At 34.7% G+C, this 121,838-nt stretch overlaps 6 protein-coding genes and 1 long non-coding RNA gene across 10 annotated transcripts in view; 3 read left to right on the top strand and 4 right to left on the bottom strand.

The window, feature by feature from the left end:
- Nucleotides 1–6,704: 6,704 nt before the first annotated feature.
- On the bottom strand, nt 6,705–13,982 carry LOC125650640 (uncharacterized). The gene is made up of 3 exons (XM_048879096.1): nt 13,854–13,982; nt 9,336–9,485; nt 6,705–6,926 (listed from the first exon to the last, which is right to left on the bottom strand). Exons 1-3 carry the CDS (start codon nt 13,857–13,859, stop codon nt 6,786–6,788), a joined length of 297 nt encoding a protein of 98 aa, XP_048735053.1. The 5' UTR covers nt 13,860–13,982; the 3' UTR covers nt 6,705–6,785.
- Nucleotides 13,979–21,568, top strand: LOC125650639 (coiled-coil domain-containing protein 170-like). The gene is made up of 12 exons (XM_048879095.2): nt 13,979–14,295; nt 15,366–15,436; nt 15,537–15,588; nt 15,936–16,031; nt 16,944–17,200; nt 17,314–17,461; nt 17,722–17,907; nt 18,031–18,348; nt 18,513–18,713; nt 19,048–19,464; nt 19,888–20,124; nt 20,366–21,568. The coding sequence occupies exons 1-12, from the start codon at nt 14,077–14,079 to the stop codon at nt 20,687–20,689; spliced, it is 2,526 nt and encodes an 841-aa protein (XP_048735052.1). The 5' UTR covers nt 13,979–14,076; the 3' UTR covers nt 20,690–21,568.
- Nucleotides 21,569–42,198: 20,630 nt separating this feature from the next.
- Nucleotides 42,199–42,528, bottom strand: LOC130054531 (uncharacterized). The gene has a single exon (XM_056164503.1). It carries the CDS (start codon nt 42,526–42,528, stop codon nt 42,199–42,201), a length of 330 nt encoding a protein of 109 aa, XP_056020478.1.
- Nucleotides 42,529–43,066: 538 nt separating this feature from the next.
- LOC125650157 (uncharacterized) lies at nt 43,067–96,438 on the bottom strand. Of its 2 annotated transcripts, XR_007360905.2 has the most exons (7): nt 96,356–96,438; nt 90,201–90,294; nt 89,811–90,053; nt 86,830–86,986; nt 68,889–69,011; nt 68,551–68,591; nt 43,067–43,757 (listed from the first exon to the last, which is right to left on the bottom strand). It is a non-coding gene; the product is annotated as an uncharacterized LOC125650157 (long non-coding RNA). The 2 variants fall into 2 exon arrangements; XR_007360906.2 differs by lacking the exons at nt 43,067–43,757; nt 96,356–96,438 and adding an exon at nt 65,867–65,990 and having other exon boundaries at nt 90,201–90,301.
- LOC125650155 (protein trachealess-like) lies at nt 43,589–94,009 on the top strand. 3 transcript variants are annotated; one of them, XM_048878179.2, is made up of 12 exons: nt 43,589–43,716; nt 75,669–75,907; nt 79,321–79,397; nt 82,656–82,745; nt 83,778–83,868; nt 86,875–86,973; nt 87,654–87,763; nt 89,842–90,035; nt 90,219–90,325; nt 90,493–90,640; nt 91,823–91,929; nt 92,078–94,009. In XM_048878179.2, the coding sequence occupies exons 1-12, from the start codon at nt 43,622–43,624 to the stop codon at nt 93,451–93,453; spliced, it is 2,733 nt and encodes a 910-aa protein (XP_048734136.2). In that variant the 5' UTR covers nt 43,589–43,621; the 3' UTR covers nt 93,454–94,009. The 3 variants fall into 3 exon arrangements, with proteins under 3 accessions (XP_048734136.2, XP_048734137.2, XP_048734135.2); XM_048878180.2 differs by lacking the exon at nt 43,589–43,716 and adding an exon at nt 56,748–57,628; XM_048878178.2 differs by lacking the exon at nt 43,589–43,716 and adding an exon at nt 65,218–65,400.
- Nucleotides 96,439–96,459: 21 nt separating the features above from the next.
- On the top strand, nt 96,460–111,666 carry LOC125650156 (uncharacterized). The gene is made up of 10 exons (XM_048878181.2): nt 96,460–96,750; nt 103,259–103,342; nt 104,712–104,869; nt 106,035–106,083; nt 106,174–106,276; nt 106,592–106,706; nt 106,827–106,950; nt 109,000–109,112; nt 109,220–109,371; nt 110,629–111,666. The coding sequence occupies exons 1-10, from the start codon at nt 96,618–96,620 to the stop codon at nt 110,738–110,740; spliced, it is 1,143 nt and encodes a 380-aa protein (XP_048734138.2). The 5' UTR covers nt 96,460–96,617; the 3' UTR covers nt 110,741–111,666.
- A 2,361-nt stretch (nt 111,667–114,027) lies between these two features.
- Nucleotides 114,028–121,838, bottom strand: part of LOC125652751 (G patch domain-containing protein 2-like) — a 21,045-nt gene continuing 13,234 nt past the window's right edge. Inside the window, exons 4-7 of the mRNA XM_048882139.2 lie at nt 119,404–119,609; nt 117,654–117,698; nt 117,333–117,483; nt 114,028–116,477 (exon numbers count right to left, since the gene is read on the bottom strand). Coding sequence (XP_048738096.2) covers nt 116,278–116,477; nt 117,333–117,483; nt 117,654–117,698; nt 119,404–119,609 — 602 coding nt within the window. The 3' untranslated portion in view covers nt 114,028–116,277. The remainder of the gene's footprint in view (nt 116,478–117,332; nt 117,484–117,653; nt 117,699–119,403; nt 119,610–121,838) is intronic.

Genomic DNA, 121,838 nt, shown 5'->3' with positions numbered 1-121,838 from the left:
AGAGGGGTCGGACGGTTACTCGGTTCAGGTTCCTGTGGGGGTGGGGCTGTCAGGGGGCGGACGGTTACTCGGTTCAGGTTCCTGTGGGGGTGGGGCTGTCAGGGGGCGGACGGTTACTCGGTTCAGGTTCCTGTGGGGGTGGGGCTGTCAGGGGGCGGACGGTTACTCGGTTCAGGTTCCTGTGGGGGTGGGGCTGTCAGGGGGTGAATGATTACTCGGTTCAGGTTCCTGTGGGGGCGATGGTTACTCGGTTCAGGTTCCTGTGGGGGTGGGGCTGTCAGGGGGTGAATGATTACTCGGTTCAGGTTCCTGTGGGGGTGGAGCTGTCAATCCTGTTTGGAATTTACGTAATTTCGAAATCCATGATTCTATCAACATTTGCAACTTTGTTCAACCCAGCTGCATGGAAATGAATAAAGAAATCCGTCTTTTATGTTGCATCCTGCGATGAATTTGATTTTGAAGTGTTGGTTGTGGATTTAGGATAAACTCGCGAATTTGACGGCTTTGGATTTTTTTCCAACTAGAATTTTTGTATCGCCATGTGACCATGGTGTGACATCTGCAGTTAACTGCATTGTTATTTATCACGAATTAGCAGAATTTATTTCATGGCTATGGGTATTTATTAATGGGTCGTTGTACAACACAGGTGAATGAGAAGTGTAATTACTGTATGATACGGGACTTTTGGCCAGGGGGTCTAACAGTGACCCTGCCAAAATTTACCGGACAGGCGAAATAAAATAACTTTTAAACCAATTGCACTATTATTACAACCCCTGCAAATAGATTGTAGTTAGACCTTCCTAACAATGCAAATGCCCACCCCCCCCCCCCCCCCCCCGCGCGATTTTTAGCATCTCATGCCACATTGAAATTCATTCTAACTTACCATTCTCCATTACATGGCTGATTAGAATCTGTGTGACCCCAACTAGGTGTAGATAATCTTGACAGAGGGCCAACTTACTTAGAAAATGACAGTGGTTCACATTTGTGTGCGAAGTGCAGAGGTAAAATTTATCTACAAACTCTACTCCAATCAGGGGGGATCCAGGAATTGAGGTTAGGGGGGGGGGGGGGGGGCGCAACTTTATTAGGCAGGGGGTCTGGGGCCGCCTTGAGACCCCCCCCCCCCCCCCCCCCCCCAGTGGGTCCAGGGCGAAGCCCCCGGAAGCTCCTGGATTTTACAGATTTCATAGGGCTTGAAATATGTCTCCTATACATGTCAATTTTACTATTTTCTGTCATTTTTGATAGAGGGAATCAATAAAATGATGAAAATGTTATGGGTTTTTAGAAAAAATGTAAGTTCTCCCAATAAAAGTAATTCAGTAAATCAAAAGATTTTGTCATTTATTGCTCTGAGAGTGAACGAAATGATTGCTTCTTTTATCGTTTACATTTATCTTAACAAGAGACCACGATTTACCTTAAATTTGAAAATTTTAAAGGGGGGGGGGGCTGCGTCCCCTTTAAATCCGCCTCTGCCAATAGGATTTTGTTTGAGGGGGGGGGGGGGGTTAATTCATTTTATGATTAAACCCTTAAATATACCCTGATCCGACACTTTACACAATCTTTCGATAGATCTGATCATATACAATACATATGCTAGTAGAGCGTGTGACAAATATCGTGAATCCTTAGTTTTTTACATAGCGCAATATACATAGATATATATAGTATAGATACACAGACACTCAACGTTTTAAATATATATGATAACAAAAATTGTCTTCCTGTAAACATAATATTAAAACAAATGTCTTCCTGTACACATAGTATTCATGAATATTGTGTTTACACGAAGACAATTGTTTTATTATATATATTCAAAACGTCGAGTGCCTGCGCATAATAGATAGTTTAAGAAATGCTAAACAGTTTACCACAACAGTAATTTACCAGGATGAACCCTGGGTGCCTCAGGATTAAAACCTACATATACTATCATCGACAGTTAGAACTCCCCGTCCAGATAACTGTCACGGACATACATTATCAGGCTGGGTAATTAATGACCAAAGGATGATGCTGACGACAGAAAAAATCTAACACTGTTGTGAGGTCACTTTGCAGGTAGAGGGTTACAAAACTTTGACTTGGGGGTCAAGGGTTTTCGTCAGATGCTGTGACAAAAAGTTGATGTGGACACATTTAATATTCACTTTTGTAAAATTTTTAGTTTTCAACATACAGCTTTCATATATGGAGCGCCAAATTAACATAAACTCAAATAATTGAAGATATTTTTTAATGATTTGAAGATGTCATTAATTCATTTGATGCGGGTGCAAATAATTAATATCTTTAATTCTGAATTATTGCGCGCACTAATTGAATTGATGATAGCACTAATCATTCTGCTGAATTGATGAGCGCTACAATTGAATTGTTGCTCTCTTCAAATGAATTGATGATATCAATAATTGAATTGATGCGCGCTACAATTCAATTAATAGAGCATTAATTCAATTAATGCTCGCATCATGCAATTCAAATAATGATCGCAATAATTGAAATCATTGCTCTCTTCAATTGAGTTGTAGCGCGCATCAGTTCAATTAATGCGTGCATTTATTGAATCATTGCTCTTCAATTGAATTAATGATATCATTAATTCAATTGATGCTCGCAATAATTATTTTAGAGAGAACTATATATCTTCAATTCAACATATTCACAACTGAATTAATGATCTCTTTAATTGAATTGTTGCTCTCTTTAAAAGAATTGATGCGCGCATTAATTCCTAATACAAAAGCATTGTAAATAATTAAAGATATCTTCAACTGAATTAAAGATATCATCAAATCATTTATACCGAGCTCCAAATTTAATGCTAGCAATAATTCCTCCACATTGATGTGCGCATGAATTGGATTGACGAGAGCAATAATTGAATATGATGCGCACATCAAATCAATCATTGCTCTCACCAAATGAATTAATGAGCGCATGAAATCAATTATCGCTCCCATCAAATGAATGAGCGCATGAAATCAAGTATTGCTCTCATCAAATCAAGTAATGTACGCATCAAATCAATTATTGCCCCCATTAATTCAATTGGTGAGAGCAATAATTGATTTGATGCACACATTATTTCAATTGGTGAGAGCAATAATTAATTTAATGCGCGCATCAATTCAATCCTTGCGCGCAATAATTGAAATGATGATATCTTCAAATGAATAAAGATATCTTAAATTATTTGAGTGAGATGATAATTTGGCGCTCCATATTCATACACTACAGAAGAACCCAACTCCCCGTCGAGGCCTCATCTACGTTTACCTGACCGCTGTAAGCAAACGAACTCTGGCGCAAGTTTGCTGAAGGGTGGCTGTTCATAAAAAAAAACACCACCTCTACATGGATTATGGGTGTATGACTAATTTATCATTTTCACTGAGACTGGGTATCTTGGGACATTTTCAATAAATAGTGATCATATCTAATAAAAAGGTAGTTGATCTTTAAAGAAAGACACTTACATTTATTTTTTTTTGGCCAGGACGTTAATAATAATAAAGAGGCCCACAGGTATTACTACTTCCATGGGCTATGAAATCTAGAAAGAAAAAAAATCCTGTTCTAAATATCTAAGCTAAATTCTAATGTTCAGCAACAGTATAAAACAAGATGTGTTCTTTTAACTTCACTGCCCTCAAAAGTGAATACACTGATGAAAGGCTTTAAATAATAGGTGTATTAGCATTGAAATATCAAAAGATATGTTGTGAAATTCACCATTTTTTGTACATCCTTTTCTGCTATTCCTAAGTATGCATTTAGATTTTACAGTATCAGCAAACTTACACATAAATACTATATACTAAGTTTGGCCCCACCCTGGGGTCAAAACCCTTACTCTGGGGAAAATCAAATTTACAATTTTGGTAAAAGACTACCTGCTCTATCCATTTAGTTTCAATTTAGTATCAAAAGCACTAAAGAAAGTTATTTAAGTGTTTTTCACATAAACACTATATAACAAGTTAGGCCCTGCCCTGGGGGTCATAACCCCTACCCCGGGGATCATGAAATTTACAATTTTGGTAGAGTCTTTCCTGCTCTACATTACTAGGCATTTAGTTTTCTTACTTGTGTGTGGTTCTTGAGAAGATTTTTGAAAACTTGTCATTTTTGGGCAGTTTTTGCCCAGCCCCTAAGGCCCCAGGGGTGCAGAAATCCTGAGATTTACAATTTATGTTCCCCTTGTTCCAAAGATGTTTCACACCAAATTTGAAAAGAATTGGAATGATAGTTATCAAGAACTTAAAAATGTCTATTGTTCACACATTTAATAACTGACCATTTTGGCCCCACCCTGATACCAAAACCCCTACCCCTGGAATAATCAAATTTACAATTTTGGTAAAGGACTACCTCTTCTTTCTAAATATCTATTTGCTTTCAATTTAGTATAATAGCATTAAAGAAGATGTAAATTAAGTGTTTTACATATAAACACTACATGTATATAACAAGATTTGCCCCGCCCTGGGGTCAGAACCCCTACCCCGGGGATCATGAAATTTACAATTTTGGTAGAGGCCTTCCTGCTCTACATCACTATGCATTTAGTTTTTCTTACATGTGTGTGGTTCTTGAAAAGATTTTTGAAAGTTGGTCAATTTTGGGCAGTTTTTGCCCCACCCCTAGGGCCTCAGGAGTCCTGAAATTTACATTTATGTCCCCCTTGTCCCATGATGCTTCATACCAAATTTGAAAAGAATTGGACTGGTAGTTATTAAGAAGTTAAAAATGTTCAATTGTTAACGCACGACAGACACGACCAATTGCAATAGGTCGCCGAGTTTACTCAGGTGACCTAATGAAATTTATATAGCGCCTTATATAAAACAAATTACACTAGGGCGCTTTACACTTTACCTTCCCACCGAGTTTTATACTTGCATTTGAACATGGAAATGCATATTTGGGAAAAGAATATAATCACTCCTCTCCGTCATATACAAACATTAATAGATTCTGTGATGTTAGCATTTGTACATGTAATACCACAGGCACCTGAAGTGTGGATAGCTTGTATAGATCTTATGTACATACACCCCCCCCCCCCCCCCCCCCTTCTAGAAATAAATAATTTTATACAGAACCGATCACCCTCATAAGTCATTCTGAATAATTAGTTTCCACTTTCTGTAAGCTTTTGAGATGACCACTTGTGAGATACTAATGTATGCAGATAGTCATATTAGTATCTCACAAGAGGTCATCTCTGAAGCTTACAGAAGGTTGAAACTGACTATTCAGAATGACTTATGAGGGTGATCAGTGGGGAAATAACATATTTTGGACAAATTATTGGTTCTGTATAAAAATAATTTCTTTCTAAAAGGGGGGGGGGGTATGTACACAAGATCTGTACAAACTATCCACACTTCAGGTACCTGTGGTAATACATGCATAACATGGACTGTGGATATCTCGGTGATTAGAGCACCTGACAAGTAATTCAGAAACCTCAGGCATTGATTCCCGGTCCATACATGAATTTTCTCCTTTGCTATATCTGCACAATTGGTGCTGTTGACAACCCTGGACTTAGGTGAAAATCCTGCCTGTGGCAAAAGAATCTGGGTTGTGTGTCTTCGAGGGCGAAGACAATTAAAGTAGGGAGGAAAATGTAGTAGTTAGGGCTATATGGATCGTGGATATCGGTTTGGGTAGCTTAGTGGTTAGAACACCTGATTAGTAATGCAGGAGTCCCGATTTCGATTTCTGGTCCAGCAGTAACTTTTCTCCTTTCTCATACTACACATATATTGATGTTCTCCACAGGGCTGTTTCAGTTTTGTACTTAAAATTAGAAAGATGAGTAGTGTACAGAGCATATACTTATTTTATATTTTAAACTTTGACACAATCAAAGCTGTTGCACTATTTGGTATAATCATGATTTAGCACTTTTTCTATGCATGAGAATGGACAGAGAATTTCATATTTTAGAGCCAGCAATCTTGCTTCAGTACAAAGCCACTAAAATTTGAATCCCGCGAAAATAAGTACTCATACAATATTAGATTCGCTCGCATATTCCCCACATGAGCGGATCAAAATATCTAATTTAATTTGTAAGTTTTCAATGTCAGACACAAAAAAATCCGGACATCATGAAAAATTTTTTTCGACCCATTTATCTATTCTCTGAAATTCTAACACACCCACAGTAATTTGCTTGTTGCTATTTGGGAATCTACCTGCTCCAAGTACATCCCCAAAATTTAGTTCCGATGCAATATCTGAAGAATGATCGAGATTACAATATTGGCAATATGCACCAATAACAGTTCATCCATGCAAGCTGGGTCAAATTAAAAATGTAGTGATCCTTAATTCACATGTGAATGGGTATGGATTCTAAACACAAAGATCTGAGAAACATTGGACATAAAAAGGTATACAACTTGTAGTTCCATCTTTCATGCAAACCTGGTCCAAGTAGAGAGAGCATATACATATATACACACACAAGTGAATATACTCAGAAAGTTAGAACTCAACCCCAAATTTTATGAACACTGCTACAACCCTCTCCATGTGAACATTCAAACACCTGGTGCTATTTAATGAATACTTTTTTTTAGTGATGCATGTATTTTTTTTTTAACTGAATCATTTGGTTTTTGACTGCTCTTTTAATTACTTAAAAAAAACCAGCCACCAAATAGAGGTCTTCAAGGTTTATTGTTTTAAACATTACAATAGATGTATCATATGATTCAAACAGTTCTTCGTAACAGTCCTATCTAAGATTTTTGGGCATTTGGTAGATACAGTGCCCTTTCAATTGTGTAGTACACAAAGTAAGCCATGGAAAAAGCTGTGACAAAGATGGTGTACGGTTTACCAAAAGGAGTTCTGTTATGGGTGAATTCAGTTGCTGGTTTCTGAAAAATTAAAGAGGGATTGAAAATAAAACAGGCACTTTAAATGATGCCAACAACACATGTATGTTAATGCATAATGTCCCTTGTAAAAGGTTTGTATACTTAAGTTTAAACTGTCATTTATCATACATCAGCACAGTGCAAGCAGTTCTGGATACATTGTTAGTTAAGAAGAATCCTTCTTCTTAGTAAAATCTCTGTAATTTTAGTATTCTATCAATGTATAAGTCACAGAGGAATGTATAATATTAGTAATTTATGAATGTATGAGTTATAAAGGAATCAATTTATCAATGTAAGAGTAATAGAGAAATCTATATTTTTAGTAATTCATCAATATTATGAGTTATAGAAGTATCTATATGTATATCATCAATGTAAGATTGATAGAGTTATCTTTCTTATCAGGGGGATATCTCTACCCAGAGTTGTTGTTCCTTGTTCTCGTGTATGTGAGGAACAAACAACTTGTGGGAGAATTTAAAACTGATACTGAATTTGATATTTTAGAACTTTATACAAGTTGTGCCTGGAATTTAAAGATGTGAATGAAACATGCTCCATTCCCCAAGGATCCAATCCATAAAGTGGTAAATCTGTCTCCCTACATCTTTTCATAAAAATTTATTTTTTTGTTTATTAATATTCTAATACCTATACTGAAAAGGCACAAATTCTGGAATCACCACTCTGAAATCTCAACTATCTTAATTTTATGCAGTAGAATTAGTTATCGTCAAAAATAAAATCCCAGATGTTTTTCAAATACATTTTGCAGGACACATGTCATGTTAAGTATATACACAAGTTCTGTACTCTGACACTTTTTTTTTTTTTAAGAAATCATTTTTATTTGACACTGTATGGATGAAAAAAGATTCCAATTCACCTTTAACATAAAATGTGGTGATGGTTACCCCCACCAAATTAATTTGATTTCAATTAATTTCAAAACTAATTATTATAGAAAATTATATCTTCATTTGACCCATAAGTTAAGAAGGTATGCTACACCAGAGAAATTTGATATGGATGAAAAGTGGAGGATATGTACAACAATATTTTGAAGTTGAAAATTTTCAAATCTACTTTATTTAGTCAAAAAATGCAGATTTAGTAGAGGGTAATCTGAAAGAAATTTAAAACCCAAAACTGAACAAAGTCCTTCCTTTCTTGATAATGAAGCTACATATGAAGTATGAAATCAATGGAGCCAAAAAATGTGGCTTGTAGTCATAGAGTGCCTACCAGCTTTTTCTAGGAAGACCCTGTAATGACATTGACCTTTGATCTCAAAATCAATAAGGTTCTTCCTCTTTTGATAACAAGCCTACCTGTGGAGTATCATTAAACAAGCAAAGACTGTGGCCTGTAGACAGGTAGATTGTCTACAACTTCAGTGATACACACACACACTAATGTACAGATAATAATAATAATGATTGGTTTTATATAGCGCCTTTTCCAGCGTATGCTGCTCAAAGCACTTTACAATAATTAATGTACATTATTATCCTGGCAGACCTTATATCAATCTAGAACTTTCTCAGCCTCCTTGGAAGCATACAGTGCAAGCTCCATTAAAAGCGCTAGAGCACTAACATTCTAACAATATCTTTCACTGTCTATAGCCAGGTACCCCTTTTACACTTGGGTGGAGTGAGGAAATTCATGTGAAGTGCCTTTCCCAAGGACACAACGTCAGCCCTGCCTCGGCCAGGACTCGAACCCATGACCTTTCAGTCGAGAGTCTGACGGCCTCACCACTAGGTCACCGATGCCATATATGGATGTATTATGCATGCTAATTTCAAATTATCCTCGCCAGGTTGCAAAGTATTTGTATTCTTCATTAATGAGTAGACAGTCAATTATTTTCAAAAATTAAGAATGTAGATTATGTGTATATGTATCAACATCTACATACATATGGTTTTATACTTTCCCCATTATCTCATAAAACACACTGATGTACTGCAGGTATTTACTTACAACATGTATGTGTGTTTTCATGTTTGTTTTTCCTTTATTTCTTAACGCTGTGCTTCTTCTTTTTTTCTTCTTTATGTACTGCATTTAAGTTTTGTGTTTAAAGTGGCATATAGGCCCGATGGGCCGGGTGTTTGATTTATTTTTACACTGTCCGTTAACATAATGTTTGTGAATATACACATGTCACTATAAATAAATAAACTACTACTAATGTACATACACAAACAGTCCTGTTAGTTTGTCCTCTCTCACAATGAATTGCGAAAGGATAATAAAATTGGGTATATGAGGGCATAAAATATGTTTGTTACAATATATTTTGTAATAATATCATGTACTGTACATGCATCATATACTTATCAAATGTAGAAGAAGTCTCTCCCGAAACATGTTTATAATATAAACAAGAAGTCTTACCAAGTAGTATTTCATTCTTTTGACTACTAAGTTCTCGTAGCTGAATGGATTGCTTGGAGAACTTTTGGGAACCAGAAATCTGGGCTTCATGTCCTGGACATCCCTTCTGATGGCTGAGGTGGAGAAACCTCGAGATACAACACGTAGCCCCTAGAATACATATAACACTACTCTTAAAATCTACAAATACGCAAACTGGCAACAAAAAACTTACTTCCAAAGATTTCATGTAATTTCAAGCAAGGGACCCATGGGCCACATTGCTGACCCGAGACATCCTGAGTCTTTCTTATAAACTACACACTAAGCCAAGGTCCAACAAAAAATTGTAACATTGGACAGCTGTACACTAATAGTTGATAATTTTCACATTAGCATATTGGGTTTCACTTGGTCAAGAACTGATAAGGCCAAAAATAAAAATGGATATGTTTGATGTACTCCGACCGACCCATCAAATTTGCTCCTACCTGATCATTTTTTTCAGCAATTTAAAATTTCAAATTTTGGGGGGGGGGGGGGGGGTTCCCTTGAAAAATAGAAAATTCTCCTTATTTTAAAAGAAAATATAAAAAAAAATTCATGACACTTAAAAAAAAAACCTACCTACCTACCGACCCACCTTGAAAAATGTGGGTCGGAGTACATCAAACAAAAGTATTTTTAATAATGGCCTAAGTGATAATTATCAAAAGTTTCTCTGTTTTAAGTGAATTTCACACATTTAATTCGACATAAAGATTGAAATCCGACTTGGACTAATCTGACTTGTAGGTTGGCATTCACAAGTCTGTAGGGCCTGCATTCTCATTATATTTCTCCTTAAGGTTAATGGACATGGACATGATTTTAGATCGATTAAAATTAACAGGGTTTTTTTTTTTTGGCTTTAGAAATAAAGATCTTTTATAAATAAGTGGATTAAAACTATTTTTACACAGGATGCATTTTGTATCTACATAAAACCCAGCTCACTAAATTATGTTTGTATTAAAGCAATATATGATGGAAAAAAATCAGAGTGTAGTATTTGCGCCAAAATGAATATTTTGTGCAAAATGACATCCAGGAGTCTGACTAGTTTGGAGGGGGTAGAGTATGAAGTTGGGCAGCAGTATCCTATACAGACAGGACACCACTGGTTTACACACAGGGTACTTTGACGGCTCAACGGTATATTGATGAAGTCATACAGACACACGTGGTTCCTAATTCAACATCCTTTAACAGTATTCTAACATGACTATGCCAGACCACATACTACTCATCGAACATGTGATGTTTTGCAAAAACACAATATCCAGGTTATTCCTTGGCCATTCAAATTATCAGGTTTGAACCCTATTGAATATGCATGGGACGATCTGGATAAGCACATCTGCCAAAGACAACTGCAACTTCAGACTTCGCAACAACTAGTCCATGCTCTGCAGTTAGAGTGAAACAACATCCCCAGACAGTAGAGACTTAATTTCATCCATGGGAAGATGTCAGACAGTCATTGGTACTTGACGATGGTGAAGACTTATAGTGCAGAATGCCCATTAGGGGCCCTGCTACACTAGGTTTGTTGCAGCGAGGCGACGATGGTGGTCAACCTTCGGATCCCCTGGGAATGGGGACGGGTCTCCTTGAAGATTCGGGGATGATTGGGTCCTCCAGAAGGTGGTGGATGGGTCCATTTCCTCTTCCTCGAGTCGATCGCCCACGGATCCCCACAGTATAGTTGGAGGAAGCCATTGGTACTAGTAGGGGGTACTTACTACTATATATTGAACTTGGGTGACCTTGAATTGTTAATGACTGTAATTATCATTAGTGGTTGTAAAACTTTGATTATCAAACCAATGTTTACATAATTTTTATGGCATCAATATGTATCAAAATGAATATGAAATTGTATTATGTGGTTCTTTTTCCCCCAGCATATAATTATATGTTCTACTTATCAATCTTATGATGCTGCTTGCCTTATCTGCTGTTGCATATCTGTTTGGAAATTTTTTAACGCTCTTATTTTTAGTTGTCGTTTCTCCATTTTCAATATTGTATTTCAGCTTTACGCAAGTCTGATTTAGTTTTCCTTGTGGAGTTTGCATATTTAATACCAAAACCTTTTTGGGTCCTGTTTTACGTTTTTTGCTATTTCCTTTTTCATTTTCAGTTTTCCACTTTGCTCGCTTATGGGAATTGTGCTCCACCTTGTATTCAATATGGCAATATCACCAATTTTAGATTTGTCCAGTCTTACATTTTTCATAGTTCGTCATTATCCGTGTATACCATGCATCAATTCAACATCTGAATCATGTCATTTTCTCCTATGCACCATGTAATATTCTTAGTACCCTGCCTAAATTGCAGTATCGTTGACTGCCCTATTTCAGTGACTGACCAGAATCGGTGACCTTTTGTTTACGTGTGTGCGTTGTCGTTTCCATGTGGAGATTGCATCATCAATTTCACTGTAGTGTTTGCAAACATAGTATGTCTTCAATTTCTCCCCGAAAATAAACTACTAGAGGGAGAGTACGCAAAAAATCAACACGAGCACCCTAAAAATAAGCCCATTTACTCATTACTTTTTCAAGCAAACCTTCAAATTAATATAAAGTTTACCAAAAGTCTAAAATTCTACACTATGCTATCGAAAATCGAATCGAAAAGGTACTGTATTGTTTCACCCCTAATTTTGTTATTAACCTATTTATTACAACATGAGCCCATTCCTTGGTAGTTAAAACTTACATAATTATCATATATATATAATTTTGTTTAATTGCACAATGTTAAGTTATGTAACAGGTTTCAATCCTTTTTCTCTAATATTTTTGACATGCTGATTTATACCGAGCGAAGCTCGGACGGGCCAAAGGCCCGTCCGCGAAGCAAGGCTCTAAAGGTAACACGTATGTAAAAGAAAAAAGTCAAAATCAGCAAAAGAAAAAGAGATAATCTCCATATACGTTCACTGAAATTTTCGTGATCCATATGGGCGCCGCCATTTATTTTTTCATTACCTGTTTCAACAGTTATTCGTGTTTTATTTTGAATGCCAATAATAAAAGACTCTAACGTGCAATTCGTAATTTAAACACTCAGTTTGTTCAAAGTGAATAGTAAAATTATCATTGTAACAGGTTTTAGCAAATAAATACATATAAAACCGTAATACGACTAAATAGATGAACGAGTTCATGGGTTTCTTTGAATAAGAATATACGATAAAATTACGGTTACTTTTTTACCATTTTGAATTTATTGGTTAATTTTGTTTAGTTTCAACGGCCTTTTTCATTCCATACTGAATGTATTATTGGTGTTTATAATTGTTTGCTTGGAAAAAGAAAAAAGTCGAGGCTAAATGTGACGTCACAATGCACAGCTTACGTCGCCTTGCGTTTTATTTCCCGCGTTCGATGAATAAGCGGATCATGTAAAACTGTAGTTAGAATAATCTAACTGTGTCTCGGGACAGGCCCTCACCACAGTTAGAATACCTCCCATATACCCGTAATGTAGTAGAAAATTGCGGAATCGCTCCAAAACGATTTTAAACTTATCAAAGAATAAACGCGTACATTTAAAGTTAAATTTATAAACAACTAACCTCATTGGTAATTTGTAAGTCCTTAACACTGTAAAAAATCGTATAATAATATTGTAAACTCAACACTTTGAAATGTCACTTTTCTCGATTCGAACTGACTGCCATTTTACCGGAAACTGCCATCGGAACACCCTGCTGCATGCTGTTTTCCAAAAACGAACGCTTACCTAATTTGCAAATAAGAACGGCCCAAGTGGGTCGTTAAGATAACTTTCCAAATGCATATGAGTGATGTGTTACATAATTTTACCGAAACATGCACTGTGTGCAATTTTCATTTTGCTACATTGCAGGTATATAGGACGCATTCTATCGTTAAATCGGGTCCGTAGGACATTATCATTTTAACGATAGAACATTCTATCTAGTAAAACTGTTGTCCCCATATAAACTCCTTTGATATTGAGATGTTACTGGGTGTTTAGCGCAAGGAAATTTCATTCAAAATATATATTTTTATATGAATCATAATCTACCGTACTTAACGGAATTATGATTACCGCTCGGGACACGGAGTTACGTACATGTATGCTTCGCTCGGTCCAACGGTCACACCGTATACATATTAAGCCTACCTAAAAATGAAATTATCTTATTACTTTCAGTTTCAAACAATGTATGTAAATGTAAACACGAGTAAACGTCACCATTTTGACCTTGTACTTTTCTGTACATCTCTTTTACAGATATTGATAGTCCATAAAACTTACTACAGATGAATGGGCGATTCTTTAAATATCATTTTCAAATGACCCCCCCCCCCCTTTCTAATCTTGAAATGAGAGCACGATCCCTGGACTGGACGCGTAAAACCCAATCCAATGGCAACCAACGGTATCTTAACATTCGAATTGTGCTTTCTAACCTTTTGGAGTTCACATAAATGCGTTGAAAAGCAAATTACCAACCTTCATTGTAGAAACAACTCCAATACCTCAAGGTTAGACGGAAGGGAACTCACTCTTTCAACTCTCGCAAAATCTCGCGCGAAAATCACGTAGCAAGTGCGCTTCCTGTGCCTGTGTTGTGACTTGTTTTCATGTTGCTATGCAGGGCTAATGGGAACGGAAAATATATGACAACACCGCTGCAATAAGAGGAAAAGAAATTATTGTGTAGTTCAACCAAAAAATGGCAAGTTATATCAGGGAAGGGGACCGGCATGGTCTTCCATCGATACGGAAACATGGATTTTTAGATACACAGCCTTCTCCGAGAAGAATAACTACGATTGAAAATGACGTCCTACACAGAGTCAGATCAACATCACCGGGTGCCAGAATGTTTGCATCAGATTCCAGCCTACAACACCCCAGACCACCATCCCCAAACCGTAGGCAGGTGACAGAGGTGAGAGGTTTATGCTTGGGGCCTATGGTTGATCAATATATTACAGCATACATAAAATTTACATTAATTATTAGAACAAATTGTTGAGGAATCTTGAAGAAATATTGCCATACCCAGATCATACAGTTATGTCTCAGAAATAGTTAGCTTGTTGAATATATGACATATACAAAAATAACATTGTTTGGCACATTAGCAAATGCGGGAAAATATAAGTTTAATATATATATGTTAATTAGGAATGAATAGGGAGGGTATATACTTAACCATATCATATGATATGAAATGGTTTAGGGCAAATTATACTTATAAACTGTGAAATGGTTTATAAATTAGTATCATCTGCACCAACTATGGTTTAGTATATTAACTTCATTTCTTGAGAAATATTTTTTGAAAAATTAAAACATCTGATATGATTTATATCATATCAACATGAAAAGGTAAATTCAATCATGTGACACAGAGTAATACATTCTGAAAATCTGTATTGTAAAGTCAACCATGAATGATGTTGATGGTTTGTCATAACCGAAATTAAATTATATGTTGAAATGTTCACTATGAGACATGGTAGGGTCAATCAATCTATGTGATTGTATCTGATTATATTGGGCATTATGCATTCTTGAAATCGATAATATCTATATAGCATCTATTTCTTAGAGACAAATATATCTGAATACATGTATAACATTTAGTATTTGAGTGAAACTTTTGTTTTCTTTTCTAATGCAGCTTTGGGTAAAAATGAGTTTTGTTTCGGCTAATAAAAACTCCACAAAATCCTAATTTGTGAAAACCTGACACAGAGACTTGTCTGTATGTTAGCACGAACTGTAATAGCTAGATCACTTTGTGTATTGATTGAAGGCAAATATTTACAATGTGTATAATTTTCCCACGAGATCTGAGTGTTAAATGCACTGTTTCATTAATTATTTATAAATGAATATTGTATTGTTGATCGAGTGTCCAGAAATTTATACTTCACAAAATCATCTGAAATTTCTTTTATTTGTAGTTAATACTACAGTAATTTCTGATTACATGTAAATTATAATTTGCAGATGCACGACCAAATTAGGTCATTAAAAGAAGAAAATCAGAAGAAAGATTCCTTAATTCAACAATTGTCAAGGTAATGCTATACCATATATTTTCACATTAATTCTCTATGTCTAGTGCAGATAGATTAAATGTATGCATTATCTAACATGTGAATTTGATTATATTTTTAGCATGGATGCAATACCAAAAGTTCACATCAGATCATCAGCTGACACACTAAGAGTAAGCCTTGATTAAATAGTTGCACACTTTTACCAGTACATTAATTTAATTATGATATTGGTAACATGTGAACAGAATCATTCCTAATGATTCATGACTGGTGACTTAGAGCATTAGATGTTGACAGTGTTACAGGATATGATATTAATGATATATGAATACTTCAATGGTTGTATAGATTTAATGGTTAATGTATAGAATTGTAACAGCAAGATTCTTGAATGTTTAACAAATCTATTGTAGCATGCAACTATTATAATTCCTATCAATATAAGTTATATTTCCTTTCTCATGAAATAGATAGATGATTAGTGATGAAAACTCTGTCAATGACTTCACTTTTACAGCATGACACAATTTTTCTTGGAGACCGCCATGCAGTAGAAACCGCTAGAAGTGAATTAGCAGGCCTACAAGTAAAAAATGACAAGCTCACCATTCAGGTAAAATATGTTTTCTGACTTTCTACTTCATTTTTTAAAAAACAAATCCGAAAAGTTCAGAAGAGAGAGCTCTGTCCACACCCATTCCTTCGAACCTAGCTGTTTTCAATCATAATTAATATTCACACATGAGTTAAGGCAAAGTGTAAACATTTCTAGATACAAATAAGATGATTGAAATGCAGATCATCCATTAAAACTATATTAAAACATATTCGGAGCATGTTCATATAAGTATTGGTTGTATATGATATGCACTGAGTAGGTTTGACCTCGACTTCTCATTATGATGTTTTGTATTGTATACTACTGAGGGAGACACACAATATCAACAGAACAGCTTCAGTGCAAGGACATACACTAAACAAATTGAGAAAAGTATGAGAATAAGTAAAATTGTCCACACAATAACGATATTGCTTCACAAATGTCATCAGTTCATTGCATAAATAATTTGTATATCTGAAGCGCAATAGTTGACAAAATGCATAGACTGGTGCCAAGGTATGGATCAGACAAGGTCATATACAGGATTTTCGCAGCATCAATATTGATATATGTTTACCTTCTGAAAAAATCACCTAAACATTTAGATGGCATGCCCTTGCCCCAGCTTGCACTAGATCAATTAGTGTAAATTCGATATTCACTGTCCATGTGATGTCATCATATGGCGTGATGTAGTGCAGTCATTTGACATCTGTGCTAACCCAGTTTCATGTCTTTTAAAGAGTTAGTACTGTGAATTTGATTTGAAAATAACAATTATCAGTGCTGTACATGTTTTTAAATTCTCATTTGCAAAGAAAGGACTATATTTAACTGACCTTAAATTATATATCTTTGTGGAAGGAGTAAATGTGCATTTATATTTTGTGCTTACATTATGAATATGTTCCATGTTATTTACAGATACGAGAATTTGAAGCTCAGTTAGAATCAAAAGAAATTAAAATCAGAGAATTGAGATCATTGTATGAAACCAGCAAAGAAAATGAAATGAAGCTTACATCAATGTTAGAGTCTCACAGGCAGCAGATTTTGGAACTTGAGGGTAAAGCAGGCTCTTATGAGACCGCTGTTGGAAGGAGCGAGTTCACAGTGACTGAACTACAACGCCAAATCAGAGAGAGCAACGAAAAAAATCTAGAGCTGGAATCTAGAATTCGGTATGAGCAAGAGTTGTCTTTCTTCAAACAGAATTTTAGATATAAATACTTGTTATTTATTCTGAGTCATGTTCAATGTGCTAAATACATTTACTTGATGGATGACACTGTAGGAAACACCTGGAGGAGAGGGAGAGGATAGAGATGGGACTTCATACAATGGAGAAAAAGTACACAGAGGTCATCTCTCAGTTATCCAGCATCATCTCTGTGGATGACATGTCACATACTACATTCACTGTCGAAGAAATTGTCAGAAGGGTAAGTGTAAGAAAACAAATGTGAAGAGATTCTTAGCGACATTTCCTCACCAGTGTTCTTCCTAATCGCATAATTAAATAACGTATAAACCGGTTTTCTCTAATCCTTGTTTTTCTATACTGAGTTTGATGCCTATACACACGATTTAAATGCCACATTACTGAGAATTGTGATGATGTAAGGTGTCAGGGAATGATGGAGTTACTCCCCCTATCCACATAGACCTAATCTAAGATAAGATTTAACCTCTCATTTTGTAGATGACAGATCTAGTACAAGAAAATGCATTGTTGAAGGGTAAGATTGTGACATTGAATGAAACGCTAAACAGCACAGAGTTGGAAAGCAAAGCCAGCAGAGAAACCATCATGAGATTGGTGTCAGAGGTCGGCAAAGAGCAAAAGGTCGCCACAAGGTTCACATCGGAGGTTGACAATATCAGACTAGTAAGGATTTACGATGTTCTTATTTGATAGTGTGTTTGCTTTAGTTTAATAATATGCCTAAATTTTCATAAAACATCTATGAGAATAAGTGCTATATTGTTTTGTTTTCAATTCGAATGAAAGGAAAGAGATACAGCTCTGACAGAGAAGAGAAACATGGAACGGGAGATGGCTATGATGGCAGAGAGACTAGATGCCAATCAGAGAGCACTAGAAGCAGCTAGAGAAGAACTGAATCTGAAACATAGCAGACTCAGTACGCTGGATCGGGAATACCGCTGCAATGCTGAGGACATCAGGAAAGTTCAAACCGAGGCTCATCTCTTCAGAGAACAACTGGTCTCTGTTTTGTCTTCGGTTGATGAGAGATGCAACACGTCCAGTGACTTTATCTTGAACAGAATCAAGACTGTCCTCCAAGACAATAGAGATCTGGTCTTGGTAAGTTGACTTTAGATTAAGGTACTGGTAAAGCAAAGATATTTTTATCATAAAATTGCTCCATGAAATTTTAATAATTTTCCATTCCAATTTTACTTGAACCATAACTTTGTATGGAAATTGCAATGCATGTTCTTCAAAAGCAGTTTTTCAACATACTGTAGAAAGTGGGATCTCTGGAGGAGAGGATCAAGACTCTGACAGAACAGCTGGAAACTCAATATGAGTTACACAAGACAGCAGCTCACAGGGCTCGCAAAGCTGAGAGTGATCTCTTGAATTATGATGAACGACTACGCAGTGCTGAGGGAGAGTTGGCAGCGGGAGATGTGCTGAGGGACGAGTTTAAAACAGACAAAGAAAAGGTAAGAGTGGGAAGGTTTTCAGGGTCCTCATTTTGAACACTTCTTTCTTGAAATACAGTAAAACACAGATATAGCAAACCTCCAGGAGTAGCAAAAAATAGTTTGTTATAACCAAACTTTGTTATGTCCGATAAAATTTTCGTTATTTTCCTCTCATACAGGAATAAATATCACTTCACAATAAGTGTGAATTTGTTATAAGCATGTTTGTTAGAAGTGTGTTTTACTGTATCATGCTTTAGATCAGTATTTAACACTTTGAAAGACTCATCCATTCATTGAATGTTCTAATTAATTTCACACTGAGAATTTTATTTTTGCTATGCTGTTTTAGTATCTGAGAGCTTTACAAAGATTAGGAGAAAAAATGAAAATGGATCGCATCTCAATCGACCTTGGTCTGGACATGACCATTGATGCTCTGATTTCAAGAGCAGAACAGCTAGTCAAATTGGAACAAGACACCATAGTGGACAAATCTACTCACATCTACAACCTGCAGCGCAAGGTAAAATCCCTCAAAGAACAGCTGGAGAGCAAAGATCTTCATCTTGACCTTCTGAGGAAGAAGATGACCAATATGGAGGAGAAACTCCTTGGAAAAACAGAAATTCAGAAGGAGAGAGACACTGAAGTTTTCAGAATTAGGAAACTGGAAAAACTGATTGAGAAATTTAAGTTCCAGATCACAGACTTGAAGCATGAGAACACCAACCTCAAAGCCCAGCTCCTGGGGTCTAGTGAATTACAGGTAGAGTGCTTAACAGTATAGGTATTTTGTACTGTTTGCTGCCTCTGCAACAACATTGATGCAGGTGCTGGTAAATGATAAAATAGCAATGTTAAAATTTATACATGTGGTAAAACATCAACCAAGGCATTGAAAAATAATTCTACAAAAGAGGAAGTGCAAAAATTACCATAATCTGCTCACAGTGATAAGAAATTCAGTAATTACACTGTTGAATGTGTCCGCGTCTTAAATAGGTGAAAAAAAAGATGCTCTCCAAAACTCTCATCTCTTTCTTGAATATCTCAGAAATAGTAAATTTTCATATTTCAATACCCCCCCCCCCCACCCAGAAAACCCAACAACAATACAACTCCTAAATTCAATGTCTTTTTCATAGTTAATGTATTTTTTCATACTATATTTCGACAAATTTATTTATAGATGAGAACAATGGAACAGAGGAGAGAGATTGAGGAACTGGTGGCTCAGGTTGAGGAGCTGGAGGACTTAAGAAAGAAACAGTCTCACAAGATCAAACACCTGAAGGATGAAGTGGAAGTGTCCAGTCAACAGAACCAAGAGAAGAGGCTCGTGTCTGACAATGCTGTACAGGCACTATCCAGTGAACTCCGAACCAGCAAGAATGCCCTGAATGCAATACAGAACAGGGAGAAGCAGGTAACCGCCCGAGACACTTCTTCTGTTAAAATGATTTTTCAATGTTATTTTTACCTTTTGATCTAAAGAGGGGGGAGGGGGTGGTAAGTGTACTCTGGTTATCCCTGTTCATCACTCTTTTTGTTCGTCACAAATTTCTATGGCATATTTCTTCTCAGTTGTTCTTGAGTTTGAACTTGTCTTTGAAAATTTCATATTGCAAGCAGGGAGTTTCATGAAGGGATTTTTTATTCATTTGCAGCTTTTGGACTTCCGTAATGTAGTAGCTAGAATGCTGGGTCTCGACATCAACACACTTGCTATTCCTGATTATGAAATCATCTCCCGCCTTGAGAAGTTGATCCAGGCACACCACACTCATGCTTTTACCACCATGAGCATGGAGGAGGCCGTTGCAGACATGGAAGATGGATTTTTCAGTGGTCATGAGGACTACCATCGGACGATGGGAAACACGGAGGCATCTAACTTCCGCCGCTCTCGAGAGCGAGTAAAAAGGAAAGCAGCCCGTGCTCGAGCACGCTCACTCTCACCAACCCGCAAAGTTGATCCCAGGGTGTATTGATCATATTGATGCAAAGATTCCTCGTAATTATTGTAGTGAGATTCCCAGGTATAGCAATCCAGGTTTAATATTTGTCCCAGTTTGACGATTTTTTTTTGAAAAAGGAAAATGCATTTATAACTTAGAAATAGACCTTTAAGATATTGCAATTTGCAAAAAGTAACATTTTTTTTACGGAAATACCCTAGATTTAATTCTTTTATTCAGAACCTCTCTAACTACGCTATCAATATATTCAATCAAATTTCCTTAGATCAGTCTGAATTTCTTTCCATTAGGGTTTTTTGTAGTATCGTACATTTAAAATGAAATAATTTATGTGAAAGGCACAACATGCCGAAGTAATTTGTAATTATATACATGTTGTTTTGAGACTAGAATTTCTAGTGTCATTCTGAGGTTTTTCGTTGTACTGTTGAGTAGTGTCTATGAAGATAAATTATTACTCAAGATCTGGAAACTTTAAGACAAACACAATTCAAGTTTTATTGTTGATTTTTAAACTTCTTGTTATGCATCAGATTATTTCTGAACTATGGGAGCAGAGTTAAGAATTTTGAATATTTACTGATTTCGTGGACATGCTTGATGAAGAAATCAGTTATGAATGATGAAAGTGCCTGTGAAACATACACCATATTCACTCACAAAAAGCTTCTTCCTCTCCACGGGTACTAGTGTATGTGCTCGTGTAGCAGTAATTTGAATATCTCCATTAGTTCTGTCCACTTTGAATTAGTTGGGTATCATTATGATTGGTGGTTGATATGCTTTTTGTAGTTGCTGATTATGTGTCAATATTTCTGTACGTTCCTGACGAGGAATGTACATTTTAATATTTATATATATATATTTCTTAATAAAAGCAACTGCCAGTAATTCTTTGTATGTGTTTTGTTTGTTTGTTTGTTTTTTATTATTATTATTATTTTTAATTTTACATAAATACAATGTATTGATACATGTATAATGAAAGAAAGATAACCATATATTTTTGAGGAGTTCAGCTTATTTAGTAGAAAAACGTATGTATAAAAAAACAAAACAACAACAAACAAACAGCGAGAGCAATCACCATTCCTGCTATACCAATCAGGAACATAGGGACTGGCTGACTTTTTTGTATCTTTAGAGAGAAAGAATAAACGAAAATGGAAAAGAAGATAAGAATGTACATAAAATCGATCAAGTCCTCCACATTATTTACTCAGGTTTTCAGAGATTACTGGCTCAATGAAGAACGACCCGGTTTTCTTCAGCATTTATCACAATAATCTAAAACCCGCTAAAGGAACTTCATGGAAGGCTTCACAAAAGATTTAAATTCAATCAATTTAACTTTTAAAAGTATGGACCTGCGGTTGTGATATTGTAACCAATACATGTCAAAAATAATCCCTGGATATATTTGGAAAAATCTTTTAAAGAATGGAAAAATTGGTTTAGAGAATGGTTAACTTTTGTGAAACAATGTCTATTTCCAGATTTCATGTAATTTAAAATAAAAAAAATGTCGGAGTGTTTGTGTTACGGAGTATATAAACAATTAGTACTTATAACAATCAGCGAAGAAATTGTCCCCATAAAATCAACAACCTAAACATCAATTTTATTCTTAGTTAGTCATCATTTCAATTTTTTCTCTCTATATATTTCAGTGAAAAGTGCCTTTTTGAAGAAAAATTATTGCAGCGTTTATTGTAGTTCATTTTTATGAATATGATATCAAAATATATACAGAATTGTTTGTAGTTTCTTCACATGATTTCAAAATAATTTCATTTGTAAGTGTTGCGGTGAAATCACACCAAATGCAAAATTGAAATTTTACAGCACAGATTTGTTAAGAAATTATAGTATTTTGCAGATAAACATTTTGCCTTGATGATTTTATGAACTATTCTCAATGATCATGATATCACAATTTACTTATAGCATCATAAGAAAAGAAAATTTGAACAATTTTGCATAATGATTAACAAAACAAAAATCATGAAAATTGGTACTAAATTCACCTCACAATAAGTATATATAAAACTTGGTTTTTTTTCAATGAAATATATAGTGAAAAAATTAAATGATGACTCGCTCATGGCCAGGTACTGTATTAGTTGAAAAGCCACCGCTTTTTATTAAGAAATAAGTTCAATGAGACAGCATATTTAATGCTTCTGTTAAGTTATTCTCCCATCCGTACGTCCTCTACGATTACGCCCCCTCCCGTTTTCAATTTTAAAACACTTACCCCTCTGATAATTTGCATGTAACAATAACTAACATGAATATGAACATGGATATTAATAAACTGATACCACAAGTAACGCAGATTTCCTTCAAATTTAGAAGGAAAGAAAAAAAAGGTCGAGAAAAAAAAATGCTTGCATGAAAATAAGAATGTTTCCGTGTGTGGACAAGGTTGCTGTTTTGTGGCTGGTAAAAGAAGAACAGCTCTCGGTGTGTGGTAGTCGATCGATCAATACTGCATTAATAAAAACAATATTAATAATAACAGCTAAACAATGGAGGCAATGAACATGATCAATCGGACCCGTTTTAGACCCACAGTTCCTTTCTTTGCTTACAATATGAATTCATCATCATTTATTTACATATATTTTCTATTAATCTTTTTTTCAAAAAAAAAAAAAAAATCTTAGGAGAGACGTTCGTCATCCAAGGCTGACACAGATGAAGATTTATCACAAGAATTGGCCTTTATGAATATTTTGTATTATTTTTACAGGAACGAAATGTGTCAGGTTCAGAATTAAAAAAAATCAACCGATCTCTGCATCTTATTGGTACATCGAGGAACATTAATAAAATAGATACACACTTTGGTAAAAGTCGTCCGAAATCATACCTCCGAGAATTCAGGGGATGCCACTCTGTAACAGATATATATATATATATATATATATATATATATATATATATACGGTGGCTGGTTGAGGGCAGGTGAAAGATTTGTTTACAATTCGTTCCCTCGACATGAAATTCGTTCCAACGAAATGAAATTCGTTCCAACGAAATGAAATTCGTTCCAATGAAATAAAATAATCTCTTCCACCTGTCCTAAACCAGCCCCCGTACATATATCACATGTCTCAGCTATCAAAAAATGGGTTCTCCAGCAAGATATTATTATAGTATAGTAATTATCATCCATCTTTTGAAACCATTATGAGTTTGCTTGTTTCTTTAATATTCATTAGTAATTATTGCCGTTCTTAAAGTATGAGGAAATTTCGGTATTCATATCTTATTATACACTCTTGTATAAGAGAAGACTCGTGCGTTTTTGAAGCCTAACCTTCATTAAGAATGTTCGGAAATTTGATGTCTTGACACACATTTTTCCCAAAAGGGAACCACCAAGGTATTTCACAAAAAATATGAATAAAAATAACATCTTAATAAAACGTATAACAAAACAAAATGTTAACTTGGGATAAGATTTATTTTTAGGAATATTTTCATTTTCCACATCTTTTGTATGAGAAGAATGATCTTGGACTAAAATTTTCGAGTTGTTTCGCATTGTTTTCGTACGCAATATGTTATCACGTGACTTACTCTCAACTGATGAAGTTATGAGACTTAAGTATGGTGTTTCGATCAATCGCTCCTTCGCGTATAGGGCAAAGAAATTGTAAGAAGAGAGTTCCAATGCGAGTGCGTCGAAGCAAAGTTGTGAAGGCGAAGGAGCGACACTTATTACTGCTCCTTTTCCTTCAGAACATCGCACTCTCGCTCCTTCACCCTTGCACTCTCGCTCCTTAAATTTACCCTCGCACTCTCACTCCTTTGTCCTTGCACTCTGGCTCCTTTACCCTCGCTCCGTTGTTCTCGCACTCTAGCTTCTTTGCCCTCACACCCTAGCTTCTTTACCCTCGGTCCTTTACCCTCGCACTCTCACTCCTTTGTTCTCGCACTCTCGCTCCTTTGTCCTCACTCTCTCCTTATTTTGCCCTCGCACTCTCGCTCCTTTGTTCTCGCACTCCGCTTCTTTGTCCTCGCACTCTCGCTCCTTTGTTCTCGCACTCCGCTACTTTGTCCTCGCATCTTTACCCTCGCTACTTTGTCCTCGCACCTTTACCCTCGCTACTTTGTCCTCGCTCCTTTACCCTCGCTCCTTTGTTCTCGCACTCTCGCTCCTTTACCCTTGCACTCTCGCTCTTTTGTTCCCGCACTCTCGCTCCTTTGTCCTCGCACTCTCGCTCCTTTGCCCTCACTTCTTTACTATCGCTCCTTTACCCTTGCACTCTCGCTCCTTTCTTTTCTCGCTTCTTTGTCCTCGCACTCTCGCTCCTTTGCCCTCACTTCTTTACTATCGCTCCTTTACCCTTGCACTCTCGCTCTTTTGTTCCCGCACTCTCGCCCCTTTGTTCTCGCACTCTCGCTCCTTTGTCCTTGCACTCTCGCTCAATTGTTCGTTCGTTTCCTTGCGTGAGGATACTATCATTGAACAGTTTTGAAATTAACTACAAATTTATTTGCAGGAAGAACATGTTGTAAGTGAGTACATTTGCCATATGTATACATATGTATAACATGGTAATGCACTGATCCCGTGCATGTTGTGACGGATTCATTTTAATTTCAGCAGAAAAATAATGTAGCTGGAAATTGAGATTAGGAGATCTGTCTATGAAGACACTTAACGAGATATACTACATCGCCATAATGGCTGACTTCTTTTCAAAACATCAATGAAAATATAGGATATCAGCAACATCTGTCCATTCCTTCTAGATTTAATTGTCTCGCTGTGTATCTCCGACAGTGGGTTGGCGTGTCGACTGCTAAACTGTAAATCGAAGGTTCGAGTCTAGCAGTTAATTCCCCCCCCCCCCCCCCCCAAATTACTTTATACTAAAACTGCATGTCTTGACTAAATAAAGTAAATTTGAAAGTTTTCTGTTTCAAAACATTTTTGTACATATCCTCTACTTTTCGTTCACGTCAAATTTTTCTGGTGTAGTATTCCTCCTTAGTTATAGTAAAGAGGTCACGTATATATAAGGGCTATTCTAGTAAAAAAAAACAAAAAAACTTGTTCCTGGTTTTACTCAGGTGTACCAACAACTTCCGAATGCGAAATTTCAAAGGGGAAGGGACAAAACTGTGGAGGCGGAGGGGCTATAGCAGTTTCGCACACTCGCCTTCGCGTTATTGCTCCTCCGAACTGTCCATCCGTCGACATCGCAATTTCACTCGTCACTCGACCCTTCACCGTCTCAATTTTTTGCCCTACACTAAGGAGCGAGTGGCCTGACCAGAACACCATACGTTTTGACTTGACAAGCAACAATCCTATAGAAAAAGCCATAGGAAATCAAGTAGTAAGACTCCCATAAACAGGTGACCCATGGACCACACACATCATCATATGAGCAAATTTATTTCCCCATGGAATCTTTACACATCATCATAGCCCCGCCTTGGTCCCTAGGGATTTGAATAATTGCTGTACATTCATTTGACGCATTACGTCTTTGTGGTTCGTGAAAAGTAGATTTTAATAGAAATTTTCAAACTTTGAATGCTTGTATCGTGGGGGTTTGAACTTACACTACATGAGGATGTTTGTGTGTTCATTTGCCAAATTGTACTCTTGTGCTTCTATCCAAAGTATTTCTATGTAAAACTTCAGAACTCTTATTGAAATCCTCCTAGGTTCCTAGGATCATGGTTTGGAGGAACTTGAATCTACATTACATCTGGGTGCTTATATATCATTCTGACAAAATGAACTGGATTTTGTATCCTTGTGGTAATTAGAAAAGAAGCTTGCGTGTATATTGCTATGTAAAATCATAAAGTTTAAACCATCATTCTGGAATCATGGTTTAAACAAACCTGGATTTTCACGAGAGAAGGAAGCTTTGTAGCAACAACTAGTGATATGATAACCACTAATGATATACATGTATAACTAATACCCCTTTGTCTGAGCGAGCGTATCGGTAACTGTTGATGTATCTTTAATAGTTAGGATCAGCACCATTCCGTCCCTCAGGTGACAAAAATGAAGATGTATTTTCTCCTATATTAAATTGTACAGTTTTTCTGTAGTATAAGACATCACCATAAAGAATGTATACAATTGTATCTAGGTGATCGTTTGAGGTTATTTATCATGACCTATACAAGCACTGAGAAGGGAGTCTCAGTTTCATCACGTTAGATTTCATATGGTGTCTGTTAAATTGTTTGCTGCATAACAAAATATTTATAAGGTTGAAATGATTAATTAAAAAAAAAATGCATTGTATCCAGTAATATAACATTGATGAATATGAGAACATTTTATCTAAACTTCAATCACATTTCTTTTAAAGAAGTTGGAAACAGCAGTCGTCATTGATGTTCTCTTCGTAACCCTTGCCCTGAAAAGTTAGATAAGTCATAAATACCATAAGAACCCCTTCTCTGATGTGCCAGCTTTAGGTGTTTGAAACAGAATCATGAAGATGATACCCTTTTACACTTGCGTAAACATTAATACGATTGTCAAAGAATGGTGTAAGAGCATGAACATTTCGTTTCGATTTTTGCTTTTGGCAGGGCCGTAAATTAACCTTCAATTTGGAGGAGGCAGGAAATTAGGCGGGGGTCTGGGGGCCGCCCAGGCCCCCAGACGCTGAGCACATTTTGTGCACACTGAACACGTTTCGTGCAAAATCCTTGATTCTAGGGCCTTCTAAGATGTTACTTGACTAACTCATTCTAAAAGAAAGATTTGGAATGCTTTTTAAGGGAGGTATCATGTTCTTAGTTATTGGAAACAACATAAATTCTAATGAACTTTAAATTTTAATTTTTTTTGGCTCAAAAGTTGGAGGAGGCAGCTGCCTCCTCCGCCTCCATGTAATGTACGGCCCTGTTTTGGTCTATAATGTACTTCAAAGTAAAAGTGCACTGAATTTAAAACAAGTCAATATTGTGATGCTCAACATCTGCAGTCTTCTACAGCGTCATGGATACTGAAACTGTACCCAGGAATATCCTCCACCAAAATAACGTAAAGGCCAAATTATGTTATATATGAAAAACTATTTCCAGATGCAATGCGAGTTACAGTATTTTCTCGAAACACACTCATTTTTTTTTTTTTGCTGGTGTTTTAAGAATATTCGTTATTCTATGCAGCGCCGAGATCACTCTGTTTGGGAGTATAGGAATATTATGCAAATCTTTGGACCTGATATTTTTTCGCGAGAATTTATGTGTGTCGACACTGAGTATATCTGAGTGGGGTTTTTTAATGCAATACTTTTCAATATAGCATATAAGTGGTATCACATTTCATCACAGTTAGGGATTTTATTTCAAATAAAATGGCAAGAAATAGTGTAATAAATTATAGAAATATATTGTGTTTGATACATATGAAAATGAAAACGCCTGACGACGAAAAGGGGTGATGAAGCTCACAGCGGAATGCTTACTCCTCCTAGGTATCTGATCTCATCGCTGCCTTTTCCAGGGGATCGAGTTTGCCCTACTATCAATTCTATACTCATTATGGGATTTATGAGAACACATTTTCATCATTATTAGTTATTTGAGAAAAATTCTCTTTCACCAGGAATGAAAGCTTAATTGAACATTTCCCGTCTCGTTGCCTCTGTGTATTCTTGTAAGTTTTTTCTTCTTCACATTTTGGACTTCTTCTCAAGAATCTCTGGACTAGTTTCAACTAAACTTGCCACATAGCGTCCTTATGTAAAGGGGGTGGGATTCAAGTGACAGACCATGTTTCTTTTAAGGGGAGATTATTAGGAATTTAGGATATGGTGAAAATAAGATTTTAAAAGTGTTTTTTCTATACCAAGAACCACTAAAAAGTGCAATTTTGTTTCATAAAGAAGATTCAAGTTGTTCTCACTATGGATGTGATCCCCGGGACCAGTACATGGTCACAATTGTGGTTCTAAGTTTTACATAGTAAATAGGATACCAAATTCTAAAAATCTGCTTCCCAAGAAACACAATTGTACACTACGTCAAATTAATATGCAAACACTCTTATATATTGTAGATTATTCATTCCAGGGCCTCGGGCCGACGCCAAAGGAGGGATTTAAATATTGTCAAATTAATATGCAAGCATTTTCTTGTATATGTATATGTACTGTAAATCATGTTTGTTCACACCACGTCCGAAGCAGCGATCTTTATTGAGATTTAATGTCTCGCATGAAAACTTCCCACGGTGAGCGATGTGGCTCACGGACCTCTAGCTTAGCATATTAGCCAATTCTTACTATTCGTTAATTATCCCCTCTTTGAAGAAGACGTGCTAGTTTAATTAAGAAAAAGCAAATTCCCTTTAACCAAATATGTTTTGTGCCAAGTATGGCTGAAATTTTAACAACAGTATTAGAGGTGACGTCGAAAATGTGAAAAGTTTACAGATGACAGACCGGCGACGAAATTGTTAAATTAACTGGAAATGCGCACTTGGGATTTTAGTTTAGGTGAAGTAAAAAATATGGAATATTTTGTATGAAGGAATTCTTTAAAATATCATTTTTTAAGGCTATTTGTCTTGGCTATTGCGATTACGATTTCTACAAAAAGGAGGCGCGAGTCTTGGGGAACACTTAACATTCGGCCGATTTGTATCCAATTTATCTTAGTCATTCGAAATCCATTGCAGTTATATTGAAATACAGATCGATCAAAACAGTAAGATCACTTCTTAGAAACCACCAGAGGAATACTAATACGCTACAAAAAACACCACAAGAATACTAATATTATACAGGAAACCACCAGAGGAATACTAGTAGTAATCTACAGGAAACCACCAGAGGAATACTAGTAGTAATCTACAGGAAACCACCAGATGAATGCTAGTACTCTACAACAAAAAACCACCAGTAGAATACGGGTAATTTACAAGAAACCACCAGATGAATACTAGTATTCTAAACAGAATACCACCATACGAATACAAATATTATACAGGAAACCACCAGAGGAATACTAGTAGTATTCTACAGGAAACCACCAGAGGAATGCTAGTACTCTACCACAACAAAAAACCCACCATAGGAATACGGGTAATTTACAAGAAACCACCAGAGGAATACTCGTATTCTAAAAAAAAATACCACCATGAGAATACTAATATTATACAGGAAACCACTAGAGGAATACTAGTAGTATTCTACAGGAAACCACCATAGGAATGTTAGTACTCTACCACAACAAAATGAAACAACAAACACACACAAAAAACAACAACAAAACACACCGGAGGATTGAATATTGTTTTACGTTCCTCTTCAGAATATTTCCCTCATATGGAGACGTCACCATTGCCGACGAAGGGCTGCAAAATTTAGGCCTATGCTCAGCACTTATGGCCTTTGAACAGGAAGGGAGGGATCTTTATTGTGCCACACCTGCTGTGACACGGGACCTCGGTTTTTGTGGTCTCATCCGAAGAACCGCCCCATTAATCGCCTCTTACGACAAGCAAGGGGTACTGAGGACCTATTCTAACCCGGATCCCTGCAGGGGTCACCAGAGGAATACGGGTAATTTACAAGAAACTACCAGAGGAATACTAGTATTCTACAAAATAAAAAAAAAAAAAAGAAAAACCACCAGAAGAATACGGGTAATTTAAAAGAAATCACAAGAGGAATACTAATATTGTACAAGAAATCACCAGAGGATTTCTAGTTTTATACAGGACACAATAAGAGGAATACTAATGCTCTAGAGGAAACCACAAGAGGAATACTAGTATTTTACAGGAAACCAACAGAGAAATACTAATTCTCTACATGTAACCACCAGAGGAATACTAGTATTTTACAGGAAACTACCAAAGGAACATTAGCCTTCTACAGGAATCTACCAGTGGAATACTAATATTTTACAGAAAACCACCAGAGGAATACTAGTATTTTACAGGAAACTACCAAAGGAACATTAGCCTTCTACAGGAATCTACCAGAGGAATACTAATATTTTACAGGAAACCACCAGAGGAATACTAGTATTTTACAGGAAACTACCAAAGGAACATTAGCATTCTACAGGAAACTACTAGAGGAATACTAGTATTTTACAGGAAACTACCAGGAGAACATAAGTATTCTATAGGAAATCACCAGAGGAAAACTAATATTTTACAGGAAATCACTAGAGGAATACTAATATTTCACAGGAAACTACCAGAGGAATACTAGTATTCTAGAGGAAACAACCAGATGAATACCAGTATTTTATAGGAAACTACCAGTATCTTACAGGAAGACACAAAAGGAATACTAATATTTTACAGGAAACTACTAGAGGAATACTAGTATTCTACAGGAAACTACCAGAGGAATACTAGTATTCTACAGGAAACTACCAGAGGAATACTAATATTTTACAGGAAACTACAAGAGGAATACTAGTATCTTACAGGAAGACACAAGAGAAATACTAATATTTTACAGAAAACTACCTGAGGAATACTGGTATTTTAAAGGAAACTACCAGAGGAAAATTAGTACTCTACAAGAAACCGTCAGAGGAATACGAATACTCTACAGAAAACTACCAGAGAAATGCTAGTATTTTGCAGGAAACCACCAGAGAAATACTAGTATTCTACAAGAAACTACCATAACAACATTAGTATTTTAGAGGAACCTACCAGAGGAATACTAGTATTTTGCAGGAAACCACCAGAGAAATACTAGTATTCTACAAGAAACTACCATAACAACATTAGTATTCTAGAAGAAACTACCAGAGGAATACTAGTATTTTACAGGAAACTACCAGAGGAATACTAGTATCGTACAGGAAACTACCACTGGAATACTAGTATTTTACAGGAAACTACCAGAGGAATACTAGTATCTTACAGGAAGACACCAGAGGAATACTAATATTTTACAGGAAACTACCCGATGAACATTAGTATTCTACAGAAAATATCAGAGGAACATTAGTATTTGACAAGAAACCACCAGAGGAACATTAGTAGTCTACAGGAAACAACCAGAGGAATACTGGTATTTTACAGGAAACTATCAGAGGAAAATTAGTACTCTACAAGAAACCGCCAGAGGAATACGAATACTCTACAGAAAACTACCAGAGGAATGCTAGTATTTTACAGGAAGTCAACAAAGAAATACTAGTATTCTACAAGGAACTACCATAAGAACATTAGTATTCTAGAGGAAACTACCAGAGGAATACTAGTATTTTACAGGAAACTACCAGGGGAACACAAGTATTCTACAGGAAACTACCAGAGGAACATTAGTATTCTACAGAAAATCATCGGGGGAATACTAATATTTTACTGGAAACTACCAGAGGAATACTAGTATTCTAGAGGAAACTACCAGAGGAATACTAGTATTTTACAGGAAACTATCAGAGGAATACTAGTATCTTACAGGAAGACACAAGAGGAATACTAATATTTTACAGGAAACTACTAGAGGATTACCAGTATTCTAGAGGAAACTACCAGAGGAATACTAGTATTCTACAGGAAATTACCAGACGAATATTAGTATTTTACAGGAAACTACCAGAGGAATACTAGTATCTTACAGGAAGACACAAGAGGAATACTAATATTTTACAGGAAACTACCAGAGGAATACTCGTATTTTACAGGAAACTACCAGAGGAAAATTAGTACTCTACAAGAAACCACCAGAGGAACACGAATACTTTACAGAAAACTACCAGTGGAATATTAGTATTTTACAGAAAACCACCAGAGAAATACTAGTATTCTACAAGAAACTACCATAAGAACATTAGTATTCTAGAGGAAATTACCAGAGGAATACTAATATTTCACAGGAAACTACCACAGGAATACTAGTATTCTAGAGGAAACTACCAGAGGAATACTGGTATTTTACAGGAAACTACCAGAGGAATACTAGAATCTTACAGGAAGACACAGGAGGAATACTAATATTTTACAGGAAACTACAAGAGGAATACTCGTATTTTACAGGAAACTACCAGAGGAATACTGGTATTTTATAGGAAACTACCAGAGGAATGCTAGTACCGTACAGGAAGACACAAGAGGAATACTAATACAGGAAACTACTAGAGAAATACTAGTATTCTACAGGAAACTACCAGAGGAATGCTAGTATTTTACAGGAAACTACCAGAGGAATACTAGAATCTTACAGGAAGACACAGGAGGAATACTAATATTTTACAGGAAACTACAAGAGGAATACTCGTATTTTACAGGAAACTACCAGAGGAAAATTTGTACTCTACAAGAAACCGTCAGAGGAATACGAATACTCTACAGAAAACTACCAGAGGAATGCAAGTATTTTACAGGAAACCACCAGAGAAATATTAGTATTCTACAAGAAACTACCATAAGAACATTAGTTTTCTAGAGGAAACTACCAGAGGAATACTAGTATTTTACAGGAAACCACCAGAGAAATACTAGTATTCTACAAGAAACTACCATAAAAACATTAGTATCCTATAGGAAACTACCAGAGGAATACTGGTATTTTATATGACACTACCAGAGGAAAATGAGTACTCTACAAGAAACTGTCAGAGGAATACGAATACTCTACAGAAAACTACCAGAGGAATGCTAGTATTTTACAGGAATCCACCAGAGGAATACTAGTATTTTATAGGAAACTACCAGAGGAATATGAATACTCTACAGAAAACTACCAGAGGAATACTAGTATCTTACAGGAAGACACAAGAGGAATACTAATATTTTACATGAAACTACCAGAGGAATACTAGTATTCTACAGGAAACTACCAGAGGAATACTAGTATTTTATAGGAAACTACCAGAGGAATACTAGTATCTTACAGGAAGACACAAGAGGAATACTAATATTTTACATGAAACTACTAGAGGAATACTAGTATTCTACAGGAAACTACCAGAGGAATACTAGTATTTTACAAGAAACTACCAGGGGAACATAAGTATACTACAGAAAATCATCGGAGGAATACAAATACTTTACAGGAAACTACTAGAGGAATACCAGTATTCAACAGGAAACTACCAGAGGAATACTAGTATCTTACAGGAGGACACAAAAGGAATACTAATATTTTACAGGAAACTACCAGAGGAAAATTAGTACTCTACAAGAAACCGCCAGAGGAACACGAATACTCTACAGAAAACTACCAGAGGAATGCTAGTATTTTACAGGAAACCAACAGAGAAATACCAGTATTCTACAAGAAACTACCATAAAAACATTAGTATTCTACAGGAAACTACCAGAGGAATACTAGTATTTTCCAGGAAACTACCAGAGGAACATTAGTATTCAACAGGAAACTACCAGAAGAATACTAGTACTCTGCAGGAAACTACCAGAAGAATACTAGTACTCTACAGACGTCCTCCAGCAGAAGTCAACAGACGGTAATAGATGTGTCTCCGGTCAGAGAAGCCCCATAATGTATACATGTGTGTGACATGAAGTGAGGATGATACAGGTTTCTACGAAAATCACAGTACACAATATATACATAGTAGAAAGCTCCGTGAAGGTCTATTGACCAGAAATTGAACAGGAAACCTTTGGGTCGTAACGGTTACCGGAGTACCGCAGAACGAAAACTGAAATGGAGTTGCTGTATGCGGTCTTTTACACTCCTAGGATGTTGTTGATTAAAAGAGACAATTCTTGACATTTGAATATTGGAATCAGTGGTCTCATCCACCGTAGGAGTGAGTGTATTAGAACCCCATTTTTCAAGGTATTATCAACGATTTACTCATCTACAGAAGCAATTAACTGATTAACGAATACGTTGTCGTGAATAGTTCCGACAGACAGACATTGCACGACATCGTACCAATACTTAACTAATCGTTCCAACGATTTGCTGAATCGTTCTACCTATTTTTAAAATAATTTAGGAAAGTTCCTACAACAGGCTACAAAGTTTCGATCTTCATGTAATTTATGAATTCTGTACTTGCTACGACATATTATTCACGTGTATTGTTATATGCATGTTGAAATGCATTGGTTTTATATCCTCAAAATTGTATCTGTATGTCTACTCACCCTCTACTGTCTTATTTGTATATATTTGTAAATATTTTGTATTTATGACCGATGAGCTGTATAGTTTAGGGAAATAAAGAAATCGAATAAACGATTTTATAAATTGTTCAAATTATTTGATATATCGTACACACGATTAAATTACATCGTGTAAACTATTAACTGTAGCAAAAAATTATTAAATCGATATAACGATTTACTTAATCATTCTAACGATTTCTAGATTATTTCAACAAGTGAATCAATTTGTTTTACACTATTCAAAGCTATCGTATATCGGGATAGAAAATTTATTTGATCGTTAGAACGATTCAGTAAATCGGTACAACAGTTCGTGCAATTTGTGTATCATAAATCGTTCGAGCAATCTAATAAAATCCTTAAAGCTATTTATACTATTTAAAAAATTGTTTGAACGGGTTAGCGAACGATAGAACGAATTATCAAATCGTTTGTACAATTTCGTAAATCGTTATCAAATTATGTAAACGAAGTCTTGAATTGTTAGTACAGTTTAGTAACTCGTTAAAGCGAATCAGGAATATTATTTTGGGTTACAAACTTCAATCATTTTATTGCGTTTTTTGGAAGATTCCTGCAGACTATTCCTATTATAAAATTGGTAGAAAACGACGAATGAATTCCCCCCAGTACAACACCACATACATACCGGCAACATCAATGATCTCCCAGTAAGCGATGCTAGATGTATAAATCTGATCTATCTAACCTGTAATTGCACTCACAGTCAGATGTAAACCGTACAAACGCCGACCTACACTATTGTAAACTTGATCCTAATATCAGTACACTTTTCAAAATTTAGACGCCATGGATAATACATGTAGGATAATTTAGAAAATTTCAACACAAATAAAGCCACTGGACCGAATGATGCACCCAACACTGTTAAAACAAATATCAACGCAACTTACAAAACCTCTAAGTATTCATTTTATATATCGATATCTAATTTATAAAAAAAAAACACCTTAAAATATTAAGTAATCATGCCGTTAAGTAATCTGGGAGATGTATGGAAAGACACGTTTTCAAACGTCGTTACAACTTCATTTATGCCAATACTATATTTAAAATTCTACCACGGTTATTGCAAATATCAAAAGAATGCCGCGGTCATTATTCTACGATATACCTTCATACATATTAACTGATTCTGAGAAAAAGTTATACACATTTCGCTTGCACTTCGAGTTCTGCTAATGCAACAATAAAGTCGATGACTGATAATTCAATTTCATAATCATAAAAATCGATCACTATATGTTGTAAAACAAATTCATAAATGACTTATGAACATTTGTAATTCAGTATAAACCAATCGTCTGCATTCCGAGAGCGATACACATGTAAACATAGCGATGCACAGACAAGTTTTTTGTTTTTTTTAAGCATACATGTACTTGATTCTAACGATCCGGCGCACCGGGTTTAATCGGATGCGATACACTTGATTGTGAGCCGGAATTGCGCACGCATATCGCCGGGTACGCCGATTGAGACAGAAAATTTTGGTAGGCGAAGGCGGGTTCAAGCTGGCGTCCTTGGAGACAGTAGTATCGAGAGTTGCTTACAAAATGTTTTTAATTTTTACACATGTGAAATAAACATGATTTGTAAATATGTTGCTCATTTCTATGCCGAATAATGTTTATACAATAGGTCATTACAGTACTGTAGCCGGATCACTTGATTCTTAGCACGTCGCCGGGTACACCCGGCTTAGTTCGATTCGGCCGGATTTTATCAGAATCAAATATGCTATCTAACTTCAACTGTATTCAAAGCAATTGATATAATCCGTTATACTTGAAAAATCAAAAAGCTCACCTTTTTCGTCTAAAAAAAAGAAGATCGGCTGTATATTTCTGAGCCGTAGTAGAATAGAAATAAGGTTCTTCTCTTCATGTATGTTGCAGGATAACTAATTTCTGTAGAAACGAGGGGTTATTCATATCCGGTCTTTCCTATCCCCCTCGGGATAGCACAAAAATTACAGGATAACCTCATTGGTCTCGAAATGTTGTTTGAAATATATAAGCCTCGGCTTTTATATTTTAACACATTTCGAGACCAAGGAAGTTATCCTGCAACATACACGAAACGCGCTATCCACCAGTCCAATCCGAGCTTCGACTCCACGATTCCACTGTTTATCAACTACCACACTTTCATAAAGCTACTGACCAGAGAAAGGACGCTGGAGTTGTCGCCTTTGTAAGTAAGCGTTCGATAAAATGTGGCATAAACGGTTACTGCATAAATCAGAATAAAGTGGGAATAACAGGAAATTTATTTAACTAGTTTAATGGCTATTTATGCAACAGAAAACAATATGTCACAGTTATCATTAATGGATCACAATCGGGCTTGGTTAATGTAGAGCATGCGTATCACTGGGAAGTCTATTAGGACCATTACTCTTTCTCATCTATATAAATGACATTAAATGTGTAATGATATTGTTTGCAGATGGCACACCTTTTTCTGTTGTAGTTAAAAATACATTCAATTCATCAATATTACTCAATGACGATCTTGATAAATTAATGAATGGTCAAAAAATGGCTTGTAAAAAACGGAATGTCTGTCAATTAATCGTAAAATTAACAAGAGGTCTACAGGTCTTATCGATCACCTGAGTATGAATTAAAAGTATCACTAAGGCCTTGAAATCTAGAAAAAAAATTCCTCTTCTGCATATCTAAGCTAAATTCTGATATTCAGTTCTTAAACCCCGAAAGTGCTCATATTGATGAAAGACTGTACTAGATGTAACACTAACACGATATGACTAATCTGGACCTGTCCTGAGGTCAATACCTTGGAGTTGCGAAATTCACAATTTTGATGCATTCCTAAATATGCATTTAGTTTTTATACCGTATCAGCAAACTTAAAGAAGTCTCTCAGGCGCGTAGCTGCCTATACGCAAGTACGCAACTGCGTACGTGTCATTTGAGAGAGAGAGAGAGAGAGAGAGAGAGAGAGAGAGAGAGAGAGAGAGATTTGCCGTTAAAATATTTGTGCCTAAAAAATAACTGCATTATATTGTTTATGATTTGATCAACATCATTGTGTCCATTCAATCTTTAAAGTCCTTATAGAATTTCAAATCATTAACACCATGTCGAAATCTACGTCATATATGTACATGTAGTAGACGGATTATGATTTTCTTTGTAATCAGTAACATTATATACCGGTCGAAAACAACGAAAAAAACGAATGTAAAGTCAGTCCAAGTACATACGGTGAGTTGGCATAATAAAACAGTTTAGAAAATAATTTTGTGAATTCTTTTGGGTTTGGAAATTGACAAGAAAAAATTCAGGAGCTTCCGGTGGCTTCGCCCACTGGGGCCTCACGGCGGCCCCAGACCCCTTGCAATACTTCGCGTACACTTCATTTTCTTTCTGGCTACGCGCCTGATCACTATAATAATTTTGGTACCACTCTGGAACCAAAATCCTTACTCCTGGGATCCTGACATTTACAATTTTGGTAAAAGACTACCTACTCCTTCTCATTATCTATTAGTATCAATAGTATTTAAAGAAGATATTACTGAGATGTTTTACACATAAACACTATACATGTATATACCAAGTTTGGCCACGCCCTGGATTTGCTGGAGTCAAAGCCTCTACCCCTGGGATCATGAAACTTACAATTCTGGGAAAACCTTTCTGTTCTACATCACTATGCATTTAGTTTTTCTTACAGATGTGCAGTTGTAGAGAAGATTTATGAGAATTGGTCAATATTTGGTAGTTTTTGTCCCACCCCCAAGACTCCGTAGGTGTAGAAACCCAGAAATTTACAACTTTTGCATCCTTGTCCCATAGATGCTTCATATCAAAAAAATAAAAATGGAATGGTAGTTCAAGAAAATTTAAAAATGTTCATTAACACATTTAATCACTGACCATATTGACCCCACCCTGATACCAAAAGCCCTATCCCTGAGATCTCGGAATTTAAAATTTTGGTAAAGGACTAGCTGCTCATTTTAGCCGATTTTAAATACCCATTTAGCTTCAATTTAGAGTTGTTTTTAAATGTTTTACATATAAACATTATATATCATGTTTGGTCCTGCCCTGGAGTCAGAACCGCTACCTCGGGGATCATGAAATTAACCATTTTTATACAGGCCTTCCTGCTCTACATCGCTATGCAATTAGTTTTTCTTAGAGATGTGAGGTTGTAAAGATTTTTTGAAAATTGGTCAATGTTTGACAGTTTTTGCCACGCCCCTAAGGCCCCAGCTGTGCAGGAGTCCTGAAATTCACAATTTATGTTCCCCTTGTCCCACATATGCTTCATACTATTTGAAAAAGAATTGGACTGGTAGTTAATCACGAAGTTACAAATGTAGTTGTATAATTGTTAACGCACGACAGACGCTAACCAATTGCAATAGGTCACCGGAAGTTACTCGGGTGATCTAAAAACCTTTTCATCCCGATTTCATTTTCGCCGATATTCATCTAATATGTTGTACGGTGTGACCGTTGAGACGAGCGAAGCCCATTAACATCTTGCAACACGACTTTTATCCGCCTCTTCATTTAACGCGGGAAACATAACGCGCTTGGTGTAAACAGTTACAAATTGTGACGTCACATTAGCTGCAATGTTTTTTCTTCTTCTCTCAAACCAAGCAAAAACAAAAATTTTGAAGCTATGAGAAAGCTTGTCTGGAATTTAAAAACGTTTATGGTACTTTCTAAACAATCTAATTATTTTAATTACGGGTTCGTCAATGAAGTATACCGCAGTGACGGCGACAATTTTGCAGAAGCATTATGGGTAATACTCATCTTTTTTCAGCTGAAGAGCAAATCACGTGACTCATATGTGTAATCATTGGAGCGAGCTCGTCGCGTCGCTTCGCTCGCTATAAGAAGTCGAACCCCATAAACAGTTAGGTGCTATAACTGCAAGTGATTTATCATCGAATCTACATGTACTATCAAAAACTTATGATCACCAAAGTAAGATCTGAACACTAAAATTTACTTTGGATCTGAGCACCTTTATACAAAATGTCCATTTTTGTTTCATGACATCCGTATAATTAGAATACGCAGACATCATTTGGGACAATATGCCTGATTATTTATCTCATATCTTATTGAAGGCATTTAGTTAGAAGCAGCCAGAGCAGTTACGGGTGGTTCAAAGTCCCGAAATGCCTTCTTGTACAACGAAACTGGTGGGGAGTTTCTCTCTCTCCGTTGGGGATTCACCGTTTCTTCATTTTCATGAAATATACCATAAAAAGATCCTGGCATTCTTTTTCTATTTATTGTATTTCAATTTATCCTTCCCGATCCCCTCCTCCCAGTTCGACACGCCGTTGAAACAAGATACCATTGCGTATCCAGTGTAATTCATCTGTATCTAGCTTCAAAATCCAAGCAAGGTCCTTTTGTTGCTAGTAAGAAAGGTGTAGTTTTACATTCAAAGTCGAAATCTATGTTGTAGGAATATTTGTTTGGGGGGGGGGGGGGGGGGGGGGCTTTTTCGCGACAAATTTGAACGACGTAATGCGAATACAACTCCAGAGTTTGCACCCAAAATGGCTGAGTGGTTTGGCAAATACTTGACTTTCACATGTGGGTCCCTTTTTTTCGGAAATCCTGGATCCCCCACTGATTGTTTGAAAAACTTAATTGAATCTACACTATATATTAGGATGCTTGCGTATCAGTTCTAGCCTTCAGCAGAACTCTCCTATATTCATCTACTAGTAGTTGTCATACAATATTTTACACTCATCTAGCAAGTTCGAAAATTGCATGGCAAACAGATATATACAGATAATGAAGTAAAGCACATGTAATGATAATCTCGGCTGAGATTCGGCTCGGCTGGATATTTGGACTGACGCCTTCACCGAATCTCGGAGAAGTCCTTCATAATTCATGTCTTTAGCTTCGGTTGGTTCTACCAAGATGACATTGCCGCTCGCTTCAAATAAGTTATTTGACCGTTAAACCAATTCTGTTTCACTATTAATGATGCATTACTTACTGTCTAAGTATGTAAATTCCATAATAAAAATTATCACTAAATTTTCTGTTCAAATGATATCACGACTTCCATGGCGCAATATTTTATCTCCCGAAATTGAAGAGTTCCTATAGTCTGTTTTTTTTTAAATTTCAAATTAGCGAAAGTGAGACAATTTATTTCTTACATGTACTCTGTTGGGTTGGCTGTTTTAACTTCTATAGATTAGGAATACATGCGATTCAATCTGGTTCACAATTGCTTTTTTAAAAATCTTTGAAAGTGTACCCTTTTCCCCATAAAATAATCAAAATATTTTGTTTCCAAACGAACATGGTTAATGAATTTATAATGGCGATATATAATAGTCTATGCAACGTAAATTATTTGATACATTTCAGATGAAATTTTCAGTTCATTATTGACTAAAACTCTTGGACATCTGCGTTTGGCCTTATTTGTATAATGTATGCATTGCGCGCGCCTTCTTCACATGTGGTCGGAAGGAAACAATGGTGCCGGCAAGTTTTTACAGTTCATTGGAATAAGGACCTGTCAGACTGAATTCATTAAGCTTTCATCATGTATAAATACTAATGGGTAGTTATAGATATGCTCAGATCCAAGAATTGCTTGAAAAATAGCACGTGGTAATCAGGTATGCTAATAAGACAGTCACGTGGTCAGCACTCGGCTCTTTTCGGAAAGTTTGAAACAATTTCCAATTATATCTCTACAACCGTAGTTTTTGTATGTATATTTGATACAGTTTTTTGTTTCATTTTATTCATAGAATACCTTAGTGTTGATTTCTTTATTACAATCTAACATGTACCTTTGATGTATGCATATCTTGAGCAGTTTGCTATAATTAGCCATCTCCATTGTAGGGGTGGACTAGGCTACTTGACAGTCATACTCGGTATCTGTTTTATTGTGAGAGAAATCTCTTTTTTACAGAAATATCGTTTAGAGACGTGTCTGTTTGTCTCACAGAAATATCGTTTAGATAGATACCTCTATTTGATTTACAAGTATCTATTTTCATAAAACAGATGCCTTTTGTAAAGCTGGAAAGAGATAACTCATTAAAAAAAAAAGAAATAAAGTAAAATATTTCTTTTTGTAACATTGTATAATCATAATGCGTCTAACATGGGATTGCTGTATCTTTTTTCTATTGTACGCTTTCGTTTCGTTGCTCGTTTACTACCTTTTTACTCGGTGGTTTTGGGGTTCAACAGTGTCAATATTCTTAAGCACTAAGAAAACAACTATGTCACAAAATTAAAGCGCCCTTCCTCTTCAGCAAGAGTTTAGTTTGTTGGTTCGCACGTGCATTATTGGTTTTTTGAAATGAGCTCTACGAACAGCACAAGAGTCATGTTGGAGGTTCTAAATACAGCCATGTTGGAGGTTCTACATACAGCCATGTTGGAGGTCCTAAATACAGCCATGTTGGAGGTTCTAAATACAGCCATGTTGGAGGTTCTAAATACAGCCATGTTGGAGGTTCTACATACAGCCATGTTGGAGGTTCTAAATACAGCCATGTTGGAGGTTCTAAATACAGCCATGTTGGAGGTTCTACATACAGCCATGTTGGAGGTTCTACATACAGCCATGTTGGAGGTTCCAAATTCCTGTCTGAGATATTGTAAGAACGGCATGCAACAAATTCACTCTCGACGTCGTTCCATGTGTCAGTCATATCATGAACGCACCAAATTTTTGAAATTTGAAATAAATTTACAACATGTACAATATATTGGAAAAAGAAGCCCTTACAGGCACCAGTAGTAACGGTTTTAAAATCGCGATACATGTGTATTTAAAGTCTAAAAACTCAACTCAAATCGTAAATAATTTCAATATTTCTTCTGATGTGAATTTTCTATTAATTTAGAATTTTGTTTAAATCTTTAAATATAAGTTCGAATATTATATGTGTAAAAAAAAAATCATTTTAAATCTTAGAATACTTGTTTTGATGTTTGAGCTAAAGAATTAGAAATATTAAATTGGCATTGGATGTAATATCTTTAACCCTTAACCTTGAAAATCCACCAACGGAAATGCTATGTTTTACATCTTAAATAAAAGTATCAATTTACATGTAAAAGAAAATCGGAAATAGATTTATTGAAAACATGAAATCTAAAGACGCCAACCAAAGTCAGAGAGTTGAACTTCACGTGTTAATGGATGTAGCCATGCATCCGACTGCCGATGAACAGATAAGAAAATCAAAACTAATACTTACGATTTTTAACTAAAATTTTGACATTTGTTAGTAATTATAGAAAAACCTTGGAAATGTGTTTCTACATAGCACATCGATTACTTTAGCACAGATAAGTATTCAAATGTATGTGCAAATTCTTTGAGATTCGGCTAGTACAGATGAGTTAAAAGATGCACTCTTTTTCACAAGTCAGTGCGACTTTTCCTAATCAGTATCAACGAGAGAAGCATACACAAGTAAGCCAAATTAGGTTGACTCTTTTTCTTTAACCAGATCAATATGAGGGTAAAAGCAAAATAAAGAAAATGCCTTATTCAAGAAGCCGTGCGAATAAATTAGCGTCAATGGGGGGATGTTCTTCACTCTCTGCGCATGGGCGCACACCAATGTCTTCAACAAATTCAAGTTAGCTTTCTTAATATCATTAGTTCTTGTGATAAGCAGTAACGATTTCTCAAATGTACAGGAATTGGGCAAGACAATATGCCACTAACGACTGAATAAGCCGTGAAATTTGTCTTCCCTGGCCTTTTCCTGCTGTTTTAGTCAGTGTTGAAGTATGAACGATCAAGCGTTTTTCCCCCACTGGGATGTAATGCGCCAGCCGCTGCAACCATCTGCCTTCGGCATGGGAACTTCTCTGCTTGATTTCAGGTAAGTCTGATACCATCAATGGATCTTCAGATAAAAAGTATCTGAAAAAGCAAGGTCATCTATGATGATATTTTACCGATACCTTCCTAAATCAACTGACAAAAATTGCGTACACGGTAAGATGTGCATACTACATAAAACAAGCATTTGCATTGTAGGAATTATTTTAAAAATATATATATTAAAAAGCATTTAAGGTTTTCTCAAAGCGGATTATAGTCTCTTCAACATCAGCATTTTGAAGAAGAAAAATGTTTTTGAAAACGATATCAAATGAAATACTATTAACACTTTTATATTCTACGTAATCGTGCAACAAATAACATTAATTCATAAATACACAGATTCTTGAGCATCTTGAACATAAAACAATTGCTTTTTGAAAATGTGATTTGAGCAATCACGAGATGCAAATTCTATTATTATTTTTCCCCACTAGTTATGGTGCAACTCGTATTACCAAGGGTCATTAAATACGAACTAAAATAATGATTGAATGATCAGGAATTGATTTATACAAATAAAAGCATTTCGTCAGTGTCTGCCTATACCTGTCAGTGTCAAAGGATAAGTTCGTCATGTTATCAAATCATTGCTTCAGATATTTACAATATATAAAACTGTTTATATTCTAACAATATGGTGAGAAATACCATAAGGGAAACAGTTTTCTGATCGCAGTTTAAATGTTTTATTGATAAAGACACCAATAGATGGCGAGAAAATTGCTTCTCTTAGACAAACTAACAGTCGTTAAAGAAAAAATGAAAATAAAATTGAAATGGCCAAAAAAAAAGTATATCGTTAATTATAAAATCAAATGAAATTTGATAAATTTCATTGGTATACTAAAAATATGTTTATCGTGTATAAAATATTGTGCAAGGTAATGCTACTTAAAGTTGAGGAATCAGGTAATTTAAAAATAGGTTTATAGGGAAACTGTCAAATACAGATGTCTCATTATCTGTTTGCTGGGAATATTTAAATGTATAAATTCCGCCTACTTGTTACTTAAAACGATTCGATGTAAAAAAAGAATTAATTACATAGGGAATAAAATAATTCGTAAACAAGCCGCATGAAGCTTGCATTTGTGTAAGATAATTTCAGAAGGTGTACTGATTGCTCTTAAAATAGTTCAACCGCGAAGCCGGTGTCTGTTGTAAAAGACGAGTCTTGGAAAAATCTTAACAAATGGTTTTTTCTTTAAAAATGACGTATTGCATAATGGTGCACAAGTGAATGGATTTGTAGAACAGTGAAAAGTACGGAAAAGATCGAACATTATTGTAAATTGTATCATTTACATCAAACATTGATTGAAGATGTATTGATAACAAACGGAAATACATTTCTCTATTAGAGAGAATGAGTAGTGTCATCAAGGGCATACTGTCTGCACACATCAAACTTGGCACAATGCAGGTGATTTTCCTGGTACCTTTGCAAGACTCCAACTTAACAAGTTTATCTGACATTTAAACAAAGGAAATCCTGCAGACCCGAAGACCATTCTAAGGAGAAAAGGGCAAAACAACACCACCTTTGAACTAATTTTTTTTAAAATACAGAACATTTATAATCATTATTTCAACATAAAAAAGACGTTTATGCAATCGATTGCCCCATAAAACATGTTTTACTTACTATGACTAAATCTTGGGAGATTACAGATTAAATGTACTTTCGATTTTGTTCCATGTTTTTTTTTAAATTTAATTTGGTGTAAAAGAGGGTTTATTCAAGGAAAAGAAATATCAAGATCTGTATAATTTTCACAAAAACTTCAATATTTGAAGTATGCAGCATTACTTCTATCTCTTGATGTTTTTTGTATTCATACATAAATAATAAGAAAAATCCCTGAAGACAATTTCATCTGCGACTTAGCGAGATTGTCGGTTGCTGATGACAGGAAAATGACTACCTCCTGTGAGGTATATAGAATGCATAAGAAAGGTTCTGAAAAGTTGGGGCACAAATAGAAGGACATTTTATGCATCAATTAGTTGGAATTATGTAGATATGGATAATCTTTCGGCTATATTTTACTCCCAACAGAATAAATTGTTAGACTTGACTTGAAATACTATAGCCACTGTACATGTCTTTTTTTGGCTACAGCTTAAATTTCGCTCTATTCACTGCAGGAAAAAAAAATGAAATTCTAACTCTGGTGCATATCTCACACCCAGACCCATCCACCCACCTACACACACTCACGTGAATTCAAAACAGCATGAAAACGGATTTAGATAAGACACCGTGAAAATGAGTCGGGACGAATCGTTGTATTCAGTCTATACGCGTAGTAAGTACGAAAAGAGGGATATTTTAGCAGCAACTTTAGGCATTATACATTTCAAATTGTCCGAGTCTCGATATTCGTTGCGGAGCTGATTTATTTTAATGCTCTGTTTTATTCTCACATCACAGGCAGCAAAGAGAAACCCACGAAAGCCTGTGTCATTATGGACGTGGCGTGTAAAAGAAGTCAACCTTATCCTTGTTGGTCAGTTGCACATATCTCAGTGGGGCTGCACCAGTGCGACATGGCAAATTAAACAAAACGAATTGAACGGAGCGTCCTTTTGTTGATCATAGATTGATAATTTACTCATAAATTCAGTGGTATTAATATCATTTTTATTCTGAAAACGTAATCAGACATTCAGTTTGCGTGCAATCTGTGAGGGATGTTTATAAATTCATTGTATTTCTCTGAAAGTAACCAAATTTCATCATGTGTGGCATATAAATTATAACGAGATTTTTCATGTCGAAAGTTGCAGCTTTTGCAATAAATTTTACCAAAATGTTGAAAACATAACATGCACTACGAAAATTTATTTTACTTAAATATGATTAATTGTTATAAACAATATTCATATTAGGATATTACAAATGGAAAATATCATTCCTATATACTGCTACTTAAAAGCATGACAGAATCAAGACATTTATGAGTGCACAACAGCTACTAAACATCACAAAAAATCAGAAAAGTAACATTTAAGCAAAATATACTTAGCGTTTTCTTAATATGATGCATTATGCCAACTGTTTATATAAGAATGCAATGTAAACTTTTTCATATGAATTTACAATACGCAAAACTAGAAATGAAACATATTTAATACTTTTCTACCGTATTTTAAGGTATTCCATGTATAATGAAAGGATAATGAACAATTTTGAAGGATTTAGATCAACATAAATGTTTATTGTTAAATAATGATGAAAGTGAAGCAGATGAAATTCACATGACTGGTAAATGATTAGAAGCTGAACTTTTTGCACTTAAGACTTTTTGGAAGAGTTGTCTGCCCTTTGTTAAAATAAGACAAATCTAATTTACTAAAAATGTGTGTGGTCAATGATTAATTTTATTTCATATTTTCACTAAGAGAAAATGTTTGTAACTTTCTACCAAGATATTTGTATGAAAATATAATTTCTTTTTAAAATATGGTAATAAAACATGCTTTTCCCATATACTTCAATGTTAAATTCTAGGTGAAATAAATCAAGCAGTAAACAAAATTTTGAAAATTCCTATGGTGGATTATTTTTATTTGATGAACCCTTCAAAATGATACCATGATTACAAAAATTCCACCATCCATTTATTAGATATGAAATATGGTCATTATACATTGAATACCTTAAACATATTGAGTATTTAAACATTATTTTTATAAAATTTCAACTAAAACGTTGCTATAATCTGCTTGCTCTCTGTGTATACAAACTTTTCAGGATAAAACAATGTAAACTGTCATGCCTTAATTTTTTTTTTTAAAAGGGACACTTAAAATATTTGATAAACACTGAGAATTTAAAGTTAAAAAAGTTTAACGATCATTTATTTTACGACGATTAACAAACAGGTACTACAACATTAATGATTCGACATTTGCGTGAAGTGGTCATGGTTGTGGGAGAAAACCGGAATACCCGGATGAAACCCACGTGTCCGAGTGGACGACCACAATACCCTTCCTCAAATACAACCACTGCCGATCCTGAGGTATCGAACTCGGGTCGCAGCTGTGAGAAGCGAGTGCGTCAACCACTACTTATATCATACCAAGCTAGAGTATAAAGTATTATTCATTTTTAAATAAGATATCAAAATCAAAGCGAATGTGTATAAGATACCAAATCTACTGACCGTATAACTAGTGGGGCTGTATTTGATGAGCTGCAAATATTAGATCATGTGGTACGATTACCATTCGTGTTAAAACGAATCACCGTAAAGTCTGTAATTACTCAATAAAGGTCAATCAATGAGTGATAGTCAGTCAATGTGGCAATATAACTTCATGCATCTGTTCTGACATCTTCCCAAGTCCAAGGTTTGTGATCCACTATCACATGTCTCATATCATCATATTTCTTACATACCACCACATTTCTCATACACCACCCCATTTCTCACACCCCACCCCACCGCATTTCACAAACACACCACCACATTTCTGACACACCACATTCCTCACACACATTTTTGACACACCACCAAATTTCTCACATATAATAACATTTCTCGCGCACCACTACATTCCTGTGAGAGATGTGGTTGATTACACATGCTTTTGACTTGGGAAGATGCTGCTCTGACATTTCCGTATGCCTTAAGTTTACATTGTGACATTAGAAATGAAAGAGTTGTTTCTCGGTTACCTTTTCTAAACTGGGCAAATTTTGGTTGGTAAAATCTTACTTGACATTTCGATGCGGATAAACAAAATGCATAGATATTTTAAATATTACATAGGGAATGTCACATTTCATCGGCTTGTGCAAAAAAAAAAAAAAAAAAAAATCAAAAAAAAATCCTGTTTACAAAAAAAAAGAAGAAATTATTGTAAACGACGCCAAAATACTAGATTTACACGAAACATAAAATACTAATAAATTTCATATCGATACCAGTTCTTTTTACGTTCAGAAAGTTGTAAAAGAATACATTTACCGCAAATCGTTTTCATAGTACAACCAAGTATTCATATACTCGCAATTCATAACTTTGGTTAACAAATAACTGTGTTTTGTTAAAATCCAATACTAAACGATCGTAGTTTACAGGTTGATTATGTATGCTAATTGTACCTAACATTTGCATGTATACCATCATTGAGTGTTTCTTTCTATAATGTACTTCTAGCTGATTTGCTCATTTGAAACCATTCAAGAAGTTAAAAATGATCAAGATTATGATATATATAAACATGGAGCGAGTAGAGGTCGCTTAAGCCTTTGGTGTTGGTGACCCATAATGCATAATTAACACGTCAGGAACACGGATGTATAAAGTTAGGAACGTCAATCAATCTTATTTGGTCAACGGTTTCAGCCCCGACATGATAACAGTTTATTTCAAGAGACAATGATGCATACAAATTTGAAGCACAATGATGGCACTGTCACGTAGGGTGATACTGTGCGGAAACCGATTGCTGCCAGGTACGAAAAATATTTTATCTAGGAGACGTCAAATTAGTTTCTGGCGGTCACTACATACTTATCTGGCGGCCGCCACATAAAATTATCTGGCGACCGTCATATAAGGCGGCCGCCACATCCCCCAGATAATTATATGGCGACCGCCATACACTTTTAGGGCGGCCATCAGATAAAATATTTTTCTCACATGGCACCATCTGGCTTCCGTAGGTCTGCAGATATCGTAATCGAATTTCAAATCAGATTTTAAATGAATCACTCGTGATTAAGCTTGACTGATTATTTTCCCAATTTCAAAAGAATAGGTTCATTCTTTATTCACCGGGTCTAAATTATTATCGAGAAAATGTTTATACTTTTGCTATTTATTTCTAGTGAATTCAATAGAAAGCATTTAATTAAAACTGATTTATTCAGTAACTTTATAATGATAGCAGACGTCATGCAGAGCAGAAATACCCAGTGTGACACGAAAATAAAACTGCAATACCATAATACCGTATACGTACTTCCAAAACCCTGAAGTGGTACAAACCATGTAGATATGAACTGAAATACAGTTACTATAAGTGTATACACCAAATTCACCGGTTTCGTCGATAGTCAGAGAGATTCGGGCAAAACCAACCCAAAGGCAGTGGATATTCATATTTATATACAGGTAAACCTCACCTTAATATACATGTACATGCACAAACTTACCCTTATATACAGACATGTCTTTATATACATGTACAAAATTACCCTTATACACAGACATGCCTTTATATACATGTACAAAATTACCCTTATACACAGACATGCCTTTATATACATGTACAAAATTACCCTTATACACAGACATGCCTTTATATACATGTACAAAATTACCCTTATACACAGACATGCCTTTATATACATGTACAAAATTACCCTTATATACAGACATGCCTTTATATACATGTACAAAATTACCCTTATATACAGACATGCCTTTATATACATGTACAAAATTACCCTTATATACAGACATGTCTTTATATACATGTACAAAATTACCCTTATACACAGACATGCCTTTATATACATGTACAAAATTACCCTTATACACAGACATGCCTTTATATACATGTACAAAATTACCCTTATACACAGACATGCCTTTATATACATGTACAAAATTACCCTTATACACAGACATGCCTTTATATACATGTACAAAATTACCCTTATATACAGACATGCCTTTATATACATGTACAAAATTACCCTTATATACAGACATGCCTTTATATACATGTACAAAATTACCCTTATACACAGACATGCCTTTATATACATGCACAAAATTACCCTTATACACAGACATGCCTTTATATACATGTACAAAATTACCCTTATACACAGACATGCCTTTATATACATGTACAAAATTACCTTTATATACAGACACAGACTCCTCTGTAAACACATACTGACAAAACTTGACATAATTTAAAGGCACAGACTTTTATTTACAACACATGTATGGACTTATGTTTATATACTGAGTTTGAGGACAGAGATGACGAACAAGTCGACCTATACAACAAAGATCTAATCTGATGTATAAAAACTGGAGAAGATATTCGTAATCAACACAAACTTTTCTGGGTGCATCTGTGTTTAAACACACGCCAATTTTCATACATCTGTACCTGCATTTAGTACTACGTTTTATGCATGTTCTGTCTTTATTAGTTACAATGCCAAGTATTCTATCATTTTGTCAGATCTTAGACACTTAAATTGGATTGAAGAAGAAAAAAACAACTTACCGCCCAAAACCAACACCCACAAAAAACACAGACAACAAACTCTGATTAACCTCCAATTCTGAGACACAAGATACAGGCACATGGATGAAATACCACAACAGCCTATTAGTTTTATAAATGACTTCTGTGTAATGAAATCATTCGACTTCTCGGATAAATTTCCTATAGCACAGTCACAAAACTTCACATCCTCTGCAGATTCCATCATACTAATGCTTATTGTAGAAACTCCAAAATTTCACCGTGTCATCAAAAAGACAAAATGTGTATTGTTTTTAAAAGTCTAAGAAAGGTTGTGACATAACATGGAAACCATCGCTTAAAATATACCTCTGTTAGCTTCTGTGTCCTACTTTGGAAAAGGGGGGGGGGGTATATTGGTTTGCACCTGTCAGTTCAACACTTGGTCTACAGACCGACCATCAGCCTGATGGTCGGTCTGTAGACCAAGTGTTGAACTGCTTAACAAACATCAAACTTGGTATACTGGCAGCCCTTTAAGAGTAGACGACCCCTATTGATTCTCAAGTTATAAGTCAAACAACTCTGGACATAAAGAAAATATTGCCCGTTCAATAACATGAGAAGCCTTTGATAGACATCAAACGTGGTACACTGGTAATCCTGCGGAATAGGTGACTCCAATTGATTCTGAGGTCACAGAATTAAAGGTTAAGGTCATACTACTCCGGACATAAGAAAATATCGTTTATTCAATATTTTGAGAACCCTTTACTTGGTATACATGTAAACCCTAAAAAGTTGATAATCGTTAATGATTTTGAGATCATAAGGCACCTTTTTTATACACAAGAAAGTATTGTCCACTCAATATTTTGAGAACCGTTTGTTGGACATCGTTAATAAATAAAGGTCTAAGAATATCTCGAGTTCACTATTTTTCTGATATGATACATATTTCATCACGCACTTCATATTTTGGTTTCCAGCCATGTTATTATGACGCCTTTCGATTTTGATTGTCACACGTTCATAGGTCAAATGCCTCTGGATTTAAGGGGGAAATCCTACTCAGTATCGTTTTTAGAACAATGATCAAAAGCTTCAAACGAGTTGTTCTGATTGAAATTTATCAGTTGTCTGTCATCGTCGTCATCTTTGTTGTCATAAACTCCAGATCTCTTTGTCATAAAGCCATTGGATGCTTGTATCTAACTAGTGGGTGACCCTAATTTTCCCCTATCATTATATACTTTCTAAATTTGACCCATTTCCATATTGCCTCACAGAAGGGAGGGCAGATTTATAAAACATTTCTTGTTTATGTTATTGAATGATGGTTCGTCCGCTTTACGTGAGATTATTTACCGAAAAGGTAAACGACAGAAATGAAAGTAGAAATATAAAAATTAAATTTCGTTTAGCAAAGGTCACGTGTAACTCTTGGGTTAGGTATATTGGTTAAGGTTAGAGGTTTGGGTCAAGTATAGACGTTATAGTAGGTTTTTGACGATATTAACATCATCTGACCTTGACCCTCGTGTCTTCAGTAGAGGCAATGTAGACGATGACTCTACATATCATTAAAAATATCAACGGTTTTAACAATAAAAGGATTCATGCAAAGACTGTCGATATAGTTTTACTATCGACGACATCGACTCTATCCGACATTTTTAGAATAGAAGCAATGAACACAATAACCCTATATTGTTTACGATATCCAAAGACTGTCCATATCAGTACCAGTAAAAGCAATGTGTACAGTTTTGACTAGATATCCAAAGTCTGCCGATATCCGTAGAAGCAATGTATGAGATTTAGACTAGATGTCCTTTTCGACATCACAATAAAAAAGATGTATGTAAAGACTGTCGATATCGTTTTTGAGAGAGAAATGTACAAGTAGAGTGTTTTTAAGAACTTGTAGATATTATAGAGTAAGGCATTACACTACTTTTTGATCAATATTAAAGAATCTCCGATACAAAATATTCAAAGGAAAACTGTTACAAAAATATAATTCCTCTAAAAAAATAAATAAAATCAAAACCAAACAAACAATTCATCACAAGATATGAACTTAATTTCACTCATACGCAGATCTCGCTCGTTTCCTGTACAATATCCAAAGTACACACGTTCGTCAGAAGAGTGATTAAGTAATTATCAAAAGAAAATTTCCGCAAGTTAATGGTATGTCTATAAATCTTCGTATGAATTTGAAATTATTTCTTTCTCTTTTAATTTTTTTTACATCCCGGTTTAACAAGGATAACACGAATATTCCAGACAAAACTATATAGAATCCCTTCAAACTTTACTTATTATTAAAGAATTAAAACCTTTTAATTGAAAAAATACAAAAACCAAATTTATATTACAAGAACTATTTAAAAAATTACCGTGAAGTCATGAAAATAGAAAATAACCTTTCTGTGGTTATACAAAATTATCATATTGTTTCACACTTTAACGTTAATAATTTCGTAACACAAGTAAAAAAAAAAAAATAATGATAATAAAATAGAATGGATATTGTTTAAAATAAAAATCACTCAACAACTTTCAAAGATCGATTTTATAAATAAAAATATTGAATTGATTGAGAACTTTTTCGCTGTTTAATACATTGCGCAATACCTCACGTCATTTTGTGAATGATAAAATTCTGTTTATGGGGGCTGTCACCAAACGTGGCTACGGTGAACGAATTTGGGCCAAATATGAAGGTAGTCAGATCAATTAAAGTCTACGTGATTGATTCTTTCATTAGTATGATTATTTATGATAATATATAATTTACTCTCATCATTACATCGAATTAATGTCAAGTACTGTTAGGAGAACGTGATTTAAGGTAAGAAAACGGGTTTACTGTGAAAGTGTCCTATTCATTCACCAGGTCCCAGGTGATTAATTATTCTACTTCGTAAAATTCCATGTTTTGTTACAAATATAGACTTTTTGGGGGGATAAATTTCAATTCGGTGATAAATAGAGATAAAATGCAGATATACGCCTTGGTTTTGATGTTTTTGAAATAAATCATTTTCTCACAATTTTTGTTGTCATTCTAAATTTTAATCGCTAAATATATCATGATACTGGACAAATCAGAATCAAATACTTTGTGGTATTTTAGAAGTTTTTCTATCGCAATTTTATTATTTTAAATATTTTCGATTATTTTACAAAACATGATATGATGGGGGGGGGGGGGGGGGGGGGGGATTTCGACTTCGGCATTTGTTTACCCACGAATGTGTGTATATATATATATATATATATATATATATATATATATATATATATATAGGGAAGTCGTTGTGGCCGAGTGGACTTACACACTGGTTTGACAATCTTGCTAGGCGGTGGGTGCCGTACGTCGCTGGTTTGACCCCGGGCTGGGGCGAAAATTTTCAGTACCTAGTTGTGATTATTTAGTGCTTTATATATATATATATATATATATATATATATATACATACACACACACGCAGCAAACGTACCACACGATTACACTGTTATTAGATGTATGGTAAACTCTGATGGTACTAGTAATGTTCCTAACCAGTTCTGGGGGCTAGAAGTCAATTGAAAATACTTTTAAATGTCAACTTAAAGCAATAACTTTTACAGTTTGTCTGGTTGTTGCGGATGTCAGTCTCAACAAACGAAGTTCATCCGAGAGATGCACCTTGATTATGTGTTCCGTCCATTCCATTCATAATGGGCTAATTGGCTTCGTGTGTCAACATATACGACAAAGATCATAAGACCAGTTTAAATTGACAGTGTAAACAGGTTTATACGGACTTTGAAATGGGCCCCGTATTTCACTATCTGTTTTTCAAAAGCTTTTACATGAGAAAAAAAATCTTGCTGTGGCCTTCAACTCAACATTTAGATACATCGACGACGTTTTATTTGTTAACAATACTCACTTTCATCCATACATGTATGTCGATTCGATATACCCCAGTGAACTCGAAATAAAAGACACCCCAGAGTCGTCCATATCTGCTTCATATTTGGATATTTTATTAAACATATAGACGTTGACAGCAAACTAACAACTCAGCTTTATGACAAACGGAATGACTTCAACTTCTCCACTGTCAACTTCCCATATATGTGCAGCAATACTCCATTGTCACCTGTATATGGTGTTTATGTCTTTCAACTGATGCAATATGCGAAAGCATGTTCTGCATATGACAAAGTTTTAAATCGAGACAGGCTACTGACAAATAAGTTGATATAACAAGAGTTTCAACAGTCTCGTATGAAGTCGGCATTTCGCCAATTCTATGCCGTTATAATACAACCTGTCTTTAAGGCGAATGCTGTCTGACTTGTTTCATACCAATTGTTAGGCCGTTCTTGGTACACTGATTTTGACTGTGAAATACTCCATTAACCTGATCAAGATATAGGGCTAAAAGTTATTCTTATACTCTCTCCACTGCTCCATATATTGACCTATTCAATGACCGTCTTGTCATTTTGGGAATTTCTAGATAGGTTTGCTTAGGTACACCGAATTAGATCTTATCTCTCCCTGCTGTGGATGTATGTATATGTTCATTGAACTCCCCTGTACATTCGTGTGATACCAATGGGGAAAAAAACCCCAACATATTCTGCTTTATTTAATATCATTTCTCAGATCTTGCAGTTTATACGTAAAATGAACTGATTTGAGATATCTAAGTGAAAACTGGAATTAAGAGTAAGTCCAAATAGGAAAACTGAATTTGTGCCAACCAGATATATTTAAAAAAATATATTATTCACACCTACATTTCCCATGCTGTTTTCGTCTAACCGCTTATATATCATTTATTCGAATGGCAGATTTTGGGACTCCTATTGAAATCATTAATTTTCTGGACCAGATTACTGTAGAAACTGTACCTGCTTCTTTACCTCCGTATCATATACGTTTTATTCTATATTGCCTGTTTAAAACTATATAACAGTATATAGCTTCTTGTTTAAATGAATTTGCCTAAAGAAAATGATGACAAAATGGGCGAAATTAAAACGTGTGGACAAAATTACCCAGTGCATAGTTTGTTTTCTGTTATCGAAAAAATGTATTATTCAGTTTTGCAATGCTTGTTGAAATATAATAGTTCTGAGTGATACATGCGCCCATGCATGTGAAAGAACCAAAACGCTTCCCAAAATACACAATATATGACACGTAATAAATCATATAAGATTTTTATTCAATAAATACGAAAAATAAAAAATTCCGCTGAATTGGGATTTGCTACAAAACAATTGTATAAGGAAACGATAACAGCAATAACCTAAAATGTTGTGGTTTGTCGCATATATATCAAATTATCAAATATGCATTTGATCTTCCTGAATTAAAACCAAACGGGGGATTTTTATTTAAAGAAAAGAAAAAATTGAAACATCATAAATGCTTCCAAGAATTCAGCGAATATTTCAGCTTTAAATGCAAAAATAACAGCCACTGCTAGGGGTCAATATTGTTACTGTTGAAGATTTGTGAACTATACACGTGGTACGTCCTTATAACTCGGTGTCTGATAACATATCTATTATATCAGCTCCTCGCTGGTGTTTACGATTTTATAAAACATGAATCTGTCCAGCATTTCCTAATTCTATGACATCTCGGAGTGTCACGTACTGGTGTCACACTGTTGCTTGTTCAAAATGTTGATGAATGTATTATGGAAGTTTTATGACAATCAAAATTAGTTCATAAAATGATTCTTTGTTGATAGAATGAGTTATTAGGTACAATGTAGGGCTGATTTCTCACACTAATCTATGCGTAGTTCAAAGTTCAATATGTAGCCTCCAAAAAGTATTTCTATCTATCCAATTTCATGAAAACAAAAATATCTCAGACATCTCACAAGAAAGTTTGTAAAATGACAGATCAATGATATTTTGTTTACAAAACCCGACCAACTAAAGCAATACTATTCTTTAAAATTTGTTTTGAAGAATTTACTGTGAAAAGTATGCAGCAGTGTTACTTAATAATGTAGGAATATATATATAAACGAACAAAGTCCTTTTTCATTGATAAACAGAAAATTGTACTCGACCCCAAATCTACTCGGAATTTTTTTTTTTTTTTATCAAATACAGATTGATTTAAATCAAATCGAGATTTAATTAAAAAAAAATGTAAATACGTATTTGATACAAAAAATAGAGATATCTTTTTTTTTTTTTTAAAGCTTTGATTTCTAGAGGTAATTTCGATGGTGAAAGGTACATCTTTCAGAGTATTTGATGCAATTCAATACCCTCTGGTTGATTTTTTTACTCTCCATTATTCTGAACAGCGGATTTCCTACTGCAGTGATTATACAGGGGTTTTCTTTGTTATGTTAAACGAGTTGATTTGATAAGGACTGGTTATTTGTTAACTAGATATTCACCTGTATAACTTTGCTAAGGTGCAAATTCAGGTGTAAAGCTTCTATGGATAATTCTATTCGCATACGGATACTTTTTTCTCAGTACGCGACGTAGACCACATAGTGTGAATCCAGAGTTCTTATGTGAGGCCGATGTCTGACGATTTGGTCCACATAGACAACATGACCTAAATCAGAAGCTGATGCTTCGTTTTGCGGACAATAAGTGCTCGATATTTTCAGAATGTAAACAGTTATGAGGTAAGTTAAGGGCTACGTTACGCGGCAATCTCAAACCTTTATAATACTTTAAATTTCAATGCCACCTCGCGTCATTGGCTTTTTCCGGTTTGGTACTATTCAGTGCGTTTACGTCTGCTTGTGAATGTTCCTAATCATAAAACAACCAGTGCCGACCATTTCACAACAAGGTAAGCACAGCTGATTTGAAACAATACCTGATAGATAGTAAGAATCATTCGTTATTACTCAATACTCCGTCAATAGTAAAAAATATGGACAGATATAAAAGATGCAGCGAACAAGAAACCATACGACCACCGAAAGGTCATAGATATCACCATCTTCGTTATCAATTGAATGACGATACTATCTTTAACATGATGGAACTGACTGCTGTACAATGGACAGTACTCAATATTGCGGAATTAAAATCTTCGTGCGCCAAACTGTGCACATTTTCGATGCGTACGTGTCGTGGATTAGCACAGCGCCCCTATTGACTTGTATCGCACGGTACGTGTTTCGTTACACTTTTTCGGGGTAACTTGCACTGTTCATTGAATGTGGATCAATACTCCTAGCACTACCTTGGTTAGAGCCATCGATGAGCTATCTGATTGCACTATTGTCATAAGTGATGGCTGTGACTGTCTGATTATGGAGTACACGAAGTGTCAGCGAGGTTGCAAGGCTTAATAATATTAACCACTCCACATTTAAATGGATGTGCACATTTTTTTATTTCATTTTTCAAAACCAGTTTTATGAGGTGAAATATTGTTTACTAGTATTTGAATACATAGCAGACGAAAACGAACAACTCGAAGTAATGTCAAAATAAATTGTTTAAACAAACAGTAAAAGGTGATACTGTAAATTTTACATATAAAATTGTGTAGTCTGTGTCATATTTCATAAGATATATGATACATCCCTTTACGTCGCATACTTTGTCATTTGCACAGCTGCAGATGTACTTGAAATTGCCACTTTCATTGTGATAAATGGAGATTTCATTTTTCTTGAATTTACTGTTTTAAAGAGTAGTTTTTATCCAGTGTACAGCATGTAATGCCGTCAAGTTTCTCTAATAACAACGGAAGTCACTCTCAACGAAACGTGTAATTAAAATCTATTTTGACTAGAATTCAATAATAATAAAAAAAAAATCTGTCCAATGAACAAATTTCGAAAGGAAAATACGAAAACGTATAGAAAATATGGATTTTATATGACGCGGAGAAACATTGTCGTAGCAACGAAATGGAAACAGAACCAAAGATATTGTGACATAATTCCCAGGACATTATAATATTTAACGGAGGGATATAAAAAATTTTTGATAAAGTCAAATGAACCAATCAAATTGCGTTTTATAGTGAATTTATCTTACATGAGGGCATGGACCGCGACGCTTACACCAGCATAATCCGCTTCATGAAATGTATGCTGGCGTAAAGCGTCGCAGTTCATGCCCTCATGTATTTTCAAAAAATGATTTTTCTAAATATCTACATTTTACTTTCAAATCTATCCGAATTCCAAGTCGTTGAGATAGATAGATAGAGAGAGAGAGAGAGAGAGAGAGAGAGAGAGAGAGAGAGAGAGAGAGACATGGGGCAATTTCATTTTAAGACACTGAGAAATACGTACGGTATTAATTTCCTTATTGAGAACACAAAAATGATATTTAAACGCTGGGTTAATGACCACTAATGATAATTACAGTCATTAACAGTTCAAGGTCACCCAAGTTCAATATCTAGTGTGCCCCCCCCCCCCCCCCGCTTCAATGACTGCCTGACGTCTTCCCATGAGCGCATTCAAGTCTCTAAAAATTGTCTAGGGATTTTGTTCCACTCTAACTACAGATCTTGGGCCAGTTGTTGCAGAGTCTGATGCTGTAGTTGTCTTTGGTGGATGCGCCTATCCAGTTCATCCAATGCATGTTCGATAGAGTTTGGATGGCCAAGAAGGAACCTGGATATAGTGTCTTCGCAGAACATCACGTGTTAGACGAGCAATATGTGGTCTGGCGTTGTCATGTTGGAATAATGCTCCGAGATGTTGCATCATTGGAACCACGTGTGGCTGTAGACTTCATCAATATACCGTTGAGCCTTCAAAGTACCCTGTATGTGAACCGATGGTGTCCTGTATGTAAAGGTTAAACATGCATTGCTGACCACATTATAACACTACCCCTTCAAAGCGGTCAGTCTCCTGGATGCAGGTTTGCGCAAAGCATTGATTTGGCGTCTATACACTTTGAATTTAGAGGTTCTTCGCTGAACCAAACTGTCCGCCAGCGTTGCGGCGGCCATACTCTATGGGTCTGAGACCATTGAAGTCGGTTCCGGCGATATTGCGGAGTCAGAAAAATGCCACGAACAGGTCCTTGTGCTCTAATGCTAGCATACCTTAGTCGATTGCTAACAGTCTCATTTGATATTCTGCGAATCCCAGGGATGGCAAATACTTTAGGCCTAAGTGACGCTATTGTGAATCTTTGACGAAGATGACGCAATCGGATGAAGCGGCCCCTGTGTTGCTGACGTCACGCGTGGTTCTACACTCTGTATGACGATTATTTGTTGAACCATGCTGTTGATATCTGTTCTAAAGGCGAGATATGGTGATTTGTGCTTTGATATCTTTTGCAACTGCAAATTACGACCCACCTGCCTCCAGTCGTCCAGTACCGCGTTATTGTGTTGATCATCATGGCATTTCTCACGGTTACATTTACCGTAAGGAGGTAAACTATACCACAGAAGTTTGATATGGATGAAAAGTGAAGGATATGTATAGCAATATTTTTCAAATATAAATGCAGTTTTAGCAGAAAATAATCTGGAAAAAAACATTTAAAAACCATGACGGGACTCGAACACACGATCTATACTGATCAGCAATCGACACGCTAACCCAATGAGATATTAGGCGAAACAACCTAGAGAAATATTGCTGATATTTATATCTCCATGTTTTAAAAGTGACGAACGATGTAGCATACCTCCACTTTTGGGTGCCTGAATAACTTGCATCGATCGAGAGTTACAGAGACGGAGTTTAGGATTTGAGGAAAACATGTTTTTGTCCTCAAATTCTATAAAATATTTATCAACAAAAAACCCCCCAAAAAACAACCCACCCCCCAAACACCAACACCCCCCCAACAACAAAAACACACACACACACAAAAAAAAGGTACGAAAAAAATAATGTGAAAAGATTCAGCGAAAAATTACTACTATACGATTCTTTTCCCACTCTCATTGTGTGATTTCTGTACGACGAATGGTATTTATATCTTCGCATTTAAATATTGGAACAAAGGTTATGGTTTAATTGCATTAGTTAATCTTCTTCCCTAATTAGATTTCGATCAACTTGTTACAAAGATGCCTTGTTATATAGAAGAAGATTTTTTAATTGATAGACCCACAGACGCTCCTCATAACAATCTTATAAAGTAGGATCACCACCCCTAAACATTTTCACAACGGAAGTCTCACTTTAGAGTAAGAATACCCTCAAGGAAATTTCACTCTAGAGTACCCCCCCCTCTCAAGTTTTACTTTAGAGTAAGCCCCCCCCCCCCCCCCCCCCCCAGGAAGTCTTGCTCTAAAGTAAGGTATGCACGGTTGTCTCATTCTAGAAATAAGATTTCCCCCACGAATGTCTCGCTCTAGAGTAACCCCCCACCCCTCGGAAACCTCGCTCTAAAGTAAGGTATGCACGGTTGTCACTCTAGAAATAAGATTCCCCCACTGCAGCTCACTTTAAAAAATAAAGTCCCCCCCCCCCCCCACGTAAGTCTCACTTTAGAAATAAGATTTCTCCCCACGGATATCTCACTCTAGAAATAAGGTTCCCCCTACGGAAGTCACACTCTAGAAATAAGGTTCCCCCTAAGGAAGTCACACTCTAGAGTAAGGTTCCCCCCTACAGAAGTCACACTCTAGAGTAAGGTTCCCCCTACAGAAGTCACACTCTAGAGTAAGGTTCCCCCCTACAGATGTCACGCTCTCGAGTAAGGTTCCCCCTACAGAAGTCACGCTCTAGAGTAAGGTTCCCCCTACAGAAGTCACGCTCTAGAATAAGGTTCCCCCCTACAGAAGTCACACTCTAGAGTAAGGTTCCCCTACAGAAGTCTCACTCTAGAGTAAGGTTCCCCCTACAGAAGTCACGCTCTAGAGTAAGGTTCCCCCCTACAGAAGTCGCACTCTCGAGTAAGGTTCCCCCTACAAAAGTCGCGCTCTAGAGTCCGTATATTATGCCGTTATAAGTTACGTCATTTCATGATCCTCAATTTGACATTTGGAAAAATAAAATTTCGTACCCGCCCTAATTTTTTAATTGGCCTCGAAAACTGGCTCCAATGCAATTCATGAGAGAGAGAGAGAGAGAGAGAGAGAGAGAGAGAGAGAGAGATTGAAATTGCTCTCAGATGAAGTAATAGTAAACATGTTGAGCATTGTTGTCAATTGATGTGACATCTCTACGATTTTTGTAATTATTGCGTAACCACTCTCACAGAAACCGGATCCTGCACATTTTGAACATGCTTTTAATACCTATTTTGCGATCATTAAAAGTTGGCACTTCTATGTTTTACAGATATTATGTTTTATACTGACACCTTTTGAGGATGTATTTGCATGAAACTGGCCCAAGATAGACCTTTCTAAAAAAAAATCTGGTTAAAATTTTCGTATTTTACCCTGTTTTAGATAATTATGAAAAAAAGTTACAAGTTTAATCTCTTATTTTATTGGGATTTATTCAGTATTGACTGAATATGAATGTTAAATAAAAAGAATGTCTATCAATTTCATGAACGCATTTATCTGCATCTGACTACATCAAAGCTATTATTTCATTTAAGACAGTTCATTTGTCACGAATATTGTCAAAGATTATTAATAATTCAATCAAAAGGTTATCTTCTCTTAAATCTGTTACAAGTCGTCATATCATATCGTCTAATTATTTCTAAAAATGGTTTACATTTGATATAAGCAGTATAGAATTGATGTAATTATTCCCCTAACGGGTTTTGGAACATTTTGTTTTTACTTTGCTTCTTCTCATCATTATTCTCCGGAAGTATTCAAAAAATTCTCACTGGATGATTTTGAAATGACATGAACAAAAGTACCGAGTCATCTTTATGCGCGCGTGTATGTATGTGCTTTTTTTCCCCTTCAGTTAGCGTAAGCGCTTCATGAAAACTATGCCGTTGTGAAGTTTTGCAGTGCATACCTTCATGTATTTTCAAAAACGAAAGAACAAACCGCGGTATTGGCGGTACATGGCCGCTAAATTTACGAAATTTCCGTGATCTGTCATTTGATACAAAGTTAATCATATATATCATATATATATATTATATGCCCATTTACATCAGCTGTACGCAAGCCTTCCGATTTTCAGAACGGGGAATACAGTCTCTCTTGTTTGATAGTCTGGGATCCCTACTATTTCTGTCATTTTCCTCCCGAGGCCCATACAGTGTAACATCCCTACGGGTATCATATGGGTGCCAGTACGATGTACGTGTTGCGTGCAACATTCATTTAGCTTGTGATTACGATGCACTCCTGCGTGGCTGCAAGGTTAGTGTTGCACATCATAGAAGCATAGCATACATGTAAATATGTGATACTTTTTAAAGGTTATCGCACTTGATGGTTCCTACGGGTGTCTGAAGGTCCGGAAATATGGTTCACAAAGGTAGCTTACGATTAGAATGGGCGGATCCATAATTTTAATGTAAGGGTGTGTGGGAAAAATCCGAGAGGCAGGGAGTCTGGGGAAAGAATTCCCGTGTTTAACTGCATTTTAATAACAAATCTGGCGTAAAAATTAAGAGTATTTTTACAACAAATAAAGTATAAATTATCTAGTCACTGTATAATTTACTCGGACAAGTTCTGTTGAAACCTAAATCGGCATATATACGGTGATTGGAAATTTCGGTTTGAAGAAATAACATGTTTTTTGATTTAAAAAGCCACATTTTAATGAATTGATGCACATTAATTTTGTTCTTTATATATATATACATTGTTACTCATATACATGTACTCCATAAAATTGAATTAACTTGTACTCTGATAAAGAACACTTAATCGAATTAAACTTTAAAAATTCTAAGGGGGCGTGTGTCCCTATTCGCCATTGGTTCCGGGCCTGCTATGCTTCGCAACATTACCTGCTTGGGCTGCAAAACTGTTATAATCCAACTTTGGTAGCAATTGTTGGGCGAATAACGATGGAGACCTAAGGTATCGCCCAAAAGATTTGAAACGTGTAAGCTAGCGGAATAATATTTGGTATAACTTAGAGGTCTGACAACATCAGGTATCTATCTTTACTCTTTAACATTTCCACGTAGTTGGCGGTATATTCCCATTGGGACATAGAACAAGCATAAAAAATATTACGTATTTAACGTGCTCCATAAGATAGTTACAGAACCCGCGACATTTTCATAAAGACGATCTATAAGTTCCTTACTTCATGATATGCAAGAGTTCATAGTCAATACATATATTGATATATCTAAATTTGCAAACCATTGCAATAACTTGATTCTTTGCCTTTGAAAAATAGTTTCAAATCCACAGCCTGCAGCGATTTAAAGATGCGAGATTTTCATTCTTCCATTTGAAATGCAATATTTTCCCCTTGGAATTGGCCGATAGTTCCATTGTTATTTTCAATTACCATGTGCAAACTGTACTATATAGAAATTTATCAAGAACATTTGACAATTTGATGTTTAATCGGTGAATCGGAGGCATACAGTTTTTGGTCTGTCCGTATGTCTGTTTGTCCGCAAAAACTTAAACATTGTCCATATCATTTAGATGGATGGTGATAGGGCATTCATATTTGACATGTATATTCCTTGCGACAAGACCTTTCTTTGGTACCAAAATGTTGACCTCACGACCTTGACCTTGGAGTTGGTCATACGGGGTCGTCAGTGTTTCACAAACACATCTTGGTTGTGTCGTTTTTCTTTTGTGTTTTTTTTTTTTACGATATTGAGAAATAGTGTTACATAAACATGCCCATCTGAAAGAATTATTTATACATCCTCGAGAATCGTTATTCACACCTACAACATAACTCATCATGGTTCCAAAAAAAAAATTACTTCCGTAATTGTGTTGACGAGAGTTAAACTATAACAATAGTGGTTAATGAGAGTGGACTGATTTCTAAAACTAATTTTAACTACGTCATGCTTTCACTGGATTCTGAAAAACCAAAATAGATGATACATTATAATTATTACGTGTTCTAGCCGACAATGTACCATGCCCTCCCAATAAAATGCAGCCCATATGATTTCTGTTGTCACGGGACATTTGTGAAAATAAGATAACTAGCATTGATCTCTAGACATCGATCATTAAGTCCTTAGTACTTTCTAAAAATGCACCTGTGTTTATTAAAAATCAGTAAATCTATTCACCTGTAATTCTATTTTGGGGGGTTCAATTTCACTGAATTCTTAGGTGAACTCGATACCAACCAATCCAAACAACTTTGACAAATTGATGCTATTAATAACCCATATTTAAATATGCATAAAGTAAGCAAGGTGATCATGGGGAATGTTATAGTTGATTTACTTCTGACAGTCCAAAAAGGCAGCATGTTTTGGCTTCCTTCATGCTGGTGAGTGAAAGGGACCTGTTAACGATGGAGGGAGCGGTGATTTTCTCCAACTGTTTTCAGTATTCGGAGATGGATTACGAAGCCTTTGGGAGGTACAGTTTGCATTCAGCATGGAACAAGATCCATCTGTCATAAAATCTATATATCTATCATTTTATCTGGGGAGGTTTTACACAACAAATTATTTTGAAATAATTTTCATTCTTTAGCGTCGTTTTATCAGCATTTATCTGTAAAAGAAAATATTTGAAATACTTCAATTGCGCAATAATGAATGTGTTATTTATGCTTTCATCTGCCTTTTTTTATCGGTTCGAAGAAATGCATGAGGCAAATAAAATTTTGATATTCTGGTGTGTGTTGCAGACATAAACGGCAGAAATGAATTATCAAAATCCAATGCTGATATACGATAAACATTTTTTGAGGAAACTATTTATAAATCGATTCCGTACTTTAAAAAATGAAAATATTTTATCAAATTGTCTGCTCAAAGATTAAGAATGTGTTAGAAACAAATAAAATTAGAAAAAAAGGAATTTTAGTTCATTTTATTCATTGAACAATTATAAATACAAATATTCCGGGTTTTAAAAATACTTGTGGGTATTCTGGTTTACCAAATACATGCCTCTAGTTATCGGTACCCAGCTGTATGGCTTTGTGGTCTGTGTGTGGTTCACTTTATAAAAATATAAATGATACAAATATAACTGCTATATTAAACCCTCCAAAGAACAATATCATACTACAAGAGCTCAAATGATTTTTCTTTTGTCTTCTAAGTTCTGGACACTATATATATATATATATAAATGAATGGACATTGTTTTAAAAATGCCAAATCCTGAAAAGCGTGTCTACAATTGTGTCTCTACATTTCACTGGAATTGGAAATAATGTGAAAGTAGATATTTTCTTTATGAATTTTATAAAATGTATACTTTTTGTTTTTTTAATCAAAAGCATTTTTGATCATTTTAGGGCTGGGAATATATATAATAATTTTAATAGTAATGAAGAGACATTAAAAGCTCATACTTCTCAGAAAGTAATAATTTTTCATCCTAATCAAAATTTATTTTTCTTTATTCTTTTTCTTTTTTGTAAAGGGGATTTCTGTTTTGAAGTTATATTCAATGACCTAAATATATTTCAACAAGACACCAAATTTATAAACTTAAAAGAGATGGATTACATCCTGTAATATATATCACCAGCAGTACTTCCTATTTATAGAACAGACTTAATTTGTCTATCATTTGGCAGATATGTTTCAATAACAATTAAGAAATATAACATATTAATGAAGAGAATCCATGTATCTTATAAAGTTTTAATACAAGTGAAATTTCTAAAATTTTAAACAACATTTCGTTCATTCATTTTATCTTAGTATTGAAAAGGGCATTAGATTCCATATTCACATGTTCTTAAGCAGGAGTACATCTGGTATTTCCATATGCTAAATGTTCTGCACTTTTATTCCATAAATAAATTTCGTGAAAGTTGTTTACACAAAATACTTCAGGAAACTGTGAAAATTATTAATCAAATATTCCAAAGTTTAATGGTTTGAAGGAAGAGAACTTTCTATAAATAAAAGGTAGATCTGTAATAATCACTCTCCCCCCCCCCCCCCCCCCTTCCAATTTTGATTGGAATGACTTTTACATGATAACAAAACACATGTATTGTGAAATAGTATTTAGGTATCAAATCTATGCATTTTCTAATACATCTAGAATATCACAACCTCATTTATCAAACAATCTATAATTCAGAACAAGAGGCACAGTATATATCTTAAACTAATAATGATAATTATTCTAGTTATTTCACTTTTGTACATCGATCTTCCAAACATAAATCCTCTCTGAACAATTATCCCATACTAAATCTGCATATTCAAGTCCAAGACATATGAATGCATCATAAATTTTGACAACGGTTATCATGTTTATGAGTTGCTTGAAATGTTTGCATTAAATTTGTAACAAACGGTATGCAGTGGTTCACAGGTTTTCCCTTTAAATTGATAAACTGTGAAATTTCCACTTTGCATCTGATAGGAACTGAAAACTGAAATTAGTTGGTGACTAATTTTCACATTTACTGGGTCTTGTATAATAAAACTCCTATTTAGGAAGACAATATATTTTTCTTGAAAACCCTATATTGCCCAGGTTGAATTCCATAACCCATTAAATTGACCATTCAGCAATGCATTAAAGACCATTTTTTCATTTGAGTTGTTGTGCTATTTATATCAATGTGTGTAACAGTTAGCTAAACCAAGAAGCACCTTTTCTTTTAAAGGGGGGGGGGGGGGGGGGGGCATTTTCATGGATTTTGTGGGTTCCCCCTATTCCATGAAATATTAATTTTTATCAATAAACAATTTAAAATATGTTTCTGTGTATTGAAATTATATCCATGAAATTGTATTACATTGAAACTATAAATTAATCCATGAAAATTGACCCAAAGAAATGTCATTGACACCACACATAGTAGGTCATCTATTTGCACTTAATCTGATATGTTGTATCAATTGATGTATACCATTCGTATACAACAGTCTGAGAAATGAAAATGGTCAAAAGACAGAACCACACATATGTCAGTTTTAATTTTTTATAAGTGAAGCAAAGTGGTCTAAAGGTATCTTTTATTATTCATTAGGTAATCTTCAATCCAACCTAAACTATTGCCACTGAGAGTTACCATATCAGTGAATTATGTCAATCTCTGTTATAAAGTTTTTAATTGGGATTTTTAAAATCAATGTGTATCTATATTAGTTAGAAGGGAAAAAAATCCTTTTTTTTCTCTTTAAAAGCAGTAAACTACAAAATATGATAATTAAAACCATTACTAAAACAAGAGGCCAGTGGACCACATGATGTCAAAAATAAGAATTTCAAACATCCACCTTATTTTCAATATTTTTTAATTTTAGCGACCTCAACACTCGCTAATAATGCCAAAATTAAATCCTCGCCAAAGATTCTACTTATACAGTAATATAGCAAGATTACTGCTCAGACGTCATGTGAATACATCATTTTATTGTCTGCAAACAGAAGACTGCTTTTTGATATAATTCTTGATTTTGAAATGTGTCAAAATTGGAATTAACATGTACACCATTTCTGGCAGTATAATAACCGTGCTTGGGAGGGGGCACTGTGGGTGGTAACTAAACTTAATATATGTTTCTGGGTGCAATATGTACTCACGAAATGATTGCAGTCCTCTTCATTTCAGGTTTAATCCATATCTAAAATATAGAGATAATATACAGGCATTCCTTGCTACATAAGTTTGTTTGTGATATGGAATACATTTTAAAACTTTTTAAGTTTATTCCCTAACTCGTCTCTACTCTCAAGTCTGAGTTGTTTATTGTGACAATAGAACATTTGTCAAGTATTGTGCATTTGTGTAAAAAAAATATTTTATCATAACAATGGTCACTTTCCCCTCAGTGACAGAAACACATGTAAATGAGGCAACTACAAATTATCAACAATGCGCTATTCCATTTTAAGCAGAGGAGTCTTAATTATATTCATACATTAGTTCCTACAAATTGTCTCTCTGCAATCTGTCTCCTTTATCATGGCAGTGACATGAGCTACCTGGACAGGTGAACAGAAACAAACGCTGCCACCACTGACAAGACGTCTCTCTTAATTGACTAAAATGTTGGAAATAAAATACATGTACATATAAAATTTCTATCAAAAATGCATTTTCCACTAACAATTTTTATTTCCATTACTTGCAAAAAATGAATTCTTTCAAGAAGTGAATATAAAATGCACTGCAAATTGCACCATTTTACTTTTTAATGATTACCAAGAAGTAAATTACATGGTTTCTATGTCTCATGAATTGTGAAAATATGAGCATATAACTAATTATTAAGTTACTCTTGTCTTGTAGAATACTCATAAAAAATAAAGACATAATGAATAAGATTTAAAAAATAAATAAAGACATAATGAATAATATAATAAATAAAAATAAAGTAACATTGCCACACAGCAATAAAAAAAAAATTAAATTCATTTTCTCAAAAACTTTGATAATTTTTTTTATATCGGTTTCCTTTTTCCTGAGTTTTTGCTTTATCAAAATAATAATAATGCAATGAAGCAGTATTAATTGATTTCCAAGTTTAATCAGCCCTAGTTTGGTCTTAATCCAATAAATGAACAGAATCAGTATGATCTGGCTAAAAAAATCTCTAGAGACTTGGGCAATGTACAGGTTTGCTTTCCAAGCAATTGACTTGTAAAATCTTATAATCAACATATAAACTATGGCCGAAATTCAATTACCCAATTATTGAAATAGAGGGAAAAATAGATTAAGATGGCATTTAGAAATATGCTAATTCAATCCCTGAAAAAGACAATTATCCCGCATGCCCATACGGCAGTTCATTTTTCTTCTGCTCCCAATGTCCATAGGACTTGATGAAAATGAAATAACATTAAGATACTCAGGGCGAAAAATATAATCACTTTATTTCCTGTGTGCCCCTTTTCAACTTGATTGAAAGTAAAACTACAGTTTGCTGCAATTTTTTGGAGGGTTCCAAATTGCATTAGATCTTTCTTCCCTTCTGATTAGCATGAAAAGCTCTTATCTTTAAGAGTATAATCCACCAACTTTGATTAAAGAAATCCCATGATACTCTAGTCCCTAGAAGAAAGGGAAAGGAACCAAATTAACCCGAAATTTAAGGTACACTGCATCTTCTGAGATAAGAATCTGAGGCAGAGTACATGCAGTTTTTTAAATAATCTATAAATATAACTGATGTTTGAAGTACAGTAAAATTAATAAATTAACTATCTTTTTATAAATGTTCAATTTCTTAGTTGTAAATTTAGCAGCATGTGGACTTTGCTTATCATATTATTTGATTCTGAGATTAGTTTTTAGGGTAATTAAAATATAAAAAAGCTTTGATTCATTACATTTGATTTAAATTTTCACCTATGGAAAAGATATTTTGCTTCTTCTTAGAAACAACTGAATATGATTAAATAAAAGAGACATGAGCATGCAAATATTAAAACTAGATGTGCTTTGTATCAAGTGATGTGCACAATGGTGATTCATATTAAATTTCTTCCTGAATACGAAGTGAAAATTAAGAAATATACTGTACTTTTTCATACAGTGAAACACATCCCCCCCCAACACATTTTTGTTTTCCTTCTATTTTCTTTAAATCAATATGAAATTGTATTTTAATCTTTCGTCACTGCATATAAATCATACAGTAACTATGTCACTGACAACTGGTATCTTTTTGGTATCTTTTTATACCTGTGTATGTACAAATGTAGGTAATATATCTTTTTATACCTGTGTATGTACAAATGTAGGTAATACGGATACCTCAGTTACAGTTTGTTAATTGTAACTAATTGTATTTATAATGTACAGTGACCTAGTCCCTCAGGAGTAGGCTTATATAGACTCTGTCTGCTGCCTAGAGGTCTATTACACTTACACATAATAACATGTGCTTAAATTAAAAACAGTTACACATAAAAATACCATTTCAAAAATATGAATTATTTTGCCAGACATGTGAGCAGTTTGATACATTTTGTAATGTCAATTGGACCCCCTCTCCTTCCTAAATTCTATTTCTAAATTATGCTCATTCTCTATAATTATTTAGATTGTGAATTCAGACTTGGTTACTTTCTGAAGTATCTTTGGGCTTTTATTCTAACTTGATATGAAATATGAATCCATTCACTCTCTCTCTGTCTTTTCCCTATCTCTTTCTTTCAAATGATTTTATATATTAATTGTATACTAGTTAATTTGCTGGATCACAAATGACAAAAAAAAAATTTCTTGCAAAGCATCCTTCTAGTCGGATAGAGTATTAGCCATAAAAAATTATGCTGTACTTGGTTGTCCATCAGTCCCATGATGACCTATGCAGTATATCATAGCAAGATCAAAGGTCTTTAAATAAAATGGAATTTCCCGAAATTACTGAAGTTGATTGTTTAATAAAAATGCGAAATAAACATTGTTGGAGTTAATTAATGTAATAACTTTTAAGTGTTATCTCATAAATCATGATTATGAGGGAATAATCATTGCTCGTGTCATAGTATAGTCAAAATATTCTATCACCTATAAGAATATATTAATATTGTAATCAGAAATATATTCTTCCTCAATTTGCTATTATCAGCGAGATTCAATGTAAATATTCTTGACAGTTCTTCAAACCAATTTTTACTACATGTATCTTGGATATGATAATATGTGGCGGAAACTGTCATCGTCATTGACAGAATCCTTGACCTAATTATCATAAGATTTGCGATTGATATGGTTACTGCAGCATTCTTTTAAATTATTTGCATATTAATATGTCTCTTATGGTAAACAAGGCCCTGTAACGAGGATCCTGATTGACAAGAATCCACATTATTACAGTTGTGAGCCGGCTTATCAATATGAAATCTTACAAGTAATTTATAGGACACTTGCTCTTTTCTTTTGCCATAAAAGGTCAAAAGAAGATTGTCAATCATGAGACTTCCTCCAGATTTGGTTAGAGTCACATGATTTAGGACCAGTGTGTGTCGCTGTTGCTGCCCAAAATAGTTCAATTCTCCTCACAGTCTCAGATTCAGAAATATTAATTAAGGTGTGGTAGTTATATATGGAACACACTGACCTAGTTTATGAACAATAATCACTGTTGATATTATAGAATCTACTATGATTATAGGCGATTAACTTTTTTGCACTGAAATACATGTACATTTGCATTGACAGTTAATTGTTAATTAGATTATATAATGTTTCATAGATCTCTGTCCACTTCAGCAAATTTGAATCCCACAACTTCTTCAAGATTAGATGCTCAGAATAACTTCATTTGGAGGTTCCGTTAATCCAAGAATAACAATGAGACAACCAGTATATTTCTTTTAAAATGTTGGTTCTGCTATTAATTCTCAGATGGTTGTTTGGATATTTGATTTACTTTATTTTTCATTCCTCTATCTTATTTTTTTAAGGCCAACTGAGTTACTCCAGTGACCGATTGCCACCAGTGTTTGTCTGTTGTTGTGTGATAATTTATTTTCCTTCAAAATACTTTTGAACATTTATGACATCTCTTCAAAAACTACATGGCCAATTTTCACCAAATACGTTTTTTGCCTTCTTGAGGTCCTAGGGTTATAGGGCTAAAACTTCTAAAAATGATGCAATCTTGAAAAATCTTCTATAATTCCTTAACATGGAGAAAGTAAATCAGGTGAATAGTTATAATGACTATGCATTATCAAACTATGAAATTAATGGCCCCTGGGCCAGGGGTTAAGATATTTGGGAGGGGTTGCATGGAAGTCTCTGTCATGTGTAGTTCAAAAGTTATGACCAAGGTTAAAGTTACAAACAGATAAAAAAAATCTGGATCTTCAATCTCAAGGGCATGAAAACAGTAGCACTACTTTCCAGAAACAGGGGTCACTGCAAATACTATCATTCCAAAAGTAGTGTCTTTTCGTGTGGAGAACCATGTGAAAATTCCACTTGCGAATTGTTATATCACCTACTGATTGGTTGTTTGATTTCGTGATTTTGGATGACCATGCTGGCCATTCTATTAATGTGATTTGTCACAGAAAACATATTTCAAATCTATTTCTCAATCATTAAAATCTATCACAAGTCTTGCCAAAACATTTGCACGCTCGATCAAGCGGGTGACACACTATTATTGGAACGATAGTACAAGCTTAATATGGATTCCTTGAACTATTTCATAGCAAAACACCTTAATACATTTGACCTCTACAATTTCAAAGAATATCAAAAATATTTCATATTTTCAGAAATCAAATTAAGGCTACACATCTAACATTTGAATGTGCCTACCAACAAACAGCATTTAATACTGAAAATTTTTATTCTTGAAGCACCATACTGTAAAAGATTTCATTGTTTGAATGAGGTCACAGTTTAATTTGTAATCCACCTACTCACGTCTCCAAAGAAAGAAGTCCCATTCTCTTGAATTATGTATTAGACTGAAAAAATTAGGTTCCCGTAAGCTGTTAAATACTTTAGAATCCTAACTATCAACATAATTGCCAATAACATGCATTTTCTTGCCTATAATCAACATTGAATTCTATATTATGGTATAAAATCTATAGAATTTTTTGTTCACTGACCACTCACATTACAGGAAACATGCAAAAGTATATGTGATCCAAAACAATTTTTCAAAACTTGGATCATAAAAAATGGCATTACTTGTTTTTATATGCCCGTCTTTAAACAGGACATATCATGGTACAGCAATATCTGTCTTTCTGTCCATTCAGGGTTTACTATTTTTATTTTTCTACCACGTAACTTGCTGTGTGGCTTCTTTGTGGATCACTCTAGATTATTTTCCAATTTTTATCCATCTTGACTTCCCTTCAAGGGTTTTGCCACTTCATTTGAAATCTAATGACTTACAGAGGTTACATGATTTGCCCTTCTAACTCCTCCAACAATTTTCAAGTGAGAACCTTCTTATTTTACAATGTTTGTATGGGTGTTGGAAAATGTGCATGTGGCTTGGGTTTTGATTTTCTTCAATTTTTGAGATAATATAGGTTGTTAAATTTTGTTAGTTTTAAAGAAATACAGATGACTCGAGATGTCTCAAACTTTGATCCTTCGAAGTTCTTGATCTCTCGAAGTGAAATTATGGTCCCGATTTTTTCTCTATATAACTAAGCAAATTTACTCTTGATCTCTCAAAGTTTTCGATCTTTTGAAGTGAAATTTGGGTCCTGTAAAACAAATTTCATAATTTTTCACTCTCAATCTTTCAATGTAGTGGTAGCATGTATACATAATCAATTAAATTCAAGTATGTAATTATTTCAGCTTCGATCGTACCTGAATAACGGTGAATGCCCGGGTCTAGTTTGGCCATTTTGATTAGGTGTTTCCATCTGTGCTTCTTTTCAGGTTAGATAGTTAATATTGTTTAATTGGTCAATTTGAACCCTACCCCTGTGCTTTGTTTTTCTTATATATTAACTGACTATAATCAAATTTATGATTTGAACAATGAGACAGTAATTTGGAGAAAATATTCCTGCAGAAACTATTTTAGCATGAAAAAAGAAGAAATAAATATATAAACTTTAAGTCCTGTGAGGATCCGGGTTAGAATAGGTCCACAGTACCCCTTGCTTGTCGTAAGAGGTGACTAAATGGGGTGGTCCTTCGGATGAGACTGCAAAAACCGAGACCCCATGTCACAGCAGGTGTGGCACGATAAAGATCCCTGTCTGCTTAAATGCCATTAACGCTGAGCATAGGCCTAAATTTTGCAGCCCTTCACCAGCAATGGTGATGTCTCCATATGAGTGAAAAATTCTCTTGAGAGACGTTAAACAAAATAAAATCAATCAATCATAAACTTTAAAAAATCTTTTTATTCATGCAAGATAAAGTTCTGTGTTGTTGAAAATGTAATCAATATTACCTGAAAAAATATTAAGGAAAACATATCAAAATAATCCCAAGATGTTGTAAATACTATAAAATCTTAACCATACTGGTCGAACCTTTAAAATCCGGATCTGACTTGACCTTTGATATCTCAATCTCAAAAGTTTTATCAAGGTCCCTTGCAATTCGAGTTATTGAGTCACCTGTATTACACTGTGAGTACATTATTAATTTAACTACTTCCAAACTTTAACTATAGTTTTCAAGCAAAGACCTTTGTAAACAACTTGAAGATGTGCATGTGGCAAGGCTATTAATTCCCAACAATTCTCTAATTTTCGTTGATGTTGAAAAAAATTACAGGTTGTTGAACTTGGTCAAGTTTTGGGAAATGTTTTACACACAGAGTTCTTGGTTTGTCTATTTACTTCCTCTCACAGTTTTTTTACTAGGACTTATTTCATGCAATGCAAAAGAAAGTATATTGCAATTTGATGATGGCTGATTACTTCCTCTCACAGTTTTTTTATTAGGACTTCTTTCATGCAATGCAAAAGAAAGTATATTGCAATTTGATGATGGCTGATATTACCTTTTAAAGCTCTACAACTCATTCCTTTAAAAGACGTATTACATAAGCTTGATTATGCATCATTTCTAATACCCTTGTTCAAGTGATGATAGGTGTTAATGGTAATAACAAGACAATTTTGTTTTGATTCTGTCATCCTTATTTATGCAAGAATCACTCACCAGAATTACGTCTTTTAAAACGATATTTAAAGTTATGTAAGGCATACTGCTTTTACTTATAATTTGTCTATCTAATAAACAGCATCCTGGAACTAAGAAAGGAGAAATCACGAGATGCAGCCAGGTCAAGGCGAGGAAAGGAAAATTATGAATTTTATGAGTTGGCCAAATTGCTTCCACTTCCTGCAGCCATAACCAGTCAGCTAGACAAGGCCTCCATCATTCGACTATCTATTAGCTACCTTAAATTGCGGGAGTTCTCTGGAAATGGGGATCCTCCGTGGAACAGGGATCATCTTACAGGAAACAAATCTCTAAAAGGTGAGTAATACATGTCAAACTCTACAGTACAAAAATGTATTAAAGTAAAGAAATGTTTAACCCCCCAAAATTATATTACCCTTAAGTAAAGTCCTCACACTCTTACATTCTCATTTGTTTTAGGTCATCTGAGTAATTACAAGTCAAGTGACCTATTGCGATTTGATTTTGTCAATTGTGTGTTACCATCTTCATCTTGGACACTTCAACACATTCAGCATTTAGCATCTATAGCAGACATGAAGCAGAAGGGGGGGGGGGGGGGGGGGCAGCTGTGGGGGACCAGTTTTTAGAATTTTTGTGCTATTTCCTTAAATTTCAAAATCCTAAAGGGGGGAGGTGGCTTCATCCTTTGCTACATGGGTTCAATTTATCAATTCAATCTTTCCATTCAATACATGTATTGCAATAACAAAGTGAGGGGGGCAGGGGGGTGGGGACCTACCCAATATATCTTACTTTTCATGGGAAAAGAATTTATTCTATGTGCCTGTATAGGGTAAGGGGGGAAAAAGTATAGGGTATAAGAGGGAGAAATTATCTTGTGTCAGGTCCACAAACTTTGTAATGAAGAGACATTAGAAGCTCATACTTCTCAGAAAGATTGCTTAGACTAGATAATATATATCAATCAAGGTCAAGGGGACTAATAAAAAGAATTCAGAAATGATTTGTCATTGTCCCATAATATTGTAATGGATAGATATCACAAGTTTGTACTTGGGAAGAAGATTGTTAATTAGCAAGCATGCATCCTGGTGAAGGAAAAATGACCAAGTGGGAGGTGTCCTGAATTGATAGATTGGACACTATATAAGAACAGTGTGTAATGACCCTGAACAAAGTTCATTTGGCAAAGGTCAAGACCACTGGTAAATAAAAAAAACTTCATTGGGCTACAAATTTGTAGTAGAGGGCATAGCTCAAGTTCACACTAGGTGTAAAAGTTGGTGTGTTAAATGCAGATGGCGTGTTAATAACTTAATACCTTGAACCATGACCATTTAAGCATAAACTGAAAAAAAGTTTGATGTAGAAACATATTCTGATCACAAAAAACTTGTTTACGAATGATGACCAGTAAATTAGCATTATTGTATATCACAACTCTAAAATAAATTCAGATTTCCATTTTTAAACACTAGCAAATAGATGAATGGAGAAGCAGTTCGTCATGGAGGAATAAGATAATAATTAAATACTATACAACTTCTCATCGCCACCAATACCTACAATTTTGGATTGCAATATTTTCTTACTTTCTTGTCAGATCTAGACATTAGGTTGAAATATCATGTTATGACTAGAAAAATTAAAGATCACCTTTTAACTTTGAATCTGAGTATCATTCCAAATCAAATGTCAGTTTCATATCAATAATATTAACTCCCTTGATATGTATATACTTTTTAAATATATACTGATATATATTGACAAGGGGCTTGCTTATATCAACATGCCCTACATCACTGCAATGAAGTTTAAAACACATCTCTGTTTACAAACATTTCATAACATAGTGAACAAGTATAAACAATGTCATTATATAACATATTCTTATAAGAAATTTGAATCATTCATTTTCAGTCTGGAAATTTTTTTTCCTTTTCTTCACACATCTATATCTTTAAATTTTGCAGACTTGACAAAGTAATCATTTATATATTATTTGCTTTGAAGTCTTAATTAATCACACCTGCAAGTATCGATAATCATCTCCAAATCCAACACAATCAGTTGCAAAAATAAATCATGCTATCTTTAATCACATGCAAATTTTTTTTTAGTGAAATTATTTTATGCAAAAGAAATAGTCATTTTCAGATACTTTAGGCTGTGTTAGGCACGAATTGAAGAACAACCTAGATTTGTTTCACTTTTTAATTAAACTTTTGACTGAAGCTCTATTAATCAAGTTTTAGGATTTTAACATAATAGAGCTTTATATCAGCTGCCAAAGATTCAAATCTGTCATTAATTGAGTCATATTTTATTGAAGGGCAGGTTTAAAAAGGCACAAAAAGTTTGAAGCTATAAAATATATGATCTGTCTGATAGAAAATGTCACATGATATACTCCAAGATGCATCTGTGATTATGGGAATTAACAATTTGAACAATCCTCAGGGCTTGTTATCTTTAACTCCTCTTTAAAAATGACAAGAGAATATCAAATGAATGGATAGATATAAAATATCTTATAGAGCCAGGTGTTATCTGCGATATTCATCATCCTCCCATTAAAAACAACAACTTCAGGCTTTCCTCCCAATAGAAATATGGTGGAATATATAATATTATCAACAGGAAGATATGACAACTGCCAAGTTATTGGAATCACTTATCACTTTGAAGATGGCAGAGAGAGGAAAATATATAGTGTTTCTATTTGTCAAGAACAGATTTGATTTAATAATTGTTTTCATTTTAGGCAAGAAAACTATGCAATATTTTCTATAAGAACCAAACGCATCTAAACGAAAACAAGATTTTCCCTTAAAAAACAACCAAACCAAAAAATGTGACATAAACATCGCTAAACCTGGGAAGATCAAATAATTGAACAGATCTTCTTAAAATTTTGAATTCAAAATCAAAGTGAAATCGGTGCAAAACAGAAACAACTCCCTTATAATTCTGATTACTTATGTCAAGTCTGAGGAAGAGTTTTAAGCACTATATACTTACAGATACAATTTAATTTTAACTCAATTTGATAGCAAACGGAATCAAATGAAGCGTAACACCAGAGATGATACCCTATCCATGTTAAACAGCTTCAGACCCTTCATGTTTTCTCACCCTCATCAGTTTCATCTGACCTATTGAAGATATCTCTACATTTTGGGTTGCTTTCCAATGCTAGTTTTTGAGTGTTTTTACCCTCGATTTTGCAGCAAAGCCGTATGTACAGAAAGTGTTTTATCTGCATGTTCATCACTCAGAAAATTGTGGAAACAAGAATTTCTAATTCTGATCAAGATTTATTAATAGACCCCCATCAAAATAAATTCCTTTAAATCCAGTCCCCATAAATTATGGCGAATTACTTTCTGTTTTTATACCACACATGCAATGTATTTAAAACCTTTAATTTTAACAAATCATATGTCAACTTATTATTGAAATCATCATATTATCTAAAGGAAATTCGTTAGCAATCGACAATTTGTCAGGGGCGTTAATTATTCCACTTAAGAAAATAAATCAATTTTTTTATAAAAAAAAATTCAACTAGCCAACATTCATAATGCATGTACTTAACACAAAGTGTTAATGCAGTCAACAAAGCATCACATGGCAGTTTTACAGATCAACAAGTACAGAATATCTGACTTTTTGTAATGCTATTTCTTTTCATCAGTCATGCATCCAAATAAGGGATGTAAATTTGTTTATATGTATTTTTACAGGGTCTGGTAGACGAAGAAATGTGTCTAACATTGCCATGGACATTTTTGATAGTCATCAAGGGACCCATATACTTCAGGTATTTTTCTTCCCCTGAAATCATACATTGGGAAGGCATATTGTTTTTGGTTTGTCTCTCTCTGTCTGTCCTAAACTTTGACCTTGATCATAATATTTTAACTATACAAGGTTTAGACAAAATGCAAGTTCATTGTAATGTGACTACTAAACCTCCCTGTCATTCTCCAAGGTCAAGGTCAAATTTTCTACAATATCATGGAGCCACACTTAAGGGCATTGTGTTTCCGTGGCACATTTATTTGAGATGGGTTTTACAACTGATATATATTACACCCTATCCTGCACAAGATTAATACATCAAAGATCAGCACATTGATTATGGAGCAAAGAAATGAACAAATGCAGGCATTTTTAACCAAGGCCTTGGTAATTTAATCTCTGAATTGTAAACTGGCATTCTCTGAATTGCAAGTAAAAGGCATGGTACAAAATATACTTTACAGTAATGGTCTGAGCAAATTATCACATATACCTATTTCTGTGATATTAATTCAAAATATTTAAGTTCCAATGTTTTTGCCTTTGATATCTTTACAAATTGTAATGATATCCATTTCCTCATGAATGCACATATGAATCTTGATGAATAAAGTATGTCTATTTTAACGCTAGGGAATTCCAACAGAAATGAAAGAAGAATGTATAATTTCATTTTTGAAAGAAAAACCACCTCAGTTTTAGTATTATTTTATGCCTTTTTCTATGTATTTATTGTTCTTTGTTTTAATTTGTTTTTATTGTTTTACATGTAAAGCGCTTTAGGGTAATTGTCTTAATTAGATAAAGCGCTATATAAATGTATAATAATAATAAATAATGAAATTAATAATAAAATACACGAGGGTATGATCTGCAATGCTTCATGCCAGTGAACTTGTCATGAAGTGCTGACGTGCTTCATGAAGTAGGCCGGTGTGAAGCAGTTGTGGTTCATACCCTCACGCAATTTCAAAAATGAAATTTATTCCTTAAATAATTCTCACTACATGTGCAATACACATTTAATATATAAGTATTTTATCCATACGTAATTCCGCATGATGTTTTAAAGATCGGTTTAATTTCAGTTCATGATAATATATACCTACATTTCATCAAAATTTCATAATGCAGTCAGTTCTATCTCGAGCAAATCATCTAAGGACATTGGAAACAAATATTTGTACACAGTGAATTAAAAAAATTGGGGAGGAGCTAGTCATTTAAGACATTAAAGAAATAGTGCAACATGAACGCTTAATACGGCATTTTTCTAATCTGAGCCCGTTATTTGTTATACATTTTAGAAGAACACAAGAGTTTGAAAGCATGTGGGCAATTTTATCTTTGAGAACACCTGAAGTATCTATAAAACCATAGTATAACATTTTAGAATAATATTACAGGTGAATATGTTAAAAAACTGACATAGGTATGAAAGAAGATCAAATATCTGCTGGTTTGAGAGACACCTTCATAATGAATTTCACCACTGCATCAGATCAAAACCCTATCTTTAGCTAATGATATGGTTTGTTTGGCAATAAATCATCAAATTTCCTGGTAATCATCATGCAATAATTCATTAATTATATTTAACATTGTTCATATTGTTAGCTTTAATGGTAACCTTTACGTTAATTGCCTTACTTCGCTGTAACAATTTATGGCAACATCCTATTTTTGCCCTATCTTTGAAGTCCACGAAACCCAATGGAAACTCATCAGATGCAAAATATTATGCAAAAATGTTAATGGCTAGACAATTAATTTGAATGATTATGAATTAATTGACAATGCCATCCTGAAAACTCATCATGGTAAGTTAATCAATTCATCCTTTGACAAAAAAGTAAATTTTTGTAGCCAAGAAAACAACATACATTGTTTAACAGGGGTCTTACAAAACTTAGTAGTTTTCTTCACTTTGGAAATATTTCCTGATTACACTGAATTTGCAAATGGTGTGAGCCATTAATTCCCAATTCCTCAATCACATAAAAATTATTTTGGTGACTGATTTTCAATGAAAGTCTACATGTCAAATACATCCATACATGGATTTATAACTCAAAAGTGCACCTAAATCATCCCTTCCTCATTGTGAAAAAAGAAGGTTACTTATTCAAATCAAAAACACTAAAATACATCAAAGGTGCAAGCTTGGAAGGTTACGCAAGTACACCAATTAATATATCAGAACTTTGAAAATTATTACATTTAATGGGTCTTATTTCCTTATGACAATACAAGATAAATTGGGTAAATGATCAGTTGAACTTTTACACAAAAGCAGGGCAAAAAGTTCAATCATTGCAAAATACTTTTTATAATTATACAGTTATAAGAAACCTACATGTAGTTTAACATTTTTTTCAAGCATGCAAATCCATATAACGAATTCTTATTTTGAAATGGAAAATACAAAATTTATTTCATATTATATATATATCCTATAAAGTATTGAATAATTTTCCTCTGCTCTTCCTTTTTTTTTTTTTTTTTTTTTAATACAAGGGGAGAACATATAAAATGAAATAAATTTTCCTTCTTTACAAACTGCATGATTATGTACAAAGATCCACTCTTCAAAAAGATCTATATGTAACCAAACGGTAAAAAACCCATCCCAAACTCTCTTTTTCAATTTTACCAAACTAGAAATGCATTGAATGCGAGGCACTCAATTTCCTGACAGATTATCCATAGCATGATCAAGGTTAATTCTCTCATAATGCCAGCAAATCTTTGTTGTAACAATAGCCATGGAAAAAAGATTCTGTGTTGAGCCCTGACTCAACCTTTTAATTAAGTGTTAATTCGTATGCCGAGTCACTAAACAAGACAATAATGGAAAAAAGTAGCGTAGCTCTGTTGATTGGTCAACTAAAACCATGCTGTTCTATGAAGAAGAATGACTGTAAATTAAACGAAGATTGTCCGATTTATTTTCCCAAAGAAAGGAAACATCTGAATAGTGAAAAATGTTACATTTATACTGTATAACATTTGTCTTTAATAAACCTACCGGTATACTGATTCTGAATTAAGCCCTGAATTCTTAGTTATATATCTGGGGGGAAAAAACTATGAAAATATATGCTTTGGCAGTCCACACGGAACACTACATTCCACAACTATATGTAGTCTTTCTTTTTTTTATTACTGCTTATTTCTTATTTTTTTGAAAATTGCAAGAATATTTATTAAAAGAAAACAAATTATGTTTAAAAATACAAAATTCTGTATAAAAATGTAAACTTTTGGTGTTTTTCAGTCTGTGGATGGCTTTGCATTCATCCTTTCTAATGATGGGAGGTTTCTGTACATATCGGAGACCGTGTCCATCTACCTCGGGCTTTCACAGGTAAAAGGCATACAAAGCTTTGCATGTCTATCTGTCACAGAAGTTTTTTTTTGGTTTATCTGATAAAAGCATCATTTTTGCTGCCTTTTGTAACTTTTGTTAAGGAGACATTATTTTTCACTTTTGCACTATTATCATAACATGAAACATATTGTTCATGCCTCACTTATGTAATATACTTGCGATTTAATCTACTTGAAGACATTTATTGTGAAAGAGATAGATATCAAACAGTTAATTTTCCACAAAATAAATCGCATTTATGACATAAAAGAATGTTAATGAACGCAATAATCTACTCTTTGTCGGCCTATTTACACATAACAAGTGCTCTTGTCATGTTTTCTGTATTTTGCCATTTGGCCCTGCAGAGCCACTTTGTTCGTTCTGTCAGCCAGTGTGGCAATTCCGACTAGACGATCTGACAGTGACATTTTTAGACCTTCAACTCTGACAACATCTTTTAAAGCACCACAATGGGCGTTGCACTTTCCATTTAAGAAGTAACTTGCCCAAATCTTGCTATAGAAGCAAATGTATTATCCTAGCTGAAAAAAGCTTTATAATTAATAAAGTGAACTCAGAAAAACACTGAAACTACAAGTTACAATGCAATTACCATACTTCTGATAGGGTTAAATTAATTTGTCTCTATTCTGTTTGGGTTGTGGTTTTGCTATCGACTTTGTATTTGTCACAAGTCAATTGCTGGCCTGTCATGGCTGATTCAGCATCATGCTGAGTCGGAGCATTTTGCAGAGAATGCCTCCAAGCAGACATAATCTTTTTGTCAACCTTTGCATGTTCATACAGAAGTCATACACTGATTGCATTCAATATCTCCTACATGTCCTCTGGTCATCTCTCTCTCTCTTTCTCTCTCTCTCTCTGTGCCTGCCTGTCTCTTTCTCCATGATGTACATATAGGTTCAAAGACTGAAACCACTTTTAATAACATTACCTATATTGTTTGTTACGGAGCCTTGCATTACTTGAGAATGCTCTTTCATGAAATGCTTTCCTATTCTTTAGGTTGAGATGACTGGCAGTAGTTTTTTTGATTATGTTCATGTACAAGATCACCAAGAATTGCTGGAACAACTAGGCCTGGGAACCCCTCACTGTAAGTGCTCAAGAACGGATACAATACTTACATTAAACATGAATTTTCTCAAAAAGATCTACAATTACCTGAGCTAATAAATAAAATCATACTCCAACAAAAAACAATACAAGTGCCTCAATGTTTCAGTTCTTCCTTCTTGCTAAGAATTTTCTAGATAAATTGGGCATTACCAGCTATTCAAATGCAGGAAAAGTTTGATACTAACCCAGTTGTTTATGATTTATTGTAAAAGTTGGATGTCCTAAAAGCTTAAAGCAATGTTTCATCTCGCATATTACATGTAGGATGCATTGTCTTGTTGGACTTGACCGAAAAATTTTACTCATTCATAAATGTTCTTTCTGATTTATATCATAATCACGTTTTTAAAGTGAAAACTGCACTTTCAAGGCTACATCATGGTAGGTTAAGTGACAGATGTGTATATCAGAATGGGATATGGCTTTTGTCAACCAACTTTTTTTTGTAGATAATAAAGAAAAATGCAGATTTTTCAGCACTTAAATTATTTCACTTCCTGCACTGAATTTGTCTAATGTCATTTAAATTATGCAAATTAAATAGTTTAAAATTTCAAGCTTAGTCCTTTTGCTGTAAGACTTTATTTGCCAAGTACAAGTTGTAATTTTGTACAAATTATACCTTGAACAATTTTTGTTTGTTAAATTTAATTTGCTTGTTTTACGTCCAGTCAATTTTTTTTTCACTTTTATTGAAACATCACCAGCTGTTGGTGAAGTACCACAAATTTAGATCAATGTTTAGTGCTCATGGTTCATACATGTAGCAGTGAGGGTTCTTTAACGTGCCAATGCCTGCTGTGACACGGGACCTCCGTCATATCAAAAAGACCTGTGATTCTCACTTCTGAATGCTAAGCATTTGGAGAAGGAGCAATTACTACCTATGTTTACGTCTTAGGTTTGAAGCGACCATGGCACAGGTAGGACTCGAACTCCCAACCTCCCGGTTATGAAGCGAACGCTCTACCACTGAGCTACCGCGATTGGTTTGTACAATTTTTGGGTACATGTTATACCTTGTACAACGTAAAATACTGGTCTAATAATACCAATACACATTTAATCTGTACAAATTATAATTTATATAGACCTTGTTTAAAAATCATTTCAACTTGTACAGAATCATGAGATAGGTAACTAAATTAATTCATTGCTAAATTTAATCCAGTAATCAAGGACAGTGAAAGATGATAGAAAATATCTTGAATACCTTTACATATATTGATTTATAATACATAATCAGCAAGCATGTGACTGATTGTAGGTTGCATTCTGATTTGCGCAGGGACACCTCCCTAACTTACAATACTTATCTCGATCATTATGCCACCTTCATGATTTATGTCTACAACTGAGACCAGCTTTATCATTTTAAAACCTCATATTGTTTGCCAATAATGAAGCCAAAGAAAAGGAATAGGTGCACATATTGTCAGATCAAGCAATAGCCTGTTTGTTTGATGTAACCAGTTAGGAAATGTGAAGGTGTCCTTTCAGTTTTTATGGTGATGAAGTTTTTATGCTTATACATTTCTGAATAATTTTCAAATGCACATTGAAATTAGTGAAAAAATGTTTCTAAAACCTTTCATTTATTCATTTATTTAATTCTGTAATATGTGTATCAATTTCTTTGTCTGTCTTTGATTAGTTATCAATATCAAAATAATAGTAAAAATTAAAAAAGATATAAAAAATGTATTATCAAATCAATTAATTACTTAATATCAATCATTCATTATATATGATTGAAATGTATTTGAACTAGTTTTTGATTTTTTTAAAGTTAAAACTCGTACATTAAGTCAAATTTGTACATGTGTGTAACTTGTATTTCTGTGTTATAACACATACAGAAATAAAAATTTGTACAAAATCTCACCGTACACCACATGTACAAGTCATTACAAAATCGATATCAAAATCAAGAGGTTTTGTGTAACATTTGTAGGTTGATTAGTACATATGGATCACCTGTGCATGTAGGAAAATCTTTAAAATTTATTTTTGTTACCAGTAATTAAAGTTTATATCATAATTGACAGATATATCATTGATATATAGACAGTCCTGCACTCTCTGAGTGCATTAAATGGTTCCGTAAATATTTACAGCATTGAATAAGGAAACAATGTTATAAAATGTTCAGATAGTTCCCGGGAATCGTTAAATCACTGACAACTCTTTTTGATTTCTGTATTAATTATTCAAAACTGTTTTATATCATTGCTAAAGAGCTATCCAAGATCATGAAAATTCTGGTGTTGCTATTCAGAGTGAATGAATACAATTAGCTTTATATATATTCTAAAAAAAATTGCATGGAGCACTTTAGATTAAAAAATGCAAGTTGCAATACAATGTCTGAACAGTAATTACTTGGCTGTCCCAGATTATTTTCATAAATATTATCCAAAATGAAATCAAGCATGTTTAAGCTAATGATCATTGGTTTAAACGACAGATTTACAAGTCATAAAAGTCTAAATAACTGTCATACAGATTCTAACAAGTCACTTAATAATTTAGTTAGTCATCTCATTTCAGTTTGATTTACAACTCCTTTATTCAAGTCATATCTGAAGGAAAAATTCTAATCTAAACCAAAGTATTTTATCAAGCATGCATAATGTAATTAACTCAATTAATAAAGTGACAAAAGAGGAAAATTTATGATCTTTAAATAATTTTAGCTTAGCAATTTTAGATATAAGATTTTTGTTAATGAAATTGCCTGTGCACCTTAAATGCATGACTTTGACATCAACCTCAGAAAAAAGGTTTTATTTCTGGCACTCGTTTCCGAGTAATGAGCAAAATCAATGGAAAAGTATACAGTGAAAAACAGAGAAATAAACATAATCTATTTTCTCTCTGTCTTTAAAATACCAATTGTCATTTACAATATGCTAGGTAATTTATATAAACAGCCAACCTGTCACATTATAGTATCTGTGAATGTTGTATTTTTTTTTTCTAGCTGGGTCTGTGTCGGATGTTCCATCTCCAGACTCGCAGTCCGATGGTGGCTCAGCGCCCTCTACTCCAAGGCCATCAACTCCTCCCACCCCAGAACGCTGTGAGTCCTCAGGCTAGATAGAATATATAATACAGAAAATCGTTATTCCAATGAATAATGATAAATGTTATGATAAAATTAACAATACAGTAAAACATGGTAGTGGACAATGAAAAACAATTCGTTATAACCAAACTTTGTCATATTGAACAGAAGTTATTTTCTTCTCGTAGGGGAATTATATAAATATCCTTTCACTATGAGTGTGAATTCATTATAAGGGTGTTCGTTATTAAGTGTATTTTACTGTAATCAGAAATGAGCAGGCCATATATTTACAACAGACTAGGGGCTATGAGGTAATATTTTGTAGACAGATTCTTCATAACATATGGTGAATTTTTACTTTTCAAATGATTACAAAACTGCTGATCTGATCTGTTTTTAAAACTAAGTACATGTATATGACATCATTAGAATAACCCCAAATCATTTCATATTCTTAAAAATCAGGTAAATTGATAGAAATTTTAAAGAATTAGAACTGTGGGTAAAGATGGGACTAAAATAGAGGTGTGTCCTTTGTTCTTTTTAAATTTGATGCATAATTTGATAAATTGTACACTTAAAAGTAGTGATTTAATACATAATACATGTAATTTATTTAAAATGGTAACTATGACTGCCATACTGCAGAAATACATGAAATTATCAATTGAAATGCATTATTTTATTTTCAGCAAATTTCATGGCTCCAAATGCAGAAAAAGGATTAAAAAGGACATTTTGTCTTCGTATGAAGTCAACTTTAACAAAACGGGGTGTACACATTAGGACATCTGGATACAGGGTATGAGATCCAAGTTCAGTGAAGCATATCCTCGATATAAAACAATCATAGGGTACCCAAGATTTTGGAAACAGCTAATGCAGTAGGATTTTGCTGTGTTTACATGGGATTCTCTATTATTTGATCAAACAACAATATTAATCGGTCCTTAATACATGAAATGCACCAATAAAAAGACTTAAAAATTATATTTTTGGGGTAACGTTTTTCCATTGAATTTTAAGTAAAATAAAGGTGGTTTAATTCATAAGAAAATTTTGTGGTAAATATGTGTTTTTAGAAATACTTAAACATTTGCAAATAGTTTTACAAAATTCTATTACAAAATTTTTTGGGTATCCAATATCCTAAAGATTTTTTTCTGCATATATATATATATATATACATGTATATATATATATATATATATATATATATATATATATATATATATACTGTATATATATATATATATATATATATATATAAAAGAATTGTAAATGTTCATGATTTTAACAATATATCTGAAGTTCAAATTACCAATAAAAATTAAAGATCACCATTAAATTCTCATAATCTCATACTCTAAAAGAAAAAGTAGAATAATCTTTTTATCAGATTTTTAAAATTGGGGGGTGGGGTGGTATTTTGTGTACTAAAGAATATAAATAATCTCATACTTGAAAAGAAAAAATTGAATAATCTTTTTATCAGATCTATAAAATTGGGGGGGGGGGGGGGGACAAAAAATTACTTGCCAAACTTGTCTGGATACATCAAAATACATTTCATTTCGACATGTTTTAAAAAAGTTGATTATCAAATCAAATTTGTAAAAGTTTTTCATATCTAGGCTTAGCTATTTTAAAATAGCTCATTATAATTACAGTGCTTTTTTTACTACTGAAAACAAGGAAATACGACAGTAAATACTTCATAAATCAAATACATGTATTTACGTATCCATAATTCATAAAAGCATGATGAAACTGTAATTAATTTACTTTTTTTTCTTTAAAAAAAATCTTTGACATTGAATCACTTTGAAATCAAATGAATTAAATTATTCACATTTAATGCAAATAAATAATAGAAGAAAAAAAAAGCATAATAATATCAGATAATGAAAAAAAAATATACTAAAATAAACACCACAGCTTGATATGGGTTACAACATTCACTTGAGTTCTCTTGCACATACAAGGATAAATTTTGAGACACTAAGAGTGTAAATCTTTAAGTCCTTTTGTGGAACCACTAAGGCTCTAGTTCCATATCAAGAATAAATGAAATTGAATCTACTTAACATAAAGACCATATTAATCAGACTAACGTTGTCCGTTTGGTTCTTAAAGGAATATTTAAATAAAATGATGATTTTGTGAAACACTGATGCCCGTGTATGGCAGCAAAGTTGAAATGTCCAAGGTTAGAGTTTTTCAAAATTAGGTTAAACCCCAAGGTCAAGGTTATGAGATAAAAAAAAAAAAAAAAACAACTTTGGTACCCAAAGAAAGGTTGTGTCATAAGGAATACGTGTGAAATATGAAAGCTTTGAACCCTTTTGTGGACCTGTCCTAGCCCCGGAGATCATGATTTTAACAAACCTCAATTTCTATTCCATGAAAATGTTTGCATATTAATTTGACACATTGCACCTTTAAAATCTTTGAGAAGATTTTTTCCTTATAATATTTCAGTTAAATTCAAATCCATATTGTGGCCCTATCCTGGTTTAGATGACCAGTGTTTGGAAGAAAAAAAATTTGAATCTACACTATATAAGGAAGCTTTCAGGGGAAATCGTGCTTTTATAGTTCAGTGGTATTTGATAAAAATTTTCGAACACCCAATCTATATTTTCACTATTTCCCAATTATGATCCCATGGATATGAGCACAGTCCTTCATTTGAACAAACATAAGCCCCCTTTACCAAAGGAATCTCTGTACCAAGTTTGATTGAAATTGGCTAAGTAGTTAGGGGGATTTTTACAAACAATCCCATATTAAGCTTTTGTGGGAAGAGCCATTGTGAAAACCCAAAGAACAATTTCTACATGAATTACCACATTCAAGATACAAATCTTCTTCCATCAGGTGGTGTACATCACTGGACATATTCGACAACAGTCATGTTTTGGTGTCAACAGGAAATTACAATCTCACATTATGGGAATGGTGGGAATGGCTGTGGCTCTCCCTCCCCCTACCATCACAGAGCTGCGTATAGAGAGCGACACGTTCATCATGAGGCTTAATCCTGACTTCAGTATTATATATTGTGATACTTTGTAAGTCTTTGTAGAAAACTGCAAAAAAAACCCCAAAAAAACAACAACACCTGTACTTCAATTTTTTATGGCAGAAAATGGTATATGATGTATACTTGCTGTATCATGCATTGATCTCCTTTGTACACCTTTAGACTTTGCAATGGTTAAAATATCATTATTTACCTTTCTCAATAACTGTAGGATCTCTGAGCTGAGTGACTGGTCCTCGGATGACACCATTGGTAAATCAATCTATGACCTCTGCCACCCTGGTGACCTTCAACAGATGAGGAAAACACACAAAGATTGTAAGGGATGCTTCTAACTTAAAATACCAAATGTACAAAATGTCCAAGAAAAATTAATAGATAATGTACATTAATTAATTTATACATATTTTTTAAAAATAAATTTTAGATCTATAAATGGTATGAAAAGTTTGTGAACGTGTACTCTTCAACCTTTTTTTTTCCAGTAACAACAAAGGGACAAGTTTTGTCAGACTACTTCAGAATGATAAACAAGAAAGGAGGATATGTATGGGCCCAGATTTGTGCTAGCACTCTCTACAGCTCCAAAACATCTGATGTTCATACTGTTCTCACCATTGTCTATATCCTTAGGTAACACTTCAGATACTGACAATACACAAATCATATTGTCTATATCATTATAGGTAACACTTCAGATACTGACAATACACAAATCATATTGTCTATATCATTATAGGTAACACTTCAGATACTGACAATACACAAATCATATTGTCTATATCATTATAGGTAACACTGACAATACACAAATCTTATTGTCTATATCATTATAGGTAACACTGACAATACACAAATCTTATTGTCTATATCATTATAGGTAACACTGACAATACACAAATCTTATTGTCTATATCATTATAGGTAACACTGACAATACACAAATCTTATTGTCTATATCATTATAGGTAACACTGACAATACACAAATCTTATTGTCTATATCATTATAGGTAACACTGACAATACACAAATCTTTATACAGATATTTACATTGTCTATATCCTTAGGTAACACTGACAATACACAAATCTTATTGTCTATATCATTATAGGTAACACTGACAATACAGCAATCATATTGTCTATATCATTATAGGTAACACTGACAATACACAAATCTTTATACAGATATTTACATTGTCCTACATCCATGGATATTGATGGGTGGTGCTCTGTTTAAATTTGATATGATACACAATATAAGGCCAATTCAACTTAATTAGTAGATTATCATCCAGGGTCACAAAAGAATATGGGGCAGGTGGGAGGATTTTATTTTTAAAATTTTATTTTCCAAAAAGAAAAAAATAATAATGACAAAAGGCATCACACAAAGTATTAATCAAGTTATAACATTCAAAGAATCCTTGGTAGAAAATATAAAACCAATATTCTGCGACTTTAATCATTCACTCATGTCACTGGGAAGCAAATTTGTTTGAAATCGTAATTTTTGCGAAAATAAAAAAAAAAATCGGGGCAGGCCCTTTTTAAAGGGGCAGGCGGGGATGATAATCTATCAATTAATTTTAATTGGCTTTAAGTTTAAGGAATACTAAGAATGGTGTTAAATGAAATTGCAAATTTTATGTAATTACATAATACTGTACTTACTGAAAGATAGACAGGGTTAAATAATATAGATTCGAAATAATACAAAATGCTGTTATACATTGAATTAAGTGTTTATTGATCAAAGCATTATTTATTGTTGAAAAGATTCAAACCATTTATGTATACAATTTTGTTTTTAGTGGAGTGGAATATGAAAACTGTGCTATGGACATCTGTCAACTTCCAAATTCAATCAAATTAGAGATGGACCAGACATCTTCACATAATGATCTGAGCATCACAAGAGGTATTCTAAAAAATGACTTCAGGCAGTCAAACTTTTTCCTATTTTTCCTCTCCTCTCCCTAAATCTACATGCTTTCCAAATTGAAGGGAAAAAAGCCCACCATGATTACATGTATATGTAGTTATTTCTTTCATCCTTTGTTTTATAGATCAAATTAAAGACCAAGAAGAAAGCAGGCATACCACTAGTCCAGGCAGTGTCAAAATGGAATCCCATCCCTCACCTGAATCCCATGATGAACCTTGTAGGAAGAAAAGGCCTTTGAGCAATGGTTCAGAGATTGAGGAACTCCAAGTCTCTCCAAGGATTGATCATAAATCTCCCCCTACCTTTGTTTCTCAAGACGAGGAAGTCTTGGCGACATCAAATTCAACATCTACCTTGAAGATGAAGATGAACTGTAGCAAAGTGCTTTATAAAAATTCTCGGAGAAAAATGGATAAGCCAAGAAAAAGACAGAGAGGGAGCATAGACAGTGAAAGCTTGATATTCCCAGACAGTTTTGGACAAGAAATATCCAACAGTAGTGATAGTTTACACAGACGCTTATCTTGTGCAAGTTTGATGCATGATAATGATAGTGTTTCTCCTCCTCTCAATGGCTACCATTCTCATTCAGAGTCACCAAAATGTTTGGAAGACTACAGCATGCCTGCACCGGAGGATCTGTCTCTGAGATCACCCAATACCAGACAAGACACCCTGACAAACATACAAAGAAAAAACTGTTGGCAATCATCTAGTGGTGTTGATCAAAATGGCAATTGCAATATGTCCTCTGTAAAATTCTTAGAGGATGTAATGAACAAACATTTGCCAAATCTGTCTCAGCTCACTAACCATGACATCAAGTCGGTTTCTGCAACAATGAGCAACGTCATTACAAGTAACGTTGTGTCCAATTCTCTGAATAAACAACAATCTCAGATTCAATGGACAGGTTCAGAAACTGAAATACACCCTGCATCTAATCTTTTACGAACTCTTCATGCAAAACGAGAATCAGTCATTCGAAGCAGCAATAGCTCCAGAACTTTTCCTGTGGACAGTACAGCCATAAACATGCTAACACCACCAGGAAATGATGGACTGAAGGAACAACTAACCCTAAACATCCCCCAGATTTCAGTGAATGCCAAAGGTTCTGTTCTCCCCTCTTATACCTCCGCTAGTCACCTGACTGTCTCCACGGCATCCGAGAGTTTCAACATGACTCCTCCCTCATCAGTATCACCCACAGAGAAACTCGTCTCCCCTTTTGGAATGGAGGGAAGCTTTGACCCTGGTGTCTGCAGTAGCCTGACCCATGTCACAAGTTCCCCAGTGACTCAAAAATCTCAGACCTTTCCCCTGGCTGTGGCCTCAGCAGTGTCAGACTTTAACTGTATAAAAACCACTGGCTACAATAACATATCCCCGGAGTATCATGCCAATGAGTACCCTCACTTCAGTCATTCACAGAATTCATTCTTGTCCTATGATTTGAGACCAGATACCTGGTATCCTGTTTCATTTCAATCCTAAACAGGCAGTGCTCTTTGGTGTGGAATATCTACACTGAGAAAAATTGTTCAGTATTCAAAACTGTTTACTATATTGTTTCAAATGCTGCTATGTTTTAATGTTGTTACTGTGTTCTTTTGTTGGGGTTGTTGTCAAATCACTTGTTAGATAGTAAACACTTATACATTACACACTTACCGGTATAATAGAAGTATATTAAATATGAATCTTAAATCTTGTGCTATTGTTGAGATCTTCATATTCAGTGTGAGCATCTTGTGAAAATAAATATGTATTAAAACTTTGTCTTAGTGTGAGGAAAAATGAAAACTAGCTGAATCAAAAGAATTTGAGAGAGAGAGAGAGAGAGAGAGAGAGAGAGATTGTTGTTTGACAGGTTGTGTTTTCACCTGTAATGTTTTGAAATACTATCCTTTAAATTCAACATTAAAAATAAGGGTTGATATTTACAATCTTTGAATAAGTGTTCAAACTACAAGGCATAAAGACAATGTGTTCCAGAAAAGAATTGCAAGATTGTAAAACATTGAACTTTAATAAAAAGAATTTACACTCATGTATAACATTATTTTATTTGTCAGAACAGAATCCCCCCACCCCCCCCAAAAAAAACTGCAAAGTTAAGTGTATATACCATGTTTTATGATGAATAAAAATTGAGATTACATTTGTGCAGTAAATGAAGAGGAGGACAGAGCCAAATCACAAAATTATCATGAAATATGTACAAAGTGTTTTCAAAAGAATATATACCGGAATGATTTGTAAAATATCCTTCTACATAATATTATTGGTGATTGATGCAACATTATTTTATTCATACTCGATGTCTAACCATATGTTAGGCTCTGAGGTATTACACTATTCGTTATTTTGCAAACAGTAGGCTTCTGGATAATGTAAACGTTTGACATTTTTGACTTTGGTACAGTTTAGACTGTCACTACTTTTTTATCACAAGAAATTCACCAAAAAGAAATTTTACAATCATTTATCATGCAGACGGGGAAACCAAAGATTAATTCACTCAAGTCTCTTTGGCTAAATAACACCGCATACCAGAAAACATAAGCACATGATGAAAAGTGATGAACTCGCGACCAGTGTCTTTTTATCTCTTGTGCATAGTTGAAAAATCTGATTAAATTGCTGTACGTGTTGTGTGCTGTGTTGGTATTTCACACACCCCCACCAACCCATTTTGTACTGTTTTAATGATCATTGCATGGTCCATAATGCTCAGATTCTGATTTTAAGAGAGCTGGCATTTTTTTCTTGCCAAAAGTTTGGTACCCCTTTCTATTTAGAGAAGTGGACAGGCACAGCCTTCATCCATGCATATGGATCCACCCAAGTGTAAAAGGGGTACCTGGCTATAGACAGTGAAAGATATTGTTGGAATGCTAGTGCTCTAGCGCTTGTAATGGCAGCTTGACAGACAGACTGGGGCAAACCTAAAGTCCCCCTCGACTTCGTCGGTAGGGGACTAAGTAGTATGTACTGGTTTAATACTGATCCCATTGGTCCAAACATATGCATCTATTACTTAACCCCATTCAGTTGAGAAAAATTATGTCAATTCAAAGGGTTGGGCAGGGACTACATTTGTTTCTTTGTTATATTGACATGCCGACTTAAAATAAAGCTATATAATATCTTATTTTGTGGCAGAAGGATTATTCAATCAAAAAGTTCTGAATCTTCATGATATTACAGTTTCTGATTTACCCAATGTATCGTCAATTTTGATACCCCTAGATACTTGTAGATTATATCATGAAGATTCAGAACTTTTAATTTATGATACAAGTAGTTGAGACTTGGAACTTAATTACTAATTCAAATATTGCAATGTATTAATTTGGTTGATATATATTTTCAAACAGCTACCAAATCTTAAAAAAGTCATTTGAAATTTTGTAAAAAAAAATTCAGTACATATTTTGGTAATGATGAACTCGTGACCAGTGTCTTTTGGTAGACTATGCATACTAATTAAATTTTTTTTTAATCTATAACCCCCACCTCTTAAAGTCCCATCTTATATTCTACGACAAGACGGTAATTTATGTGCAATTTCAGAAATTGACATTATTCCTTATATATATATGTAAAAACTCTCAAGATCTATATCACAATTTTTTTCATATATCAAGTGCAAAAAAGGTCAATATTTATTTCCAATCTACTAGCTTAGCATTAAACTTTTCTTTATCTGTTATTGTTAGAAAATGTACCCAATATATTTTGTGCATGCAATTGATTTGTGTTTCTTATGTTGATACCAACAGACAAATCAAGTTTGAACGAATAAATCCGGCATAATACCGTTATCTGCACCGCGATAAAATGTAAGATTTATTTTTCCTTTAGGAAGAGTTATTTGCTCTTTAAATTTGGTTTATTCCGTTAAATTACTATAGGAATATGCAAATTTTCACCTAAATTACGGAATAAACTGTAATATTAAAGATATGCGGTGCAGATAACGGTATTATGCCATAAATCCTTGAGTAAATTTTAAATGCAAAAAGGTCGAGTTTCAAACACCTCAGGTTTTCTTTTTGACTGAATGTAGAAATCAAAATATTGACAATACTACAAAACGTTTAACTAGAATAAAATATACTAAATGCTAGAAACCTATATGACTTTATATTTAGTAGTGTAGGTTTGCCCCCCCCCCCCTCGTGTGGAAAAAATTCTGAATCCGTATACGTCTGTCTAGTAGGACTAGATCAAGACCTTAATTTATATTTTCCATTATCATTTGGGCATCGGCAGCTGGACATGGACAGTCATGTCATCCTCATCATTACTTACGACAACCTTCCGAGCTTAACGATCTTGCAGTGGGCTAACATGTCAGTAATTTAGTAAATGGATAATCTTGATACGATACCACATGTAAATGTTACAGGATATGATATGATAACGTGCTGTTGGCTCAGCCGTCTCAGCGTCTGCTGCTACTGAACCATTGCCGGACTGGGTTTTGGTTATTATAATCTTTGTTTACGTTCCGTTGAAACGCATGGGTCCACAAGCGGTATTTTAAAGAATGATTTAGCATATTTTAAATCATTTTTTGCGCAAAGTCCACATTTATTTAGTATAAATATTTTGACCAAAATGTGATATGAGTATTTAGGGAAATTTAAGACATGGCGTCTCGGCGCAGAACAGGCTTAGAAGAAGTGGATGAGAGGAGCAGCTCCAGACGGATGCAGATGACAGCTCTAGCAGTGTCTTCAGTCTGTGGTTTAATGTTTGGATTTGCAATAGAAAAAGGAAAAGGTATAAAATAGAAATTTTATCCATGTCAAATTGTTATGAATAGTATTGTTTGAATAGTTGAGGTATTTGTTAATAGTGAGTCTGACTTTCATACCAATTTTGAAAGCAGCAGTACTCTTAGTCCGAAATATCTGACGTTTTCCTGGTTTTTTTATGATTTTGATATTTACCGTACCCAGGAGAACTCGAACCCAGAAATTTGGGTACGAGTTCTCCTGGAGAAGTCGTACCCACAGGTATGAGTTTTCCAAGAGACTAAGTCGTACCCATCAATATCTGGGTACGAGTTCTCCTAATCCGAGATTCCTCTGACTCTTAACCCCGCTTTTATTTTGTGACTTCTGCGGGGGAGAGTCAGAGCGGACTCCATATTGAAAAGTGGGAATTCAGCTGCTTTACCTACCTCTTACAACTTTATTTCGCGGACCCATCTTCCGAGACGCGAGGATTCAGTTATCGGAAGATTATTCTACAAATACATCATGATTAATACGATGCTATCACCGTTTAAACGATGGAATTTTGTGTTTACATGTGCTGACGTCATGCGCAAAGAAATTAAATGGCGAGGCAGCAACCTAATTCAAGTGATGCTCCATTTGTCGGTGTTAGGGCCGTTTAAACGGCGATAGCATCGTATTAATCATGATCTATTTATAGATTTATCTTCCGTTAACTGAATTCTCACGTCTTGGAAGATAGATCCGTGAAATAAAGTTGTAAGAGGTAGGTAAAGCAGCAACACCAGCTGGTGTCGCTGAATTCCCACTTTTCAATATGGAGTCCGCTCTGACTCTCCCCCGCACATGTCAAATATAAAAGCGGGGATAAGAGTCAGAGGAATCTCGGATTAGAGTTCTCCTAGAGTAAAACTTGTCAATTGTATCATAAAAATCTGGGTATGAGTTCTCCCAGAGAAAAACTGTGTCATTTCTGTTATAAAAATCTGGGTACGAGTTCTCCTGGAGAAAAAAAACTTTGTCATTTTATCTGATACCGTATATACTCGCCTATAAGTCGGTCGGCCTATAAGTCGGTTGTATTTTTTAAGGTTATTTTGTAGGAATTTGCCTTTGACCCGCTTATAAGTCGGTACAAATTTTTGTCAGAATCAGTTGACAATTTCAAGTCAATGCTCTAGTGTTTTTACCTATGTTTGAAAAAATATTATGAGAAATTAATAATTATGAGGTGCTCAATATCCAAGCCATATCTGTTTGGGGTTTAAACGCAACCCTTGATCTATTATGGGCATTGATCCCTCGTTTACCTTCGCAATTATGGTCTCCTAATTACCAGTACCTGACACCGTGTTTACTTAGTGGCATGCGCCTCGCGGTTATTGTGGGGTTCCGGTATAATTCAATGTATCAACAATAGAGTTTTTAAGAGTCCAGAATGATGATCTAAATTATCTGTTAACAATATTCAATCTTTTATGAAATATATTTCAGTTGGTATACATATGAATATTTCAATATTAAATCGCGTTCGTAATTTAATTTTACCGATAAACGATAGATTAGTTGAATTGAAAGTATTAGTTACCGGTATGTAAATAATTTTTAACTAGATAAAAATATGTAAATACTTGTACTTTATACATAATTTTAAAATACATAAACAATACAATATGCAATTGTGTTAAGTAGGGCCATAGAAACATGTCAGGAAAAAGGTGTTAATAAACAGATCAATTTGTGACAAATTCTGTAAACACAACCCTTTTATACAAAAACAATATGTATATATCATTAAGTGCATATCGACCTCTTATACATTTTTCACCAGATCGACAGTCTCTACATCAACTCTGTATCACGTGATCAAATATCAAGATAAAAACGTATCGTGTATGTATAAATCGTTGAATTGGCACGATATCCAGATATCAATGCAAGTTGAAGTTAATATAACTTCAAAGCATATTAATTTCTTAATTTGAAAAGTGCTGAGAGCAAGTTTATTGTGACTTGTAACATGTCTAATTTTTGCATGGAATATGCAAAATGCCGCGATTTTTGCACATACGAAGTTGAATCTAGCCTGGAAAACATATTTTCTGTTGAAGCCAGAACTTGCTCCCCTAACTTTCCTTTGGCACTGAAGTTCATATGTCACATAAATCAAACATCTTTCACTTAAAAACCTCGGGGTGTCGTGCCAATGATGATTTTTTTTATGTACGGAAACCCTGTTTATGCAAATGAGTCCATTGTGAAAGTAACTATACATGTAGATTAAGGGCGATATCAAGATCACAATATAATATGGATATTACTCTAGCATGTATGCTATATAAAGAAGAAATTGAAACTTTTTCAATATCAAACAGAATTAATATAACCCATTTGACAGAAACTTTTACGCGATTGCAGTTTACCGTTTGACAGCGGTGGTAAATAACGAAACAATATTTTGACATTTCCAACCACAAAAGGACTGTAGATATGTACGTCATGACAATCGTCATGACGTATTTTTCATTGTGACGTCGTGCAATGTGCCAGTGCGGTAAAGTATATTTATGTAAGGCACTGGTATTAAAAATTTTATGGGGAAAGCCTTAACTCAACCGCGTATGTCTAGATACTTGTGAACAATAATCATTTGTGTGGTAGTCCATGATAATCGTCGGAGTTGTTTAAAAAAACACTATGTTACGCCGCCCAGAAAAATGCCAATCTTCTTAGGATGCGCCTATAAGTCGGACATAGAGTTTTGGACCAAATATTGACTCCCAAAAATCCGACTTATAGGCGAGTATATACGGTAAATCTGGGTACGAGTTCTGGAGAAAAACTTTGTCATAACAAAGTTTTTTTCTGTAGGAGAACTCATACCCAGATTTATCCGATAAAATGACAAAGTTTTTTCTCCGAGAGAACTCGTACCCAGATTTTTATAATACAATTGACAAGTTTTTTCTTTAGGAGAACTCATACTCACATTTCTATTTGATAAAATGACAAAGTTTTTCTCCAGGAGAACTCGTACCCAAATTTCTGGGTACGAGTTCTCCTGGGTACGAGTTCTCCAGAAGTGTTTGGAAGGGGGGGGGGTATCGACATGTTGGGATACTAGTAATTTTTATGCCCCGTAAGCGGATATTTGAGGGCATATACAGCGGTGGATCCAGAGGGGGGGGGGGGGTGTTCCGGGGGTTCAAACCCCCCACACCTTTTGTCAGTAAAGTTTGTTAGAAAAGGGTAAAAATAACGCATTTTGAGGGTGGAACCTCCAGTTTTAAAAACAAAATTATTGGTAAAATTCCTCCCCCCTTTAAAATATTCCTGGATCTGCCTGATTTAGTTTTTGGTCTGTCTGTCTGTCTGCAGAACCTTTAATCCTGGGCATAACTTTTGATGAATGGTGTCAGATAGGGTTTTCATATTTCACATGTGTGTTCCTTTCTATAGGTAGCAAAAGTTTTGACCTCTTGGCCTTGTATCTTCGCTATACGGGGTCATCAGAGTTTCATAAAACACCTGCTCAATGTTGGACTCGTACTTGAATGGAAAACTATGTAGCTATTGATTTTTTGTAACTATAGCTTTTTTTTTCAACCTCTTCACATAATATTTTGAATTAAGTGAGATTGACTCGTTCGTCCTGAAATTGACATTATACAGGGTTCTAATTAAATGACAAAAACATCCTAACATCTAATATTCTCTCTCATCAATGTGTTATTGACACAATAGTAGGTCATACTTAAAGTATTTGTTACAAAATTTGTTTTATAATGTTGGAATAAATCCCTGCTCATTTAACTGCACTGGGAAATCAAGGGATTTTTGATGATTTTTGCAAGGGAAACTGTCGAAATTCTGTAGTAAATTTTATATATGAAAAACACTGTAATTGTTGAAACTGATGTTTGAAGATAATTAGAAAATAGACCCCTTACCATGCTAAGGGCTACAAGAACTTATCCAAAAGTATAGCTTATTTCACATATATTCAAGTCACTTATCCTGAAATTTCAGTTAAATCTCTGACCACTCAACAACCTCTTATTCTTTGATTTAAATTATGGTCAATTCGAAATTGCTTATATTGAACTAGTGGATGTACTGAGGTAAGTTTATTGTACATGTATGTTGAACTGATATCAAGTTTTCATAATTGTTATTTCTTAATCCATACTTACACATGTATGCATGTGATCGTTTGTTTGTACAGGGCTGCATTCATTTGGTAATGATATTTTTCACAATAACTAATTTATTTTTATGCTCCTCCTGTTGTATCTATCCATCCATTGGTCCTAGCTCATTTCTCCTAATTGGACCATTCATCAGAAATTAGTCATAATTGATCATAAAACATTCCTATGGACAGGGACTTTTGGACCAAGGTCATTTTGGAAAGGTCAAGATCACTCTGAACATACACCTTATATAAGAAAAAAGCTCCATATTTCAGCAGTTCTTGAACAGATATTGATCATATATCATTGATAAGTAACAGTAATAATAGGAGGTGCAGTCCTTCTAACACGAGTCAAAAATATGTCTTCTGAAAAAAGGTTTACATCAGACCTGCCATTCTGGAATTTGTAAAATGTGTAATCCAGTGTTCAGGACAATCTATTGGGACAAATAGAAAAAAAAATTCCTTACAGCAGAATGAATAACTGAGTCAAGATGCAATTCTTGTTTTTATGTGAGATATTGTAAAGGCTTGGTACAGCCAAATATATGTCATTGATGTGAGATATTGAAAAGGCTTGGTACAGCCACACATTTGTTGTTGATGTGAGATATTGAAAAGGCTTGGTACAGCCACACATTTGTTGTTGATGTGAGATATTGAAAAGGCTTGGTACAGCCACACATTTGCAAAATGTCACACATTGGACTTTAAAAATTATCACAGATTTTGTTACATCTAGTGTTAAATCTAGGATCTAGAGAGGGCACACATATCAATGTTCAAAAGGGCAGTTTTTGTCGCGGCAAGACAATTTCGGGGCACTTTCATTGTATCATACTATGATAGTAATAGAATAATCATTTAGCCTCTTTAAAAGTTGATACCTGCTGCCTTGATTTTGACCTTTTCAATTAACCTTGTGAAATAAAGAACAATTGTTTATATTAGCAAATATTTTTAAAAAAAAATTATAGAGAAAAAAGGACATGCTGCAATTAAAAAAGGCATGGTGCCAGCCAAAAAGGGCATGGTGTGACACCATGCTAGTTTGCTTTTAAATTAGATGAACAAAGATCAATCTCATAACTTCTATAAGGAATACAAAGTTAAGAGTAGGGTAAACACGGACCCCTGGACACACCAGAGGTGGGATCAGGTGCCTAAGGGGAGTAAACATTCCCTGTCAACTGGTCACACCTGCCATGAGCCCTATATCTTAATCAGGTAAATAGAGTAATGTATAGTCAAAATCTCTGTGTAAAGAATGACCTAGCAAGTGATAAGAAACACGCCAGACAGTATTTTATCCAATGGCTAGGTTTTATTGGTAAATTAGATCATTATAACTAGTAGAATCAGTTCATGAATTACTTCAGCACAATAGGGCTGAAATTATTCACCGAAAAATTGATACTGCTCAATATCAACGCTCAATTCAATATGTATCATATCGTGAAGGGGCCGTATCGTTTGAGCCCTACAGCACAATCATAGGTCTTGGCCATTTTCAAATTATTCAAAGCATTTCGAAGTGAATGCTTACTTGATCTTTTGGATTGAGAAATTGTATTTGTCCCAGCAAGCTATATGGACAAGCTTGGGTGACCTATTGATATCTGTTTTTGTTGTCATGTGTCGATGGTAAACTTTTGAACATTTTCAGCTTTTTCTTTGGAATGGCTGAACCAATTTTAACCAGTTTTGGTATATGAAATCTATGCCTTGACCTTTTTACCCGATAATAAAAACTCATATTACTATAGAACCAGGACAGATAGAGAAATGAAACCTTCAGAAATGTTAAAAGGATTTTGTGACTTCCAGACTAGTATCTCCAGTGACCTTGACATTTGACCTTGATCATAAAAACTTATTACTTTGGAACTGAAACCACTTGAGACAGAATCTTCAGATGGTATTAAAGGATGATGTGACCTACAAACTAGTACATGTATCAAGGTCAAGTAACTCCAGTGACCTTGACTTCTTACTCTTATAAAGATAAAAATGCAATCTGATTAAAATCAGATCCTCGATCTGCTCCTCTTTTTTCTTTCTTGTCGCTACACCTCGTGTAACGACAAAAAAAAAAAAAGAAGAAGTGTAGATCGAGGATCTGATTTTAATCAGATTGATAAAAATGTAGATAAACATATTATTCTTCAACAATTGACAGACATGTTCTACACTTTATTTTAATGTCTCTCTTTGGCATGGATTTTGTGCAAGGGAGTTATTAATGTAGGGGGAAAACAGTAATACTCAGAAAAAGCTCACTTTTGTACAACCATTAGTTCATTTGGGAGACTTTATAGCTGACACATTCTAATGATACCTTGTTTAATTTCAGTTTATGAACCTCTTGTGGTAAAAAATCAGATGTTGTTGTCCCAGTTTGTTATGCTGAAAATGTTTCTATCTGGAATCATTACAGGTAAAATTGAATAGAATTTGTATACATAAAAGACATGTGTACAACATTTTGTCCTTGTTTTACTGTTAATTAGATGATTGCACATTCTATGCCACACGGCATCTCCAAGTCCAGAAAAAAGTTGATGTACCAATCATGCTGATTCAACTAACCAACCAGATACACATAGTTCAGTGGTAGAGCACCTGCTGGATATATTCATTGTGGGGCCCGTTACGAGTTGTTAGTTTTCTAGTTAGGGTAGAGCACCTGCTGGATATATTCATTGTGGGGCCTGTTATGAGTTGTCAGTTTTCTAGTTAGCGTAGAGCACCTGCTGGATATATTCATTGTGGGGCCCGTTATGAGTTGTCAGTTTTCTAGTTATAGGTTAGAGCACCTGCTGGATATATTCATTGTGGGGCCCGTTATGAGTTGTCAGTTTTCTAGTAAGGGTAGAGCACCTGCTGGATATATTCATTGTGGGGCCCGTTATGAGTTGTCAGTTTTCTAGTAAGGGTAGAGCACCTGCTGGATATATTCATTGTGGGGCCCATTATGAGTTGTCAGTTTTCTAGTTAAGGTAGAGCACCTGCTGGATATATTCATTGTGGGGCCCATTATGAGTTGTTAGTTTTCTAGTTAGGGTAGAGCACCTGCTGGATATATTCATTGTGGGGCCCGTTATGAGTTGTCAGTTTTGATGTACCATGTAAATAAAGAAAACTGAACTGCATCGAAAATAAGGCTATAAAAAGTATATAGAATCAATAAAATGTTAATTATAAATCTTTGAAGGGACTGGTTCACGATTTTTGATTAAAATATTTTTCATTTTTTATGTTAAACATTAAAAATATAACTCATTTAATGTTGACAGCCAAAATTTTGACCTTCTGAATGTAAGAATGAAAGCAATATATTAGCCTTAAATCTGTGTTATGTAAACAAAGACTCGAGTCTTTATATGTAAACAAACAAATAAGTGAAATATTGATTTTGTAATATAATGCATCTTAATTTTGCATAGTCACAAATTTTAACTTTTAGATGACACATTTTACCCCAAAAATAATTGAAATTTGAAAGATATAATAAACTTAGATCGATATCCATTTCTTTTGAAAATTTCGTAAACAATAGCATACCACAATCTTTGTTTACAAAACAAATAATAAACTCTATAATGAGCTTCTGTGATAATGTATAACCTTAATATTTTCATGTGAAATATTTCAAACACATTAGACAGTGGATTTTGATCATTAAAAATGAAAAACAAAATTTTGGGGGAAATCGTGAATCAGTCCCTTTAAGCTTAAATTAATCAGAGATCTTACAGTACTGCTTGTATGAATGGGAAATAAAAATATGACTGTATTTAATGTAGGGATGTTTGTGATGTCATTGTTGTCCATGCTTCCACTTACGAGAAATCAGTACCTAGGTGCTAAATCCACTTTTGTGAAAGGTCTTAGAGACAAGGGTTTCCTGACCGTCCTCACCGGGGGAGCCTTATTAGGCATGGGAATGGCTGTAGCTGGAAGTGTAAGGATATATGTAAACATAAGGAGTGTAAGGATGTGTGTAAACATTAGGAGTGTAAGGATGTGTGTAAACATTACAAGTGTAAGGATGTGTGTAAACATTAGGAGTGTAAGGATGTGTGTAAACATTAGGAGTGTAAGGATGTGTGTAAACATTAGGAGTGTAAGGATGTGTGTAAACATTAGGAATGTAAGGAAGTGTGTTAACATTAGGAGTATGGGTATAAACATTAGGAGTGTAAGGATGTGTGTAAACATTAGGAGTGTAAGGATGTGTGTAAACATTAGGAGTGTAAGGATGTGTGTAAACATTAGGGAGTGTAAGGATGTGTGTAAACATTAGGAGTGTAAGGATGTGTGTAAACAATAGGAGTGTAAGAGTATGTGTAAACATTAGGAGTGTAAGGATGTGTGTAAACATTAGGAGTGTAAGGATGTGTATAAACATTAGGAGTGTAAGGATATATGTAAACATTAGGAGTGTAAGGATGTGTGTAAACATTAGGAGTGTAAGGATGTGTGTAAACATTAGGAGTGTAAGGATATATGTAAACATTAGGAGTGTAAGGATGTGTGTAAACATTAGGAGTGTAAGGATGTGTGTAAACATTAGAAGTGTAAGGACATGTGTGAATATTAAAGAGTATAAGTATAAGTGTGAACATTAGATGTGTATGGATATGTGTGTAAACATTAGGAGTGTAAGGACATGTGTAAACATTAGGAGTGTAAGGATGTGTGTAAACATTAGGAGTGTAAGGATGTGTGTAAACATTAGGAGTGTAAGGATGTGTGTAAACATTAGGAGTGTAAGGACATGTGTGAATATTAAAGAGTATAAGTATAAGTGTGAACATTAGATGTGTATGGATATGTGTGTAAACATTAGGAGTGTAAGGACATGTGTGAATATTAAAGAGTATAAGTATAAGTGTGAACATTAGATGTGTATGGATATGTGTGAACACTTACTGAAACTTGTAGCAATATTTTGAAGGATAAATTCATGCAGTAATGTAGTAAAACTACAGTGAAATGTTTTGTTTAAATTTTTTTAATGTAACACAGTTTTGGCCATCCATGAATGAAAATACATTATCTATATTTGTGTATGCCTAGTAATCTTCAAATTACATTATACCATTTTAATGCTTCTTTTTATATAGTGTCCAGGGGTGGTTCTTGCTCAGATTGGATCAGGAACTCAGAACTCAAGTAATGTACATTTAACTCAGTGACTTGCCGTACATGTAAGTTGCAGTTGTTTGAAATATCAATGTTTCAGTAATGTTGTTCTGGTTGCAGTATACACTCTGTTGGGTGCTTTGTTTGGTACCCTGCTGTACGGGATTCTAGAACCAGTTGTTACAGACTTAATGAGGCCAGAACATTCAATAAGATTCCAATTGTAAGTGGACATTCCCATTATGTCACAAGTTGACGGGTCTCAGATTATGCGCATTATACCAGTGATATTGTATAACGGGTAATTTCTGTGGTCGTCCATTTTTTCTGGTATTTTGTGTATAAGAAAAATCCGTAAAAATTCCAATTACAAATTATTCTAAAAATTCTTTAAATGCATCACAGAAATTTGAAATGCAAATTATAATTTGCTGCCTATTAGGTATCAAATCACAAAAATTCCCAACTGCAGAAAATGCCTGTTGTACGGTATTGACCGAGTGCAGTATTTCAGTAATACCCTTACATGTGATTTCAGTTTATACAATCTGTATGGCTCTCCTTTCTTTGTGATGGCCTTGCCTACTGCTGCAGTGTTTTCAATGGTTGTATTCACTTTGGAGCTTGCTTATCCCTGGGAAGAAGAAATCAGTGTAATATATATATATAAATCAATTTTATGTATACTGGAAATTTGATAAATAAAGTTTTGTAGCCTCTTTCTTTTTTAAAATTTTTATTTGACATCGATTTAACTTTACTTTCATTGACAGATCACAGATTCTGTCTACCAATCAAGTAGTTGGATTACATGCCCAGCATGGCCACCATATTTGTCTGGTGTTGTAGTTGGAAGTCTACAAATTCCTACAGTATTGGTCATGGGTGACACTTTAGGTAATGAAATCTTTTAAATATGGAAAATACATTTATATTATGACTCTAAAGGTTTGAAGAAATATGATTTTCCCCAGGCATACCACACAGCATATTGTACAGCATATCAACAAACATGTGGAAGCTTGTAATGTCCTATGAAATGAACAGTTACAAGAGGTCTACAGTAAAATGTGCAATATATTTAATATAGCAAACACTGGAAAGGCATCTGCTGGGAAGAAAACAGTTTCTGTAAATGTGTTTATATTTCAACATTTCTGTTATTATACACCTGTCTCTGGGCTGGATGTATTATGGTACAGTGATGTCTGAAATGTCCGTCTTTCCGTCTGTCCGTTCTGGGTTTTCTGTTTCTATTTTCATTTTCTGTGTTACGTATCAAGTGTAAACTTGCTGTGTAGCTTCTTTGTTGGTTACTTTATATCATGATGCAATTTTCATCCATTTCGACCTCTCTTGCAGGAGTTTTGCCCCTTTATTTGAAAATTATTGTTATATGGGAGGGTACATAATTTATCTGGCAAACTCCTCCCACAATTTTGAAGTAAGGACCTTCTTATTTTACAGAGTGTTGGTATGGGTATTGAAGATGTGCATGTGGTGAGGATTTTGATTTTCTTCATTTTTTGAGAAAATCACAGGTTGTTGAACTTAGTCCGTTTTGAGGAAATATTGGTTTGTCCTTTTAACTCCTCTCGCAGTTTAGAAGCAACATGAAGATGTGCATAGTGCAAGGATTTGGATTCTCAACAATTTTTAATTTTCTTCGATGTTTTGAAATATTTACAGGTTGTTAAACTTGGTCAAATTTGGGGAAATATTTTACACACAGAACTATTGGTTTGTCTATCTACCTCCTGTCAGTTTTTAAGGAGGTATGCTAACACCAGAAAAATTTGATATGGATGAAAAGTGGAGGATATGTACAACAATATTTTGAAAATGAAAACTTTCAAATTTACTTTATTAAGTCAAAAAATGCAGTTTTAGTAGATAGCAATCTGAAAATGTTTTAAAACCCTTGCTGGACTCGAACCTGTGATCTACAGTTCAGCAGTCGACCTGCTAACCTACTGAGCTACTTAGCTAGGCGATGAAATTTTAAATGAATAGACAAATATTGCTGATATTTATATTTTCATCCAAGTTTTAAAAGGAAGTCAGCCATTATGATGATGTAGTGTACCTCCTTAAGCTGAGACCTTTTATTCATATGAGTATGAATATGTCATAGACTGTCATAAGTATGTCACAGCCTGATGATGGTTGATACTACCTGAATCAAAGTTATACAAATTATGGCTTAAGAAAAACACCCTATATAAGTTTTAGACTGGCTTATTATGTACCGTTTTTGGTACTCTTGGTTTTATTGTCGTAGATAGGCCCCACCATAAGGTGAGTGTTCTATAGTAATCACTCTGTCAGTCCATCCATCTGCCTGTCCATTCGTCAGCACTTTGTATGGCACACAGTAACTTAAGTTTTCATGGGAACATTTTCATAGATTTTATACATAATTCTTGGATTGGGAAGAAGACACCTTTCGATTTTCAGATTTATTGCCATTATTGTTACAGAGTTATGGGACTTAATTTTTGTAATATTAATAAGATAATAGCACTTTCCACGACATTGCAATTTAACTTGATATTACTTGAGGAGGTTTTTATAGAATATAAAGATAATGCTTGGATTTGGAAGAGGAAGACCCCTTTCGATTTTCAGATTTATCAGCTTTGTTGTTATGGAGTTATGACAGTTTTCTTATATTAATGAAATAATAGCACTTTCTATAGCACTCGATAACTGGAGATTTTTTTTGGTAAATTTTATTGGCAATACTCCAATTAGGCAGAGGAAGACCTGTATAGATTTTCAGATTTCTGTCTGTCCATCTGTTAGCACTTTCTATGGCATGTTGCCGCTTGTAATAACTTAAAAGTCTCCTTTGGAAGGTTTCATCTGTCCTTCAGACATCCTTGCAGGCCCCTTTCTGATTTGTCAGTTTTCTAGATGATAAACCTTTAATTTTATTTTGCATAGGAGCAAGTAGTAGCTTCTGCACCATCACCTCCCAATTTTTCCTCCACAAGTCAACAAAAAGATTATCACCATACCTCCTCAAGTTCCAAACTGGCTTTCCGAACTGGTGGCAGGTACTGGACATATATATTTATACACTTAGATAAAACTACTAGTAACAGATATTTACGCAGGATACAAATAAATATCAGATGCCTTTGAAGTCATAATTTCTACACAGGTTGTCTTTGTCCTGAGCTCCATTTTTGGTGCTTTCTTGTCCTCCATGCTGTCTGGAACTTATGGCACAGTCGCTGGGGCTTCAGTTGTTCAATCGTTTGTTGGGGGAGCTCTGATACTTTTTGGAGCACGCTTAGGAGGAGGGTGCACAAGGTGAGTCAAACCTTTTTTCAGAAGCTAGAATAAAATTCACATGTATCTGTTAATCACATTTTGTAAATATGTAAATTTTCATCAGGCTTTGTCTTTGTTAGATATTATTAGCTCAAGCTTTTCTGATAATCGGTTTTTCTGTTGTCTGTCCATAAACTTTTCACATTTTCATTTTCTCTGGAACCATTGGGCCAATATGATCCAACCTTGACACAAAGCATCCTTTGGTAAAGGGCCTCCAAGTTCGTTTATTTCAGGATCCATGTCCCTTTGCAAGGGGAGATAATTTGCAATTTGTTAAAATAGGGTAGGGTAATTAAAAGAAATTCTTCTCAAGAACCATTGGACCAGAAAAGACAAAACTTATGTGAAAGCTTCCTTATCTTATAAACAACTGAGCTATAAGCTCAAATGAGCTTTTATGGTCACTTGTTGTATTTGTTGAAATGAGTGTCCCCCAAGGGTAGGCTGGGGCCACAATAAGGGATAACATTGGAAGTTTTCAATACATAGTCAATACATGGGAATATATAGGGGGTGTTGTGTTAAAATCTTCTAATGAGTAGCAGACTGTGCTTAGTAATATTAGTATGCAAGCATCCTCTGGTAGTGCATATTCAAGTTTCTTCAAATCATTACCCCACATTCAAAATTTTACACATATGTGGGGAAAATTTTGAAAATCTTTTTTTTTTTTTTTTGTTGTAAAAACAATGGACCATAGAGTTAGGGTAGGGCTAGAATTGGGGATAAAAGTTTACATGATACATGGTTATAGGGCATCCCTATGTTGTGTGGTTCCAGTTGGGTTAAGTCATGACCCTTTAGGTTTAGATTTAGGTTTAGGTTTAGGCTTAGGTTGGTCATGTTACTGGATTCAATTTTTTTTCATGGCAATAAAGTGGGTAAACAATATTTGTTTTAAAATCTTCTGAAGGACAGCAAGACCAGGTTGGCTCAGGTGAGTGTTGTGGCTCATGGGCCTCTTGTTAGATAGAGGTAGGGGGGATTGGCACTAAGAGCTAAAGTTCTGTAAGTTTGTTATTATGCAGAATAATCAGAAAATAATAGTTTTGGCAAGGAAAACCAGACATATAGGCCTATATATTTTATATGAGACAGGAAACAATTATTCCGAGTTATATACTCCCTGTCACAGGTTCTGAATGAAAAATGAGCTGAATTTCAGATGGAAACTGAAACTTATATTTTTTAAAGTCAATACATGTATTGATAAAAAAGGTTTTTGTTTTGCAGTGGACATGGTCTATCTGGTATAGGTCTGTTGAACAGTCTGTCTATCGCCTCCATGATGGCTATGTTTGTAGGGGGCACTCTAACAGCTCAGGTTCAGCAGTGGATCAGTTAGAAAACAATCAGCATTCAGATTCCTGACAGATGTGTTCATCTTTTATTTGTATTGTTATGTATTATGCCCCTGTAATCGGAGATTCGGGGCATGTAGTTTTTGGTTTAACCTTGGCCATTATCAACTTTGCTGTTGTACGGAGCATCAGTGTTTCACAGCCATATCTTGTTTTTATGTTCCCAAGCGAGATATAGTCACTGTTATTTCTGTCTGTCCGTCTTAGCTCATATCTTCTAAACCTCTCAGAAATTGATCACAAATATTCCTTGGGACAGGGACTTTTGGGACAAGGTAATTTTGGAAAGGTCAAGGTCACTCAGAACATATACCTTATGTAAAGAAAAGGTTCCTTTATTTCTAGTTTTTGAACAGGTATTGATCATACATCACACAAATAAATAATAGGCAAATGGCATTCAGGCAAAGGTCATTTCATTAAGGTCAAGGTCAATCAGCATATCCCCTATATACAAAAAACCCTTCATTTCAACAATATTTCAACTGTTTTTGATCTTTTGGACCAAGGTCTCTCAATGTCATTTTAGAAAGGCCAGGGTCACCCAAAACATACAATATGTGAGGAAAAAGTTCCTTATTTCAACAGTTTTTGAACTGGTATTGATCATATATCACACAAATAAGTAATAGGCAAATGGCTTTCAGACAAAGGTCATTCAAGATCATATTGTGAAGGTCAAGGTCACTCAACATATACCTTATATATGAAAAACAAATTAATTCAACAATATTTCAACAGTTAATTGATCATTGTGCTAGTCATTTGTCATATGAAGTAGTTCATTGGTTAGATGCTGTTTGACAATTTTACTGATATTCTTGTTTGTAAATGTAATCATTTATTGTTATCATTATTTTCATTCATCTCTGTTACTAACATTTTATTGAATTAAAATTTGTAAAAGATATATTGGTTTGTATTATTGCTAGTGAACATTAAAAATTTAAGCAATTAAATTCTCACAACTCTAGAATGAGGAAGTTGCAGTTTTGAAGAGATATGTCAACAAAGATTCTAGTTTGGAAACTAAATACCTTAAGATTGAAGACAATAGTTTTTCATAGTTTTGTGTGTTTGGTACTCTTTTAGTAGAGAAGCTAATGTGATCCAGTAGTGCAACACCCTATTCTTCCCCAAGGCCTACTAAATTTCATATAATTTTATATACTATAAAGCACATATGAATAAGAATTAAAAGATATTCATGTACAAGCAATGTACAATATGAAAGCAGAAAGAGATTCAAGGAGTGGATTTTAGTCATTATTGCTCTCATCAATTCAATTGATGTGCGCATTAATTCAATTATGAGAGCAATAATCGAGATTATTTGATTTTATATCAAAGTCTGTATTAATTTTGAGACACCCCGTGTGTTAGGTCAACATGATTTAACTTGCATACTACGTCACAGTGCTCCCCGGGAAATACCCCAGACATTAGGCAGATTCAACCCTGGGGACTGGGGAGTCGGTAATGGTATGTGAGAACTGTTTCTGCTCCAAAACCTGGGTGTCTCCTGCCACCTGCTCCTAAACCAGGGGGCAGTTTACAGGACTAAAGTGTTTACAAGTTAAAACAAAGCTAATCTGCTATAATGGGGCCATCACCACAGACGGTTGGGACCTCGTCCACCTCACTTCAGTGAGGGGATCATAAAGTCCTAACAAGTTAAAACAAGTTGATCTGGGGCCACCACCGGGGACGGGATGCTACAGGCTGGTGTATATGCCCCACATGATTCCAAACCAGGTAGCACTGCAGGAGAAGGGCGGATCTCTATACCTCCTTAGAATGCTGGTGTCCATTCGGGTCTGGACACTGAACGTTTTACTCGTGGGGGCCCCCAGTGTGCCCCTTACAAGTTGGGTTAAACTGGCGCACTGGGCGACTTCCCAGTTACCCCATAAAAATCATCACGTGGCCGATATCTTTCCATTTATGTATATCCTGAATGTACCATATACAGGTGTATATTATGATAAATTAGTAAATGTATCCTCATGTCCTATTATGCCATTAGTTTACAGGACAATATGCATTCAAATATCCATGTCAATTGGTATATTTAATTCTCAAGGTGGACTTAATTGGTATAAATGATTTAATTCAATTGAAGATATTTTAATAGATTACAACATTTTTGTATAAGGAATTAATGCATGCATCAATTCTTTTAAAGAGAGCAACATTTCAATTAAAGAGATATTTCAATTGTGGATGTGTTGAATTGAAAATATTTTTAAAATTATATAATTGCTCTCTGAAAGAATTATTGCTCTCTCTCTCTATAAAAAGAATAATTGCTCTCTTCAAATGAATTAATGTTATAATTAGGTTAAATAAATGTAACGTTGATATCATCAATTCATTTCATGAGAGCAACAATTGAATTATAGCACATATCAATTCAGCAGAATAATTAATGCTATCATCAATTCAATTAATGTGCGCAATAATTCAGAATTGAAGATATCATTAAACATGTGAAGAAATTGTTGCATGCATGAAATGAATTGACGACATCTGCAATTATTTCAGTTTATGTTAATATGGAGCTCCACATATATTCCAATGTCAAACTTTGATCCCCTATTGAGGCACCATCTGAACAAAGACCCCGTAATCTGCAGTGCCGGAGAATGATTGCATATTAATACGACTAATCATGGACCTGTCATGAAAGGATTTTTTAAAAAAAAATCTCATATATTGCCATGCGAAAATTTGATTCCTTATTGTGGCCCTACAGGGCAATGATTTGAATAAACTGGAATCTGCACTACCTGCATATTATTGATCTTGGAGAAGAAATTGTTACCATGTTAAAACTTTGATCCCCTATTAAGGCTCCTACACTCCAGGATCATGATTTGATCAACCTGTGGATGCTTGCATATCAATAAGATAAAGAAATCATAATGATAATATGCCATGATCAGCCTTAATTAATGATAGACCGACATTTCCAAGACTGTATGAAGCATTATGTGGTGTTGTTCCATGTGATATGAATGGAGGCACCCTACAAGATTTCTCCACTAAACTCAGCATGAGTATCACTCTCACCTAAGTCAACATGTCTACAGGCAATGGCATGAATACCATCCGGTGAGATCCCACTGAAATTCTGTTTATTGTCTTATATTTTGTTTTTCTAAAAAACTATTACAAGTCATTATATGGTAGTGTTCATCAGTAGGGAACTAAGCAAGGTAATACTTAACCCATACCTCTTCCCTGTCTGAATAATACAGCAAGAGAGAGAAAGGTTTTAAAATATTTATTTTCAATCACTTTCTACCTCACTTTACCAATGCACCTAAATGCAAACATACACTAAATATTAATTCAAAAACGAAAACAATCTATAAATTCTATATATTAAATGATTTCTTGCACATCCCTTTTTTCTAAAATTACTATCACAATTCCATGCTAATCGTGCACATTCTAAGTTTCGCTTCATCAACAAACTTTTCAAATCAATACTTATATCAGTTAGTTCTTGTACTGTAAACGAACAGATGGTTTACAAAAAGAATTTGCTTGTGCATTTTAGTTTTGCCTGGTTCAATGACAAAAATCCACAATGTGTAAATAGTAAATGGTACATGCACATGTATATATTTATGGTAATTGCAAACTGATGTACTTTTCAAGTTAAAACCAAGAAATACATGCTCAGCATTTGCTATATACATGTATAATGTAATGTTTACATTGCCAATATTTTTGCCTTTGATATCTTTACAAACTGTAATGATAGTCATTTCCTCATGAACGCACTGCAGTTGAATACAATGCACGTATGAATCTTGATAACAAGAGGCCCATGGGCCACATTGCTCACCTGAGTTACCTTGACCCATATCTGAAGACTTTCCATATATATTTGCATGTATAACCTTAGTCCGTATTGTGGCCCCAACCTACTCCCAGGGGCCATGATTTGAACAAACTTGAATCTGCACTATGTCTGGAAGCTTTCATGTAAATCTCAGCTCTTCTGGCTCATTGGTTATTGAGAAGAAGATATTTAAAGATTTTCCCTATTTATTCTCAAGTAAAACTTTGATCCCCTATTGTGGCCCCAACCTAACCCCGGGGGCCATGATTTGAACAAACTTGAATCTGCACTATGTCTGGAAGCTTTCATGTAAATCTCAGCTTTTCTGGCTCATTGGCTCTTGAGAAGAAGATTTTTAAAGATTTTCCATATATATTTTTATGTAAAACTTTGATCCCCTATTGTGGCCCCAATCTACTCCCGGGGGGCATGATTTGAGCAAACTTGAATCTGCACAATGTCAGGAAGCTTTCATATAAATTTCAGCTCTTCTGACTCATTGGTTCTTGAGAAGAAGATTTTTAAAGATTTCCCCTATCTATTTCTATGTAAAACTTTGATCCCCTATTGTGGCCCCAATCTACTCCCGGGGGGCATGATTTGAGCAAACTTGAATCTGCACAATGTCAGGAAGCTTTCATATAAATTTCAGCTCTTCTGACTCATTGGTTCTTGAGAAGAAGATTTTTAAAGATTTCCCCTATCTATTTCTATGTAAAACTTTGATCCCCTATTGTGGCCCCAATCTAATCCCTGGGGGCATGATTTGAACAAACTTGAATCTGCACTATGTCAGGAAGCTTTCATGAAAATTTCAGCTCCTCTGGCCCAGTGGTTCTTCAGAAGAAGATTTTTAAATTACCCCACACTATTTTTGTGATTATCTCCCCTTTGAATGGGGCATGGCCCTTTATTTGAACAAACTTGAAAGCCCTTTACCCAAGGATGCTTTTGGCCAAGTTTGGTTCTTGAGAAGAAGATGAAAATGTGAAAAGTTTATGACGACGCCGACAGACAAATTTTTATCAGAAAAGCTCACTTGCGCCTTCGGCTGAGGTGAGCTAAAAACAGCACATCCATTTTATGGTTGGGAATTTTGACATATATAAAATAAAATGTAAATATGAAAAAAAAAATTTCATGTTTAAAAATACACGAGGGTATGAAGAGCAATGCTGCATGCAGACATACATGTACTTTCATGAAGCGCTAATACACTTCATGAGAGTATGCTAGCATGAAGCGTCAGTTCCTACAGACATGCACTCATGTATTTTCAAAAATTAAAATTTATTTCATTACGAAAATAAATTACAACATCTAAAGCTCATGTTACCATGTGTTACACTCGAACAACAATTGCTTAGATTATTGTCCACTATCGTCTTTATATCTTACTAATAATAGCATCAAAATTAATGTCTTGTCATGCTTGGGTAAAATTTTGCTGCCAAATGTATATGATGTTTTAAAATGAAGTGATTATGATAAAATCTAAAATTACAATTAAAATTGTTTAAACATACAAATATATATTTTAAAGTATTTAAAAATACAGTTACCCTTATGTTAAAACGATTAAAATTACCTATTCTTGACAACAAAAAAGTATGTAAGAAATATAGTAGTCATTTTTGGCTAACACATTTGTTAATATCAAGACTTGGATTAAGGGTCCATGTTTCTTATATATGGGTGTGTGTTGCTGCCCAGCCCCTGTCGATTTGGGCGTCGGTACGTCAGAACGGGCATCCTGATACCACTCCCCTCCGTCCCCAGACTGCTTCCAGGGATCCAGCCCATGTCTTGCAGCATCTTGTTTCCTATCTCAATTTCTGGAATAGGTCTAGGTTTACTACCAACTGGGTCTGTGGAAAAATCAATACAAAATTTATACCAATAATTATGAACATGTAAATTTTCCTAAGTCTATTTTTCTTGACTATCTACATTGTATTCCCTTAGACTTAGATAATTAAGAATTAGATAATTATACTAGAATTTATGAATAAAAAACCCCCAATGATTTGTAATTATGTTCTTTATTTTCTGACAGTGAAATATAATCAGAACTTGCTAATTGCAGTTTGGGTTGTGCAATATTACCCTTATATTTAAATTAGTATATTGCAGCATACCCAAATATTTTAACCATGTATTAGCATAAATTTCAGTGACAGAAAGAAACAAAGAGTAGGGACACAAACAAGAAAAAAATCAATTCACAAGCTATACATTTCTTCATATAGTTTCAAAACAAGAGGTACTGTGAGCAATGCTCACTAAGAATACCCCCCGCTTACCCCAATCTCCCAAAGGGTGTTGGTAATAGGTATAAACTACCTCTTTTCTGAGTGTAAAAAACAAATGGCATGACAAACCGAACCATATTGCTACTTCGATGTCCAGTGCGCGTGACCTTTGACCTTTTGACCCCAAAATCGATAGGGAACATCTTCATCCCATGGGTAGTCCATATGTATGATATGGTGACTGTATGTGGAAAGGATAATGCTTTAGAGCCCGGAAACCATTGCGTCTACAGACAGACGGACAACCCAATTCCAGTATACCCCCCCCCCCCCACAACTTGTTGCGGGGGGTATAATAAAAAAAAGTATAAAAATTAATCATCTGCAATATTCAAAGTGATCGCAATATGATTTTCACTGGCAATATTCAACTCTACAGTCTAACTGCACAAGGTAAACACAACACTTTACCTTCTTCTGTAGGACTTGGTGGGGGTGGAGTCTTGCGGAATCTCTTTTTATCTCCATTTCCATTGGACTTGAAACTTGAAGGGAAATGCCCTTGTATATGGTTCCACTTTTCCCTCTCTTTCAGAAAGCGTGACAACGAGTACCCTGGTCCCTGACATAAAATATTTTAAAGTTCTGTACATATATCAATTGAAGCTGTATTGTCATGTTGTAACAACTTAGAAAAAGCATTTTGGAAGATTCACACAAAAGCTCAATTATTTGAAATTAACATCTTAACACTTGTCATGTAAAGTACAGTTAACATGTATTAAGCAGTACCTTTTCTTTCAATTTTCTTCTTCCAAATCTGATTGGTCTTCCAGACTACAAAAATGTACATAGTAAATTTAAGAAATATTCCATTTTCGGTAACCTGATGTGGATCATGAGATGTACTGTGATTTATCTAATCAATCAACCAATCAAGAGAAAGGTGTTTAAATTCTTCCTAGGGAAAGACTCTTTATAACAAGAGATGTTTGTAAAACACATATGCCCCCCATGGTGCAAAATTGAAAAGGGTCATACACACACACATCATTTAATTGAGAGTAGTATCATCAATTCAAAATATTGAGCAGACAATATCCTCCTATGTCAAGAGTGGATTGACCATGTGACCTAAAAATCAATAGGGGTCATCAACTCCTGAAGATGTACCAGTGTACCAAGTTTGATGTCTGTCAAGCAAAGGGTTCTCAAGATATTGAAGGGACAGTATATTCCCATGTCCATTTTGACCCTTGACCTTTGACCATGTGACCTCAAATTCATTAGTAGTCATCTTCTCCTGATGATGTACCAGTGTACCAAGTTTGATTTCTGTCAAGCAAAGGGTTGGTTCTCAAGATATTGAACAGACAGTATATTCCTATGTCCAGTTTGACCCTTGACTTTTGACCATGTGACCTCAAATTCAATTGGGGTAATCTTTTCCTGAAGATGTACCAGTGTACCAAGTTCGATGTCTGTCAAGCAAAGGGTTCTAAAGATACTGACCGGAGAGTATATTCCTATGTCCAGTTTGACCCTTGACCTTTCACCATGTGACCTCAAAATCAATATGGGTCATCTTCTTCTAAAGATATACCAGTGTACCAAGTTTGATGTCTGTCAAGCAAAGGATTCTTGAGACATTCAATGGTCAATATATTCCTATGTCCAGTTTGACCCTTGACCTTTAACCATGTGACCTCAAAATCAATAGGTGTCATCTTCTCCTGATGATGTACCAGTGTACCAAGTCTGATGTCTGTCAAGCAAAGGGTTCTCAAGATACTGAGCGGACAGTATATTCCTATGTACAGAGTAGATTGACCCTTGACCGTTAACCTTTTGACCTGAAAAACAATAGGGGTCCTCTTCTTTTGATAACAAACCCACATATGAAATATCATTACAATCAAATGAATGGTTCTCAAGATATTGAGCGGACAACTCATGGTCTACCACATGGGGTTAAGACCAGCAGTTTGACCTTGACCTTTGACCACGTGACCTGAAAATCCATAGGGATCATCTACTCTCTAAGGAAAGCCTCTGTATCAATTTTGGCTATTATCAAGCAAAGGGGTCAAAAGATATTGAGCGGACAACACATGGGCTTAAGACCAAAGATTTGACCTTGACCTTTGACCATGTGACCTGAAGGTCAATAGGGATCATCAACTCTTCAAGGGCAACCCTTGTACCAAGTTTGGTAGTTATCATGCATAGGGGTCAAAAGTGATTGAGTGGACAACACATGGTCTACCACATGGGGTAAAGACCAGCAGTTTGACCTTGACCTTTGACCATGTGACCTGAAAATCAAAAAGGATCATCTACTCTCCAGGGGCAACCCCTGTACCAAGTTTGGTTGTTATCAAGCAAAGGGGTCGAAAGATATTGAGCGGACAACACATGGTCTACAGACCAACCGACCGACCGACAGTTGCAAAACAATATGCCCCCTCTTTTTCAAAGGGGGGCATAAAAATTGGCACTTTTTAAAACACGTGTTAGCTAGCAGTATCAAATACTGAATTACCTTAGCCATCATTCTTGTAACTCTGGCTCTGAATGCCAGCTGTGATGATTTGGGGAAGTGTTCTAATGAGCTTGAGAGAATTTGCTGAAAGTGCCTATCAGACTCTGATTCAATCTCTCCTTGGCCATTCTCCCACCATTTTATTATTCCAGGAATTCCACATGCTGGTCCCGATTCATAGTAAAAATCACTTTGTTCGTCATCAGCTAAAATACCATCAAAAGAAGACTCACAGTGTAAATTACAATTTCATAGTGAAATGCAATATGGTGCAAATCAAAATAAAATTAGCATACAATGAATATTTTAATATAAAAAAATTCTAATTCCCTTGAAGAGGTTCGCACCTGAGATTTGGAGTAATGTCAATTTTTTTTTGGAAGTTTATTTTTGATTTCTACATTGAAGTAGAATTAGGAAGTTAAAAAGAAAAACTGAGGTCGCAATGCTTCTTACTGAGCTACAGTGTTCTAAACATGACCTTTTTGCACTTCAGATTTATTCAATTAAACTTGATTTGTCTGTTGGTGTCAACACAACATAAACAACACAAATCAATCATTACATAAAATAGATACATAATCTTGCCTTCTAACACTATACAGATAAAACAAGAGGTACTGTGAGCAGTGCTCACTAAGAATACCCCCCGCTTACCCCAATCTCCCAAAGGGTGTTGGTAATAGGTAAAACTTCAGTATTATGATCCAAAAGGTATCTAGGAAAACAGCATCTCCACGCGATGAAAAAAGCCATTACAGAATTTAAATGGAAACCATATTGCTACTTCGATGTCTAGTGCACGTGACCTTTGACCTTTTGAACCCAAAATCAATAGGGAACATCTTCACCCCATGGGTAGTCCATATGTATGATATGGTGACTGTAGGTGGAAAGGATAACGCTTTAGAGTCCGGAAACCATATTGCTACTTCGATGTCCAGTGCGCTTGACCTTTGACCTTTTGACCCCAAAATCAATAGGGAACATCTTCATCCCATGGGTAGTCCATATGTATGATATGGTGACCGTAGGTGGAAAGGATAACGCTTTAGAGCCCGGAAACCATATTGCTACTTCAATGTCCAGTGCACTTGACCTTTGACCTTTTGACCCCAAAATCAATAGGGAACATCTTCATCCCATGGGTAGTCCATATGTATGATATGGTGACTATAGGTGGAAAGGATAACGTTTTAGAGCCCGGAAACCATATTGCTACTTCGATGTCCAGTGCACTTGACCTTTGACCTTTTGACCCCAAAATCAATAGGGAACATCTTCATCCCATGGGTAGTCCATATGTATGATATGGTGACTGTAGGTGGAAAGGATAACGCTTTAGAGGCCGGAATCCATATTGAGACTTCGATGTCCAGTGCGCTTGACCTTTGACCTTTTGACCCCAAAATCGATAAGGAACATCTTCATCCCATGGGTAGTCCATATGTATGATATGGTGACTGTAGGTGGAAAGGATATTGCTTTAGAGCCCGTAAACCATTGCGTCTACAGACGGACGGACGGACGGCAGACAGACGGACAACCCGATTCCAGTATATCCCCCCACAAATTGTTGCGGGGGGTATAATAAAGTTTAATATCAGTAATGGAAATAAATAATGACCTTTTTAAACTTGATATATGAAAAAATTCATGATATCAAATTTGAAAGTTTGACATATTAGCAGTTATGTCAATTTCTAAAATTTCACATAATTTTCAAGGTCTTGTCTTAAAATTTAAAAGTGGGGGTTGAAGACCAAATTTTTAAATTATTGGCAAAAATACTGAATTTTTAAACAAAATTTCGACTAAATTAAATCAAACTTTTGTAAGAATCAGTGTTCTGTTTGGAAAAATATATTAACCAAATTAATAAATTACAACATTTGAACTACCGGTAGTTCCAAGTCTCAACTACTTGTATCATAAATTATAAAACTGAAATACACGTATAGGAATATAAAAATAGAAGATGTATTGGATGAAACGGAAACTGTAATATCATACAGATTTAGAACTTTTTGATTAAACAATCCTTCCGCCACAAAATATAGTTCCAACCAAACCCTTTCAAAATTTTATTGACACAAATTTTTTCAAGTAGATAGAGTTCAGTAATAGATGTGTAATATGATTGCACCTGAACCAGTAAATATTTAGTTGTAGAATTCTGCACAGTTGTGCTCAAAAGCTCAGGAGCTAACTTCCTTAACTCCATAATGATAAAATCAATAAATCTGAAAATTTAAAAGCCTTCCTCTTCCTTATCCAAGCATTACCTTTAACTTCTATGAAAATATCAAGCATGCCATAGAATGTGCTATTAACGTATCATTAGCAAGAGGCCCACAGGCTGTACAGGTCACCTGAGTATTAGTTTAAAGTATCATAAGCCCCAAGGGCTATGAAATCTAGAAAAATTTTTCCTG

This window comes from Ostrea edulis, chromosome 5, assembly GCF_947568905.1.
Source record: "Ostrea edulis chromosome 5, xbOstEdul1.1, whole genome shotgun sequence".
In the NCBI taxonomy this organism is placed as follows: Eukaryota; Metazoa; Mollusca; class Bivalvia; order Ostreida; family Ostreidae; genus Ostrea; species Ostrea edulis.
This window is presented reverse-complemented; position numbering and strand designations above follow the sequence as displayed.

Excerpts from the sequence above, each read along its gene's own strand:
- LOC125650640 (XM_048879096.1), bottom strand. Across the intron at positions 6,927-9,335 it reads AAAGAATGAAATACTACTTG|AAACCAGCAACTGAATTCAC; the intron begins GTAAGACTTCTT and ends TTAATTTTTCAG.
- LOC125650639 (XM_048879095.2), top strand. The coding sequence starts at position 14,077 with ATGGCAAGTTATATCAGGGAAGGGGACCGGCATGGTCTTCCATCGATA. Across the intron at positions 17,201-17,313 it reads GAGCTGGAATCTAGAATTCG|GAAACACCTGGAGGAGAGGG; the intron begins GTATGAGCAAGA and ends ATGACACTGTAG. Across the intron at positions 19,465-19,887 it reads TGGGGTCTAGTGAATTACAG|ATGAGAACAATGGAACAGAG; the intron begins GTAGAGTGCTTA and ends ATTTATTTATAG.
- LOC130054531 (XM_056164503.1), bottom strand. The coding sequence starts at position 42,528 with ATGACTGACACATGGAACGACGTCGAGAGTGAATTTGTTGCATGCCGT.
- LOC125650155 (XM_048878178.2), top strand. The coding sequence starts at position 65,303 with ATGCTGGTGAGTGAAAGGGACCTGTTAACGATGGAGGGAGCGGTGATT. Across the intron at positions 86,974-87,653 it reads TCCTCCCACCCCAGAACGCT|CAAATTTCATGGCTCCAAAT; the intron begins GTGAGTCCTCAG and ends TTTTATTTTCAG. Across the intron at positions 90,036-90,218 it reads ATTATATATTGTGATACTTT|GATCTCTGAGCTGAGTGACT; the intron begins GTAAGTCTTTGT and ends CAATAACTGTAG.
- LOC125650156 (XM_048878181.2), top strand. The coding sequence starts at position 96,618 with ATGGCGTCTCGGCGCAGAACAGGCTTAGAAGAAGTGGATGAGAGGAGC. Across the intron at positions 106,084-106,173 it reads ATCAGGAACTCAGAACTCAA|TATACACTCTGTTGGGTGCT; the intron begins GTAATGTACATT and ends TTCTGGTTGCAG. Across the intron at positions 106,951-108,999 it reads GGTCATGGGTGACACTTTAG|GAGCAAGTAGTAGCTTCTGC; the intron begins GTAATGAAATCT and ends TATTTTGCATAG.